Consider the following 121,821-nt stretch of genomic DNA (forward strand, 5'->3'; position numbering starts at 1 on the left):
AACGTCAGCAGATGGAAATTGAATTACTAGGAAAAGAATAATAGTACTAACTTCCCGACCCTGGTCATTAGATACACACTCATCTTAGTTAATACCACCAGCATTAATAACAAACGCGAGTCCCGGAGACCCCAAATCCCTCTGGCAGCGCGGGGCGCGCAGCCTCCCCTGGCGGTGGCCCGGGAAGCGCACGCAGCACCGAATTCCTCAGCGCGCACCTCGCGGTGACCGTCCGGCCAGCCGCGGGGCCTACGCGGGGCGGGGCCTGCGCGGGGGCGGTGCAGGCGAGGGGGCGGGGCCTGCGCGGGCCCCACCCCTGCGGGACTGGGCGCGGGAGGGCGCGCGCGGGGCGCTGGTTAAAGAGGCGCGCGGAGGCGGGCGCGGCGCACACTGCTGTGGCTCGCGGAGGACGGCCCACGTGTCTCCCCAGAGTCCGGCCTTGAGTTCCCCCAGCTCCTTCTACCCCCGCGAGCCAGGGCGCCCCCTTGCCCCCCGCTTGGTGTCCGCCCGCCCCCACCTCCGCCGGGAGCAAAGCTTCGTACAGTTACCCGCGCTTGGTGGGCCAATTTGAAGGAGCAACTTTGTCCGGGGAGCGGCGCCGGGGGGTGGGGGGAATAGGGCACTGCGCATGCGGAGCTCCAAATTCAAACAGCTGTTTCCAGAGGCTGGAGGTCGCGTGGACCGGGAGCCGCTGGGGCTAGGGGAGGCTTTCTCCAGGAGGCGGCCGCTCAGGAGCCATGGTGGACCGGGGCCCACTGCTCACCTCGGCCATCATCTTCTACCTGGCCATCGGGGCAGCGATCTTCGAGGTGCTCGAGGAGCCGCACTGGAAAGAGGCCAAGAAAAACTACTATACACAGAAACTGCATCTGCTCAAGGAGTTCCCGTGCCTGGGCCAGGAGGGCCTGGACAAGATCTTACAGGTGAGCCGCCGTCCGTGCCCCTGAGCTGGCCAGAGCGTTAGGAGTGCTGAAGGGAAGCCCTTCACAGCTTTGGATAACTCACAGTCCCCGTGGGTAGTCCTGGGGGAGGCAGGAAAGGATGTCTCGCATGGGTTTGGCTGCTGGGATCTGTGGTTCCCCGGTAGACACTGGAGTCACCCACGCGCGGAGACTCTTTGGGAACCCAGTTTGTCCAGAGAGAAGAAGTTGGGGTTGACCCCCCAGTGAACCAGGCCCCGCGGTGGCTCGGTGTGAGTGTGCGGGTACCTCCCTGGTTGGAAGGGGGCTGGAGGGCGGATAAAGGCGTTTATCTTTACTTGGAGACGCTCCCGGAGTTCGGGAGTCGAGCCGGGTGCCACCCCTTCGCATCTCCACCTCCCAGCTCCAGGCCGGTGCCGCGCCCGCCCGGTTTTTTTTCGCGAACGTGAGCCCAGCGGAGTTACTGGAGGGTCCCCCAGCCCCAACCTGAGCAAAGCCTCCCCTCCCCCGCACCCGCTAGGCTCAGGAAGTGGGTAGGGGGCTCTGTCCCGCCAGAGCTCCCGGGATGGGGGTCGATGGCTGGAATGCTGGGGACGCGCTCACGCTTCCGGCAGAGCTTATCTCGCGGAGACAGTCCCCCTCCTCCCCCAGGGCTTGGACTTAAAGTTTGTGAAAGTAGCAGGTTGAACAAAGGAACAAAACCCTGGGCATCCTTTTTAGGGGGAAGGAGAGGTTGATTAGAATGGAAGGTGTTGGGGGGTAGTTTCTCCTCCAGGTTGGCATTGGGAGCCTCTTCTCCTTCCTGCTCTATGGATGGCTTTGACCTCACTCGGATAAACTAGGGCTGACCATGGTGGTTGGGACCTTGGGTCTGTTTGGGGACCAGGATCCTCTGCTCCAGTTTCTCAGAGGCTCTTAGCCTTAACCACCCACCCTCTTGGCCTGCATTAATGGCCTCCCTCCAGTGGAAGGACCAGGACCTGGGTATAAGAGCTGGTGAAGGTTCTAAATTGTGGGGTGGACTAGGGATAGATTGTCCAAGGTGTTACATTTCTCTTGGGGCAAAAGATGCCAGAAAGGAGGTTTGATGAGGAACAGCACTTAATCTACAGCAGACCCCCAACATTTTATGGTTGTCTAGTTGTCTCTCATTTGACCCGTCTCAAGGCTCCCCATGTGTGAAATGAGAATGAACCTGTCTTCATCTGTCTTCCCTGCCCTGGACTGTTGGAAAGTTGAAAGCTTTGGAATACGTGAGGAGGCCTTTCCTTTGCTACCTCCTTTTTGTCCTGAAATCAATGGACATTCACACACATGAGCATATAGGTACTTACCAGCAGCTGGGCAAGTAAAGACTTGACCTCTCAGAGGCCAGCAGAGGGGAGGTTGGGCAGGTTCGGTGTTGGATTTTAGTGGGGAGAGCCTCTGGACCTGCAGCCGTCCCCAGAGTGGGGGCCCAGGAGAGGTGAGGTTTGGTGGGGAGGATGAGCTTCAGAGGGCAATCGGATGGTTTCGCCCCCGATAGCAGGAGCTCCTTTGGATGAGTGTCTGCCCTGTGTGTGCGCATTGGGGAGTGGTCACTTTATAATTTCCCTTGAGGAAACAATTCCCCCGGAGAACGAGTTGCTGTTTAGTTTCTTCCAAGGCTTTGTTTAGAGGGGGAAGAGGGCAGGCGTGGGTGATGAAGAATCAAGCTGCCCTCGAAGTGTTTCCCTCTTTGCCACAGCAGGGGAAGGAAGGAAAGAATTCAAGGCTGAATGTGGGAAAATAAACTTCAAAACCCGAGGAGAGGGGAAAGGGGGGGTGTCGGGGTAAGGCAGCCGGGTGCAGCTGGTGGTAGTAGCTTTGGAAGTTAGGCAGCTTTCTTAAGGTGTTCGAGCAAACAAAATGCCTCTTGTTTGGAGGTCCTCTTAAACCCGCCAGTGATTGCCCCCCAAAAGTGGGCAGGTAATTTTTAGATTTGGGCATCAGGCCAGTCTGATTTGGAGACGATTATAGACAGCCCTGTTCCTCATCCCTGGCCAGAAAACTCTCAAACCTTCTCCAACAGGGCGAGTCCCCTCCCATCATAGGAAAAACCCAAGAAACGAAAACTGACCAGGGGAAGCATTTTTGCTAGCGTTACTTTTTAGTCTGCAGAAATCTGCCTGGCTCTGCTTTTTGTTCCGCGACTTGAAGCATTGCCTTCAGCCCTAGGAAATTGGCTTAAGGAAAAACGAAGACTCAGTCTTTGAAAACTCAAACTTCTTTCCCATCTGGCCCGCCACATGCACCTGAGGTTCTGTGTTTTGTCAGGTTCTGAATCACCTTTGTAATCCTAAAGAAGTCCCACGCTAGGAATTCCTGGGGTTGGGGTGGGCTCTTGGGAGGGGCTGTTAGAAGGGGGGGCGCAGTCTGGGCTGGGGTTATTCTTACTCTGGAAATCCGCACGTGCTTTCAAAGGCACACGAAGGGAGTTAACACAACACACACCTCACCTTTCGTTAGATCTTTGGAAATAGGCCCCAAGTTGTCAGGTGCTTCCTCCTGTTCAAGCTGAGGTTTGAACTGAGGTGGAGGCCAACTTTCAAACCTCAAACTTCCCCACCCCCACTGGCCTCTGACCACATGGTTGCCCTCCTTCCTGCCTTCAGAACCACCTTGGAGTCTTGCTCCCAAGCCTTGCTCCCCCCAGCCTCTTCCTAAATTGCAGCGGTTCCCACAAAGGGCAGTTAGCATTGGCTGAATGCCCCACGCCTTGGGCATTGTGGGTGGCACGTGCATTTTATGAGAGAGGGCACAGGCTGGTTTTGTCATCTGGCTTGGCCATTTACCCATCAGGCCATTTAACTTTGCCTCTTTCCCCCTCTGCAAAATGAGGGGCCAGTGAGGATCAGGTCAAGTAGAAGCGTTAGGCAGGTGTGTACAGGTGTGACTTGGGAGAGCCAGCACGGCACGTCTCCCCCTGTTGTTAGCATTTATCGAGCACACATTGACCAGGTGCTTTACCTGCCTTAGTTACTTCTTACAGCAACCTTACATATTCAGATAAGGAAACCGAAGCTCAGGGCAGTTGGGGTGGCCTTGGCGACGCAGGATCGCACAGTCTGCCTCCAGAGCCCGCTCCTTGTGCACCTTTGCCCTCCTTCTTGGGCATGTGAAGCTCTTGACTGGCTAGTCTGTAAGCGAGCTCAGTGAATTGGTTCAGGTGGACTCTGGCCGGCTGGGGAATTCTGTTTTCTCCTTCCACTAGAACAGGCATTGGCAGGCAGGCCTCCTGTGTGGGGCCTGGCCAAGCTAGCACCTCCTCTGTGGCTTCGGTAAGCATCAGTCCACCCCTCCTTTGGCAGCACAAGAAAGCAAAGGGTTGGGGTGAAGGGGAGCAGTGAACCTTCCTCAGCCTTCACCTCCGGTGTGCAGTGATCATAAACAGGAAGGATTTGAGAACTCGCTGTGCACCAGAGCTTCCAACAAGCACTTTGTAGAAGTTCTTATTTTAATTTAATCTTGGTGACCAACCCCTTTTATAGATGAGGACAGTGATATAACTTGCCCAGGATTATATGGTGCAGAGTCAGGTTTCACACTGTGTTGTGTTCCGAAGTACATGAGAATTAGTCAGCAAGCGTCTATGAAGTGCCCACTGTGTGCTAGGCCCTAGGCAAGGCTCTGGGAGTGCAAAGATGGATTAAGACACCCACCAGGCTTAAACTGGCTGCTGGGAAGAAGGATGAATAAGCTCACCAGGACAGGGAGGCTCATGAGGGCCCCCAGGACCAGCCTGAGGGGTCAGGGAGGGCTCTCTGGAGGCGATGACCTCAAGTAGGGTCTTGGAATTAGGAGGGTTTGAGAGGGAGGAAAAGTGGGGAGAGAGGGGGTGTTCCTGCTGTGGCTCTTGAGATTCCCAGGTCTCCTAGGGGTGCGATAGGGATGGCTCCAGGCCCTGCCCTCCACTGGCATGCCCCATCCCTAACTCTGGGTTTTGCTAGACTGCTCACATAGCAGACCAGTTCCCAGAAGCCTTTTGGATCCTGCTGGCCTCCTCACCAGCTTCAAACTGCATTATCCTATTTGGAGGTTTTCCATGTGTGCCAGACCCCTCTCCTTTTATTTACTGGAACCTTCCTACTCTATACCTGTTCCCGTCTATACCAGTCAAGCGGATTCCAGTTTTAAAGGTCTGACCTCAAGTCACTAACACCAATCCTCCTCCTGAAATTTGAAAGTATAACGAGGGATTATGTGCTAAAATTACATCTGACCAAAATGCTGAGAATGGGGCACATTAATTGAATTTTTTTTGAGAATTGAGGGTTAACATGAAAACCTCTTTTGTTTCAAGCCTTGTTGGAAATTATAAAGCACACTGGTCCACTTAACTGCCTTTGTAAGTAAAGGGAACACAATAGATCTTTTGATTATCCAAGATCCCGGAGGCCTCCACGTCATTAGTGTGAACTTGGATCCTCACTGTCTGGAACTGCAGAGGTGGAAAGTAGAGAAGTCAGGTTTTTGAGAGGAAATGGAAGAAAGAGGTCCTCTCCTCATGGCTTGTCTGTTTATGTTCCCCTTAAAGTTGAGGGCAGCCAAAAAAATAAGAACTCTTAAATCGATAAATGTGCCTCAGTTAACTGCTCTAGTTAGAGTTTCAACAGTTAAAGTGAATTTTCATTGAATCGTTTGGGAAGTTTTACTAGAGCCCTTAGGATGATTACAGATGGCATGGTATTAGAGACTTATCAGAGGGTGGGAATTAACAAGTGTTGAAAGGTTCTAGTCGGGGTGGGGGGAGTCCTTATAGGAGGGGTTGCAAGGGCGGTGAGGACTGTTGCTTCTAAGTATTTTCTTGGGGTTTTGCCCTACTGATAGTCTGGCATTTATTTATTTATTTTTTTAAAGATTTTATTTATTTATTTGACAGAGACACAGCGAGAGAGGGAACACAAGCAGGGGGAGTGGGGGAGGGAGAAGCAGGCTTCCCGCGGAGCAGGGAGCCCAATGCGGGGCATCGATCCCAGGACCCCGGGATCATGACCTGAGCCGAAGGCAGACGCTTAATGACTGAGCCACCCAGGCGCCCCTAGTCTGGCGTTTAAAAGAAACAATCCTCCAGTTTTGGATGCTGTGCTTGGCTGGCTCTGACCTCAGGCCAAGGGCTTTCATCTTGAACTTGGCTGTTTGCTGTCAGATTGGGCTCAGCCTCTGAACTCTATGTGTGGTGGGAGTGGGGAGCAGGGAAGTATAAGGCTTTAGGGAACAGAGGAGCCATACTTCTGAGACAACCCCCAAGAGAGTCTTTCCACAAATTGGGTTGCTAGATCCCACCGGTGCTGAAGAATTACTTGGCCAGAACCGGGTGATACAAAGAGGCCAAGTGTGCTGGGTACTACAAGAAAGCATGTGACATAGGTTTGCTCCTTCCCGTGTTCCTTTTGGGGAACGAAGCAGGTCGAGGCGAGTGTCCTTAGAGATGTCACTGAGAGTTCCCTGGGACTCTTTAAATAGGGCAGAGGAGGCCTGGCCTGTCCATCTTCCCCAAGGATGGGTTGACACGGATAGAGGAAACTCAGCCCCCCAACTGTGGGGTCCTTGCTCTTGCTGAAAGAGCCCCATCCATGCAGCTTGTATGATGGTCGTGGGCTGGCTCTGAAGGCATGTCACGATAGCACCCTGTTGTTTGCCTAGACCAGTTCAGGGCCCTTAGTCAGTGCTCATGAAGGCTTAGGTCCCCTGCCACTGCTCCTCTCCCTAGACACCCCTGCTCTGGGGCCCGGCTGCCCACACAAGTCTGGCTCACACAGGATCAGGGGGACCTTCCTGAAGCAGAAGAAATGTCAAACATTTTTTTTTTTTAATTGTGGTGAAAAACATAACAGCGTTTACCATCTTATCCATTATTTATCCTATCTTAACCACTTTTAAGAGTACAGTTCATTCATGTTAAGTATATTCACAGTGTTGTGAAACAGATCTCCAGAACTTTTTCATCTTGCAAAACAGATTCTATCTCCATTAAACAATTCCCCTTTCCCCTGGTAATGAGCAATCTACGTTCTATTCCTGTGATTTTGACTACTTTAAATACCTTTCAAGTGGAATCATATAATATTTGTCTCTTCGAGTAAAACGGTGCAACTACTATGGAAAACAGGGTTGAGGTTCCTCAGGAAATTAAAAGTGGAACCGTATGATCCAGATTCCCTCTTCTGGGTGTGTATCAACCAGATTTTTAAAGAGCTAAACAAATAAAGGGGGATGGTGGATCTTTCTTGCCCACAGCCCTCAGGGAGGAGGAGTATAACTGCCTGATGGTCCTGGGCTGCCGCCACAGGGCTGAGAGGTGAGGGTCAGATGATGAAGCCCTCTGGGTTTAGCCAAGGAATTTGAACTGACCAAATTTTTGCAACGTTCAAGTAAGGGAGTGAACAGCATTTCAGAAAGCTCCCTCTTCCTTCACAGGCGTTGCAACTTAAAAAAAGTGGAGTATTCGACTCGAAATTAACAGCATTTCTGTGGGCTGATCCCTTCACCCCATGGGTGTTCTGATAAGGATGCTTCCTCCCTTCCTCCTTCTGATGTGATGGAGTGTGGGTTTTTCCACCAAAGCCCACAGAGCCCACAGCCCCCCCACAAAACCCAACTTTCAGTTAGGGCACCTTCTCCCCTTACCATGAGCCCCTCAGGTCTGGGTCCCTACCAAAGCCACCCCCCCATTTGATGACCTTTCCAAATTATGCCTTAGTTGTCCCTTCATGCAAAAGTGAGGGTGGTATATTCCAGATTTCTACAGCTGCCTGAGGCCTCTGGGTTTTTGGTGAGGAGTTAAATTTCAGAGATCTGGGCAAAAGAAGGGGTGGGCTCACAGAGGGGCCTCACTGCTGGCCAGCATTTTGGTGTGTACTGAAGCCTCAGAAACTAGACAGGGACCTTAGCCCTCGGGAGCTCAGCCTCACTAGGGAGAGAAACGGTCACTGTGGTGAAATGAGGGGAAATGCGGTCCTGGTGCTGAGTGATGGGTTGCAGATGGTAGAGGCTGGAGAGATGGACGAGGGTCACAGGGCCTCAGAGGATTTGGTTCCTGTTTCCTGAGGCCTGTAGAACCCCTTGGCCTGCAGGGGCTCTGGCTCTGAACAACACATAACCCCTGCCCTCAGGGAGCCCCCAGTCTGGAGGAAGAAAAGTAAAGGACCTATCACTGGGTTGACATTGGTAAATGCACCTGGAGGTTCTAAGTGTGAACCATTGAGAGATTAATCTCTACTCTTGAATTTAAAGAAACAGGAATTTAAGGCAGGCTGGAAAGATGAGTGGTGTGGGTAGCAGCCCCTGTGAGCATCCTGCTGAATTCTTACTGCATGCCAGGCATTGGGCTGCATCTTTAACCATGTCTCCTGAAAACAGTCCAGTGGGTTAAATGTTAATGCTACACCCATTTTCTAGGAAAATGGAGGCCAAGGGATTTGCCCGGGTCTACATGGCTAACTAGAGGCTGAGACTTACCCTGTCCTGTTGACTTCAGAGCCAGGAGTGGAGAAAGAGCCTGGAGGTTAGGGTATGGGGGTGGGGGGTGGGGTGCAAGCTGAGCGCTTGCTTAACCACAGGCTGTGTGAGCTGTTTGGGGCCTCATCTCATGAATCCATATGCAGCAGCCCTCTGCAGTAGGTGCTCTTACCAGCGCTCCATCCTGGTAGGAGCCACAGAATGGACCACAGACGTTCATCCTAGAGGTTGTACATCTAGGTAGTGGAAGAATGAAGATTTGAACCTAGAGTCCACACTCTGGACCTTTCTGTTCTGTGTGGGGTGGAAAGGGAGGAAAAAACAAGGAGCAGAGGCCTGGAGGCAGGAAAGGGCAAGGCTTGCATGGTATCTTCAGAGCCTTAGGGATGTGGGACGGCTTTCAGGATGCTCACTTAGCTGCGTGACCTTGAGCAGGTCAGTCTCCTCATCTGCGAAATGGGACAGTAGTACAGTTTCTCCCTCATGTCCGCAGAGTCCACGTAAACGCACTTGGCAGAGTGCCTGGCACATGCAGTGGGTGACTTGCTGCCTGTTAGCTGCTGATCCTGTGCTCTGTCTCTGGGGGGGGGGGGGCAGGGGGAGGGCCTGTTTCTGATGCCTGCTTCAGGCCCCACCATGGACTGAGCTCCTGATCTGGTGATACCGATGATAAAGCCCACCAGATTCCTCCTAGTGGAGTTACCCACCATTTCCCATTTCTTTCAAGTTCACCCATAACCCTTCCCTCAAAAGAATTAATGGTCCACATCTAAACATACAGAAATTTGGCCCCCTCTTCCCTTCCAGCAGGGCCCTGGTTCCTGCTCTGGGGAAAGGTGGCAAGGCTTTCTCTGCTCAGTCCTGGCTCGTCCCAGGCCCCTGTGGAACCTTTTGCATTCTGGAGGATTCCAGGTGCAGATGGCCTCACGTGTGTCCTCCCTGGGTGGTGATCACGTAGGATCCCAGGTCAGAGTTGTACCCTTGTAGGGGGCAGGCACCCCCCACTTCCCCTCTCAGAGGGCCCTTGGTAGACAGGTCCCTTTGACTGGCTTTGAAATGTACATTCTGTTTTTCTATTTTTCCTCTTCTCCATCTAAATATTTGGGTTTCCTGACGAAATATTTAGGCAAGATTGTGTACTGTGGCTGTTGTCACCTCCCATGGCCCAGTGTAATCTGGCTGCTGCAGTTTAGCTAGGCTCTTCCTGGGAGGGAGAAGCTTCCACCCCCGGCCCCCCACGGGGCCCCAGAGAAAAGCCCAGCAGGGTGCTTGATGGCCAGGCCAGTACCCGGTTGAAAGCCCCTCCCTTTGTCTCTGTAGACCTGTGCTTGAGGCTGGGGCTGACAGACTTGAATCTGAACCACTTTGTGGGAAATAGCTGATTCTAACCTGGTTCCAATCCTGCCTACACTCCTGGTATGTGCTGTGTGACCCTGGCCAGATTTCACTTCTCTGGACTCCACTTCCTTCAAGTAAATTCATCCATTCACTCAAGAAGGCTTGGAGTGCCTATTAAATTAGGCCCAGCTAGACTGTAGGAGACCTACCTCGGCAGGGACCTGTGTCCGTCCCCCACTCCCCCCCCCCACCCTAGTCCACAGACATGCGCAGTAAGCCTGTGGGGTTTAATTGAGCACTCCTGTGCTCCCAATGTCTCTTGGGCCCCGAGATGCCCAGTGGTGAGTCTGGCTCTGAGGGGGACACTGAGAGCCCCGTGGACCTTCCGTTTCCATGTCTAGTCGGGAGGGGCTGGGCCTCTTCAAGATCGAGGCACTTGTCTAAGTGAATTGCGCAGGCCCAGTCTCTGGCCCCTGGTCTCATAGGCTGGGAATTGTGGAGAGGAAGAGGAGGGGGGAATGCCATTATCAAAATGAGCTCCCACTTTCCCCTTCAAGCCTCATGAGGTGGAGCTAAGTTGCCTAGTGGTCAAGGACAGGCTTTTCAAGTCACAGTGCCTTTGCAAGCTGTACGACCCTGAGCGCGCTGCTCCGTCGGAAGGTGGGAGCAGTGTTACCCATCTCGGTGGGACGAAGATCGCAGGAGGTCATAGGAGAACATGTGCATGGAGGTGACTCACTGCGGCCGGGCTGCCAGCTCCACGTTAACCTTTAGATTCAGTTTATTGCCGTCTCGTCCTCTTCGAGGAACTTGGAACAGCTCTCCCTCTCTGGGTCTTTATCTCTGGGAACCCCCTTCCCTGCTTCCACTCCCCATCCCTTATTTTATAAACTTTTCCTAAACTCCTTTCTCCTGGGATTAAGGAGGCCAATCTGTCCCACCCCCCCCACCCCCCCACCCCGGGGCCAGCGAGCCAGGCTCGCTGTGGTTGCTGCTTTGAAGGAACTTGAGGCAGAGCAAATAGCCATCCAGTCCTTCCTTCAGCAGATCTTTGCTAAGCACATACTATGTGCCCAAACCTGTTTGAGACCTGCTGCAAAGAGAACAAGCCCCATCCCTGCCTTTTGGGGAATGCCTTTGGACCATGGACTGTGGAAACCCAAGAGGGCAAGTGGGCACACTGGGGGAGGGAAGCAGCACCCCCTGCCCCTCCCTCGTGGAGACGGGTCGAGGCCTTCAGAGCCTGCTGAGGAGGAACAGGAGCAAGGCCGGGCTGTTCCTGACCTGATCACTCTGGCTCAGCTGGAGCCTGCACTGGGCTTTTTCTCCCCCAGGGCCCGCCTCACAGGGCAGCCCTCCAAGGGTGTCGACCCCAGGGAATGGAGCAGGAGTGTTGCACAGTGTTGCCTGCAGCACCCGGAGGACCCCTGAGAAGCTTGCGGATACCCAGGCTTTGCACCCTTCCCAGATTCCACCCAGGGCCTTGCCTTGGGTCTTGCAGACCCGTTCATCTGAGGTGCTTTCCTGTGACCTCTCTGGGCCCGACTGAGGTGTGGCAGTGAAACACCATCCCATTTGCTAGGTAGGAAAACTGAGGCCTGGTGAGGGGCTGGGTGGTGACAGACTGTTTGTGGAACTAAGCTCAGGGTACAGTGGCTCTGCTTGCCCAGGTCCAGAGCCTTTCTCCACCAAGCCATTTTTTACCCTGCCTCGAATCGCCTTTTTAAATGGCCTTGACATCAAAATCATGATGGGGTTTTGGAGTGCAGAGAACTAATTCTACGTACACTAACCTGGCCTGCCTGATTTCCTAACCTGCCCAGGACACCCCTTCCTGGGACCTTGAGTCCCAGCTTCCCCACCCTAACTAGTGAGTTTTTCTGGGACAAGAAGCAGTTGAGATGGTGGTAACTGGAAGCTCTGAAAGGAGGATGTTTTTTGGGGCCATCCAGAGCCTGGAGCAGAAAGGATCTGATGCCTCCCAGGGAGTTGTCCTATCACAGGTGTTTGTGCCCAAGTGTTTGTGCCCAAGGAGCTGTTGTTGGCTGGTTTCTCCAGAGCCCAGAGCACCCCCCCTTGGAGGCTGGCAGGGGTGGCTGATGGGGGAGGAGGGTCAGGCCCTGGGCACCTCTCTTGGCAGTGAATCATAAATTGTGAGGCTGGAGGGAGCCTAGTGGTTACCTAACTGGCCTCCCAGTACAGCCCTGGAGCCAAGGCCCAGTCCTTAGGAGGTTATGTAACTTTCTCCAGGTTTCTGTGCTCACCAGGGGCAGGGAAGTACAGTGAAGGAGTAATTAGAGCTAAGTGGGGCAATTAGGGAAGGTTTCTTAGAAGCAGTGTCCCCAAGAGGTAGGTTGAAAGGTGACCACCACACCTCCTAATAGCTATCCTGGCCAGTGTCACGGCAGTCAGGGGTCTTCATAGACTCAAGTCGTGACCCCCAGCTCAGAAAACCCTCAGTGGCTTCTCCCTCAGACCAAGCCAACATTCTTGCCATGGCCCGTGTGATTTGGACTCTGCTAGCTGCGTGGTCTCAGCCTCTTTCTGGACCCTTCCCCTTGATCTCAGTCGGCCTCCATATAGACAGAAGGCCATCTCATGAGGGTGGAGAGGCATTCTAAAATGCTGTAGACCCATCGCAAGTTTTCAGTTCTTACCAAGAACTCGAGGTGTGTGTCCGCCTATAACGTAAGCCACTCTGGGGAAGGGTGGCAGTGGGGGCAGGACCACAGTCACACCACAGGAGTAACAGTGGCCGGCACTTGGTGAGGGGAAGGGCGCCACAGCCCAGGGGAGGACCTCGCCACGTCGCATCGACCCCCCAGCAATGGCAAGATAGGTGCTGTAGGGAACCTCATTTTGCAGATAAAGCATCTGAAGCAGAGAAATTAAATGACATAACCAAGTCACCCAGCTGGGCCTTCTGCATCCAGAGCTCTGCAGAGGGGCTCTCATTTAGACTGTGGTGTCCTAAATCGGTGCCAGTCCTACCCATCTGGCTAGGCCACCAGTCACTCCTTGGGGCTGGACTTTCTCCTTGGGGCCCACTGGTTCCTCGCACCCCAAAAGCACTCCATGCCTGCTTGCTGGCCTTTGCTGAGCACTGCGTTCTGCAGCCTTGTGGGTTCTGACACCACTGTTTTCCCGACCACATTGACCATATATAGGTTTATTTGCCATTTTCAGCGTGAAAAGTTTTAAAGCAGGAAATCTTGGGTCCTGTAAGTGGGTGCCATGGTCCAGAGTCGGGGCTGTCAACTCCTTTCCTGCCCTCACCCGCTTTCCTCCAGCATCCTTACAGACCTAACAGGCCCCAACCCTTCACTGCAGAATTTGTGGGTTGGGGGACCCAGAGACCGAGCCTCCAAGAAAGAATCAAGGAGCTGGAGGGGGGACATGCAACTGCTTGTCAGCGGTGGGGTTTCCCATCTGAGTCCCCATATTACCTGCTACGTCCTCAGCAGCTAAACCCGTACTTATGACCTGTTCCCCCATTTGGCTCCCCCAAGGAAGAGCCCCAGCAGGACTCTGGTCCACATCTTGGAAGGGAATAGTTTTAGTCTTGCCATTCTCCTGGAGTAGAAATGCCACCCAGATCCTGCCTGGCTGGCTGATGACAGAGATCGGTGATCCTGCAGCATGCTGAGGACCCCAGGAGGGGGCCCCTCATGGCCTTGAATGTTTATTTGGGCCTGGGTGTCCCTTGTGTCTAGTGCAAGTTCCTTGGTCCTCCCACGTCTCGGGTGCAGGATGGCACCTGTTCACAGACCCTCTGGAGGAGAAAGAAAAGCAGCCCCAGACCTTCCCCGTCTCTGCTGTTCAAATAAAGCTCTTGCCTCCCGGGGCGTGGAATGCATCCTGACAGTGTTAGCTTTGGAAGGCTGCCCTTCCCTTCTCAGCATCCCGGCCCCCTGGAGCAGTGGGTAGAAGGGCTGCCTCTCACTGAGGGATAAGTGCTGAGTGGGCTAAGTGGAGCAGGCTAATGCCGTAGTGTCTTGTCAGCACCCCCTGGGGAGCAGGAAAAGGGAGGGTGTCCTGATTATCAGCTTTTCAACACCCAGTCTCTCCCATCCCCCAGACGCTAGCTGCAGCCCAGAGATCTACTTAGGAGTGGCCCAGTGAGGTGGGGACTAGAGGGTCCTGGGACTTGCTCAGCTGACTTACTGTGCAACTAGACCAGGTCACTGCCCCTCTCTGAACGAAGGACTTGCTCACTAAGGCCAATGAGATACTTACTGAGCACTTGCTGTACACCCAGGGCTGGCTTAAGGGTTGTGGAAATTTTGGGAAGCTTAGACATTATCCCTGCTTTTGAGGTTGGGGTGGGGCCGTGCAGTGTATATTGAGGATTATTAAGTAGCAATGTGGCACGTTGTGGGGGCCTCAGGGGCCCCAAGGTAGAAAAGTTGCTGTAGGCTGTGGCTGTCAGGGAAGGCTCCCCGTCCTTCTCAGGGGAGGCGCCACTTCCCCTCAGAGCATGTTGCCGTGGGGGTTCTGCCTTGTCTGCACTCCTCCCCCGCTCTGCAAGGCCCTCAACCTGTGCCCCATCACATTGCACACCTAGCACCGTGTCAGGAGTAATTAGTAATGAACACCCTGAACCATGAGGCTGTATTTCTCTCTCCTTTGGCTTGTCTTCCACCAGCCCCCAAATCCCAGAGGCAGGACCCTCACAGCCCTCCTTTGCCTTCCAGTTAGGCCCACCTCTAGTCTGGAAAACTATCCCTTGCCCTCCCCGTGGGGGTCTTGCCTGTCCAGATTCCGCATCCACCCAGCAGGCGCCGTGGGACCGCCCACACCCCTGCGATCCTCCTGTGCGCACTGCCCTCTTGGGACAGGTTGGTAGGTTGCCCGGCGAAGTGTCAGCATCTCCCTGGGTGTGTGCTGCATCCAGACCCAGGGCAGGCTCTGCAGTGCTCAGGCAGGGCAATGTCAGAGTCATGGGGGGCAGTTTTGGGTCCTGCTCTAGAAGGTTCCCCTCTGCACCAAGCCTGCTGAGGCTTCAGAGTTCACAGATCTCTGTTTTGGCATGCCCTGTCTTCTTGGAATCTTCCAGGGCTGAGAGCTGCATGTGGTCAAACCCCCTGGCTTCCCTGCCTGCTCTGTGTTGGGGTCATCATGCACAGGCCTTAAAAAAATCTCCCCTTCCTGACGCTGGTCTTGTGTCTCTGGACACAGCCCTACACACCTCTCCCCCCACTGCTCTGCACACATAGTGTGGTCCTTCTTTCTCGCCAGGCTGGGGCTGCGTGGCCTGTGGATGGGATCCCCTGAGACAGACTGACACAGGGATGCCTGGCGCAGGGGCTCCCCAGGCCCTGGGGTGGGGGTGGTCTCCCAGTGCTTCAGTTGGTGTTCCCAAAGTGGGACTGAGCTGTAAGCCAGACTTCAAGTTAGGCAAAAACAAGACTGGGGTTGAGGGCAGCCAGGACGCCCAAATTAGCAAGTGTGGTTCTGTTCGCATTGAGTCATAGAAACTCGATGTAAAAACAGAAGGCGGTTAGTGCTGAGTTGGAGGCAGGATGATTGCTGCCTTTTTCTTTCTCTGACTCCCCGGTTTTCTGAAATGCTGTTGAATTGCCTTTAAAAACAAAGAAACTGAATTTATATCATTAGCCACTTCTAGACTTGCTATTTTTAACATCTGAGGAACACCAAGCACAGAGCCAAACAGGGTTTTAACAGAACACACTCTGAAACCCGGTATCAGTCCTGTGATTGCTGAACAGCGTCTTGCTATTACTTTTAAATTTAGCTGCCGAAGTTGTGACTTCCGGGCATCAGTGCTGTTGAATACTTGGAGGGGAAGGCTTTCAAAGACTGGGGACACCAGCTGGGCCTTTGGTCTGCAGACCAAGCTGTTGGAGACTGGACTCATGTGAGTTGGCAGTCTCCAAGAAGAGAGTGTGGTTCCCCGAGAGATGCCTGGCAGAGCCCAGGGGGAGCCCCAGCAGCTGGACCCAGTGCTGGGGTCCATGTCCCCTATAAGGGGCGGTGTCTTCCAGAGGCCCACAGACCAGTGTTATGTTGCATCCAGCTCAGGCAAGCCCCACAGGGCCACAGGGAGACCTTGCCCTGCCTTACCAATGAACAAAAAGGACAAGCCAGCAAGATTTGGGTCAGCGTGCACATAATTCAGAATCAGGAGAGTGCTGCAGACTACAGCCTGAGGCTTGGGGTGAACCTGAGGGTCCAGGGGAAGGCACACCCTGCCTAGGAGAGAATTTGGGTAGGATCAGTATGGTAACCACAACCCACGTGCTGCTAACTAATTTTATTTTAACGTGATATCACTAAATATCGTGGCTGTTTAATTTTAAATTAAAATTTAGTTCTTCAGTCACCCTGGCCACATTTCAAAGGCTTGGTAGCCACATGGGACTGCTCAGATATAGAACATTCCATCAGCACAGAGAGTTCTCTTGGACAGCACTGGCGTGTTGATAGGAATCTGTGGAGGTTTCTAATGGCACACTGGCTTCTCTCGGTGTCTAGTCAAATTCCATTCCTGCTCTGGGGTGGGAGAGGGGAGAGCTGGCCTGGCCTGGCCACCTCGGAGCAGCATGGAGCGTGATGTGCCGAGAACCTGCAAGGAGGTGGTTTCCCTGTCCCACCCACTGGAGACTTGCAAGCTCTTTTGAGGTGAGCACAACCCCCCTCACACCCCAGAAAATACGAGAGTGCAGAGAGCTGTGGACCTCCTTGCCCTCTGAGCCACATCAGACTCAGATGAGTGTGTATTTGGTGGGAGGGTCATTCCTGTTGTCATCGGTCAGGCTCAGTTCAGTGGAGGTGGGGACCAGGCTATGGAAATTTAGTCTTTTTTTTTTTTTTTAAGACTTTATTTATTTGAGAGAGAGAGAGAATAAGCAGGGGGAGGTGCAGAGGGAGAAGCAGACATCCCGCTGAGCAGGGGGCCTGATGTGTGGCCCGAACCTGGAACTCCGGGATTATGACCTGAGCCGAAGGCAGGTGCTTAACCGACTGAGCCACCCAGGCGCCCCGAGTTAGTCATTTTTCATGGATCTCCAGTTGTTGCTTCAGGGTCTCAATTCCTTCTTCTGATCGCCTGCTCCACCCCCTTCCCTTCAGCCTGCCCATCTCCCATGAAGCATCAACTCTTCCCCGGTCCTTGGGAGGGAAGACTGTACTTAAGGTTCAGGTTCACCACTTGGGTGAATCTGCCGGCCACAGGGGCACATCTTCCCCTTGGGATGAGACCTGTGAACATATCTTCCATCACAAATCTGGAAATAATGAAGGAAGGGGTGACTGATGGAACTTGTAGGGGTTTTCCAGTATCCTTCTGGGGTCCGGCTCAGGCAAAGGTGGAAGACCTGGGGGGGGGGGGGTGCAGGCCAGGAGTAGGGACAGGCGGTTTTCAGAGCTGGGGGTAGCGTCTGACTGGGAGATGGCTCTGCTCTAGTCATTTGTGTCTTTTGAGCCTCTGTTTCCCCATCTGTGTTTGGACTTCTTGTCCTGCTTTGTGCTCAGTTGCTGGGACTTGGACAAGGGCATGGCTCGAGCCCTAGGGCTTGTCCTGGCCTTGACATTTGTCCACTGCTTTGTTGTGGTATCTTCCACCATCGAGTAACTTCCTGTCTTCCTGCCTGTCTCTGGTGAGGACAGCGAGTCTCCGAGGCAGGACCTGTGTCTTGCACTTCGCTTGTTTGGCTCACAGCATCAGGGCATGTGGCCAGTGTTCAGCAAATACCTAACCGGTAGACCCGACTTTGAGCTGCACAGTGCATGGTCATCCATGCTTCTGGCCCCATCTTTCCTTGGGTTGAATGAGGTTCCACATGGGGCTTGGGGCTGATGCCTGGCCAGATGTGGCCTTCGTAGGCAGGCACAGCTGCCCTCTTGCCCCTCCAAAGAGGGGCACACCCCAGGGCCCCTAGGGGGGAGTGAGGGGGAAGGGAACCCTGTTCCCATCTTACCATCTTGTCTCGCCACTCATCCTGGGAGGTAACAGGCTGTGCCCTGGAAGCCTACTGTTGGGTCACTTGTTTGGCCCTCAGTGGCACAGGACAGACAGCCATCTTCAGCAGGCTTGAGGGTAAACAGACCTCCCTGGACCAGCCTCCCACGTAGAGTGTTTCATGGGAAACTGAGTTCTGCTGGGGGACAGGATGCAGCCACATGAGGAGCGGGTTTCGCTCTCCCGCCTGACCCCTGGGTGACTTGGAAATCTGGTGCCACTTACCTTCCTGCCTTTGAGCCTTCCCTGGCCACACACAATGCACCAGGAGTCTGAAAGCAAGCCTACCCCAACAACACTAGGCATTTAGAAACTGTAAGTTTCTAAGTCAGGAGCATCTCTAGCTTTGCCTGTGCACCCGCTTCACGTCCACGTCCATCGAGCCTTTGGACCCAGAACCCTGAGAGTTGGTAGGGAGGTGGTGTTATTCCCATTTTACAAGTGAAGAAATGGAGGTCATGACCTCTAGGGTGGGGGCTAGCTGACCTTGTGCAGGCCTGAGCGCTCACTATTCCTGCACTCGGCTAAGAAGACTGAGAGCTGTCAGAGCCTGGGGTGGGGGGCTGAGGGGGTTAAGGAGACTTGAGAAATGCTTTTGCTTAAAATCACAGCCCTCATGTAGGAGCGAGTGAGCGAACCGTAGTCCTGATACGTTCCGCCTCGTGGGTTTCGTAATGGGGCTGTCTCCCAGGCACGATTCTCCTGCTGTGCCATGCCGGAGAGTTTCCATTTCCTGTCACCAGGCCTGTGCCGGTCCTGGGCCCCAGGTCTGGGCCCGGGAGGCTTTTCCAGCCCCCACACCACTGCTCACCTCACCTAGCCTCTCTGCGCGAGGAGGGCCTGGCTGTACTTTTCCATACCTTCAGCACAAAACAGCTCTGTTTCTTCACCCCGGTCACGTCCACGCCCCAGTCGGCTGGGGATGGGAGGTGGGACGGGGGGCCGTCCGTCCCTGCCAGGCAGAGAAGGCTGAGGCGGCTGCACTGGGTCTGGCCCTGTGCTTTCATGACCTACGTGGGTAGGGGTGGCACTGGGGGTGAGGGGGGCACTGGTTACATATATCTGGCTCCCATTCCTATCCCCACACTGTTTGGGGATCCTGTTCGTATCTCACCTCTGTGATCTCCAAACGGGGGCCTTGGCGGCCAGAGCCCCTGGTGCAACTGGTGTGTAAAATCCGGGGAGTCTGCCCTTTAGGACAGATCTCCCCTTGCATCTGGCCCAGGGATTGTCACAGTCGCCGCCAGGCACTGCGGTCTTGACCCTTGTCTCTGATTGGGACTCCGTCTTCTGGTGGGATTTGATTTGGGCTTTGGGGGCCATGGAGGCAGAAGCTGCCTCCCACCCCCCCCACCTCCCCGCAGTGGGGGGTGTACCATCCACTCCAAAGTGCCCCTGCCACTTGGCCGGTAGTTTCTGGCACAATTTATTCCAGGGAGGATGGAGGCCAGCTGTTGTTCTTCTCCAGCTGGAGATTGAACCAGAGGAAATGGGCTTGGAGTGCAGCCGGAGGGATTTAGGTTAGAGTCCGACAAGAAGGAAGGATTTTGTGACAGGTGGTTGGCCCTTAGGAGGATCCCGTAGGGGGCTTTGTGCAGGGGCAGGTGGGATCATGGTCGGAGGCAGTGGGGCCAGGATTGGGTGCTGGGGGTGTGTGTGTAAGAAACAGGCGACGGGGGAGGTGGTTCCTACATAGTGGAGAAACTCAAGCTGCCTGCCCTTCATGCAGAATTCCTGCCACCCACCCCCTAAGACCCCTCTGGGCTTTTTTTTTTTTTTAATTAGTGAAGGGGTTTACAGTTTAACCATCTAAGCATCTTAAACAAATTATAATAAATGGGTAAGCTTAATAATTCCTTATCATCAGAACCCCAGGCTTCAAGGGTGGGTAGTTACTTATTACCCAGAGCCACCAGCCGCGGGTGAAGCGAGAGGGAAAGGAGGAAGAAGCAGGTGGAGGGGCTGCCCTCGAGGCCCGTGGGTGCGGAGGAGTGTGCCGGTGGTCCGGTGTGTTCTGCCAGACGAGACGACAGGTGGGTGGTGTCAGCCACAGCTCTTCTGTCAAGGGTGTGGGTGTAACCAAGAGGCAGGAGTGTGGCAGGTATCATCGAGGCAGGTTTTGTACCATGGAGGCAAGAGTCCGGGGGTGCTGGTGGTGGGGGACCTTGTCCTCAGGATCCCAGCAGGGGAGCCCAGGGAAGTGGGCAGCTGTGTCCAGAGGGACAGGTCTGGCAGCCACCAGGCCTCAAGAGAGCTTCGTGGAACAGAGCGTCCTGTCCCCCCGCTGGGGTAGCGGGAAAGCAGGGTCATGCATGGGAAGACCTGTGGCCCTCACCCTGACGTGCTTCCTGGGCTCCCACCCTTCCCCACCCACCTGCCTCCTTCCTCTAAAATCCTGGTGGTTCCAAAGTCTGCAGGGCAGCTGACTCACCAGGGCTAGGACCTCTGGGGGCTTTGGCCTTGAAGACAGGTGGGGTGGGGTGGGGTGACGCAGGGGAAAGGCAGTGGGGCAGGGAAAGAGCCATCAACCCGGGCTGCCCGCACCTACCGGGACTCTCCTCCTTATCCAGTGGAGCCAGAACCCACCCTAAATACACCGGCACCGCTCCGTGTGCCCTGGAAGGGCTGGTTGTGAAAGACGTACATCTCGGACACTCAGTTACTCATTAATATTGAGTGATTACTAGTGCCAGGTTCTGTTCTAGGGGTAAGAGATGAGTGAGATCTGCCTTCCGAGCTCACAGTCATTTGGGGGAGATAAACGGGGGGCCAGATAACAGATACGTAGTAGAATGTCTGTAGCCATAAGTACTGTGCCAAGCCCTGGTCTTCCGGGTGGTGGTAGCCGGGAAGGAAGGCATCGCTGTTGACAGCTAGCCCGTCTCTCATGTCCACAGCTCCAGAGGCCCTGTCCAGCAGGTGTATACCCCCAGAGTGGAGGTGGCCTGCCCATCCCCCCTGTTCTTCCCACGTTCACTTTTCTACCTCTAGTACCTGTTTCGGGAGCACCACTTGTATGCCCAGCCGCGTATTGTTTCACGTAACCTGCACCCCAACCCGATGAAGTCTTGGCACCCCCACTTGCCAGATACGGAAAGTGAAGCTCAGAGAGGGGAGAGGACATGCCCCAGGTGACCTGCTGGTGAATGGGAGAGCCCAGATTTGAATCCACGTGTGTCTGCCTCACAGCCCAGGCCTTTCCTGCTCTGTCCCCGTGCTGCTCATGGAGGGTCCCAAACATGATCTTTGTGATTTTGAAGTGGATTGGCCATCCCAGTTTGAGTTGTCCAGGCCAGCATGCAGACCTGAGCTCTGGAGGATGGGAAGCAAGCTGGCAGGGTGGAGTGGGGGGGGGGGGGGGTGCAGCTAGGCTGATGGTGAACTAGATATCCCTCAGGTCATCAGCCCTGGATGGGGAGATGGCAAGTCAGCAGTTCCTGTGACCTCCTTTGTGGCCTGCTCCAAGGCTGTTTTTAGAAACCTTGCATGGATGGTGACTTCCCGTGTTTGCTCCTTCCACCCCGCTGCAAGGTCGGGGTAAATCCAAGAGGCATCCCGGGAGTTGGGGACAGGGAGTGTCAGCATACGCTCATCCCAGATGATATCAAAAGTAGATCTGCGCAACACTTTCATAGCTCTTCGCCACAAGTTACCTGTGCCTACCCGCTCCACTTTGGTTGGCATTTCTCAGCCCAGTCCTGGGATGGGTGGTGGATGGTCTGGTTGTTGGGTGGAAAGGGCCCTCAACTGAGAGTCAGGGGATTCTGGCTGTCTCTGCCCAGTGCTTTGTCATCACCTTGCTGTGTGACTTCTCACTAGCCCTCTCTGATCCATTTCCTCAGCTAAAAAATGGGAATAGGACTATCCATTTTGCCTTCCTTTCCTCCAGGGTCTCCGTCTTAAATGGCATTAGGGCTAGAGGACTTCTAGGTGGGAGAGGTGCCTGATGATTGTGGGTTTGGGCGAGGAGGAGGGAGACACCACCTTAGCGCCCTTCCTAGAGCTTCCTTGTTAGAGCCATTGAGTGGGGCTCAACAGAGAGGTCTGCTGGCTTGCTTGGGAAGGACAAGCCAGGAGCTGAACACGGTGCAGGGTCCTCTTACTCCCTAGTCCCCACATCCCTGTGGGGGAGGCAGGGGACTGTTCTGCCCATCTGGCATGCTGGAGGGGTCCTGGCTGAACAGTTTCCTCTGCATCTGTCAAGGCAGAGAGATGTCAGACACTCCCAGGATTTGGATTCTGGGGGCAGGGAAGGAGCCAAGTCATGACCCCAGGCCCCAGGCCGCGGCATCCCAGATAGGGAGCAGATAGCACAGGGCCACAGTCACCCCCGGCAGGACAGTGGGTGTGAATTGGTGGGTAGAGAAGCTGAGGTGGCTAAAGGATGTCCCTCTTGTCATTAGGTGTCTTGGGACATCCCACCTGCCCTGAGTCTTTTGGAAGATGAAGCAGGAGGTGGATTTTGAGAATATGGCTGCAGAAGGTCATCTTTGTGTGTGGATGGGTGGGAGGAAACGCTTTCCTAGCCCCATGGCCAGCTCTCAGGTGGCATTGCTGTGGGACCCGAGCCGCGCCAGAGAGCTCCCCTGCGCCTGCACACACAGGCATTTCCAGTCTTACGCATCTGCTGAGCCCTCCAGGTGCCTGAGAACACTTGCTGACGTCCCATCCTGAGCTCAACCCCCACCAGCCCTTCACTGTTTGCTTTAGCCAAACCTCCAGCCCTCCCAGGTCAGCAAGTCCCTGGGCTCAGCTCTCATGGGAGGGGCTCCCAGCTGCTGGGGGGTTACCGTCCCAGGCAGAGAACAATGGGGGCAGGGTCACCTGCCTTGTTTGTATTGTCCCTCCTGAGTACAGACAGGACTCCCGGGCCTGAGAAAGTCGGAAACCCAGAGATTTCTGCTGAAAACGTGCTCACCTCTGGCACGGGCTTGCCCCCATGAGCGTGAGATTGAGCAGGGCCTCTGCACTTCGCAAAGGCCCCTGAGAGATGGTCCAGGAGGGTGTGTAGGGGGAGGCCGGCAGCAGACTGGAGGCCAGCCATGCTTCCAGGCCTGCTGCCCTGGAGCCGGGCTGGACTGCGGCCTCCTAACAGGGAGGAGGCTTTGGGTCTAGGGCAGTGGCTTTGAAATTGGCTGTATATATTAGAGTCACCTGGGGCAGCTTTAAGCATCCTGGTTCCATGCCCCAGACCATGTCTGGCTGATTCCCTGAGGGGAGGACCCAGGCAGGAGGACTTTCCCGAGCTCCCGCCAGACGATCTCTACGTGCAGTCTGGGTGAAGCAGCAGTTTAGTGACCCCTGAATGTGCACTGAGGGTGGGGTGGTGGGCCACTTGCCACCTTGCCTAATGAGGTTGCGTGGGTTTCTGTAGGTGTGACCAACACTGCAGGGGATTGTGTTTTGTACACAGCCCCACCCGAGACACCTGGGCTGTGGGAGGACAGCCCGGACCAGCACTGGCACATTACTTTAAGGACCAGAGAGGAGGGGAGGCAGTGAGTCGCCTTCTCCATCCTGTAGTGGGATCCAGGGGACACAAGGAAAGAAGTGTGATTGAGGAGCAGGGCTCACTCCTGACATGGGCGGCCTGACTTGCTGGGGGCTCAGGAGGAACTGGAACTGGTAGCCAGTGAGCTGAGTCTTGAGAATGAGAATGTATTTTCTCGAATGTGCTGTGGATGGGGCGGCTTCGGAAGGGCTGAATTGGGCTCAGAAGTCACGGTTCTGGGCAGAGGAAAATATGACATGTACAGACAGGGGGACCCCAGCAGTCCTAGGCCAGCCTCATTTTACGAGAAGGAAGCAGGCGGAGGTCAAGTGTTCCTGGAGGATCTCGGCAAGTGACTGGCAGAGCGGAGCTGGACCTGGGTCTTCAGCCGTGCATTGCCATCCTAGCATACCTCCAACAGTTTGTCTTTCCTTCTTCTAAAAACATAAGTAGTCCAGGTAGGCACTGAAGCAAAGCTGAAAGTTGCAGATAAGCAAAAAAGAAGTTAACAAAGTCCACACCACGGTAGCTGAGGTCTGGTCTCAACTGAGACGCGGTGTGGCCCAGCCCCCTTGGGTTCTGGCACCTGCCACAGACACCTGCTCCTTCCCTGGGAGTGACAGGGCCTGGTGAGCCAGGTATCAGGGTGGCACCACCTGGCTCTTGCCAGTCCCCTGCTCCTAAGGCACGCCTGCCCTCCCAGCCACACCCTGGTCACCTGGGCTGAGGTGAGACGTCGGCGAGAACGCTCAGGACAGGGAGGTGGCAGCTTGGAGCCCCGTGGACACACCCGTCACCCTGCACGAGGCAGTGAGGGGCCACCCATCAGAACCCCCGGTGGAGCTTGTTTGCTGCCCAGGGCAGCTGCAGAGGACATCTGCCGGGGGGGCCCAGGCACCATCATGTAAACTCCCTGGTGGTTCTGTTGGGCAGCCTGGACTGAGAGCCACTGCCTCGAGACCTGTGTGGTATCTCAGGTCCCTGAGCCTCAGTTTCCTCATCCAATAACAAGCCCGGGAGCCCCCCCCCCCCCCACCATCCCCAGTGAGGGAAAGCTAGAGAGAGAGGGTGGAGATCAGGGAGGGTTTCACTAACAGTCTTCAACTCCCATTGGTTTTAGGAATAAGATCATTAACGAGTGCTCACCTTTGGGCCAAGATACTTGTGATCTTCCAGTAGTCCGAGAAGGGACTAGCCCGGCAGCTGGACAGACTCGCCCCCAACACACCCACTCCCGCTTCTCAAACTGCTCTAGGGAGTCCCCACACAGGCTCTGGGGTCCTCCTCCCCTCCTCCTTTATCTGTTCATTAGTTCAGGTGTTAAAGGATTTGAAAAACATTGTTCTAAACAAGCCCAAACTGCAAATACTTGCTTGGAAAGCACCCGAGATAGGTTTACTAACCTCTACTTTCGTCTGTCCTGTTCAGAACACCCCACCCTTGGCCCCCTGTTCTGAGGGGTTCTTTGTTAGACTAGATGGATATAGGGACAACACGGACATGCAGGGAGAGCCCAGCAGGAGCCGGGTGGTAGGTGGACATCGTGAGGCTGGGGGCAGTGGGGCGGCGAGCTCGGACTGGGGCTCAGACAGGCTCAGCCGCTCCTGGCGGGCACAGTGTCGGGGGACATAGTGTGTGGCATTGTTTCCTTCCCAGCCTGCCTGCCTTGCTTGGCTGTTCAGGAAACCGGCCAGGGTGACTGGGAGCCTCCAGGTGGCAGAGACCAGGAGAGATGGGCCTCCTGAGGGATGAAACAGGACATCTTGGGTGGCGCTTCTGCTTCCTCCAGGGAGAGCTTTAACACACACCCGTGCCCCCAGCCCCTCCGACTCCAACTGATCCCCTGTCCCCGTCTTGATGTCAGAGAAGTCACCCTGTGCCCCGAGGGAGCAGACTGATCAGACTGAGGAAGGGCAGCTTTCACTCTTAGAACTGAAAGGTGGGAAAAGGTGGCAGCTGTGAGGAAGCTTGGGGACAGTGTACTGTTCTCACCCAGGCCTGCCCTCCAGGTGCAGGGGAGTTAACTCCTCGCCTTTTGATGTAACCTTGGGGACGCGCGGTCTTTCCCCCCGGGTCTCAGGTCTTCGCAGGGTCTGGTCTCCTGATGGACACACGTACCATGTCATAGCACTGACTGCAAATCCATTCATTCAGTGCTGACGACGATGCCCTGCCTACTTTTCGTATGCTCAGGGTGGGTGTTATTCTTGGCAGATGGAGAAACTGAGGCTGATAGGCTATGTTATTTACCCAGAGACTTGCTGTTAGCAATTGGGAGCTCCCCTAGATTCACCGCCAGGTCAGTGCCACGGAGCGGGCATGAGAGCTGTCTGCCTTCCTAGATGCAAGGCTCAGGCTGAGCTGCAGAGGGGCTTTGTAAGCATTCCCTGAGAAAGGTGTGGGCTTCTTACTAAAGTATTGCTACCAAGGGTGACTTAGATTCCTTTTTCTGCTCCCTGCTCACCTGCTGCCCACAGGACAGTTTGCCCAGGGGACCACCTCCCCTTCCTGCAGAAAAGAGTCCTTCAAGTCTCCCCAGGGACTCTCCCAGCCCCACTGCCACTCGGTCCGTTGTCTTGGCCTTGACCGAGGGGGCTTTTACCTGCCTCCCTCACCCCACCCGTTCCCCAGCCCTTTGCCCCGCTCAAAGTCTCGCTCCCTCCCACCCCACCCTCAATTCTACTTTGTGGCGGGTGGTTTCTGTGGCCCCTGCAGCCAGCCCTCAACCCCACCAGCCCCTACTCTTGCTGAGGTCTGCCTCTGCTTCCCGCTCTCCCGCAGGATAAAGGCCTCCACCTTGTCGTTAATGAATTTAGTTAAACCCAGCTGCAGAATGATGCTGGGAAAGTGTTGAAGGAAGGACACCGGAGGATAAGTTAGTCTAGGCCAAAGAACATGCACCCATTTCAGTTAATTTCCTCACCCACGCTCAAGTATTTGTTGAGCACCTACTATGTGCCAGGCAGTGTTCTAGGCACTGGGAATACAGCAGCAGAAAACAGATCAAAAAGCCCTGCCCTCGTGACGCTTACATTCTAGGGGAGTCTGCATTCCTGCAGACATTTCTCTCGCGGTTGCTTGGGAAATTGTGTTCTCGAGACCTGGCTCCACTCCTTACAGCTAAGAAGCACCTCCTGCATGCCTTGCACCCCCTCTCCCCATCCGTAGGTGGCACGGGGGGGCTGAGAGCCAGACCACCCCAGTTCACCCCCCAGCTCCACCGCTGACTAGCTGTGTGACCTCGGGCACGCTACTTAATTAGCCTGTGTGCCTCATTGTCCTCATCTGTGATTGGCGGTAACGGCCCCCATGTTTTAGGGTTGTAAAGATTCAGCGAGCTAAGTGATTTTAGATGCTTGGGTGGTATCGGTCACTTCAGTGCTTAAAATCAGCTGCTATTCAAATATAACTATTCTAATCTATGAAATAAAGATTAATAAGCGGTTGCCCCACCCACCTCAAGAGGGCGCCAGGAGGGCCAGGTGGGAGGAATGATAAAAGTCCTTTCTGCTTGCCAAGCACCCTGCTGGTGTGTGGACCTCAGCGTGAAATGCAGCCAGGGATGGGTAAAGGCTGCTTGGCTTGCACCCCCTCCACAGCCTGTGGGTCCAGGGGAGGTTGGCATCGAGGAGGCTCCTTACGGCTGCACCCCGCATAGCAGGAAAGGGCTCTGTGGCCCATACCGGATGTCTGCCTGGGAGCTGGAGGCAAGGTGGGGAGTAGCCCCCTGGGTGCCAGTTAGCTGCCATCGCCAGCCCAGCTGCCACCCTGACTCCGGTGCCCCATCCCCGCCCGCCCCAGGTGGATGAGGGGAGAGGCCTGACCTCAGCCCCACCTGCCCGGGTCTGAAGGTGGGCTTCATCTCTGGGACTGCCCACTCGTCAGGATGAGTCTCTCCAGGAAGGGGAGGCCTGGCAGCTGCCTCTGCCCGGGAAACTCTGGATCCCCGGGGGGTGCGGAGCTGTCCGGGAACCCGTATTTCGCGGACAGTGAGAGCCCAGGAGGGTGGGGTCAGGGCAGCTGGTTGCCTGAAGCCAAGGCAAGGGCATGTCGCCTCCCTGGAGGCCTGGCCAGAAATACTGAGCTCGGGTCAGAGTGGATGGACTGGTTTTAGGGCACTGTTTTTTCAGCTGGTGCAGAGGGATGGAAGTATGCACTGGCCTCCTTCCTGTGGCCTTTGTGGGAAGGGGCGGGGGGTGGGGGGCAGGATAACCATGTCTAGTCAGGGCTCTCCAGCTTCGCTTTGAGCATTCTGACCTTAGGCTACTTACTTAACCTCTCTAAGGCTTAAATTTTCATTTGCAAAATGGAAAAAATTATGGTATCTTCCCAGCAGGATTCTGTCCTCATTGAACGCGCTGAAGGCAGTAAGGTGTTAGCACCCAACACTTGGTGCATAGAAAGCCCTCAATAAATCACAGCTACTTGATCATGAGGGTGACCCAGGAGGGTGCTCTGTTCCTTCCCCAAACAGAGCTGGGCCCGGGCTGTGTGCAGTATCCCCTTCTCCCAACACTCTCCTGGGTTCTGTGGAAAAGGAAAATATTGTCTTGTGTGAATGTGGGAGCCAAGTTAAAGAATCCTGTGAGTGAACAGGGGCCGCCGCCTCCTGTGAGAGCTATTTCCCTAACCCTGGGGACAGAACGCCGTCTAACAGGGTATCGGCCCGGCTCCCCCATGCCACTCTCCGTAACCCAGGGATGACCTCAGTCCTGGGTCACTTTCCTCACCTGCCGAGTGACACCTGGCAGGATCGCAGAAGAGCCAGTTAGGTGATGTGTGTATATACACCCCAGCAAGGGGTGTCCACCATTCAGCAGCACAGAAATCCTACTTCATGCCCCAGCATTGGGATGGAGCCAGGCTGATTCCCAGGCCAGCTGCTGGGTGCCCATGGGCGGAGAGGAGGCAACAGCAGGGGTTGCTGGGGGTGCCCAGGGGACAGCTGGAGCTGTGAAGGGAGGCCGGGGGAGCCCCACTGACTTACAACCAGATAGTCCAGAAACTAGCCCAGTTCTGCCATGTAACCTCTCTGAGCCTGTTTCGTGACCTGACCAGTGGGCAGAACTGCCACAGGATTGTTGTAAGGGCTGGTGGTGCTTCTGACCCTGGGGACACTGGGACCCTTCCAAGTGCCCCTCTCTGGATGACCGTGGAGAGATAACAGAGGTCCTGGGGAAAGCGCATGGGACTGTGGCCCCCGATAACCCAGGACCGGAGGCTGAGGCTGCAGGCTGTGCCCCAAAGGGCATAGCATTGGCAGGGGGGAAGGCAGGAGACCCAGCTTGTCTACCGCAGGGCCCCCAACCGTAATGCCCTCTTTGGTTACCCTGTTTTGCCACTCTTCCGTTCGGTGTCTCCTCAGCACTTACTAACTGATTCCCAAGTCACAGATTGCCTTTGGGCAGCCGGTGTTTCTCAGCGGGGGCAGTGTCAGCTGTCTTGTGCGTCGGAGGGCATCCAGCGCCATCACCTGGCATAGGTGGGTGGGAGGACAGGGATTTCATCTCCTCGCAGTGCGTCCAAGGTGCGTGTGGCAGCGTCTCACACAGACACCCCTCCCCACTCCGCATTTCCAGACAATCCCAGAGGGGGCTGCCACCCCACTGAGCACTCCTGGATCCAGTCACACCTTCAGCATCCCTGCTGTGCTGTGCTCTAAACACTTTCTATTACCGAAAGTGGGGCACTGCCCAGAGCCGTGCATTCTCAGGTAGCTTGTTATCCAAAAACGCCACCCCGGCTCCCTCTCGGTTAGCAGATCATGTGAGGGCCGACACCCAGAGTGGAGCAGAGGTCCCGTGTGTGGCCCAGCCCTCAAGAGAGAAGGTGTTCACGCTGCCGGAGATTTTATTTACTTTTCTAGTGTTTGCTAGTTTGTGGTCAGCTGAAACCGAAGGACTTCTCCCGTGGATCCTGGACTGGTCTTTTCTAACCCAAAGTGTATGACATGAAAATAGTAAAAGATAATCCTGTCTTGTTAGTTTGGGCCCATCTTCCCCAGGCGAGGTGATTTTGAGTTCAAACTGCCATTGCGGGTGTTGGCTCTCTCCCCCATCCTGGCTTGTCCCCAGCTTTGCATCCTTTGCCAAGTAGACTGGTCAGCCCTCTACATATGTCTTTTCTGTGTTGTTGATTAAAATATGGAAGAGGCCAGGCCTTTAGCCTGATCGTGGAGGCCTCAGGCCAGGTTGATAAAGATCAGTACCTCTTGGTTGTTTATTTGCCTTTAAAGGGGCCCAAATTAATCCCAGCTCCGCCCTGCATCTCTCTGTCTTGTCCACATGAAATATCTGCAAGCCCATCTGTTCAGCTGCCTTGCTGAAATCTAGATTTACTGCATTCCACCCAACTTCAAGGGTTTGCAACCCCTTTGGAGCGGGAGATGCACTTAGCTGAGCATGACTTGTTCTTGACGAACCTGTGCTCGCTTCTAGTGCCCACCAGTTCCTCTTTTGAATGTGCCAAACATTCTGCTATCCCCATTTAGACATCTGTGAGGGCTCTGGTTTGAGTTTCTAGAATCCACCCCTTTCGTCTGTGTGAGAAGAGGGACAGCGCTCGTGTCCCCGGGACTCCACGGGGAGGATCAGACTCAGTGCCCCAAATGCACCGTCCTCTGCTCAGTGGTGCGGCTTCCCCTTAAATGTTCCTTTTGTCTGTCAGGCTGAGCTCCCCTTCGTCTGTCACTTTGCGCTCTACCCTCTCCACCCTACAACGGGCAGCTGAGATGACAAAGGGCCAAAGGGAGCCACCATCTGTTTAACATTAAGACCGGGACCCTGCTCTTGCTCATTTTCCTGCCTCGGACATAGGTTTAATTTTTTAGAAAACCTTTCAGATGGACCCAGAGGCCCCTTGGCATCTAGACGTGCTGGTGCTCGCCCCTGGAAGTGGCCAGGCCGGCTAGAACGCCAGCTCTCTGAGGGGAGGGCTGCAGGGAGAGCCGCTCCCCGGCCTGCAGGGAGATGTTCTGGAAACGCCGCGAGGAGGCCGGGCAGCGGGTGGTGTGGTTTGATGGCCTGTCAGATGAGCATGTCATCATGGAAAATTCTTTATGGAATCTGCAGATCCGTTTACACGGGCCTGCTGCTGCGGCAGACTGCTCGTGCCTTCAGAACAGCCCCAGCCCCTCCCTTGTTTCCCACTGGACTTCAGTTGCACCGCGGAGGGTTAGAACTGCAGGCTTTCTGTCTCCCTCTTCCATCCCTCGCCCTTCTGTCTTCCCTCAGTCCCAGGCTTCAGTTTTGTAGAGAATTGGGCTGAGTTTCCTGGTGTCTGGATTGGGTGGCCCACCCTGGGGTCCCCCTCGGGGGCAGAACTGGAACTCCTGGCTTAAATCCCAGGCCCTGCTGGGGTCCACACCCTGCCATCTGCAGGTTGCAGTGAACGGTGGCAGGACTGAAGGATGGGGAGGGTAGAGGCCATTCTCGGCAGGTTGAAGCAGGTTTGGCGCTATTAAAGTTCCTGGAATAGATAAGGCTTCTTCTAGGGCCACCAGTGGACTTCCCCAGGTGGCCTCTCACCTGCTGCCCACAGTTGCTGGGAGCCCTGTGGGGACTGGACTGATCGCATGATTTTGAGTCACGCTGAAATGTACACACCACTTCTGGTGATCTGTCCTGGCCTAGACCTTGAAATTGCTTGGCCCAGGGCAGAGAGAGGGATCCAGAGAAGAGAGGGAAGGGGGAGCTTGTAGGGAAAGAGGGTAGAGTTCCAAGCACGGGGAAAAGGAAGCCAGCTGATGCAGTGCATACTCCCTCAGAAGACAGATCCAGGAGGGCACTGAGCTGGGGCGAGGGGTAGATGGGGGTCCCTCCCAGGTCTGTCCCGCAGTAGAAGACTTCTCTGTGGAGGACTGGGTAGGGCATCGGCATCCCGTGTTTCTGAATCACATGTGCCTTCTTTGAGGCAGAACTGTCTAGTACAGTGGTTCTCAAAGTGTGGTCACTGGCCCAGTAGCAGCTGCATCATCTGGAAACTCATTAGAAATGCAAATTCTCTGACCCCTTCCCAGACCCGCTGAATCAGACTCTGGAGGTGGGGCCCAGCAGTCTGTATTTAACAAGCTCTCCGGGTGACGCTGGTGCATGCTAGTAAGTTTGAGAAGCACTGGCTCGGTGAGAGAACAGACTTTAGGGACAGAGTGCCTGAGTTCGCATTCTTACCAGCTGTGTGACCCTGGGCAAATCTCTTAACCTCTCTGATCCTCTATAAAATATTTCATCATCTATAAACTGGAGACAGTAACTGCCACCTTGTTATTATGATGATTCAATAAGAATGCTCATATGGCGTTGCATCCACTGCTGGCACTTCGAAATCATTTCGTCACTTTGTGTCTCTTGTTCTAGGTAGTATCTGATGCTGCAGGACAGGGCGTGGCCATTACGGGGAATCAGACGTTCAACAACTGGAACTGGCCTAATGCAATGATTTTTGCCGCCACGGTCATTACTACCATTGGTAAGTCTTCAGGGACCTCAGGACACCCACGTCCATGCCCTCGCTCCACGGAACCTTGTAAGAGTCCAGCTCTGGTCCCATGGCCTTCAGTTGCATTGCGTTCTTTGAACACTTTGCTGGGGATTTAGTAAGTTCTTGGTGACTGGCCACGCTTGGGAGACTTCTCCAGGAGTGCTCACCTGGGCTCTTGGAGCGGAAACAACACAGCCCGATAGCCTGAGCCATGCAGGGGGTTGAGCAGGTTGTGCACTGCATCACCCCAGCCCATGCTTGCTCGCTGAGCTGGCAGTCTCTTTTGGTTATCTATGGCTGCATGACCAACCACCCCAGACTTAGGGGCTTTTAAAACACAACTTACTATCTTCCGCCACCCTGTGGGCTGGCTGGGTTCAGCCAGTTGGTTCTTGCTGGAGGTCGGTAATGGCGGTGGCTGTCCTGTGTCTGAGGCTGGAATCAGCCAAAAGCACTACTGGCTAGACATCTGGGACTGCTTCTTCCATCACACGTTCGACAGTGGAGCGTGGCTGTTGGCTGAGAGCATGGCTGGGGGTGAAAACGCAGTGACTCGGGCAGCTCCCAGTATGGCAGCTGGGTCCAAGCGGGGAATCCCCAGAGTGAGCCTTCTGGGCCATCCCGGAGAGAAGCAACAGGGCTTCTTAGACTTAGCCTTTCAGGCACCACTGAGCCGCGTCCGCTGGCCAGGCCGGCCACGGCAGCCCAGCCTCCGATGCCGGCCCAGCCTGAGCAGCAACACGCTCACACGGGAAGGGATGGGATTAAGAATGGCCATCTTTAGAGACCACCTCCCGTGGTGCCTCTGGGGTGTCTCCCCAGAGAAGGCTCTTTGTAATTTGCACCCTGGTGCCAAATAGACTAGTGGAAGGCTTGCTAATGATGAAGGCTTTGTCAAGCAGGGAGCTCCCAGTCTGATGGAGGAGACATAGCCCATGCCATCCTACTTGCTTTATAAATGATCACGACCAAAGTGTAATGAAGTGAAATTTCATTTCTTAGGGAGTGATACTAGATCAATAGCAAGTGATCAAGAACGTGGTTGTGTGGATGTGGGTGTAGGTATGGGTGCGTAGTGGAGGCAGGAGCCGTGGTGAGTCTGGGTCCATCACCTCCGCTGTGGCTCTTTGTGCCTCACTCTCTTCTTCTACCTCAGGCTATGGCAATGTGGCCCCCAAGACCCCTGCCGGGCGCCTCTTCTGTGTCTTCTATGGTCTCTTTGGGGTGCCGCTCTGCCTGACGTGGATCAGTGCCCTGGGCAAGTTCTTCGGGGGACGTGCCAAGAGGCTGGGCCAGTTCCTCACCAAGAGAGGCGTCAGCCTGGTATGTCTCCAAACCCTGGGGGCTGGGCAGTGCTGGGGGGACCCTGGCAGGTGATGGGAGGATGGGAAAGATTCAAGAATGGACAGAGGTGCTAGAGCGGGGACGGGAGGGCAGTTTCGGGGCCCCCCCAGCCCCTGGGTGAGGCTGGGAACGGTGCTCCTTGCCCTTTGCTGGGCGGGTGACACTCCTCCCGGGCCTGGTGCCAGCTGGCCTCCTGCCTGGCTGCCTCCCGGCCTTCCGGGCGCCCCTGCTGAGTGTCCCCAGTCTCTGCTGTGGCTCTGACTTGGTCTCCCCACCCCCACCCCATCAGCGGCAGGCGCAGATCACGTGCACGGCCATCTTCATTGTATGGGGCGTCCTGGTCCACCTGGTGATCCCGCCTTTCGTGTTCATGGTGACCGAGGAGTGGGACTACATCGAGGGCCTCTACTACTCCTTCATCACCATCTCCACCATCGGCTTCGGCGACTTTGTGGCTGGTGAGTCCTGCCCTTCTCCCCGTGCCTCTGCCTCTCCGCCTTCTCTTTCTCTGCTTCTCCACCTACAATTCAGCTGACCTTAATGAGACCCCAGCAGGTGGGCAGCAACCCTCCCCCCGCCCCCAAGGGGTCTTCTTCTGTTTCCTTTTCTTTCTTGGGTCATAGCTTTTCCTGCTTCCTCTCCCTCTGTTCTCCCCTGTCTCCTAGGCCTAGGTTCACTAGGGGCCGGGGGTAGGTCCTTCCCCACCCCCTGCAGGGTTTGAGCCTGTTACCCAGAAAGCCCCGGAGCCAAGTCAGGGGCCCCCTTCCTGTCCCAGAGCTGCCGGCCTTACATCCCATCACAGGAGCGGAGGGAGCTGGTCTAGAGGTTTGGCTCACAGGCCTGAAACTTTACTCTTGCCACAGGCAGTTTAGAGACAAGAGAGGCCTTCTCCTAAGCTGCCCCACCCTCTGGGGGCCGGGACAGTCCCTCCCACTCTCCCCATACTTAATCCAGGCAGGTGATAAAATTCTTTGGCCCCAGCCTCTCCGAGACTTGTGCCTGTGGCCTGCCCTGCATCTTGGCCCTTCATCGTCTTGACCCCTGTTCGGCTGCGTTGACCCAGTGTTCCCTCAATGCCTGCTGCCCAGCCGACCCCAACCTTTGCTCCAGGGGCCTCCAGTCGCCCCCCCACACACACCCCACCCCCACCCAGGGGCAGGTGCAGGTCACTAACCTTCTGCCTCATTGTAAGGGGAGACTCCAAATGCGAGGAGGGGCGGCTGAGTGGTGGGGGGGGACAGGAAAGAGGCCCGAACCCTCTCCTGACCTCGGCAGATCGAGGCCTGCTGTCTTGGGAGATGAAGTCGGACGGAGGCACAGCCCTGCTGTTGTCCGAGGGACCCTGAGCGAACAAGGAGAAGCCTCTGTACTGGAGAAGTGGGGTACATTTAGCCATGCTTTCTCAGCTCCAGCAAGACCTCAGACCTCTCCCTCAGTTTCCTCATCTCTAAGATTGCTTTAAAAAGAACAGCTCCTACCTAACAGGGTGGTAGAAGATCAAATGAGTGCTGAGGATAGGACCCAGCTATGTCAGCATGCGCCCTGCTTGTCATCACACCCTGCCTGGGACCAAGAGCCCCGAGCACCCTCAGAGACGCCTCTTGTCTCCAGGGGCAAACACAGCACCTGTCTTCAGGGACCTCTAATGTTATGAGGCTGGTATAGTCCCTGCCCTGCGGGAGCCCCACTCTGGAGGAAGCCCCCTTCCCCTAGTCCTTTTCCAGACTGCTTGCAGTTGAAAGGTGGGGTGGGGGCAGGATATATAATAACGCAGACCAATGTGCCTGGAAACGTAAAGTTAAGCTAGAAATCTCATAATGCTGGAGTGTAGATCAGTCAGAGCTGTGCAGGGTGACCCGGAGGACTCCCTGGAGCAGGTGTTGGGAGCCTGGCCTCAGAGGAGGGGGATGTGGAGTGGCAGAGCCCTCTAGACCACGGGAAGGGCCAGCCTGAAGAGGACAGAAACAGGAAGTCGGGGGCAGCCAGACCCCACTGAAGGAGAACCAAGGCTTTCCAGAATAGTTTCTGCTGGGACCGGTGCACACAGACCTCTTGGCCCAACCACCAGCCCCATTCATATTAAAGCAGTGAGGCCAAACCCAGCAGTGAAGATGCCAGCCACTCACTTAATTTCCATCCTGGTTTTAACTGAACTATAACATATATGCCCCCAAAAGTGCACAAAACAGCTAGATGTGATACAGTGAATAATCGAAAGGCAAACATGCATGAACTATTTCCTGACCTGTGTGTTGGCTGCATTAACAGCCTCCCCATTGCCTTGGACCTGGAACCTACCTTACCCTAGGGAACCACTCTCCTGACTTCTGACAGTTGAGGACCCTGAGGCTCAGGCAGGTTGGGGACTAAGATAGGGACATGAATGACTGGACCGTCAGGATGATGGAACAGTCTGGTTCCTAGTCCTTTCTTTCACCGTGCATCCCATTCTGGGTTCTGACACTGTGCCTGCTCTCAGAGAACCCGGCTTTGGCCTTGATGTGCATCCAGGTCCCTGTTGACCTTCTGACCCTCGGGGCTTCCTGTCCTGTCTGCAGGTGTGAACCCCAGCGCCAACTACCACGCCTTGTACCGCTACTTTGTGGAGCTCTGGATCTACCTGGGGCTGGCCTGGCTTTCCCTCTTTGTCAACTGGAAGGTGAGCATGTTCGTGGAGGTCCACAAGGCCATCAAGAAGCGGCGGCGGCGGCGGAAGGAGTCCTTTGAGAGCTCCCCACACTCCAAAAAGGCTCTGCAGATGACTGGGAGTACGGCGTCCAAGGACGTCAACATCTTCAGCTTTCTGTCCAAGAAGGAGGAGACCTACAACGACCTCATCAAGCAGATCGGGAAGAAGGCAATGAAGACGAGCGGGGCTGGGGAGAGGGTTCCAGCACAGGGGCTGGGGCCTCAGGGGGGTGGGCTGCCAGCCCTCCCCACTTCCCTGTCCCCCCTGGTGGTTTACTCCAAGAACCGGGTGCCCAGCTTGGAAGAGGTGTCTCAGACGCTGAAGAGCAAAGGCCATGTGTCGCGGCCCCCCAGCGACGAGGCCGGGGCAGGGCCCCCCAAGGAAGGCTCCCCGACCTCCGAGGTGTTCATTAACCAGCTGGACCGAATCAGCGAGGAGGGTGAGCCATGGGACGCCCAGGACTACCACCCGCTCATCTTCCAGAACGTCAGCATCACCTTTGCGGACGAGGAGGCCGGCCTTTCGGACGAAGAGACATCCAAGTCCTCCATAGAGGACAATCTGGCTGGGGAGGAGAGGCCCCAGGAGGGGGCGGAAGCTGAGGTGCCCCTGAACCTGGGCGAGTTCCCCTCGTCGGACGAGTCCACCTTCACCAGCACTGAGTCTGAGCTCTCTGTGCCTTACGAACAGCTTATGAACGAGTACAGTCAGTCCGACTGCCCCAGAGGCACATGAGGCAGGGCCGGCTCCCCACCCCACCTCCGATGGCTTCTGTTCCCCTCATCCCGGGGCATCCTACTACAGCTGGGACCTCTGGCCCCTGGTGGGGGGCAGCCCTGGAACTGGGAGTGGGGGGCCAGGGGCCTTCCTCACCTTCCATCCCCTCCGGCTAGATGCTACGGGTCAAACTCAGCGTGCGCCCAGGACAGGGCCTCGGTTCTCTGGCTGAATGGGCACCCTGGCAGTGGGAGGCATCTGGCCTGAGCATGGCTGGTGTATTTGATGGTTCAGAGACATGTATGGGCTGGCAGGTGACCCTCCGGGAGGCCTGCACCTGCATGGGTCTTCGGACGTCCTTCGGTTGAGCATTTCACACGGTTCTCTTAGGCTCGGGGCTCCGGCCGTTTGAGTTCACCAGTATTACTGAGCTCCTGTGTGCCCAGCACGGAGCTAGCTATTTCAGAAAGAGAGGAGGGAGGGCACTGTGAGCCCTGGGTCCTGCCTTTGCAGGAGGTACAGCAATGGTGTGGGGGCGCTGAGCACTTCAGCTCCTCAGCAAAGAGCAGGATGCTGTGTGGGGTGCGTGTAAGCATCCCCCAGCCCCACCTCGTCTGCCTGTCAGGCCCTACTGCAAAGCTCAGTAGGGAAGGGGCGCCCAGGGGAAGGGAAAGGGGAGATCCTGGGCAGATGCTGAAACACTCCTGTCCTAATACACAGGACCCCGAGCAAGCTCTGAGTTGGCCCAGGGCCCTAGGCCTTCAGGTTTTGCTCAGACCAAGCCACCCGGAGCCCAGTTCCCTGACTCACCCTTTGGCCAGGTGATGGCAGAGGCAGGCTTTCTCCCTCCCTGGGAACGCTGCGGGAAGAGAGGGTAGCGGTAGCCAGGGAGCTGCAGGAGGAAGCTCAGCTCTGGTTCCTTCTGTCCCCAGCCTCCCCTGTGCCCCGAACAAGGACCTCATGGCTCCCTGGCCCTCGTGGCCCCCACGGTGGGGGAGGCCGAGTCACTCTTGGCTTACACGTGGGATGGGCCAAAGATGTGAACCTGCTCCCCTGCTGCAGCCACGGTTTGGCGTTTGTGTGCGCGGGTGCGCACGTGTGTTTAAGAAAAGACTGGGGACACGGGGAGCAAATGATAATGTGAAACTGTACACAGACTGTTTCTGGTGAGGGGCCGGCAGAGTTCTCGGGGTCTCCACGATACGCACCCTTAGGGCCAGCCCTCTCTGCCCTGTATGTTTTGTTATTTTTAAAATAAACTGCTGTTTTGATATACCTGGCATCCATTGTTGGCTTCGGAGCCAGAGGGGAGAGGAGGCGAAAGAGCAGGCCCCCAAGGAGTGGGCTGCTACATGTTCGCCCTCCTACCCCCAGCTCTGCTGGGCCTTTCTTGGTGAGCTCAGCCAGAGTCATGCTGTCGAGAGCCCCCACGCAGAGAGGGGGTGAAGGCACCGAGAAGCGAGTGCGCACGGTTGGGGCGAGGCATCCCTCACAGGCGACTGACGCTGGCCAGGAGGCGAGTGATCACCCTCTCTGCCTCTCAGCCCCCTCCCCAGGACTGTGGGGCCGGACCCCACCCCACCCCCTCCCCCCCGACATGTGAAGACGGTGATGGGCGTGTGTGTCCACACCTGCATTCATCCTGTGACCCAGGGCTATGCTGGCCGGGCAGCTGGGTGAGAAGGAGCGGCCTGCTGTTTTTCTGTGAATGTTTTCGTGAGTTTTCATCCTAGTTTCCTTGCCCCACCTTGCTGGCGTATCGCTGGCCGTCCTGGACTCACACACTGTATGTACATACTGGCAATGATGTCAAATGTAATTTATTTTAACATTTTTACAATAAAGCCTTTGAGATGGACGGGACAGCCTAGCGTGTGCTGTGTGGGGGCAGTCTGGGAGGATTGGGGGTAGGGAGAACGGACGATGGTGCGAGGGTCACGATGAGGATTGGGGTGGTCCAGAAGGGAAAGAAAAAAAAAAAGGTGAGGAGGTGGGGGAGGGGCCTGCTAGTTAAGATGAGGTGGTCAGGATGGGCTTCTTGGAGCAGGTGACAGTTAACCGGTCTGAATGCAGATGGAGAGGAGTCTTGCGGGAAAGATCCTAGAACCGGGAAGGAGTCAGAAGCCAGGGGAGAGTGATGGATTGGGGGTGGGTTGGGGGCAGTGGTGAGGATCGTGCAAACTGTCCGCAGTCTGCTTTATGCTTATGCTCCACAAATGAGCTCCTTTGATCTTGCAACAGAGCCATGTGGTAGGTGTACGTGCCCATTTTACGGGCCAGGAAATAAGGCGCAGAGAAGTGACCGGGGCAAGAGCTCAAGAGACAGCAAGCCTGGATTCAAACTCACGCAGCCACGCTCCTGCATCTGTCCCCAGCCACTGGGATGGGAGGAGGAAGCGAGCCTGTGCTTTGTGGCCACTGACGTCCCCTGGAAGGGCTCCTGTCTTGGAAGGTGGGCCAGAGAATAACTCGACGATGGACCAGGCTTGAGTTGGAAGGGTGGGCCCTGGGGACTGGAAAGAATGTGAACGAAGGACTGACCAGGCTCAGCTGGGCATGTCTGCATTCATTTAAAGGGAGGCTCGGCCGGGCTTCATTGTCTCAACTGGTTGGAGATTGGTCTCTTCTGTGGTTCCGGGGCCGCCTGACCAGGACCAAACAGGACATTAGTTAAAAGTTGGAGTCTGTTGGGAAAAATGTAAAATTCTGTGGTTTCAGGAGTGAGTCACATTTTTCACACAGGCATGGATGTGTTTACAAAGCGTCCTATGTGTTGAACATACCAACCGATTCTAGAGCTACTTGATATCATCCCTACCTCTGCCAAAACATCTCTCCACCTCTCTCCCTCTCTTCCCTCCCCTGTACCCTCCTCCTGCCCCCCCCCCCACAGGTCCAAGATTCTCTGGTTTTGCTTTAGCACCGTTCAGCCTCAAGGTAACTAAGTTCTACCTTTATTTAGCACTTGACCACTTCACAAAGCCCTTTGACAAATATACCTCAGAGCATCCACAGGGGACACAGGTCACTCGGCCCCATTTTCAGCTAAGGAGATGAAGGCTCAGAGAGTCGGCCTTTCGGGGCACAGTGTCACACAGAAGCACAAATACAAGATTGGGGTGGAGGTGTGGTCTTAGGCCACTGTGGCTAAGATGAGTCAGAAGTTTTCCGAGTTAAAGGCCTGGAAACAGGAAGGTGGGACTGCAGCTGGAGCAGAAGGTGGGGCCCGGAAGGCCCCAAGTTGCTGGGGGATTGAGCGCAGAGGAGGGGCACCACGTGGTGGGTGGGGTGTGGTGACACCTCACGTCATGGGTCATTGTCGGTCATGAGCTGCTAGGCATGGAAGGTAGAAGAGGTGGGTGAGGAGTCTGGGGAAAGGACCCCCACAGGGGAATCCCCTTGTTGACACCAGATTCATAACCTGCGTCAGTGAGACCCTGATAATGTTACAGGATTTCCTCTCCTCTAAGTGCCCGCGGTTCTTGGTCAGGCCGCTTCGAAGAATGAAGAGGTAGACCGGACAGAGGGGTGGGCAGCGAGCAAGGTGTATGGGCGATAGCAAAGTGATAGCACAAAGCTCCCGAGGAGGAAGGGGACCCAAGGGGGCTGGCACGGAGTTTCTATGTCTAGGGGTTTTTATGGGCTCGTTGGCGGGCTGTTTTCATCTGATGAACCCTCCCTGTGCCTGTCACCCAATCAGGTTTTTGTCACCTCTCTATCACATGGGAAAGGGTGGAGGGCTCCTTCCAGGGCGGTGTAAAATCCTTTTAAGGGTGGTTTCCTCCGACCTCCGGTGTCGTCCTCGAGGAGACCCATGGCTCCATGCCAGTTAAGAGTTTCACCCCCTGCTTGCAGAGGCTGGTCAAGCTTCTCCCAGCCACCCTGGCACTGAGGCTTTCTTGAGCCTGGGGCAGAGTACGGAAAGGAGGAGGCAGGCTGGGCTGGGCTGTTTTGGATGGGTGGGGTCTCTGGGAATGGCTGTCCTTCTGTGGGGCCCCTGAGGTTTGAGCTCAGCCCCGAAATAACAGCTCTTCACCCCTGAAGCAACAGGTACCCAACTTCCAAATTCATACACAACTGGTTCAGGAAGCCAATATGAGAATCTCCAGAATGTGTTTGTGTAACACAGTGAGAACTAAAATCTCTGCCCCTTCCCTCCTTCCAGGCCCCCGCAGCCCCTCCCCTGGAGCCGCGCACCAGCACAGGGCCAGGCTCTACAGATGTTTGTTGAATGAGTGAATGAGGCCGCTTAGCTGGTCTCCCTGCCTCTAACACAGACCCTCTCCCACCTGGCCATCACTGCACCCAGCAGGGAGAATCCTGAACTCAAATCTGACCCGCTTTCTGTCCTGCTTTAAACTCCTCCGAGCTCCCATTGCTCTTCTGGGCAACCCCGCCAGCCTCCTCTAACGGCCACCCCCACCTCTTTCTGGCCTCGAGCCACAGAAAACTTTCTCCAGTGAGCCAGGCCGCCCAGGTCTTTGCCCCACGCTGTTTCCGGGATGTGCCCGTCCTCTCTCCCGGTGGCATCCTAAGGCCTGGTGGGATTGATGGTGGGCATCAGTTTCTCTGGGAAGAGTTCAGCAAGCAGCTGCTTCCATGCGGTTCGAGTTGCGTGTCTCCTGGTCTAACACCCCGGGTCCCTGACTGGGAGCCCAAAGAGAGAGCGGGGGGTGGCTTGTTCACCTTTGGCTCCTTCCCGCAGGACCCAGCACAGAGAAGGGCTCAGTTTTTCAGTGGTTCCTGAGAGGAAGGTGAATGAACCAGAGTTCTGGACCCTCCCAGGGGTAACTCCATCCCTCTTCCTGGGGTAGAAGCCAAATCAGGAGGCAGATCTTATCCCACAAGGGCGAGTCTCAGCAGAGCCGGGTGGATGATCTTGAAGGACCTTGTCCCAGGCTGTGGTGACCTGGTGAGTCACGTAGTTGTGCCAAGTCACCTCCGTCTGGCAGGCAGGACAGGGACATGGGACACCTTATTTGTCCACACCCTCTCTGGCAGCTCCCCTCACCTCTCATCACCCCCACAGCAGCTCCAGTCACCACTCACGGATGACCCCAGGGGACTGGGCCTCCCACCCCGGCAGCCCCCAAGTCCCTGCACTTCCCTAGGGAGTAATACCTCCGCTCGCAGTGACCCCTCACCTTGTTAGCCAGCCGCCCAGTTTACAAAGCTCGTTCACATCAGTTCTTGCGGGATTACTTAACAGCCTTGGGAGGCAGGTGCCATATTTTACAGCCCCATTTAAGGGGCTTTTTCAAGTGAGGAAACTGAGTGTCTTGGTTTGTTTTCCCGGGAGAGCAAGGCCTAAGAGCAGAACTGGGAGATGGTTGGAGGAAGTACAGAAAGGGTGGGGAGACAAAGATGGGGAAAGCAAAAGGCAATTCAGCAGGCACTGTTGAGAGGTTGAAATTGGGGTTCAGTCCTGCTGGGATCGCCTGAAAAGCCTGGCCAGTACACCTCGGAACTGTCCCTCTGAAGGACAAGAGCCCTGCATTTACCCACCAAATGCCACCTTCATTGATTGAGGATGCTTCCAGGGGTGTTAATCCCCACCTTCCTCCCATACAGGCTGGATGTGGCAGACGGCATTGTCCGAAGATGGCCAGGACAATGTCTCCCCTCCCACGTAGTTGTTGGCAAAGTGACCTCACCACTCCCCCAGTAAGACATGGAGTGTGTTCCCTCGGCATGTGGCTGGGACTGTGGAAATGACCTTCTGTGCTTTCTGAACCTACCTGTTAAGAGGCCTGGCAGCTTCCACTTCTGTGCTCTTGGGGAAGCCGGCGGAAATGTAAGGAACCCAAGTACCTTGAGCCCCGTGCTGTGAAGAACCAAACTAGGCACGTGGGGAAGGCCCAGGGACAGAGAATCTGCCCAGCCAAGGCGTCATCTTGGACATCCGAGCCCCAGCTTGAGATCACGTGGAAGAGAGTCCGGCAGGCTGCAGAATCTTGAGTAAATAAATGATTGGTATTGTTTTGAGCCTGTCAGCTTTTGGGGTGGTTTGTGACACAGCGGCAGATAATGAGAACACGGGATGGGCTTGCCCTGACCTAAGCAACTTTCTGCCAGGCTTTAGAGAGAGCTCTGAGGTAGAGAAGCAGAGAGGCCCCAATGCACACTGGGGAAGCTCTTGGGCAGCATGCGTGGGGGTGTCCACTGCAGCGGGGCTGACACCCAGAGCGGGCGGAGGGACGGGGACATGGGACACAAATAACATCTTCTTCCCTGAATCCAAAACTCTTTGAAGAAGTGGCACAGCTGAGACCAAATGCCGGCAGGTTTCGTAATTCCTCACCTAAGATCAAAGTTTTTTACTTTCAAGATATCAAAGCCCCTTCTATATGGGGTCTCTAACTATGTTTATCCCCTCTCTGCTAGGTTTCAACAGTCCTGGGAGGCCTGGGGGCTGTTACCATGTAGGCAGTGTGACCTACATAGCCACGTCTGCCATTTTTGGGATCCTTACCACACACGGGCCCTGACGGGGACACTTCAGGCCCATGGTCTCATTTAATCCCCACAACATTAGCTGCATTTGGAAGTGGAGGCTCAGAGCAGTTATGTAACTTGCCCAAAGTCACACAGCTAGAAGCCTCCCCTCAATTCTAAGCTGAGAAGCCCCAGCCTGGGCTACTAACTACCACATGAGGCTGCCATAACAAGGCTCTCTTCTGCTCAAGGGAGAGGTGACCAGGGAAGGTGTCCTGGGTGCATTGCCCAGCCAATCGTCACCTGTAAGACCAGTGAAGTGACCCAATCAGTAGATCCCAGCCCTTGCGGCGACTACCCCCAAAAGTCACCAGGGGATTCCTGGGCTCCGCCTTGGGAGATTCTGAATCAGAAGGTCTGGGGTAAAACCTTGGAAATACCCAGATTCTGGGAACACCTGGCTGGAGACCTCAGCGGTCAGGTCCCTTGGTGTTTCTGGCAACCCCTGGCAATTCATCCCTGCCCGTGTTTTCATTCTGCACTGAAATCCATGTTTACCTCGAGTTCTGTGAAACTTCCTTGTCATTCTTTGACTCCTTCACCTGCAGTGCTGGCCGGCTGAGCAGCTCTGTTTGGGGTGTTGACATCACACTCCATTCAATTCAAATCACCTCTATTTGTTGTCTCTCTTAGGTTACCTGGAACAGCTGATGTTGGTGAAGGAGGAAGGAAAATGAGGAACAGATACTGACCTGCCAGGCAGTCAGGCCCCCTCTCTGTCTGTCGATCCGCTCAGATTCCCACCCTCAATAGTTCACTCCAGGGGAAAGGTTCTGACTCAGTGCTCTGGAGCCTGTTCATACTGGCTCAGGAGAGCCAATGGTTCCAGTTTCAGACATTTTATAAGCTGATTGTATTAGAAGTTAAACTATATAAACACACAAATTATATTAAGAACCAATGTAATAACTATGCAAAACTCCTCATTTTCTAATTGCATGTCACTGTTACCCAGGCTTTTGAGGATATTTGCATCTACTGGAGGTATGTGGAGGGACTATTATATAATGGTTAGCTACTGTGTTTCTCTCCCCAACTTCACGTTTTGTGACATCGTGTTGGTAGCTTAAAATCGGCCGTAACAGGAGCATTGACACCATGCAGATGGACAGACAGTACAAATTCGGGCTCTCCCCTCCTTGGAGAGCCAGATGTTCAACATGGCCAGATGTGCCACGTGTCCAGCACATCATTGCACTGAGCTCCTTCTGGACTGGCCATGTGGACTAAGTGGGGTGGGAGGGACAGTGAGGTTTTGCCTACCTTGGAAACGAGCAAGCATGTCTGGGTTTCAGGGAGATCATACCTCATAAAGAGTCACTTGTATCCCCTGGGGCCCCTCAGACCATTGCTTATAGCTGTGAACCATGTGACACCCCCCCACCTTGGCAACACTGATTGGACTGGGAGAGGAAACCGGAACTGAGATGCACCAGTGGGATGATCTGGCTAGGCATTCAAAGCTAGGATGTTGAGAGACGGGGACAGTGCGCTGTAGGGAGCAGAGCCGTGAGGTCATGGAGGCTTGGGAGTGGTGGCCAACCTCTGTGGTCATGTGTGAACCAGAGGATGAAGGTGTGCAGAGAGAAGCAGAAGGATAGAGAAGACACACAGTAAGAAAGGCAGAGATAAGGAAATGGACGGGCTTTGCTTCCCTTGAGAGCTGCATCCTTCCGTGGAACCTCACCTTTTATAACTAATGGGCTTTGATCAATATAATAGGCTTCGAACAGCCCCTACAAAAGCCTGTAAGCACTAAAGACCCCTATGTGCCCGTCCCTTTGCCCCCAAACCTCCACATTGTCCCTCTAAGACACTGAGTTCCCTGTCATTCAGCATACTCAGGCCAAGGGTTGGTGGCCACTCCTTGGAGATATTGGCAGTTGACCTCATAGGTCCTACTCGAACACATGATTCTGAATTTCCACAATGGGAAGGCATAGGGGTATTTTAAGATTGTTTTTTCTCCTTGGCACCCAGTGCCCCCTGCCTAACACCTGGTCCCTGGCAAGGAAGCCTATATCCCTGGGGATGGGAGTGGGGCATGCAGTAAACAAAGAGCACAAGAAAGGTTCTTCTGTCCCTGCTCCCCACATCAGTGCACACATCACCGTGGTGGGAGAATGGCAGGGGGGTGGAAACAATGGGAACCTATGAGTCATGGGGGTAGGCAGGATAACGTTTCTCCAAAAAAGCTCCTCCAGCCATGTCCGGAGTTGCTGACGTAGGCAACTGCCAGGCAGTGATACCTGGAATGACCCTCAGTTCTGGGCATTCACTTACCCTGCCCTGGATGACCTGGGTTTTCTTTTTATCTTTTAATTCAATTTTTATTTTTAGCAAAATGATATATATATATATATATAAATACTTCCAAAAAGTAAAAAAAAAAAAAAAAAAACTACTACACAGACGGTAGCGGAAAACGGCAATTGCCTGCCTCACCCTTCCCCATCCCCAGTCCCCAGAGGCAACTTCTTTTAGACTTTTCAACCATTTCTTATTTTTCTTCCACTTCTCCAAATAACATACAGCTATTTTTGAACCCCATTATTATTTTTGTTATCCTACTTTAGCAATGATCATCTCCCTACTAGAAAAGATGGGGATTAGCTCTGCACGACCTCCAACACACAAACTTCTTCCCAGCCCTTCTACTATAGTTAGATTTCAATTTATGGTTAGATCCCAATTCTGTGTTCATGTTACTATGAAATACTACCTAATGTACTTGGGTACCCTTTCTTGCATTCATTTTGTTTTCCATGTGTTTTGTTTGTTTAATTTTGTATGTTCCTGTCCCTGATTAATTTCCAAGGCCTGCTACAATTGCAAAACTCCTCCCAGGATTATCCATCAGTCGCATTTGTTTATTTCTTGGTGAATTTCTTTCAGAACCAAACATCTTCCCACTGCTATAGAGCTAGCAGGCTCAAGTGTCATTTCACTACTCACTGGGGATTCCTTTTGCCTCCTTCCTGCATTGAAGCCCCTGTTTTCTGTATCCAATGTCTTCCGTCTTTCTTTGTTTACTTCCTTGTCTGATGGAGCACTACCTTCAGTAGCTTTCTAAGAAATGGTGCAAGGGAGGTACAATGTTTGAGATCTTGTATGTCTAAAAAGATCTTTATTCTACCTTCATCTTGATTGATAGCTGGGCTGGGTATCTAACCCTAGGTTGGAAATTGTTTCCTTCAGAATTTTGAGAGCCTTTCCCCTTTGTTTTCTAGTTTCCTGTGTGGTTGCAGAGAAGTTCAGTGAAATAGTCCTGGGCCTTTGTATGTGACCTGTATTTTTGCTGTCTTTTCACCCTGGGAACTTTTTATGGTCTCTTTAACTACCCGTGCACTGGTCTGTATATTCTTGAGTTCACTGTTTAGCCCTCAGGCTTCCCTTCAATCTAGAAGCTCATGCTGTTCGGCTCCTTTCTGTGCTTATTATGTTCTATATATTTTCATTTAGGACTCTGGGGTTGGTTCTCTGATTTTCTAATTTTTACTTTTTGTCTTCTTATCCTACTTTTTTTTTTAAGATTTTATTTATTTATTTGTCAGAGAGAGAGCACAAGCAGTGGGAGTGGAAGGCAGAGGGAGAAGCAGGCTCCCTGCTGAGCAAGGGGCCCAGTGTGGGACTCGATCCCAGGACCCTGGGATCATGACCTGAGCCAAAGGCAGACGCTTAACTGACTGAGACACCCAGGCATCCCCTTATCCTACTTACAAGAGGATTTTCCAAACTTTATTGTCAATACTCTTATTGATTAAAAAGAAAGTCTTCTACTTTATTATTTTTTTCTTTTTCTAACTTTTATTAAGACAATTGCAAATATGCAGAAAAGTTGAAAAAAATAATATAGTTAACATTCTTTTCCTGACATTTAGGTCAGTGTTGTTTGATAGAAATATAATGTGAGCCACATAGGTAATTTTAAACCTTCTAGTAGTGGGCACCTGGGTGGCCTAGATTAAGCATTTGCCTTCAGCTCAGGTCATGATCCCAGGGTTTTAGGACTGGGTCCCGCATCAAGCTCCCTGCTCAGTGGGGAGTCTACTTCTCCCTCTACCCCTCTCTCTTGCTCACGCTCTCTCTCACGCATGCTTTCTCTCTCTCAAATAAATAAAATATTTTTAAAAAACCTTCTAGTAGCCACATTAAAAAGGTAAAAAGAAACGTGAAATTAATTTAATATTTTATTTCAAAATATATTTTAATAAATAATTATTAAAACAATTATTAAGATAAATTTACATTCCTTTTTTTGTACTAAGTCTTTGAAATCCAGTGTGTACTTTATGATCACAGCATATCTCAATTCAGATGATGTCAAGTGCTTAGTAGCCACACGTGACTAGTAGTTACTGTATTAGGCAGCACAGGACTAGATTGAATGTTGTTATTATGTATCTATCTATGAACTATTCTGGTAGAGCCATTTGAAAGGAATTTGCAGGTCATATTACACTTGATTTTTTTATTTTTTAAAAGATTTATTTGAGAGAGAGGGAGTGAGTGGGGGATGGGGAGAGGGGCAGAGGGAGAGGGAGTGAATTTCAAGCAGACTCCCTGCTGAGCACAGAGCCCAACTCAGAGCTCCATCCCACCCCCTCAAGATCACAACCTGAGCCAAAACCAAGAGCAGGACGCTCAACCAACTGAGCCACCCAGGTGCCCCTACACTAGATTTTTAAATATCTTAGCCTGCAGATCCTAAAATTAAAAATGTTCTGCTACACAATCCCACCACTATTAACACCCCTAACAAAATTAACAATAATCCCATAGTATCTTTAATATCTTGTCCAGATCCCAATTTCCCCAATTTTGTCCACATTTTCTTTTATAGCTGGTCTATTTGAACTGAGATCCTGTCTAGTTTTATTTGGTTGTTGGATCTCCTTAGTCTTTTTAAAAACCATGATTGTTTCTCTTACAACATTGACAATTTAAGAGTCTAGGCAAGTTGTCTTACAGAATGTCCTACATTCTGAATTTGTCTGATTATTTCCTTATGATGTCATTTAATTCATCCCTCCACCCCCTGCATTCACTGGAGACTGGAAGTAAGATCATGGTGAGATTCAGGTTAAATATTTTTAGCAAGGATGCAGATAGGTTGCTATCATATTTTTAATTTTCAAGAGCTATTTTTTATTCTGTGAATGTTCCTTTTTTATAGCGTCCTATTCTTGTTTCAAAGGCTACAGCAGTTTTCTTATCTCTGAGAATATTATCTCAAAGAGACAAAAAAAGATGCTGCCTTCTGCATCATCTCTGAGTTATGTTTTTCTCTTTTTTCTTATTTGCTTATTTTGGTTTCCGTTTTCATAGCAATGCCTCTTTCCCATTACCTAGCAACCCTTGGTTGTCTATTGATCTTTAAGACTGAATCTCTGATTATATGACCAGGGTTTGTGCCTAGTGGACTTGGTGGCAAGCTGACCTTTTCATCGAGAACCCCCCTAAATGTCAGTGTCTGTAGGCTTTTTCTATTGGGCCAATTTTCCTAAAGAGAATCCCCAGAATGTGCCAGGATATGTACACCTGTTTTCAATATTCCAATGTGGAGTGGGGAAGGGATTCAGGGAACTTATTGTTCATGTTCAGGGTAGTGGCAGTTAACTCCCTGCCTCAGCTGTGTAAACGTCTCTGATGGTCAGCAAGCCCATTTTCTGCTAAGGTGGGGAAGCTGGTGTCCAGGTATGTAAGATGGAAGAGGAGGCCTGGGGCTGTCACTCCTCCTTTACCCACTTCCAGCCAGTCCTCTTCACCTCCTTTCAGAGGGATCTCGTGTCACCCAGTGCTGAGCCGTTCAAGACACTTGCAGCTCCAAGCAGTCTGCTGCTTCTTTTTTTTTTAAGATTTTATTTATTTATTTATTTGACAGAGAGAGAGAAAGAGCACAAGCAGGAAGAGTGGTAGGCAGAGGGACAGGGAGAAGTAGGCTCCCCGCTGAGCAAGGAGCCCGACTCAGGGCCGATCCTAGGACCCTGGGATCATGACCCGAGCCGAAGGCAGACACTTAACCGACTGAGCCACCCAGGCGCCCCCCAAGCAGCCTGCTTCTCATCGCCAGCCTGCCCATCCTTCCACCCCCCCACCCCAGGCAGTGAAGGTGCAGCTTCGGCCAGGCTAACTGCCCATCCCTTTCCAGCTTCCAGAATTTTGCTGCCTACAGTCCAGCTTCACTCTTTTTGTCCTGTGGGATGCCTTATTGTGATCATCTTTGTGGGGTTCTAGGAGAGAGCAGGCATGAAAAGCAGGCATCCTCCATGCTTTCTCTCCAGCAATGGCCCATTTTCTGCAGGTGAAAATTGAGGCTTAGAGAAACTTTGAGGAGATCCCACATCCAAATTCCAACCCCACGAAGAAAGCAGCATGGCCAGAGACCTGGGAGAACTTTGTCCCCTAAAAGCTCTGCGGCCTGGCATCTGGAGAGTGGGGTGCCAAGATCTCGGTTTTGACCATGACACTAGACTTCTGAGATGGTCCCTTTGCCCCAAGCCAGTTCCTGCATGGCCCCATTACATCCCCAGACTCCCGCGTAATCCCCGGGCCTGCTTGCCCTCCCCTGCCTTCCAGGGCCTGGCCCTCACTCTGGCCTTCCACATCTGCTTCTCTCTTTCACTCCTTTCATTTTTTTTCTCTTTTGATCTCATTTTCTCACTCTCGCTATCTCTTCTTCCTTCTTTTTTCTCTCCCACCTATTTTTCTCTTTCCCATTTTCCCCCATTCTCTCTCCCCTCTTTTTCTCCATCCATCCCTGACTTCTTCCCTCAGGAAATCAGGACATTTTCAATTTATTCCGGTGGCTCTCAACTAGGGCTGATTTCCCCCCGGTCCCCCGGGAAACGTCTGGCAACAGGGGAGGGGCTTGGTGCTACTGATACCTAGAGGGGAGAGACCAGGGATGTTGCCAAACATCGTTTGATGCACAGGACAGCCCCCCAGGACAAAGAATTATCCGGCCCCAAGAGGTCAACAGTGCCAAGGTTGAGAAACCCCAATCCCCTATAACCCCGACTTCATACACACTCCCCCAGTTCCTCTCAGAGAAAACAAGAGGGGAGAACAGAGGCCCAGAAGGCCAGCCATTGCCGGCAGCCAGCCGCGATGAGCATCCCAGAGTGGGCGGGATGCAGCCCCGGGAGTCCCTGCTGTCGGTTTCGGCCTTCTCAGGGTCAGTCTGGTGGGGAAGTGCTCCTTAGCTCCCCCAGCGGCTGCCCCCAGCAGTTTACCTGGCCATGGGACCGCCCCTGGTCCTGGCTCAGGGGCAGGTAATGAAATCACAGCCAGTCCACTCCCCATCCCCCTGGCCTCTCCTACCACTCTGAGGACAGGCGGAGTCGCCTCTGATGAGTGTGAGCCGTGGAAAGCTACCTCTTCCTGAGCCTGTCCTCCCAGCCTGCCACAGACCCTCCTAAACCCCAGTGTCTGGTGTCGTGGGGGGGCCAGGCACGAGCTGGGGCCACCTCCTGCACTACGAAAGCCTCCACCGGCGGCGTCCACTTCCCGCAGTTGGTAGGAAGGGGGTCAGATTGTGGGGCAGGACAGAGCCCAGCCCCGATGAGCTCAGTGAAGGGGGCCAGGGCGGCTCAAAGCCAAGAGGAGAATCCTAGAGACACCTGGGTGGGTACCCTCACTTCAGCTGGACCTTCAGATTCTGTGCCACCCTCTGTGGTCCCTCAATATCCATTCTCCCACTTCCACATAGTAGTAAAATTTTCAGCTGGGCACACACGGCCCAGCTGCAGACTTCAACTCCCGGACCCTCTTGTGGCTAGGTGTGGCCACATGACTAAGTTCTGGCCAATGAGATATGAGCAGAAGGGCTGGGCGCAACATCTAGCTCGAGGAAGGAGGGTCCAAATGTGATGGCAGGAGCTGCAGCCTCCATTTTGGATCCTATGAAGCTATGTGTTGAGGATGGGAGAGCAAAACGGTGGAAGACACCTGACTCTCCATCACCACTCAGCTGCCCACCTCACTGTACCATCTACTGAGACTTCTACATGAGAGAGAAAGGAAATTGTTTCCTATTTCAAGTCACTATATTTGGGAGTCTCTCTTTTTTTAAAGAAGAGAGAGAGTGTGTGTAAGTATGAGCAGGGGGAGGGGCAGGGGGAGAGGGAGATGCAGACTCTCTGCTGAGCGCGGAGCCAGACGTGAGGCTTGATGTCTGTACGGGAGATCATGACCTGAGCCGAAACCAAGGGTCAGTCGCTTAACAGACTGCGCCACCCAGGCGCCCCTGGGGGGGGGGGTCTCTTTATTGTAGCAGCCTGAGTGTTTCCTGGCTAAATTAACTCCTCATTAAAGTCTTACACGCGTTACTCCCAGCCCAGGCAAAGTAGGTGTCACTTCTTGCACTTTTCAGATGAAAAATTCATGACCCAAGGTCACCATTACTGTTCATTCATGATGGAGCTGAGGCTTGAAGACAGGTTCAAAGCTCTGGCATGGACAAAGCCTGATGTTCTTTCCATTTCTGGCATTCTAGGATTCGCTGAAACCTATTCTGAATCAAAGAGTGTGGCAGGCACCTGGGAACTCTGGCTCACTGGAGCCTTTTACACTCAAGTGTCATCTGATACAGTGGTCCTGCCCCCTTTCTGCCCTCCAGCCACAGTGATCTTTAGTTCCTCAAACCAGCCATGCTCCTTCTTACCACAGGGCCTTTGCTTGTGCTGTTCCCTCTGCCTGGAATAGGCTTCTCTCCCCCTTTCACCAAAGTAACCTCTTCAAATCCAAAAATCAAGTGACACGTCAGGAAAGCCTTATCTGTCAGTCCACTAGCCTGAGAACTCCACGAGGGCAGGCACCCTGTCTGGCTTTTGCTTACTCCTATATCTCCCACACCTAGCACGGTGCTGCAGTAAACACTTGGGATGAATGAATACATCCGTCTGGGAGGCCAGACATGCAGCCACGACCCAGAGGCTGGGAAATGGCTGGGCTGACTTTACGAGGGGCCTTTCAGAATTGCAGTGAAGTCTGCTGTGATGACATTGTCATCTGTGCCTTGCTCACAGGGAAACTCATCCAGGGCCCAGGAAGCTCCCAGAGAAGTGCCTCCGCAGCCTGATTATGTAAATGGATAATCGGTGGGTCTGGGTTGGACCCAAGACCATTTCTGAGACGCTCCCACCTCATGTTGCTGTCTATGAATTACACTTGGAGGAGCAAGGCCCAAGGGAGCCTCAGATTCCCTCTGGGAGTCCATCTGTCCATCTGTGCCCTCTCCTGTTCTGTCCGTACACAGGGCCCCAGAGCCTGGATCATTAGTCCAGGGAGGCAGGTCCCTTGTCCCTTCGGCCTTCCAGGACAGCACCCAGGATCAAGCGAGGCCCAGTGCGTTTACTCCAGAGGTACCACACCACACACCCAGCAGCTGCGCCCTGTGTGCCCTGTCCCCTGCCGCCAGCTACCACCTCCTTCCCTCTCTGCGCCAATCTCCACCAGCTTGGCATTGGGGGCCGCTGTGACACCCTTGGACCCGAGCCACCCCTTAAACAGAAAGGCTCTGTGTGTAAGTGTCTCTGTGTGTGTGTGTGTGTGTGTGCGCGCGCGCGCGATTCGGAAGGTTACATCAGAAAAGTGAACATAGCCTTGTCCACAGGTGTGCCTTTGTTGTACGTATGTGTGTGTGTGTGTGTGTGTGTGTGTGTGTGTGTGTGTGGCTGTCTGTAATGTCCATCATGGATCCTTTGGTGTTGACGTCCGAGCGTGCACGCCGGGGCCTCTGTCTCTAGTGCAGTGCTTGGGTGTGTGTGGCCGGGGGAGGGGAAGGCAGGCAGGAAGGGCTGAGGCACCAGCAGCTTCATCCCCGGACCTCCCCGTTCACCTTTACTGAATAAACATCTTGTTTGTCCACCAGACAGTAGCTCCAGGTCTTACGCTCCTCCTTCTGCCCCCCAGGGCTCAGGACTGGCTAGACCTGCACAGGAAGTCTGGCTGGACCCCAGTCCGGCGTGAGCAATGCCAAGGCAGGGATGGGACCGGCCAGTGCTGAGGCCAGATGTACCTTCATCACACGGTGGCTCTGAATGCAGCCTTCTCGCCTCACCACCCCCACCTCCCTGGTGCCACCCAAGAGCACAATGGGGCTGCCTCAGAGCAAAATCCCATCTGTGAAAGCTGTCTTCCCAGGACGAGTTCCCAGAGGAAACAGCAGGGCTGTGTCTCCCCTCAGACTGTGTCTCCCCTCAGACTGGGACTCCCTGAGGCAGGGCTGTGTCTCCCCCTCAGCAGCCAGGAAGGCTCTGGGCCTCCGTGCAAAACGGAGCACGGACTCCAGTGCCCCATCCTCTGTGCCAGGACCTATGGTGACCAGGTGGAGGGCAGGGGACTCAGCAGCTTCACGATCCATAACCACCCCCCACCCCCCCACCCCCGCCGTGAGAGGCATGTAGTGAAAGCAAAGGCAGCTTCAAAAGCGAGTGAGCTCCCTGTCACTGGCGAGGTGACCTGTCTGGGAGATGGGCGGTCTTGCCATGCTGTGCTTCTGCAGTTAAAGACATCAATTCTTCATTCCTCTGCCTCTAGCCTGAACAAACTGCAAGGAAGGCAACTGGTCCTGAGCTTAGAGAGTGCCAGAAAGGCTGACTGCACAGCTTCTCCGCATCCCTTGACTTCATGGGACATCATGGCTTCCTTCCCCCTGGCTCTCATTTGGACCATGTCACTTCTGGGGGACAGACTCTAGTCTCCATGTTTATAAATGAATTGGAATGGCCCTTTTCTTGGGACAGAAAGTGACTAGGGCATGTAAGTGACAGAAGGGTGTTTTCTAAACATTATTGGAATTGAACTCTCTTTGGGGTCCCTTCCTGCCCACCCCTGGGCCCTCCCCAGCATAGAGCTCCAAACAAGGACAATGGAGCACATCCTTGGAAGACGCCAAGGCCTGGGCTCTCTCCCCGCTGGGCTCTGGGAGTCAAGGCAAGTGTATGTGTGCGTGTGTGTAGTGCGGATTCTCTGTTTCTTGGCCCGGCCTCATGGGGAGCTTGGACAGCTAGTGGTCAGCTCCACGGCTCCCAACCGCCCTGCCCCTGAGATGTCTTCAGTCACTGTTTTCCTCACCCTTCCAGGTCCTGCTTCCTTAGCAGCCAGATGATGTATCAGGACCGCTGAGGCTGGGAGGAAACAGCTCCAAGGGGGGAAGGCTCACACCCCAACCCAGTGACCCACAGAGGCTACCTCTGCTGGAGAGGGCAGTCACACTCTGAGCCTCAGAAGGCCCACTGGATTCAAGGCCCCTGAGTTCAGGTGAGCTCTGGAGCCTCACGCCTAGCAGCTCAACCTCAAGATCTTACTTGACACATCCCTGAGTCTGGGTCTCCATAATTCTTAGAGTTTGGACTGTGTTTTGGCATTTATTGAGATTTGGTCTTGAGTGTTTTTAAGTCTTCTTCTGAATGTCTGCATGTGGGTGTGTGCATGTCTGTGTTTCTGCATGTGCACACACACGAGGAAGAGAAAGACGCAGAGAGACAGAAAGAAATAGAGGCAAGACAGTGGCAGGAAGAGAGAAGGATATCCTCTCAGAGACCCTTGGAGATCGGAAAGTGTGTCTCTCCCCTCAGACTGTATCTCTTCCCTCAGCAGGGCAGTGTCTTCCCCCTTTGGACAGAAGCTCCCTGAAGACAGGGCTGTGTCCCCCCTCAGACTGGGGCTTCCCGAGGGCAGGGCTGTGTCTCCCCTCAGACTGTGTCTCCCCTCAGACTGGGGCTCCCTGAGGCAGGGCTGTGTCCCCCCTCAGACTGGGGATCCCTGAGGGCAAGACTATGTCTCCCCTCAGACTGGGCTCCCTGAGCAGCTTCACGATCCATAACCACCCCCCACCCCCCACCCAGCACAGGGGCTCCCCGAGGGCAGGGCTGTGTCTCCCCTCAGACTGTGGGCTCCCCGAGGGCAGGGCTGTGTCTCCCCTCAGACTGTGTCTCCCCTCAGACTGGGGTCCCTGAGGGCAAGACTGTGTCCCCCCTCAGACTGGGCTCCCTGAGGGCAGGGCTGTGTCTCCCCTCAGACTGTGTCTCCCCTCAGACTGGGGTCCCTGAGGGCAAGACTGTGTCCCCCCTCAGACTGGGCTCCCTGAGGACAGGGCTCTGTCTCCCCTCAGACTGGGGCTCCCTGAGGGCAGGGCTGTGTCTCCCCTCAGACTGTGTCTCCCCTCAGACTGGGGTCCCTGAGGGCAAGACTGTGTCCCCCCTCAGACTGGGCTCCCTGAGGACAGGGCTCTGTCTCCCCTCAGACTGGGACTCCCTGAGGGCAAGACTGTGTCTCCCCTCAGACTGGGGCTCCCTGAGGCAGGGCTGTGTCCCCCCTCAGACTGGGGATCCCTGAGGGCAAGACTATGTCTCCCCTCAGACTGGGCTCCCTGAGGGCAGGGCTGTCTCCCCTCAGACTGGGGCTCCCCGAGGGCAGGGCTGTGTCTCCCCTCAGACTGTGTCTCCCCTCAGACTGGGGTCCCTGAGGGCAAGACTGTGTCCCCCCTCAGACTGGGCTCCCTGAGGACAGGGCTCTGTCTCCCCTCAGACTGGGACTCCCTGAGGGCAAGACTGTGTCTCCCCTCAGACTGGGGCTCCCTGAGGCAGGGCTGTGTCCCCCCTCAGACTGGGGATCCCTGAGGGCAAGACTATGTCTCCCCTCAGACTGGGCTCCCTGAGGGCAAGACTGTGTCCCCCCTCAGACTGGGGCTCCCCGAGGGCAGGGCTGTGTCACCCCTCAGACTGTGTCTCCCCCTCAGACTGGGGCTCCCTGAGGCAGGGCCGTGTCCCCCCTCAGACTGGGGCTCCCCGAGTAGGGCTGTGTCTCCCCTCAGACTGTGTCTCCCCCTCAGACTGGGGCTCCCTGAGGGCAGGGCTGTGTCCCCCCTCAGACTGGGGCTCCCTGAGGGCAGGGCTGTGTCTCCCCCTCAGACTGGGGCTCCTGAGGGCAGGGCTGTGTCTCCCCCTCAGACTGGGGCTCCCTGAGGACAGGGCTCTGTCCCCCCTCAGACTGGGGCTCCCCGAGGGTAGGGCTGTGTCTCCCCTCAGACTGTGTCTCCCCTCAGACTGGGGCTCCCTGAGGCAGGGCTGTGTCCCCCCTCAGACTGGGGCTCCCTGAGGGCAGGGCTGTGTCTCCCCCTCAGACTGGGGCTCCCTGAGGACAGGGCTCTGTCCCCCCTCAGACTGTGTCTCCCCTCAGACTGGGGCTCCCTGAGGCAGGGCTGTGTCTCCCCTCAGACTGGGGCTCCCTGAGGCAGGGCTGTGTCTCCCCCTCAGACTGGGGCTCCCTGAGGCAGGGCTGTGTCTCCCCCTCAGACTGGGGCTCCCTGAGGCAGGGCTGTGTCTCCCCTCAGACTGGGGCTCCCTGAGGCAGGGCTGTGTCTCCCCCTCAGACTGGGGCTCCCTGAGGCAGGGCTGTGTCTCCCCCTCAGACTGGAATTCCCTGGGGAAGGACTGTTCCTTTCCCATCAGTCTAGGGCTCCCTGAGAAGCTGATCTACCAGGGAATAAAGAACCACAAGTACTGCGTGTGTTTACCATGATTTATGTGACCGGTACACTTTTATGAAGGTCAGAAGCTTCTGTACCCGGGCTCAGCCTGTACCCAGGCTTTGGACCTGGGATTCTCCCCCGGGGCTCCAACTGGATCCTGCCCCTCCCTCCTATTCCTTCGCTTTCCCCTCCCTCTGCTGTGGGGTGTGGATGGTTGAGTCTGAGACCTGTAACCATGGCCGTCCCTGACAGAGGGGTCCTTCTAGGGAAGTGTCCCCACCAATGATGGGCCGAGGGGCAGCCTGCTCCGGGCTTGGCACAGCAGGACCTCTGGCTTCCTCCATTCCGCCTGGCCTCCCGCATGAATGGTCCTCTCACGGTTCATCCCCTGGCCCTGCATGGATCCAGAAGGGCAGGCCCCTTCTTGCCTGTCATGATGCCTCTTTGGAGGAGGAAGAGAATGGGTCCAGGAACCAGGAAAGCTATGGAAGAGATGGGTGAGGGGTTCTAAGAAAACAGAGGACAGATCACGACAAGGGTGGCATTCACGCACAGCAACTATAAAATTGGATAAGGTGGAGGTGAGTTTTTAATCCTCTGTCTTGCCATTTTTGCTTTGTCACAGAACAAACAAAACTCCCACTAGAACTTAAGCTTCTTGAAGGCTGGGATCTTTGTTTTATTCACTGTTGTTTTGTTCACGTGCCTGGCACATAGTAGGTGCTCAATTAATACTTGTTGAGTGAGTGGCAGATTCTCAACTGGTGTGGTTTCATCGACTTCTGGACCCTTCTATCTTGTTCCTGACAGTTATAGGAGTTTCCTCTGCTCCTCACCCTCACCCCACTCACATACCCCATACGCCCATGGCGGGTTGTGTGGGGTGGGCCTGGTGGCCAGGAGACCTGGGTTTCAGGGTTGACTCTGCTCCTCTTGAGGTGCATGTTCAGGCAAGTCTCTCAGCCCTTGGGTCTCAGTCAGTGTTTCCAACAAAAGGAGACTCGATTAGTTTAGTGATTTGCAAAGACTTCTCCTCTGCCCTCCCAATGGTGGTGCCCTTTCTTCAAAAGAAATCTTAAGAAAACACTCAAAATACAAAATAGCTGATACTAGAAGGTCTCTAAAGGGAGTCGCTAGACTCCAGTCCACCCCCTCCCACTCCCCCTTCCCCTCAGATGCCCTGGATCCAATAAGCCCCGTTTGAGCCCAGTTTGAGAATCCCTGGAGGGGCTGATCTCTCAGAATTCTCAGATCCTGAGGAAGGGGAGAGAAGGAGGGAGCAGGAAGGGATGGAGCAGACCCTCTCCACCCACAGTGCCCAGGGAGCAGCAGAGGAGGTTGTGGAGGTGGACTTCATCTTAACTCCGTCCCCAGGGAGGCGGAGGGAGGGGCTCTAAGGATTCTGGGTCGAGGCTGAATGTGTGTGTTCCTGGTGGGAAATGGGGGACTCCTCCAGCTTCAAAACCAGCCCCAGCTCAGGAAACGCTGGAACAACAAATTTGAGTCAAATTTATACACCCTGAAGGGTGATGAGACTCTCCGTGGAGGAGGGGGATCTGGGAAGGGTCCTGGCAGCGGGGAGCTCTGAGAACATCTGGGGAAGCAGAGCCCCTCCCCACTTCTGCAGCGGGCAGATCATCACGCAGGCGCTCCTGCCCCCTTGTGGTCACTCTGACAGCACCGCTGAAGCTTCTGTCCCTCCGGGAGGCTCAAAGTGCGTGGGGAGGAAGACCTCCCAGGAGCCAGACTTTCTGGCTGGGGTCAGGACTGGGAAACTCAGGGTAACTCTGCCTCTGGCTTCATTTTCTCTCTCGCGTCAAGCCTCCCAGCACGGCAACCAGCAGAAACCAAAGCCATGTGGTGTGGTGAGCCCAGCTCTGGGCTGGAGTCTGGATACCAGAAGATAAACACGGCTTCCTTCAACATGCTGTGTGTCCTGGATAAGCCAGACAACATCTCTGAGCCTCCACATCCTCATTTATAAGATGAGACTAACAGTTTCCATCCTGCTAGTCTCAGGACCTGTGGTGAAGGCTGGTGAAACACCCTTTGCATAAAGTCCTGGGCAGGTACCAGGGGAGGGGAGTGGAAAACAGGGTTGGGAGGGGCAGCCTGGAGAAATCAGTGCTGGGGGAGTTTGCAGGAGACTACATGAAAAGGAAAGCAGGAAGGAGGAACTCAGCCAGGGCGACTCCAGAGACAATTCCCTAGGATCCCTCACCCCTTGCCTTTAAGAAACTCATCTTGTCGGCAAAGCTTCTTATGCCCCTGTCCCTCCAATCCTCCCCTGTTGAGCCTCACGCTGACCCTTTGGCGGGATACCGTAACGGGACATCAGAGCCCTCATGTCTGCTGCACACCTGATGTCCAGGGACCATTGCATTTACTCTCCCCAGCCCTGGGATACATAGAGCTAGGGTCGCCCTTCCTCCAGTTTCCAGCAACGTGTTCCTCCTTCACATATGAGACCTCACCTTGAACACATGGATATCTAGCAACAGTCTCTTTCATGGCCAGTTAGGCTTCTATCAGTCACCTTCAAACTCCTCCAGCCTCAGCCTATTACCTGATTCCAAAGGTACATCCACATTTTTGGGTATTTGTTGCAGCAGCATCCCAGAACCCCCAGAAGCTAGGAGAGAAGCATGGATACATACATTCTCCCTCTCAGCCCTCCAAAGGAACCAACCCCACCCGCACCTTATCTGGGACTTCTGGCTTAATTCAGACTGTTATTTTAAGCCACCCGGTTTGTGGTTACTGTGTTTCGGAAGCCATCGTAAACTAATAGCCACCGCTCCATCCTCTTCTAGCTACCTGTTCTGCTCCTGTAGCCAGGACAGCCCCCCTCCTTCCATCTCTGCAGCCGGCCCCATTTACTCCTGCGACATCCCTCCGTGCATCTCTGCAATGGTCCTAAATCAGATCCTCAGTCCCCTCGTGGTTCCATGCGTTGGGTCCCCATCACTCTCTCGACAATAATTGTCCCAGCTCACACTTCCTGCACTTGTCATGTGCCAGGCTTAGGGTCGGATGTTTTACTTGCTTTCTCTTATTGAGTCCTCTCATGAGGTAAGTGCCAACATTATCCCAATTTCCTAGATGAAACTGAGGTTCAGAGAGGCTGAGTAACTTGCCAAAGTCACACAGCTGGGATTTGCCCAGAGGTTCCTCTTGGTTGAAAGTCTGCTCCTTTACATCGACATGGATGGAACTGGAGGGGATTATGCTAAGTGAAATATGTCGATCAGAGAAACACAATTATCATCTGGTTTCACTCATATGTGGAACATAAAGAATAGTGCAGAGGACAATAGGGGTAGGGGGAGAAAACTGAATGGGAAGAAATCAGAGAGGGAGATAGACCATATGAGACTCTTAACTCTGGGAAACAAACTGAGGGTCGCTGGAGGGGAGGTGGGTGGGGGAATGGGGTAACTGGGTGATGGGCATTAAGGAGGGCACATGATATGATGAGCACTGGGTGATATACTCAACTAATGAATCATTGAACATTATATCAAAAACTAATGATGTACTATACCTTGACTAATTGAATTTAAATTAAAAAAAAGAAAGTCCGCTCATAACCACCTGCGCCCTCCAACCTCCCACACTGTCCTCTTTCTCCAAGTCACCATTTCCACCTCCTGCTGCACATTACCGCCTAGATAGCCTGAGGGCTCCTCAAGTTCATAGTGTCTGGAACAAGCTTGATAGCCTTTTCCCCTTGATCCCCCAGCCCCCCAGCCCCACACAGACATAGCAGCTCCTCCTGCCACTTCCTGTAATAGCCTCCGAATCCCCTGGCTGGAGACCTGGTTTCCCCTTAACTTTGCTCTGAGTGGGACCACGTCTCCTTTTTGAGAGTGCAGTTTTTTTTTTTTTAATTTAAAAATTTTACGATCAATTTTTTAAAAATTTAAATACAGGGACGCCTGGGTGGCTCAGTCCTTTAAGTGCCTGCCTTAGGCTCAGGTCATGATCTCAGGGTCTTGGGATCCAGCCCAGCACCTTGCTCCCGTTACCTGCTCAGGGGAGGGTCTTCTTCTCCCTCTTTCCCTCTGCCCCTCCCCCGCCTTGTGCTGTCTCACTCTCAAATAAAAAAATAAAATCTTTAAAAAAATAATAAAAAATAGGGGTGCTTCAGTGGCTCGGTCGGTTGGGCGTCTGCCTTCGGCTCAGGTCATGGTCCCAGGGTCCTGGGATCGAGCCTCGCGTCAGGCTCCCTGCTCAGCGGGAGGCCTGCTTCTCCCTCTGCCACTCCCCCTGCTTGTGTTCCTGCTCTCGCTGTTCTCTCTCTGTCAAATAAATAAATAAAATCTTAAAATAAATAAATAATACAAAATAAAAATTTAAATACAGTAGTACTCACTTTTTTTGGTGTACAGTTTTCTGAATTTTAACACGTGCCTAAATTACTGGTTTTTTTATTGAGGTATAATTGACATACATTATATATGTTTCAGGTGTACAATATACTGACTCAATATTTGTATATATTGCAAAATGATCACCATAATAAATCTAGTTAACATCTGTCACCAGATTCTTTTTCATGTGATGAGAACTTTTAAGATCTACTCTCTCAGCAAATTTCAAATACGTAACACAGTATTATTAGCTATAGTACATTCCATCCCCAGGACTTATTAATTTTATGACTGTAAGTTTGTGCCTTTTGAGCCCCCTTTATTCATTTTCCCCACCCTTCCTCCCACCTTTGGCAACCATCAATCTGTTCTCTGTGTCTATGAGCCCGTTTTTTATCTCACATGTGAGATCACACATTTTCTTCTATGTCTAACTTATTTCACTTAGCATAATGCCCTCAAAGTCCATTTATGTTTATGTTGTCACAAATGGCAAGACTCCTTTCTCTTTTATGGCTGTGAATAATATCCCATTATATATATCACATTTACTTTATCCATTCATCCACGGATGGACAATTAGGTTGTTTCCATTTCTTGGCTTTTTAAATAATGCCTCAATGAACATGGGGGTGCACATATCTCTTCAAGTTAGTGTTTTAATTTCCTTCAGATTCCTTCAAATACCCAGAAGTGGAACTGCTAGATCATATAGTGGTTCTATTTTTTATTTTTGAGGAATCTCCATACTGTTTTCCACTGTGGCTACACCAATTTACATCCCTACCAACAAGGCACAAAGGTTCTCTTTTCTCCACATCCTTGCCAATTCTTGTTATTTCTTGTCTTTCTGATAATATTCATTTTACATTTCCCTGATTAGTGATGCTGAGCACCTTCTCATGTACCTATTGGCCATCTGCATGTCTTTTTTGGAATTATGTTTATTCAGATACTCTGTTCATTTTTAAATCAGATTGTTTTTTGTTATTGACTTGTATGAGTTCGTTGTATATTTTGATATTAACTCCTTATCAGATATAAGATTTGTACATACCTTCTCCCATTTAGGAGGCTGTCTTTTCATTTTATTGATGGTTTCCTTTGCTGTGCAGAAGCTTTTTAGTTTGATGAAGCCCCACTTGTTTATTTTTGCTTTTGTTGCCTTTGCTTTTGGTGTCAACTCCAAAAAATCATCACCAACACTGATGTCAAGGAATGACTGCCTATGTTTTCTTCTAGGAGTTTTATGGTTTCAGATCAAGTCTTTAATCTATTTTGAGGTAATTTTTGTGCATGGTGTGGTCTTTTGCTTTGGCTGTCCAGTTTTTCCCAACACCATTTATTGAAGATATTGACCTTTCCCCATTGTATATTCTTGGCTACTTTGTTGTAAATTAATCGACCATTTATGTGTGAATTAATTCTGGGCCTTCTATTCTTTTCCATTGATTTGTGCGTCTGTTTTTATAGCAATACTATACTATTTTGATTATTATAGCTTTGTATTATAGCTTAAAATTAAGGAGTGTGATGCCTCCAGCTTTGTTCTTCTTTCTCAAGATTCCTTTGGCTATTCAGGGTCTTCTTTTGTGTGGTTCCATGTAAATTTTAGAATTGTTTGTTCTTTTATGAATCATCATTTTGGTGTCATATCTAAGAACTCTTTGCCAAACTCAAGGTCACAAAGATTTTATGATGTTTTCTTGTAAGAATTTTATTGCCTTACATTTTACATGATTCATTTAGGTTAATTTTTATATATGGTGTGAGGTAAGTTGAGGTTGAGGTTTAATATATGGAAATCCAGTTGTCCCAGCACCATTTGTTGAAAACATGCCACTGAATTGCCTATACACCTTTGTCAAAAATCAATTGATCATATTTCTGTGAATATGTTCCTGGACTCTCTATTTCTCTCTGTTGAACTATATGTCTATTCTTTCCCTAATACCACACTGTCCTGATTACTGTAGAGTATAGTATGTCTTAAAATCAGGTAGTACAAATTCTTCAGTTTTGATTTTCTATTTCAAAATATTTTGACTATTCAAGTTTCTTTACCTTTCCATGTAATTTTAGGAATCAGCCTGCCTAGGTCTATGAATAATGTTGTTTGTGTGTGTCTTTGTAAGTTTATATTCAAATTCATTTGATGATAACATTGGAAGTTTACATTTGGTACTCTTTTGAATGTGTATCTTGACTCCCAATCTAGCACTTTATCTCCCTATAGGCCCCAGGTCACTCTCCTTGGCCACTCCACATGTAGGCACCAGGTTCTGTTAATTTATTCTTCCATTAACTGTCTCACTTCCATCCACCCTTCCCTGTCACTTTGAAAGGTGTTGCATAAGAGGGTTCAGCCCCTTATGATCTCACCCTTGAATGTGTGTAGTAGATTCCAACTCCTCTTGCTTAGCCCACATTGTTCTTTCTACATCTTGCTGAAATCTTTACTTGGAACCCTTCACTGGCTCCCCTTTGCCTACTGAACCAAGTCCAGATTCTTTAGGTTAACATTCAAGGTTACTTCAGTCTGTCTGCTCCCCAACCCCCAGTCTTCTGTCTTCCTCCACCCTTGTGACACCTCCATGGTCACACTGGGAAGAGTCACCTTCTCCTGTGAGAGCCTTGGAGTTTCCTACCCAGCTGTCCTTGCCCTTGCTATTTTTTCTGCCTAGTGTGCCCCCTTCTCTACAACTCTTCGTTTTATTGTTCATCCCTCCTGACTGATATATTCAATCAATGTTACTTGTTGGGCATTTTACTGAAGATGCTCTGGCAGATGGAAACACTTCCCCATCCTGCAGGAAGGATAGGCACACAAGTAGCTGAAAGTCTAGGTCATTTACACTAAATGCCAGATCATAAGAACTTTGGAATTCAGAGAAGACAAATACTTTGAGCAATAACCACAGAAAATTTCCTTCAAGGCCTAAGTCAAAGTCAACCTCCTTACAGAAGTCGACCTACTTCCCAGCAGCCTAAAGAATGGTGTGTGTGTGTGTGTGTGTGTGCGTGTGTGTGTGTGTGTTAGAGGTGTGTGGGTCAGGGGCATCTAAGAACAATACCTCTGGTTTATGAAGAGAGCTTAGTGAACTCCCTGGTGACCAGTAATACTTCATCTGTATAATAGTTAGCTGGTTTAATAAAAAATTCTTATTTTGTTATTCAGAAAAAAAGATGCTACATCATCTCAGAGTTCAGGAAATTCAGAGGGGAAAAATGCCAGGTACAGCCCACACAGATTTTGTGAAATTAAGAGGCAAGATATATATATGTACTCACTACCTGAGTCTGAAAGGGAAATGGTTGAAAGAATTTCAGAAATGAAAATCTAGCCACATGAAGGCTAACTATTGCTACAGGAAGTAAAAAGAATGGAATGTAAAAACACTGATGGGTCTTCTTTATCTTTGCACCCTCAATACCTAAGCCAGCAGTAGATACTTGGTAGGCAAGTATTTGGGTCTCTATATTTGTTCCTGAGTTACTGAAAAAATCAAGTGGAAAATTTTTTATTTTGGAACCCAGAAATATGCACACGCAGGCTTACTTGGAAGAAAAACCATGACTGCAGCACTGCCACCTTGTGGCACCATTGGTAAATTACAGGCTAAACTTCAGTGAAGACCTGACTTTCGGAACTTTGAAGTGTTCCTCATAAAGACTGTGCTAGCATTTCCCTGACAAATTTTCCCCTTTCCCCCAAGATCTTGTTGCGGGGTTCTTGTCTCGTGGAGTTGAAGGATGAATTTCGCGGACACGAAAGGGTGAAGTGATAGTTTATTAAGTGAAGGTGAGAACAGAAAGAAAGCTCTCTAGAGCGAGAGGGTCCCAAATGGGTTGCCACTGAGGGCTTTCATGGTCAGTCTTTTTGAGACCAGGGAACTTAAATCTTCTTGACGTCACCACTGATAGCACCATGATTACTTTTCCTTTAAATATCTCATCTCTGATGTTTAAGACGAACAAGGTGGTCTGGCTATGTTCCCTTATCTCTGGTTTCATTACGCTTCAGCATTTCTGGGATTTTTGGTGAGCTTGATCATGTAACCCCCTACCTATCTCCCCCTACCTAGCCCTGCCTGTCCCTTACTCAGTCTCAGCTAGCAGGGTCCCCACTAATGCTGCTTTTTTTTTTAATTTTTTATTAATATATAATGTATTATTTGTTTCAGAGGTACAGGTCCACTAATGTTTCTAGGGTAGGCCATTTCCAAGTTGCTCTTCATAATGCAATTGAGGTCTTCAAACTTTCTTTAAAATGCAAAAGGACAGCATTAGGTGTCATCATTTAAGCTCCTAGGGCCCTCTCCAAAATGACTTCCATTCCAGGCTCTAAAACAGGTGTTTTTAACTTGGGATCCGAGGATGGACTTCAGGGCATGTATGAATCCTTTGAAATTGTTTGTCAAAGTGTGTGAGCATAGGCATATGTGCATCTTTTCTGAGGTGGGACTCCCTATCCTCTGAGCAGATTTTCAAAAGGATCTGTGACTCAGGTGCCTGGGTGGCTCAGTTGGTTAAGCATCTGCCTTCTGCTCAGGTCATGATCCCGGGGTCCTGGGATTGAGTCCCAAGCCCCGCATCTGGCTCCCTGCTCAGCGGGGAGTCTGCTTCTTGCTCTGCCTCTGCCCCTCCCCCTGCTTGTGCTCTCCCTCCCTCCCTCTTTCTCTTTCCAATAAATAAATAAAATCTTAAAAAAAAAAAAAAAAAGGATCTGTGACTCTGAAAAGGTTACAAAATCCCTGCTCTGGGGTGACACAGGCCACACTGACTCTTAAAAGGAGGACAGGGGCTTGTTGTCTCAATAAATGAGAGAAACGGAAGACATTACTGAACTTCTGAACATAATGAAAGATTTGATCTCCTTCTTCTCTGCTTCTCTGCTCTTGACACACCCTCTTCAGACCCCACCCCACCCCCCACACCCCCCTTGCCCCACCCCCCACAGTGGGGAATAAGGAGGGAATCCAAGCTTCATTTGCAGAAGAGTGACAATCTGTCCTTCCAAAGGTTTATGAAGGAAAGGAAGGATTTTATGGCCTCCTGGGGAGATAGATTTATCCAAATTAGCCCGAGGCAAAGGAATCAGGCTATTTAAGATAACACCATCTTAAAAAACAACCTTCTTATTTGTCTCCAGATCAGGTGCCTGGGCTCTGCATCGGAAGTTGACAAATGATTTAGTTATGTTTTCCGTAAGCAGGGGAAAGCGCCTGCTTTTATCTCTGTGATTGCTTCTTTATTTGGCAACTCACAAACTTATCTGTTTTCCCTAATATAATTGCCTGGCCCCTTTCCACAGCTCGCAGTCCTGTCAGGAGGGCTATCTTTCCATGTTCCCCTAGTGTTTAATATTGTTTAAGCAAACGAATTGGACTCTATTTCACTTTGCCTATTTTCTGGTACCAGACCTAGTGATTGGCTGTTCGGGCTTTGTTTATCTTGTTCCTTCACAAAGCTTCACTTGTGAAATTCCCAAAGATAGGTAGTGCTCCTTCCCCCCGCCACTCCCCCCCCCCCCCCCCCCCGCCCCGCACCTTTCCTTCTGTAAATATTTCTCTTCCTCCTGTACTGGGACAGGCACAGGTCTAGATGAGGCAGGATTTATGGGGGTAAATAAGGCTCAGGTCCTGTCCTCGGAGACAAACTTTACATTTCCATGCCCAGAGCTACCAGTGTGAATCGTAAAGGTTGTGCACCGGACAAGGGTGCCCTGCCAAGGGTGCCCTGAAATCTAGCTGCCACTCAGCCTGCCAAGCCACGCACCCCGGAGCAGAGCTGTGTCCCCAGGAGGAAGGGATCCCGAGGGCTAGAAGCAGCCCTTCCCTTAGTACACAGTTGTTTTTTACTAGAATGAAGGCCTATTAACATTCTGGACATCCAATCAGAAGTCTTGAAACCCACAATCTTCTCCTCTCTGAGCCTCGTTTCCCTCATCTGTCTAATGAGGGTGCTGGATTCAAAGATCTGTGGGGGCCCTTTGACATCAGATGCTCTAACACTCATCCCATTTAACTGAAGTGATTCCATTCATCCACCGATCCTTTCCATCACTTTCAAGAATAGGGGTCTTGGTTGGTGGGGGGGCAGGGAGACTGGGATTAGGGCATTCTGGGAAAGTGAGGAGACCTGGTGAGACCTTTTCCAGTAAAGTGTCCTCTCAGGATCTCCGAGGACACATCTCTGCCTTTGAAAAGGTCCTTTCCCTCCCATCTGAGAGCCAAGATATTCACATGTCCCACTCCAGGATAGTAGCCATCATGTCCTTAGAGATGCGATCAATACAATACAGCCAGCCATGCGGCACGGGGGGCGCGGGGGGCTGGAGCATGCGTGGGCCGATCCACCTGCTACCTTGACATGAAATATTGTCACGGCTGTGAAGACTGATGAACTTCTCCCTCCCAGTCCCTGACCCCGTGAGGGGTGGTGGGTGTTTTTACAATCAAAGCACCAACAGCCCAAATGAGAGGCAACAAACAATTATAAATATTGGATTAAATTGACCTCGGGTGCCTGGGGAGGGCATAGAGCCACAGCCAAGCATTAAAGCAGGGAGGGTGTAGGTGGCATGCTGAGGCAGGAAGTGAGCGATGGCTCTGCTGGGTAGTCATTCTTCTGGAAGCCCCATCCTGGGTACTAGAGCAGGCAGGCCAGGGGGGTTCCATCCGACTGGAACCCCTTGCTTTCATCCACCTGATTTATTTTCTCTTTTAAACCCAGCCCTCTGCCAAAGAGGATTTGCAATGGCTAGCAATAAAGACACCTAAAAGTGAAGTTAAAATGAGCTAGGAAACTTTAAAACCTTACTGTAGGGAGTCATTCATTCCCTCATTCACTGGTCTACTTCCTGAAAGAGCAATTCACTATGTCACACCAGCCCTGGGCTGGGTACTCACTTTGATTCATATGGTTCTTGTCATTTAGGAGTTTATAAGATGATTGAGGCTCAGGTTGTATATTAAGAACCTGGGGGGACTAGGCATCCTGGTGTAGAGACTCAGGATGGGCTAAAAGAGAAAAGACCTAACTTTTAGTCCCCAGTTCACTGCTTCTGACTTGGGTGACCCCAGGGCCTCAATTTCCTCACATGTAAAACGGATGGTGGGATTAGGTCAGTAAGCATTACAATTCTCTATGGAACTTGTTAAAGCCGAAGATTCCTGAGATTCTCAGAGATTCTGCTTTCAAATGTCTGCAGAGGAGGCTGGAGTCCATACTTTAGTAGTCTCCTGACCCCCACCCCTAGGGGGATTCTGATGTCAGGGTCTCTGGACACATTTTGAAAAACTGGGCCAAATACTCTAAATAAAGATATTCTCTGAAAAAAAAAAATCAATAGTTCAGCAATAGGCAGAGGGTGATCAGATGGGAAAATGAAGGAGCCAAGGGAGCTCAGAGAAGGGTGATATCAGTATGTAGAGTGGATCAGAATTTGGGGGCTCCTTAGAGGAGTTAACAGTCAAACTACCCCTTATGGGAGGCTTGGCTGTGGCCTTTCATCTTCTGCTACTTAGGATGGAACCAGTTTGTTGGAATTTGGAAAAGTATTTAAATGTATTACATTTTCGGGCGCCTGGGTGGCTCAGTTGGTTAAGCGACTGCCTTCGGCTCAGGTCATGATCCTGGAGTCCAGGGATCGAGTCCCACATGGCTGAGCAGGGAGTCTGCTTCTCCCTCTGACCCTCCCCCCTCTCATGTGCTCTCTCTCATTCTCTCTCTCAAATAAATAAATAAAAAAAAAAAATCTTTAAATGTATTACATTTTCATAATATTTAAACATATTTATCAATTACCCAAACTATAGGAACTATAACTAAAATGGGAAGCAGGATAATGCTTAGGGGGTGATCTTTACTTGAATAAGTATAATTTTTTCCCCCAACTACAAAACTCAGGGGTGATCTTCTTGGTCAGGCTAAGGCACAAAGGAAAAGAACTTTTAAAATGGAAACACAAGTCCAGTATTCAAAGCAAATGTGTATTTTATTCTGAAATGTGAAATGTTCCAAAAATTCCTTTCACTGACTCAGGCTGAAAGGCCAAGAGAAGCCTCTGGATTGTCCTGTGTGGCACTGAAGGCCATTTTTGTGCATGAGCAGTGCCTATGCTAAAATGTGGAGGCCACCCCTTGGATGGCAGTGAGAGGGTGAGTGGTAAATGGGAACCAGAAGGAATGTATGATTTTATACCAAGAAACTAAGGACCTAGAAGATGGATATCCATGAAGTGCTTGAAGGACCTTTATTCCTGGTGACAGGTTAGGGACTCTTCTGATCTGGAAGAGCACTGGGAATCTGACAAGGAAAATGGGTGGAGGTCCCTAAGGAAGGTGGTGGGCCACAGGTTAGGAGGTGGTCCAATCGCCCAGGGTGGTGGCATCCTCCTATTGGCAAGATCATGCTGGCACTCCTGGGACAGCATCAACTGTATCATCCATCATGGTTAAGGAGAGAGGCTTCTAGAACTGGTAGAGGCTGGTTGACAGCCACAAGTTCCCTTCTAGATCCAGATCTTAAAGATCAAAGGATACCCCCAGGAAACAAATCACGGTTTGGGAGATAAGAGTCAGGGCTGGCTTTCTGGGCATGCAGCTTAGACAGGCCCCGTGTTTGGTTTAACGTTCTGCGGTTGCCATCCTGAAATTCTTCTTTCCTTTCCTTTTTCATTCTTTTTTTTTTTTTTTTGAGATTTTATTTATTTATTTGAGGGAGAGAGAGATAGCAAGAGAGAGAGCATGAGCAGGGAGGAAAGGGTGAAACAGGTTCCCCACTAAGCAGGGAGTCCAGTGAAGGGCTCAATCCCAGGATCCCATGATCATGACCTGAGCTGAAGGCAGACAACCCACTGAGCCACCTAGGCACCCCGCCATCTTGAAATTCTTACTAATTTTCTCTTTGAACTTGTGTTTTGGCTTCATGAGCACAGAATTCTGGTGGACCCACAATGTGCAGGAGTTGAGTGAGGCAAGGGAGACAGCATGTATAAGATAAGCAGCGTTTGAGGACTAAGCAGAGCTGCTCACAGCCCAGAGAGGCCACACTTTCCATTAGAACAAGAACTTGCTTTGGACGCAGCCAGAAGGTGGTAATGGTCTAAGAAACACAAATGACCAAGGAACTGTCATATCTTCTTCGCTCATGCAACTTTCCTGAATTTGCCAACCACTTGACACCTAAAACAATGACACAGAAGGGAAGGCAAAGACAGGGTGACAACAGTTCCCTTTCCTTCAGTCCTTCTTACTGCTCAGTCAGCCAAAGGGAGAGAAGGTTGGTAGAATGCACACGAATCAAGAAGTGAAATTTAAAAGTTTAGTTTGGTGCAGCTTGTCCACTATTCTGGTAAGAACTAAACACATATACGTGTATAAGCTACAAAATGAGAACCCTATGATTCTGGTGATTCTGCAGATGTTATAAAGGCTCTTCTATTTGCATGTGAAAGGGCCATAGGATAATATAAAGATGAACGATAAAATTCATGATAAAACACCATGCCACATCAAGAGCCCCCAGAAGAAAAGAAAGAGCATGTATTCTAGTACCTTTAATGGCATTTTCCCATTGGAAAATGCTTTTTAATCAAGGGACCTGAAATTTCATTTTGCACAAAGGCAGCAAATTATGTAGTTGGCCCTGGGTAGAAGACACCTGCGGCTCTGGAAGAAGCTGGGATCTCTCTGTAGTAGGACTTGATGATCATGTCTTCCTGGAGTTATAGTCACGAGTGTTTGAGGCCCTGGTGCCTGGGTTTTACTTGTATTCCTTTCTGTCCCCAGCTAGCAGCTTGCCTTTCCCTCCAGCAAGAGCTCTTTACAGCACCAGCAGAACACCTGCTGTCACAGACTTTCTGATCAAAAAGAGCAATTTAGGTTTTATGACATCTCATCCCCTGCTCCCCCTCAATTCATCCTCCTGCTCCTAAATTCTCTGTTTACAAGCTTTTACCTCCTCTGCAGCTGAGAGCACCTGCTCTCCCTCTTCCCGCTCCTGCTCCTGCGGGGCCACTCCTCTCCACCTGCCCAGGTCATTAAAAACTTGGGTGTTGGCTGCAAGGCTGTGCATCCATTTTCCAGGGGAGCCTTCATGGAATGCTGTGTCCCAGGGTCAGTGTCTAATTCTCTGTGCTTTCAGCCTATGCCTAGGTGACATCTCGTGACTCCGTCTGGATTGGAAGTGGACTCTACGTTTTCAACCATTCTTCATTTTGATGGGAGGTAGCTGTTGCCCGTCTCCTTTGACCATTTCTCTCTCACCCCCGGCCATCAGGCGTTTCAGCCTCCCAGTGCCATTCTTCAGAAGGGGAGTTTCATCCTCTTGGTGCAGTAGAGCTTCTTTTAGGACTTTCTGAGACTTCTGATAAAATTTGATTCATTTTCTGAGCTCAATATTTCATTCATTCCAATCTTCTCCCTAAGAGTTGCATGCCAGCTTTAGCCTGAGATTTTCTTTTCCTGAACTGAAGAGTGTTCGGGCATCATCTTCACTTTACTTAGCTGATCTTTATTAGGGATTCTTCTCACTCTCTGGAAGCCTTATAAAATCGCTAGTAAAAATGTGTGACCTTCCCACAGAGTGTCAGCTTTCCAGGGAATTCTTCATATTCTGACCTTCTCAGTCCTCCAAGCAGCAAGCACATTTCCTGTGTACCTGAATTATTTCTTCAAGTCATCTGATTATACCTTAAGCCCAGATACTTCCTCAGGGAGATGCTTTTTTGGTCTTGACTTCCCTAAAAGATAATCTTTGCTGTTTTGATATTCTGTTCTTAATTGGATAACTTTTTATTTTGGAAATGTCACACCTACAGAAAAACCGAAAGATTTGTGTAATGAACATTCCATATGCTCCTCGCCAAGATTCACTAATTGTTAACATTTTGCCATATTTTCTTTTTATGTATGATATATACTTTTTTGCTGAATAATCTGGAAGGAAATCACAGATAGGACATTCCATCTTTAAATATTTCAGCATAAATCTCCTGTAAGTAAGAACATTTTCCTACCATAATACCATGTTCGCATCTCAGAAAATTAACAATAATTCCAAAATCTAAAATACGACCTATATGGAAAATTTCCTTACTTGTACCAAAAATGAATGGGACAACTTTTCAATCACTTCTTCTAATTCTGCCAAGATCATCTAAAAATACTGTGCAACCTGTTATTTGATCACTTCGTATCTTCTATTCTTTATAGAAACAAGTGTCCTCCCCAAAAGAAATGGGCAAATGCACCACTCTCAAGAATGCAGTAAAAATTCCATGTTCCAAGGGCACAGGATAAAAGTCCAGCCTGGCCTGAATTCCTCAGGTGGAGTGGCCACTTGGCCACTCCTGACATATCAGCTTAGGTTTCCTCTTCTCCACTGCTGTCAAAGATAGCTGCTTTTCTCCATTTGTTCTTGGCCATATTCTGAGGCACCGATGCTTCCCAGTTCATGGGCAATTAAGTTTCCAGACTCTTCTAACATATTTAAATCCTTTTCAGTAATTTCCATTCTAACAATGGACTCCTTTCCTGGGCAATGCTCCCCATATAATTCCTTATTATCCTTCCATTCTGAATGTTATTTGGGTTGAAGTTGGTCCTCTAGTAGTTTCTTCAGGAAGAGTTCATAAGAACAATCTTTCCTAAATTCTTGCATGTTCATAAAATGTTCAATTTTATATCTTTTAAATAAAAGTCATTGAATTATGATTTTAAAGGAAATTTTTAAATAAAAACTTTAGATCACTCTTTCCTTTGAAAGATTATTTGGATTTGTTCTATTATCTTCTAGCAATGGGTATTGACTTAGAGAGGCCTGAAGTCAGCAAGTCACTAATCTTGTTTTTTTTGTTTGTTTGTTTTAGAGAGCTAGAGAGAGTGTGTGTGTGTGTGAATGGGGAGAGGGAAAGAGAGAATCCTCAGGCAGACTCTGCTGAGCTTGGAGCCCAACACAAGGCTCGATCTCACCACCCTGATATCATGACCTGAGCCGAAACCAGGAGTCAGACACTTAACGAACTGAACCACCCAGGCGCCCCTAATCTTGGTTTTTTAAATCTGATTGCCCCTTTATCTCTGAAGTTTAGTAATTTCACTAGTATAGATCTTGATGATGAGAATCCTTGTCTTTTTGGTTTTTTTTGTTTTTTCCTGGAATCAGCTGTCCCTTTTCAATAGCTAAATTCAAATCTTCCTTGGTTTCTGGGAAGTTTTGATGAATTGTATCTTTAAATATTTGTTCTATTCATGATTTCTGGGTTTTTTTTCCCTCCAGGGCCACCCATTTTTTTTAGTATGCTATATTTCCTCGACTTTTCTTGTCTTTTTTTTGGTTGTATTTTTCTTCTGCAGTAATTATATACAAGAAACCGCACATACTTAAGTGTACAATTTGATACGTTTTAACATCTATATACATCTGTGAAACCATTGTCATAAAGAGTGAGCATATTTATCACCCCCCAAATTTTCCAGGACCCTTTATAATCCCTCCCTGTGTCCTTTCCCACCTTTTCCCCATTCCCATGCACCACTGACCTGCTTTCAGTCACTTTAGATTAGTTTGCATTTTCTAAAATTTTATGTAAATGGTATCATACAGTATATATTCTTTTGTTGGTCTGACTTCTAACTCAGTATAATTATTGAGACATCCATGTTGTTGCATATATCAGAAGTGGTGAGGGCAGACATGCTTGCCTGATCTTAAGTGAGAATTTCTCCTCTAATCCTTTAGGTGGTTCATTCCCCATCCTCCCCAACCTCCTCCCCTGGCCCCCTCAGGTGGTTTCCTCACATGTGTGCACTTATCAGAATTCAGCTGAAGACTCAGGAGGGCCTTTGATACATCTCTGGAGAGCGTGCATGCTCTCTCTCATTCTCTGTCTCTCTCTTTCTCCTGGGGCAATAGTAGGACTCATCTCATGAATTTCCCATCTCTCCGAAATCAGTGAATACCACTGAATGATATCCAATATTTTGAACATCTTCGCTTCAAATATTTTGTCTGCTTTTTTAGTTTTTTCTTTTTCTTTCTTCAGGCAGAGGGTAAATCTAGTCCTTATTATGCCATCTTGTTCAGAAGCAGAAGTCACTGTTATATAGACTTTTGGATGGATAAACTGAGCGAAGAGTGTTTCTTCTCCACCTTGTACTTGCAGGAGTTCATCCAGGAAGTTAGGATCCAAATCAGCAGGAATTTTCCCTAAAACCCAGGGATGGAAGTTTGGTCTTCACTTCTCTTCAGACAGTAGGTATAGACAGCCAGTGGCCTGATACTAAGGAAAAACCTCTCCTCTCCCCACTGTCACACTGAGAGTTTCCCCATCTCCTTCCTTCCTCAGGACCAAGCTAGATGCAGGGAAGCTCTGGTTCCTGCTCTGGGCACCCATTTTTCACTCTTCTAAGCAAAGGATTGAGGTTCTAACACTTCAGGTGTGTGGTCCTCACCTCAGGTAAGTGTGCTTGGCAAACTCTCAGACATTTGCAGCCTCTGCCTTTTCTGCTCTTCCCTCCCTCACTCCTGATCTATTTCTACATCTTTTGACACTCTTTCCCTAGGCCTACTTAGAGTTCTGACTTTCTTAGAGTTGAAACAGAGACAGAGTTTGAATTTCTGTTTCTTGTATCTCCTTGTTGCCTTTGGCTGATTTCCAGAACAGGGACACATCTACTTGAGGCTCTCATCTTCCAACTGGAAATCAGGGACCATACCGTCATGGTGGTTGTTTTGCTTTTTTTTTTTTTTTTTTTTGGCATCTTCACGAAGCCTGACACAGTCTCTGATCCCTAGCAGGGAGTCAATAAATGCTGGAAGAATGACTAGCTGACAGAGCAATCCCCTCATAACCTGGGTCTACATATTGCGACAGACCTTTGCTTCCTCTCTATCTGAGATGTCCCAGAATGCATGGACATCTTTCCCCAAGGAGTCTGGAGCTCCCCCAAGCCCTGAGAGAGCTGGAGAAAGTCTAAGAACATTAAGACTGTTTGACTCTGTCTTTCAAGAGCATGGGCTTTTGAGTTGGACAATCTGAGCTTGAAATTTGGCTCTAAGATTTACTGCTTGTTAGACATTGTACTCATCAGGGTTCTCCAGAGAAACAGAACCAATAGGATGGATATGGTTAGTTAAAGATAGAGATACTATCCATTGATTTAACTACTTAACTGTATCATCTCTCTATCTACCTATCCACCCACCTATCCTGAGAGAGATTTTAAGGAATTGGCTCATGTGACTAGAGGGGCTGGCAAGCCTGAAATCTTCAGGGAAGGTCAGTCAGCAGTTTGGAAATTCTGTCAGGCGTTGATGAATATCGCAGTCTTCAGTCCAGAGGCAGTCTGGAGGCAGAATTCCTTCTTCCTACTCTTAGGCCTTCAGCTGTTTGGAGGAAGCCCAACCACATTAAGGAGGATAATCAGCTTTACTCAAAGTCTCTTGATGTAGATGTTAATCACATCTTAAAAATACCTCCACAGCAATATCTAGACTGGTGTTTGACTAAACAACGGGCCCCACAGCCTAGCCAAGTAGATACATAAAATGAACCATCACAAATACTGAGCAATCTATTTGATCTCACTGAGCCTCAGTTTTCTCAGCTGTGAAGCAACGCTGTGATTACAACTTCCTCAGAAGACCATTGTGAAAATCAAATTGGATAAATATGTAAACCACCTAACATAACATCTGGCAAATCAGGCACTTGCTAAATGAAAGCTACTCTAGTTTTGTCTAGAAGATGTGCCTGGCATGGTCTCCCGGAACCCAGCCCACTCTCTTCCATGTCCCTCCGCCCTCTGTCTGTATTACAAGGGCTGGAAGTTTTTTCAAAGGCCAGACTCCCTTGCAGTAGAGATTTTAGGCTGACATAAACTCAGTCAAGATTCAGAAGGAGGAAGTGAGGAAGGCTGGACAGTCGTGCTTGTAGCTGCCTGAGGCCAAGTCCAAGTTCCTGGTCACCACGTTTGTGGGTTCACATCATGGTGACAACAGTAGCAGAAGCAGCAGTTTCCTGACCTCTGGCTGCAGCTGTGGACGTATGACCTTGAACCATTAGCCTTCAAGTGGCCCCTGACTTCTGATCCTCCTGTAGACACCTAATTGCTTATATCAAGTCTAATTGCTTTGGGCTTGAAAAACCAAGAGTGGTTTCTGTTTCCCACACCAAATCCTGAGTGCTAACAGAAGACTTCACTGAAGGTGACTTCATGATGCTCTCTGCTCTGCATCTGGAAGGCTCTAGGTCCAGGAAGTTTCCCTGGGTCCTCCTCAGAGAGAGACAGGGCACCATGATGACAGCTTTCATAATGATCTAAACAGAGAAAGCATCAGCAACCACCAGCCCTGCCACAGGGCATTTTACTAACTGCACTGATGTTGCTTGGCATTAGGACCTCAGCGTAGAACAGACAGTTCTGCTAACTGGAATCTTCCATTAACATGATGTTCTGCCTCTGGATGTTGCTCAGACCCGAGCTTGGGCATCTGTCTCTCCGCAGCCAGACTTTATTGCATTGTAATATTTATAGCGATAAACACTTGCGTGCATTTAAAGGAATAGCTCCTTAAAAACAACAACAACAACAACGACAACAACAACAACATCACATTTCCCAAATGAGGACACAGACTGCAAATTCTTCATCATGGGGTAGCAAAAGCAGCCTTGCATCCTGCCCTGCCCCACCCCCGCTGCAGCCCAGGAGGGGGATATGAGGGATTCATAAAATCAGTGAGAACCTTAGACACACTGGGGGGCTGGGGAGTGCTGACTTAAGGAGCCCCAAGTTGAGGGTTAAGAAAACAGGGAGAGACAGGGAGGCAGGAACATGAAGACAGACTGGATATGACTGCTGAGGGCAGGAATGGCTTTGCAGGGAAGCACCTCCTTAAGATTTTTTAATAACAATAGCTTTTACCTTTATTAAGTGCCTATGTGTATATTTCACATATCATGTTCCTTAATCCACACAACAATCCTATGAGAGAGGATTATTAGCCCCATTTTACTTATGAGAAAACTGAGGTTTAGAAAGATTATGAGATTTCCTCTAGGGCACTGGTGGAAGCATGAATCAAATCTAGAGGGTCTGAGCCCAGAACCAGGTTTGTAAACACTGTGCTGTATTGCCAACTACAGAGAGTGATGAGAGGTGTTATACCAAAGAAGGGGCCCAGAACCAGTTTGGGAAATAACACATTTCTGAAATTCTGGGTTAACGGAAATGAAATAGGTTGGATGTTTTGTCTGTTTGTTTTTGCTGCAGGACTTCTCAGAGCCTTTAATATGCTATTGTGACTGACGGGAGAGAGAGCCACTGAAAGACAGGGAGGAAGAAAGAAGAGTCTTGTTTTCACAAGCATTCATAGACAGATACAACTGGTTACCTAGGAAAGTATTCCACATCCAGCCCCAGACAAAATGCCATGCAACTGAAACAGAGAAGTTTGTGTGTTCAGTAGAAGACCGCTTTTTAGTGTAAGCAAGAATACATACATACATACATACACTGAATAGACTACAAATTGGGAAGAAAAAACTTGCCTAAAGTGGTCGTCCTTAGGTAAGTTATGCCAAGGTGCCCGTGATTTGTGTTTATTTTTACTTTCTGTCCTTACAATGAAAACATCCGCTGTTTCTACACTACATTACCGCAGACAGAGCTGGCTACCTAATTTGCAAAATGAAAGTGCAGGGCTCCTTGTTCAAAAGGCAGGAAAACAATGTTATTAGATGTCCAAAAATAGATTTTTCTTTTCTTCTGGGGTCTCTCCGCTGGTCATGGTGTTATTTATTGGCTATGTAAGGTCCTTCTAAGTAAAGAAAAATGACGGTTTTCAATTATTAGCATGAATTTGACTGTTCTTCCTTTACTGTGGTAAGGCCAGTTTTCAATGCAGACTATTAAACCAAGAGCAGAGCCCTTGTAAGCACAGGACTCCGTGTGGCTGCTGGGCTCGCATGCCCGTGAAGCTGGCCCCTGCTGCAGAATGGGAAGAAACATGGCTTTTGTTGTACACTTTTCAAGCAGCTGATTTTATGCACTTCCGACAATACTATCAAGTTTGTGACATTTACAGCGTTTCTCTTGTGGGAAGTTATGGCACGTTTTTGACCGATAGGGTCCACCTTTGGAAGAATATAATGACAGCTTCATTAGAGAGAGAGGAGAGTCAGCAAGAAAAATGTTTCCTTTGCACTTCTTGGAGCTGTAAATGTCACTGCTCATTGTAAGGAAATGTGTCCAGGGCCAGAGCTGATAAACCAATCAAGTGACTTCAGGTGAAGGCATTCATAAACATGTTTGAAACTTGTCTGGCAGCTTTAGGCCAGAGGCTGAGCAATGACTTCCTTGGGAGAGAAGGAGAGAACACAGCACCATTCTTCCAACTAGGAAAGGCACTTTTCTTTCCAGAGACTGCACTGGACAGAGTTCAGACTGCTCTTTCCCTGCCACACAGGGTCTGGTGTAATCTGCCTTACATAGAACCAACATTCTGCCCACTGGTGCCTCTTCCTTGCTCATTCATAAAACTCGTACTTACAATCCTCAAAAGGACATTACAAGGCTTGTGTTAGCTCCCCCATTTTCTGGGTAAATAAACTGAAACTTCAAAGGGTGGTGTGATTGACAGAGGGTCACCCAGTCAGAGTGGGCTGCCCTGAGCCTGGACATCTCCCTGTCTCTGGGAATCATCCTGAGCCCTGGCTTTCTGAAACCAGGTAGATTCAGCATTGCAGCGCTGGCCGCAGGTCTATCTGCTGTTCTCACAGGGGTTGAGAATTTTATTAAACACCAAATGTGTACACACTGCATGCACACACACACACACACACACACACACACGTGGTATATAGTCTAAAAGTGAAATATTCAAAATCTGAGCACATTCCTCTGAAATGTCCTTCATGGTAGCAAATTTTTACCTCTTAAAGTCTATTTGATTTTTGGAAATGGAAGAAAATCATTTGGAGCCTATGATATTGTGATTTATAATGAGAAATATAGATCTGATCTTTGTCTCCAGTTCCTGACATGGGCTCCTAAAGCCCTTGCAAATTCCTAAGTAATACGTGCACTAGGAGCATCTTTTGTGCTAATGAGGTGACTCTGGGCAGGGTCCTGGATGGCTCCTGGTTGGGGGTTGGTTGGTCACAAGAAAGACAAGCCATGATTTGAAGCTTGGAATTTTCAGCAGCCCCTCCCACTCCTCTACAGAGGAGAGGGGGTTGGAAATGGAGTTAATAATTAATCATGCTTATGTGAAGAAATCTGCCTAAAATCCCAGTAGAAGGGGTTCAGAGAGCTTCCAGGTAAGTGAAAGCATCTGTGTACCAGGTGAGTGAAGCATCCCAACTCCACAGAGACAGAAGCTCCCTCCCAGACATCACCCTATTCATCACTTCATCTGGCTGTTCATCTATATCCTTTATCATAACCTTTCATAAACTGGTAAAGGTAAGTTAAGTGTTTCGCTGAGTTCCGTGAGTTGTTCTAGCAAGTTAATTGAACCCAAGGAGGGAGGTCGTGGGAACCTCTGATCTGTAGCCAAGGCAGACATACGTTGTGGGTAACCTGGCTCCTATGACTAGGGATTGGCATCTGAAGTGGAGGAAAAGTCTTGTAGGACTGAGCCCTTCCCCTGTGGGATCTGACACTGTCTCTGGGAGGGTCAGGGATCTAACTTTACCTGGGCAGAGTGTCAGAATTGAGCTTAATTGTAGGACACCCGGTCACAGAGAATTGCCACCTATGTGTCACAGATAAACTCCCACACATTTGGTGACCAGAAGTACTGGAAGTGTTTTGTATGAAAGTAAAGGGAAAACCACAGGAGGAGAAAGTCTTAGGTTCCGCCTCTACAGAGCCTGGCAGTTCGGTGGATTGAGTGAGCTGTGAAATTTTTTTTTTTTAAGATTTTATTTATTTATTTGAGAGAGAGAGAATGAGAGAGAGAGAGAGCATGAGAGGGGGTAGGGTCAGAGGGAGAAGCAGACTCTCTGCTGAGCAGGGAGCCCAATGTGGGACTCAATCCTGGGACTCCAGGATCATGACCTGAGCCGAAGGCAGTTGCTTAACCAACTGAGCCACCCAGGTGCCCGAGCTGTGAATTTATTTAGTGGATAAAGTGGTAAAGTGGGTAATCGGGATGGGGAGGGAGTGGCAGAGTGAGGGTGTATGTAGATGGATGTGTTGATGTGTTTTGCTGCCTACCCTGAGCCACGCACCCCGGCTGGTGCTGCTGTCCTAGTCCTCAGCTCATCTGTGGCCACACTACAAATGTGGGTATTAGTATCCCCATCTTCTAGGTCAAGGTCAGAAGACATAAAATTACATTTTTCCACCAGTTAGTGGCAACACTGGAAGTAGAATCTAATCTGCCTTAAGGGAATGAGAACTCTTTTTTTTTTTCATTCAAAAAATGAAAGAAACAAACAAACAAAAAAGAAACTCATAAAGCAAAGAGATGATTTTCTCATTTGGCTCCAACAACTGGCTCTGCAGATAATTTTAAACCAATGAATTTGAAAATGTTTTGAGAAAGGGCAGCATCATGTTAGTAGGAGTAAAGTTCCCAAGGAGACCAGTATGATGGGGACAAACACCTCACGTGGCTGCTTCTGCATTATTTTTCTTTCAAGTCAGAGAATTTCCTAGCCACACCTTGGATAGCGTTCTTTAGAACTCTAGATCTTGGCACTAGAACAAACCTTGGAGACCTTGCTCAGCACCCTCATTCCAGGGAGGCAAAACTCAGCACCAGAGATGGGGAGTAACTTGCTCAAGTTCACACAATGAATTTGTGCCAGAGCCGTGACTACACCCAGGTCCTGACGATACAGCTGCACCCTGCTTCCTCCCCACATTCCCGTCCTCACTGATGAATCTCCTAACAAGAACTTTTTATGTGTCAGACACTTAAAGTGCATTCCCTTATTACATCTTTAAGGAAATGTTATGGGTAAGAAGGATAATAAAACCAGAGAAATTAGATAATAGGGCCAAGTTACAGAGCTAGGAAATTGAGGCCCTAGGACTTGAACCCAGGTCTGCCGACCTCCAGGTTCCATGTGTTTAACACCCAGCACTGCCTCCTTTTGTCCAAGCTCCTTCTCCTCCTTCCTTTTGTGTCCCAAGGGGCCTGGGATAAGGCACTTAAACCCATGCTCCCTCTAGCTAGTCACTTCCCTTCTTTCCGTGTTTAACAACACAAATAGCCTGTCCTCCTGGCACGTTTGTTTTGTTGGAGGCTTGCTTTATTCCCTGGGAACCCAGAGGAACAATGAGCTGTTACCCAAGCCCTCTGGGGCTCCGCCCCCATCCTGGACCGCTTCCTCAACTTCCCCTGGTCACGCTCACCCCCAGTAGAGACTGCGTGGAGGCCCCTCCAGCTTGTCTACAAAGTGCGTCAATCACTTGTTTACTGGGTTTTCCTGCCTGGCCCTGGGGGTTCCGCTGGCTATTTCTTCTCTCTGAAAGTTCTCCTGAGGTGAGCTTTGATCTTCAGATGGGAAGGGGCAACAGGAAGATGATGAGAGATGCTAGGAGTCTGTCAGCATCTGACTCACTCTGTGGAAAAAAAAAACAACAAAAAAAACCGCCCTCACTTAAAGCAAAGCAAGGATGCTGGGGAAAGCTGCATCCCTGCCAAGGGCCTGCATGGAAGTCTTCCTTTTTTCTGGGACAGAGTTGGAAAAGGAATAAAATTTCCACAAGCCAGAAGTAAATTCTCCTAAGCTTTTCTACACTTAGCTAGCAGTAATAGTCACTGAATAATAAACCAACATATAACCTTTCCACAAAAAGCCACGGCTGCGGACCCCCCAGTGTAGAGAGATGTTTTTACATGTGCGTCTTCCCTTGGATAAGGTTGCTTGGGCCCTCACAATCCATATTAACATGAAAATGTACCACTCAGTAAGGACAAGTAAATAATATTAAAATAAAGTACCAGTCAGGGTCCCAACAAGAAATGGAAGAGATACTCAAAATGGTCTGACTGAAGAAAATTTCATATGGAACTATTCAAAGGGGTGTGTGTGGAATTAAGGAAACAATAAGGGGTGGTGAGGCAGGGAGGGAGAGGGGAAGAAATCCCCTTGACTTCTCTCTTTCCTGCCTTCTGTTCTTCTGACAGTGCTTCCTATTGGCAGAACCCACTAAAAGCCAAAGAACAGAGGCACCTGGGTGATGCAGTCCATAGACATCAGCGTCTGGGGCACAATGCAAGGCGGACAGGGCATGGATCAGGGTGAATGGATCAGGAGGGGTAAAGGAAGAATACACAGCCTCCTACCTCCTACCCTCTTGCTAACAGCTTAAGGAGTGGTTCTGGATTGCTTTTCTATGCAGAGATGTCTTTCACGGAATCCAGGTTATTACAACAGGATTCCACGTGCTGTAAAACCCATTTATTAAACTGGTCTGAAAAACCTCAGCATCATGCTGCTGGTTGGGTATTTTGTTATGCCTGCTGCATCTTGATTAGGGCTGTGAGAGCGGGAGAACCTTATGTCCCTCTTCATAGTTCCCTCTGTTCAAGGCCCAGAGGGTACATATGAACATATGAGTTCAATATTTCACAGGGTGGTTTTGCTTGGTATGCAAATTTTTATTATAAAGTGTATTATATGTATGGAGGAGTATTTTAAATACATGTAAAGTTGAAAATATAGTATGTTTAACACCCACGTACTTATCACAAAGATTAATAGAACATTAACCAGTACCTCAAAAGTCTTCCAAATGTCCTTTCCTAAATAAAACCTCCAACCTCGTCCCCAGAAGTAACCATTATCTTGACTTTTGTGCTAATCATTCTCTTGATTTTCTTGATAGGTTAACCACCTAGGTATATTTTTCTAAACAATGTGTATTCTGTAGGAGCATAAATCTAGCAAAAAATGAAAGGGCAATGTTGGAAGGCATCCAGGAGCGAGAGAAGCTAAACAGTCCTTGGGTCAATCTGGTTTCAGTTTCCTCAAGAGTTTACTTACAAGAGCCTCTTCTGGGGAAGTAGGTGGACAAGGTCATGAGTGGGTCTTGGGAAAGCAGAGTTGGATGTCTGGTAGGTCTATAGTGGAGTCCAGGCATTGGGTATCCAAAAGAAATATGGTTCAGAGTGTGGATTCCTCTGGATTTTCTGCTTTACCACAGCCTACTTTCAGCTTCTGAAGTAGATCAAAGCAGGGTACTTCTGTGGGATGAAAAGAGCATGCTCAGCTGATCAGAAAATAGGCCATAGTAGGAAAAGCAGCAGCCACATTAGAAATGATTAAGGCAAGTCAGAACGTATCGTGGGCTCAGCCAGACTCACCTGGGAATTCTGTTCTTAGATAAAGAAGAAAGAAGAAAGAAGAAAGAAGGAAGAAGCAGCAGCAGCAGCAGAAGACTGATAGCAGTGAGAATCTTGATGATGACAGCTCTCAACACATCGTCTAAGGCACTCTGCTATCACCTGGCCTGCTTGTCCCCTAGGCTTGGTAACAGCTATCACTCTGAGACCACCATTTACCATTCTCTTGGGTATTTCTTTTACCCCATCCAGTGCTGGAGCATATGTTTCCTGTACTCGATGTCTTTCTCTTTCTTGGCATACTCTTTTTTTTGTGGAGCATATACTCTAGGAACTCCCTGAGGAAGGGCACATGGGGGGAGAAATCTGTTGAGACTGTACAGGTCCAGAACTGTTTTTCACAGTAGTTGATTTATACTTGGGCTGGATATAGAATTCCAGAGGGGGGTTAATTTTTCCATCAGTATTTTGAATTTCTCTATTGTCTTCTTGTTTCAAGTTTTGCTGTTGAGAAATCTGAAGTCATTCTGATTCTAGATCTTTGAGATTATATATATATATATATATATATATACACACATATATATATAATACTTCCTGCTGCTGGTAGCTTGTGGAATTTTTTTCTTTGTCTCCAGTGATCTGAAATTTCACAATGATGTATGTGCCTTGTAAGTTTCTTTCTTTCATTCATTAGGTTGGGTATTTGGTGGGTCCTTTCAATCCATTCTGGGAAACTTCTTGAATTATTTCTGTAAGAATTTTCTACTCTTCCCTATTTTCTCTGTTGTCTCTTTTTAGAAATGCCATTATTCTAATGTTGAACATTTATGATGGTCCTCTCTTCTTTTTAATGTTTTCTCTTATTTTCTTTCTATGTATGTTTGCTCTTTTAGTCGGAAGATGAGAGTGAGATGAAATTTCCTCAATATTATCTTCCTACCCAGTTAGTTTTTCATTTCTCCTATCAAGTTTCTCATTTTCAAGAGCTTTTCAATGTTCCTTGAACATTCTTTAAAAATATATAGCATCCTGGTTCTTGTTTAATGGAAGTTCTTTTATTTCTCAAAGTATATTAATCATAAAATTTGTTTGGGAAATTTTCTTCCCTGCATAGTTTGTTTTCTCCAAATTGTTTTCCTCTGTTTTTGATCTCTAGCTCCCATAACACAGGCTTTCCTTAGATGTAAATTTGGCTGTATGCTCATGATAATGAACAGGAAAGTAAAAAACTAATTAGAAGTTCTGAGCAGGGTATGGGGCCTGACAACTTTGAGATTCAAAGTAGGGTGATCTGGCTCTGTTGTTGGTTGGGAGAACACCAAAAAAAAGTATTTACTTTTCAGATAGTTAGGTACTCAGGGAATGATCCTCCAGTATCCTGCCATGAGAGTAAGGGGCTAGTTGCTAATATACTGGGAGCCAGGCGTGGAAATAAGATAAACATATAAAGAGTTAGTCCTACTGCAAAGCCCTGTTTCTAATGAAGTCCTCAGGAATGGGAAGTGGGAAGGCACTGTCAGTCCATGCATGCAAAACATGTTGCAACCCTTGTTATACACCAAGCTTGCCCTTGCTGTAGTAGAAAACTGAGCATCTAAGTGATGGGGTAGGGAATAACAAACATTTGCCAAGTGTTTGTTTCTTTTCTTTAAGCAACACAGTAATAGATTCATGTGCTTGTGCTCATTTAACATCCACAAGAGGCCTGCATTATAGGCATATGGGAAATATTAACAATTTGTCCTTTTTTTTTTCCATTTTGTAGTTGAGTAAACAATGGCCAGTGAAGATTAAATTAACTGACCCAAGGTCAGACAGGTATTGACAAGAGGATTCACATCCCAGTCCTTTGATTCCAAGGTTCTTTATTTTTATTTTATTTTAAATGATATTTTTCTGAGTAAAGAAATACATGCTACTATAGGTATCTTAGAAAAATGTAAATTTCCAAATAATTTAAAAATATATATATATAAGGCCACGACTGTGTAACATTCTTTCACAGGGACATGCTATAATTTATAACAATAAATTTATCATTTATTTGACTGTCTCCTAATTTGAATCATTTAGGCTGGTAAACCTATGCTCTTTCCACTACATAGCTTCAGCCAAGAGCAGCAGGCACGGACAGGGGTCAGGATCAGGAAAAAACAGGGTTCCAGGCAGGTCCTTAGGTAGAGAGCTGCTTATTAAGGGCAATTTATATGGATACGGTTCAGTACCCTGGAGAGCTCCACATCGTCGCACTCATGGGGGATTTAACATAACAATGGCTGGCGTTCTCTAAGATTCTGAACTGCACCTCCAGAATAGAATGTTAAAAACAAAACAACAAAACAAACAACACACACACACAGCTGGGATTGGTGATCTTTTTGTCCCTGAGGGATTCAACTTTACTCTCCAGTTCAAACAACTTTGTGGGAGTAGGTCATTTTTCTCACCACTAGGCCTGTTTTTCATGCTGTTCCCTTAAGCTGAGAAGGCCTAGTTAATTTCTACTCATCCTTTCATGTTCAATTTATCATTAGTTTCTTCAAAAAGCTTTCTGAGCTCTTTTTGTCTTCTCCCTCAAAATTTTTCCCCTTCCTTCCTCTGCATCCTGATCGTTATATATGGCACACTAGATTACAATTGTCTGTTTGTCCTCCTCATTAGACTTTGAGTTCCTTGAGGGCAGGGACTGAGACTCGGTTATTCTTTAGCCTTAGTAACTACCAATAAATAATATTCAATATTTAATAAATGATGCATTATTTATAGGCAATAGGGAGCTTTTGAAGGTAGTACTCAACCAGGGGTAATTTCGCCTCCCAAAGGACATTTGGAAATGTCTGGAAATAGTTTTTGTTGTTGCAACTCAGTGGGGTGGTGCTACTCAGTGGGGTAGGTAGAAACCATGGATGCTTCTCAACATCCTACTATGCACAAGACAGCTCCTATAACAAGAATTATCTGTCCCCAAATGTTATTCATGCAGAGGTTGGAAAACCCTGTTTTAGAATAATGAAATGGATTTTATCACATTTAAGTCTTCAGAGGGCAGGGAATCCATCTGGCTCATTTTACAGATGAGAAGACTGAGCTAGTTGGTTATAGGATCAGGGAAAGAACTTAGACCATGGCACCCTTTCCACACAGTTGCACTGGCTAACATTTTTTTTAACTATCCACTATTTTAAGTTGTGTAGGAATAGAATAGTTTTTTAAAATGCACACTGTCCTGGGTTCATCAAGCAGGTTTGGGGGACAAGGATGAGACTGTTCAGACTGGAGAAAAAAATGTGGAGTCACAGAACAGGCACAGCCAGCCTCATCCCATCCCCCATCCCCCCTACACTGGCCTCTCTTTTCTGGAAAGATATGCCACAAATCTAGGACTGAGTGGGAAGATTTCTCTCAATGGCTCATTTCTGAACAATTCAATCTGCTCTGGGAAATGAGAGATCAGCTTGTAGAAGAGAGAATTATTTTAAGCCACTCTGCATTAGAATCAATTAAAGCTCTAGAGGGCCCAGGCTGCCACAGGAGAATTCACTCTAATTGCCATAGACCAAGGGGATCCAGTATAACTTTCCTCCTATCAATAACTCCAAGGGAAGCTCTGAACCAAATTTGATGGTTATCTCTCTCTTCAAGTGCCTCAGATTTAGAATGCTCCTGATCCCAAAGAGTGCCCCACACATACTTCTCATGAGCCAAACCTGCCATTTTCCCAGCAGTAATCAGAGGCCTGGGCTTCTCCCATTTGGCTCTGTTGACTTAAAAAAGCCAAATGTGGGGCGCCTGGGTGGCTGAGTCGTTAAGTGTCTGCCTTCGGCTCAGGTCATGATCCCAGGGTCCTGGGATCGAGCCCCGCATGGGGCTCCCTGCTCCGCAGGAAGCCTGCTTCTCCCTCCCCCACTCCCTCTGCTTGTGTTCCCTCTGTCGCTGTGTCTCTCTCTGTCAAATAAATAAATAAAATCTTTAAAAAAAAAAAAAAAAAGCCAAATGATTCAGGCACAATACACAGTGAATCAGCAAAGGAAGGAAATGTGGAAAAAAGAATCTGTGTGGCATCTTGAATAAAAGTGCCTTCCAATAAATTTGGTGAATTGTCTTCAAGGGAATCAGCTGAATGTGTTAATCACTTATTGTATATAACTGTCTGGTGCATATGTGATTAGCTGGAAATGATATTTGTGGGTCTACTGAGGCTCTGAAATGATGCACAGGGAAAGCTAGATTCTGTAGAAGGAGCTCAACTTTCTTTGCTAAAGTTTGCCTTGGAGCATAAAAAACCTTCCCTGTATTGGCTGCTACTGGCATGAGAACATGAAGGTGCTACGGGGGGTGGGATGGGGACAGAAAAGGATAATAAGCATCAGGTCCCGACAAGGAAATGCTATCTCACCACCTCCATTCCTTGTTCTCTTCCTCATCCCTGCCCCCACACAGCACCCCCTCCCCCTGCCACACACACACACACACATTGGGGAGAAGTAGTTTATTCACTCAGAATTTGGACTCAAATGATCTGAGTTTGAATTCCAGTTCTGTTCCTTTTCAGAGCCTGAGTCTTCACATATAAATTTGGACTAATCTTTTTTTTAAGAAAAGATTTTATCTATTTTAGAGAGAGAGAGAGAGACCATAAGTGGAGGGGGGTGGCAGAGAGAAAGGGAGAAGCAGACACCTCGCTGAGCAGGGAGCCTGGTGCAGGGCTCCATCCCAGGACCCTTCTGGAGATCATGACCTGAGTCAAGGCAGATGCCCGACAGACTGAGCCACCCAGGCACCCCTGGACTAATAATCTTAATATCCCCAGCTTGTCAAGGAAGTTTACATGAGATGATGTATATAAAGCACATGACTCATGAAGGCACTAAATAAATGTTCTATTATCACTATTGAGTTCAGTCTCTGCCTGGGTAATTTTCTAAAGACAGAAAGTTTGGTCCAGAGGACTAATGAGATGAGAATCATGGATATGGATGGTCAAATCTAAGAAAAATAAAACTCTATCAGGGGTCCACTTGAATTTTTGAGGTCTAATGATTTTCCAAACCCCCTTACAATATGTAAAATGGTTGGGTTGGGAGTTAACCGAAATTTTGAATTGCTCAGCTCTGTATTTAAGTTTCTAGAGAATGGATTTGTCATTGAGCAGGCTTGGAGAAGGTCTAAAACTTTTAGGACATTGCAACAACCTGGGGCTTACTTAGAGTTCAAAGAGAATATCAAACAAGAATTACCTTGCCAAAGGTCCAAAGAGAGAAAAATGTCACCATGAAAGGAAACAGAGCTCAATTGGTGAATCTGCACTTAAATACAGGGTGGCTCTAAGTCTCCTACATGCAAGGGTGCCCAAACCTAACTGTTCATCAGAATCACTCAAAGAATTTTATAAAAATATATAGACCCCAGAGCCCCACCCTAGAGATTCAAGGGCCATTGAAAGGCTCAGGATCCTGGGTTTTTTTGTGGGTTTTTTGTTTGGTTTTTGTTTTTGCTTTTTTTTTTTTTTTTTGTTAAAGTGCCAAGGTAATTAGGATTATCAGTCAGGTCTGGAAATAGCTCAGAGGTCGATGGTCAGGTCCTGGGCTCCTGCTTTAGAAGTGATTCACTGAGTATTAGCTTCTCCTCTCCATCTCCCTTTGTAAAGATCTGACCCACGTCTCTCCAAAATAATGTGAGAAAGATTCAGGAGAGGCACTTGGAGCTGATTCTCACTTCAGAGGCCGTAATTTTGGAGTATGTGCTTGAGAGATGACACTATCTGACAATGAAGGTCACTGACATCATCAGATGTGTTTTGGACACTCAAGTTGTGTATAATGAGACCCAACCTTCATGATCTCCTCTCCTTCCACTCCCACCAGGCACTCAAAGTGTCTCCTAATATACCTTGAAATTTTCTAACATTCTTCACATCTTCCTCCCCAATCTGCAATGAGCTCAATTTCACTAATAGAGGCAATATGACCTAGTGGTTAAGAGGCTGGCTTTGGAATTAAGGCAGGCCAGAATTCTGGTGTGGTAGTGAGCTACTTGCACCACCATACTGGTCAATACTCTAGGGATGCCAGAGCAACAAAACAGAAGAAGCCTGGGTCACTGTCCAATGGTACTCTCAAGTGATGCCTAGAAGGAAAACATAAATTTCTATTTTGTTCAAGCTACTCTTATTTTTGGTCTTTACCCCAAAATCTTAAACTATATCCTACTAACTAGTAAACCAACCACTTTAATACAGGTGCTATTAGCTATAAAGGCTGCTATAGAGGATGGAGCTGGTGCTAGGAGAACATATCTGAGGGAACAAAACCCCAGCTGGGGAACGAGGCCCAGGACAATTTCTAGAGAAGGAAATGTTTAAGTCAAGTACGTAAGATGATGGCACTTGATAGGTGAAGAAGGGAGGACAGGGTGCCCCAGATAAGAAGGAAAAGTGTGGGCAAAGATATTGAGGCAGGATATATTGAGTGTAGGATGCTTGAGAAATTATAAATTAGCACAGCTAAAAAGTAGGGTTTTGATGGGCAGTGAGGAGTAAGGAGGCTCGAGTTTGGGAGTGGATTTTGTGTGAAGGAAGAAAAGAGGGTGTGGTGGCATGATGAAAACTCTAATCAGAGAAAGCCAATAATAAGTGCTCTACAGTTAGTTTCCCCTATTAGTAGATTCCCAATGGAAATCCCAGGTTCACAGAGGGGCTCAGTCTGGTGTCCTTGCCAGTGGGATTGCTTGTGAGGCGGACAGGAATCCCCAGTGGCTGCCACAAACAGACTGTGGGAGGCTGGCTGATTGACAGGCCTATCAATACCACCTCAACCAACCTCGAAGTGAGATCAATGGTTGAGTAAATTTAACCCAAGCCTATTAAGGGAGAAAGAGGTTTATTTTAGTTCAAACAAGTTCTGGAGAGTGAAAGGAGTCTGGGAAGAAGGCAGAAACAGACGCCATATGTCAGTTTTTTGACCTGGAAACAATTTGAATTCAATCATCTCAGGTGCATAGTCTCCTCAGTCTAAACACCTTCCAACATACCAATTCTCTACATGCCTTCCAATTTGTCTGGCTTAGAAAGATGTTATTTTCTTCCCTCTGTTTCTTCCCAGGCCTTTGGTTACCCACTGAGTATGGACCATGCTGGTTTCCTACTCTCTTAGCTGTCCATGTTGACTAAGCATCTACAATGATCCAGGTACTGCCAGGCACCCCCTATCAGCTCAGCTCATCCTGATATTCTCCTGTGAGGTATTATCCCTCCATTTATAGATAAATAAATAGAGGGACAATTCCCTTGCCTAAGGCAAAATAAAAATTAGAAGCTAGGGGTTTTTGTTTGTTTGACTTTTACAGCTCAACGGATTATCACAGTGATTACTCAGGGAATCACCACTTAAGTCAAGAGAGAATTTTGTCAACATTCCTCCCCCTTCAAATCACTACCTCCTCCCTCCCCACCTCTCTGAGGCCTCTTCTGGTTCCAAACTTCTGTTTTCTCTCCCCATTCCATGCCACCTCCCTGAGCCTCTCTCTTTATAGTAAAGGAAATGGAGCAATAAAGAGGATAAGGACTTTCCTAGGATTGTAGAGATGTCAGAGCTGGGACTTGAACCCATGTGTTCAAAGTCCTCTATACCTTGGTTGATTTCCTCCTCTTATCTTACTTAAGTCCTTTCTATCTTTCGAGGCCAATCAAATGCCATCCTCCTCCATGGAGCCTTTTAGACCACCCTGGTTTCACTGATCTTTTCCTCTGCCTGATAAGTTCCTGTCTGTCTGTTCCACTGACAGAACCACTTAGCAGATAGTGTCAGGCATTATTTAGCATTTCACATTCTTGTTTCATCTTCCCAGTGAGTCTGTAAGTTTTCTGAAGGCCGGGGATCACAATTCATACCTGTTTGTGTTCATAGATGCTTGAAAGTGGTCTGCACAGAGAAGAAGGCAGAATAAGTGGATTCCTGGGCTCTGGAGTCAGACTCAGGTTCAAACCCTGGCCCTGCTAATTGCTTGCTGTGTGATATCAAATTACTTAATCTCCGTCCAAGTGCATTCCTGAAGGGTCCTTGAGGAAATTAAAGCACATTATAATTTGCAGGGTCTAGCACAGTGCCTGGCACTTATGAATCATTCCACAAAGATCAACTATTATTGGAGCCCAACAAGGGTCCGTTGTTGATAGTGGATTACTCAACTGGTCCTCAAGGTTAAAAAAATTTTTTTGTTGGTTTAGGGAAAAATTCAGATAGAAAATCTTTCCATGGGATACAAGCCTAAAAAAGTAACACGCAAGTTGGAAGGAGGCCGAATGTAGCGTTAAGAATTGCCTTACTTCCCCTCCATCATGTCCACCTTACCACAGGAACAATAATGGCTCCCCAGTGTGCAGGGCACTGAAATGACTAACAGCTGAGTGGGCGACAACCACGCAGAGTCAGGCGCCCTGGCGGTGTTCCTGCTGCTAAGTCACGCAGAAGGGACCAGATTTCCCTCCAAGCCTTAGCAGCAGCTAATGCTATTAGGATGAAAGATGGGTCCATTTGGGCCCCAAACCCCTGTGTTCGGGCAAGACTCTGGAAGGTCAACGGCTAGAGAGAAATGCAGGAGTTTCTAAGGAAGAGGCTGAGCAGCCAATTTTGTCAAGAATCAGGAAATACACCACTCTGGGCGCATGCGTATATATTTTAGCAAAACAGCCCATTTCTTCAAAGGATTTTAAAAGTCAAAAGCTTGCCTTCCTCCCGACTTTATCCCCATACATAACCAGGGAGGAACAAACTTACCTGAAACACAATGCCTACTGCGTTATGCTTTATGTGCATCCTCAAATTGCAAAGAGGTTCTTCTCCAAATACTTTCAGACCATTTTAAGGAGAGTCTGGGGATGGGATTTACGTATAGATGATCTTTGCTATAATTCTGTCGGCTTTGTCTGATCATCTGTCCTACAAGCCATGGGAGGCATTTCTCTGAGCATCATAGCTAAGCACAATAGGACTCAAAACAGAACCATGCCAGGCAAGTCAGGTGGGCGGGGAACTGTCACAACCTGAGATCTTGGGAGGGAAAGGGAGTTAAAGACCTGCTGAAAAGGGTAATGAGGAAGCTTCAGATAATGGGATTAGGCAGGACTGACTGGGAAAAACCTGCAGAGATTCCTGGGCTCTTTTGTAACACAAGATCCCCATAAATTGGGTAGGGGACACAAAAAGGCAAAACTCAAACCAGCAGTAGCTGTCAGGCAAAAGCAGTTGTGACCACCAAGCCAAGAACAGGTGGGGGGGGGGGAGCGGTCAAGGGGTGATCTGGCAACACTTTCCAATGTAAATGCAAAAGGTAGTGCTATCAAAAAAAAGAACTTTCCCCAGAAATATTTGTTGTCTACAGCAATGCCCAGGAATATATAACCTCATCAGCTTGCCTTTGCAGGCCTCAGTTTCCCCATATTGGAATCTAAAGAAGTCATACTACTTCCCCAACCTGAGTCAGTGACCCTCCTCTGCTCCCTCAGATCTTCATGTGTAATTGTCTTTTAATGAGTCTCAACTAGACCTTAAACTCCTCAGGGCTGGGACTATATTTTAGGCCTCTCTGCATCCTCAAAGCCTGGCACAGGGCCTGGCCTATAACAAGATTTTAGTCAACATTTGCTGACTGAATGGTCTCTGAAGTCCTTGGAGGACTGAATCATAGAATGACTGGATCCTGTCATCCACGGGGCTCAACATAATGTGTGGGCCAACTCGTCTTCCCAGAAGCTGGCCCAGGCTGCTTCACTTGAGGCACTGGTGGCCTTCCCCTCCTCTTCCTTTCTCTATTTTATTCCCATCTCCAAATATCATTCTGCTTATACTGTGCCAGTCTAAAAGCCCTGTTTTGCTTGCTTCAAACTTGAAGACAGAGGTCTAGTAAATCTGAACTACCAACTAACCCACTGGTTGACTTCCCTTTCTGCCTCGCTTAGGTCTTGCATGGATCTTGCCTTAGACTCTCTTGGAAGAAGATCCTGAGATAATGATTCGAATGGAAGAAGTTTACCAGGGAAGTGAGTCCCAGAAGCACAGACAGTGAAGCAGAGAAGTAAGACGGGAAAGGGAAGAAAAGTGATATAGGATGCTTTAACGAGCAGGTACTGCTTGGGCAACTGAGGCTTGCTCCTCCCGATGATCCCTGGGAGACTCTGTGGAACACACCTCAGAGTCATCCCGAATGAGGGGCAAGGGATCTGGGGTGTTTATCCACCAACTCCTACCCACAACTGGTTGGAGGCTATTTGAGGGACGGGAGGAATAAGCCCCCTCTGCTGCTAGTCTGCCTCATGCACTAGTTGAACACACTTGAGCAGCCAGAGAAAGCCACCAGGTGCTTACAGAAACAAGCCATCAGCAGGTGCAGCCATAGTGAGATCTGAGGGGATAGGGGCAGCGGCGCCATCACCTTATATGACATATTCTTAGCCCGATGCCCCAGAGTCTTCCATTCTCTCCTCCCGGTTTGCTCTACTTGCATTAACAGGAAGTTTTCCAGTTGGAAGAGATTTGGTCATCATCTGGGCTAACCATATCTCTCCTCAGTTCAGAAAGCCCCTCGACAACATTCCTGAAAGGTGGCTGGTCAGCTTCTGATTGAATATTGCTAGTGTCAGGGAACTCACCGCTCTGAGGCAGCCCACGCTGTTGCTGAAATAATAGAGTTGCTGAAAAATCCTTTTTTTTTTTTTAAGTTTCCACATATATTACCTTGTAATTTCTGACTGTTGGCCTTAATTCTGCCTTTTGGAGTCCCACAGAATGATTCTCCTCCCCTACTTACAATAGCCCTTTTAATAGTTTCTAAAAATACCTGGTGTATTTTCACTATGACTCCTCTCCTCTGGCCCAAATCATCCACTATCTTTACCACTCTTGCCACAATATGTTTTCTAGACTAGTCATTCTCAACCTGGGGCAAATTTGCCTCCCAGGGTACCTGTGACACTGTCTGGAAACATTTTTGGCTGTTACAACTAGCAGGGCGTGCTACTGGCAACAATGGGTTGTGGCCTAGCATGCTGCTAAGAATCCTACAAGACATGTAAATGCAAGTTTACATTGGTAGCTCAAGTTACATTGGCGTCTGGGTGGCTCAGTCAGTTAAGTGTCCGACTCTTGATTTCAGCTCAGGTCATGATCTGATCTCAGGGTCGTGAGATCAAGCCCCGCATCAGGCACCGTGCAGAGTTTGCTTGAGATTCTCTCCCTCCTTCTCGCTCTCTGTGCCTACCCCCACTCTCTCTCTGCCCCTCCCCCACTTTATTTATTTATAAGTAAATAAAATCTTAAAAAAAAAAGAATCCAACAAAGGCACAGGACAGCCCCCACAACAAAGAATTATCTGGCCCAAAAGGTCTGAAGTACCAAGGCTGAGAAACTCTGTTCTAGAAAATATTATCCAGGTCACTCTCCTCTGCACATGTTATGGCTTATCATAAAAGCATAGTGCTCAGACCTGGACATGCAGTACCTACAGGGACAGGACCAAAAAGAGCACGGGACACAGGGGATCCACTCTCATTATGACAACCAGACAGACCGTAGCAGCTGAAGCACCCACAGCATACGCCCCCTCCCCTCCAGTCTGTGGTCAGGGAAAAGCTCTGATTCCTATTGAAACAAACTGCTCTCAGGGCCAATGACTAAGACATGAAGATATAAAAACATAAATGCAAACCTAGAAGGAGGTAGAGTTTGCTCCTAGCATCTCCACAATCCTTTCATCATGATAAACTGAATCAAATTCATTTCAGTTTATTTTTTTTTACCCTACAGACATAATTATAGATCTTCTCTACTACATTTTTATCACCTGAAAATGATAAATTGGCTTTTAAATTTTTCATCCAGGCTACTCCCCAAAACATCAGACAGCACAAACTAATGTTGAGCCATTTCTTAACACTTTTTGGGTAAGACTGTGTTGACCAGCTATGACTCCACTTAACTGTAGCTTACATATATTTATCTGATTAAGAAAACATCAGGTCTAGATGGTTTCATTACTAAGTCCTATCAAACATTCAAGAAACAGTTAATTCCTATTTTATTCAAGCTCTTCTAGAAGGGGGGGGCGCGAAGATGGAGGCACACTTCTGCTTATTTCATAAAGCTAGTATAATCCTAAAACCAAAACCTTTCAAGTATAGTGCATGAAAAGAAAATTACAGAGAAAAAAACTCATTAACGAACATAGATGCAAAAGTCCCTAAAAAAAAATTCACTAAGCTGAATCCAGCTTTGAATTTTCTATTTTATAAAGTGACTGAATTGGGGTTATTCCAGGAATGTAGGATGTTTTAACAGAAATCTATTAATGTAACTCACTACATTAATAGATTGAAGAGGTGGGACAGAGTCAGGAATGGACCACAAGCACACAGAGAAATCTTTTTCTTGAGTAGCTTTTCCTGTATAACAAAACCCACAAAATTTCTGTGACATAAAATACGCATTTGTTTTTTATACGTCTTGGGGTAAGCTAGGGTCAGCTATTTGAGGCTGGGCTCAGCTGGGCACCTCAGCTTTAATGGCAGGTCTGTGGGTCAGCTGCGTGACTATATCCACATGATTCATTATTCTTAGGCTGGCTAGCTGATGCAAGCTCATCTCATGGCAGGGTGGAGTACTGAGAGGGTGTACTCAACAGGACAAAGACGCTTCAAGCCCCTGCTTGCATAATGTCTGCCATTATCCTATTGGCCAAAGCAAACTGCATGGCTGAGTTCAAAGTCAAGGGATGGGAAAGTATACTCTGCTTTTTATGGCACAGAAAGAAGGAGTGGAGAATTGAGGCCAAGGATTTAAAATATCACAGGGCCTGTGAATATTTTATTACTTTTAACTTACAAATATGATATATACGTATACATATACAAATTCACCCCAGGTTTGTATATGTATATACGTGTGTGTGTGTCTGTGTGTATATATATATATATGAACCTGGTATGTACAAACTATTTCATAATAAATGTTAAATTCACACATAAAGTACATTTTGGGACCTTTCTTATTTACTAGCCTCATAATCTTATCCAAAAGGGAAATATAGTTCAGCAATTATTCTTCATCTCTTTCATTTTTACTTTTTTTCATTCTTTCAACCTCTTCCAGAAAGGATTTAAAGAGGTTTACAAAGCACTGAGACAAAATAAATGTATAATAAATCAGAAAACAAAGCAAAGGGAAAATAAGGTTATCAAAGCAAGACGGGGCTGGAACGGCATTAGTGTTTGGCTGGATAGTCTCCATTTGCTCCTCTTGATCCTCTCTCTCTCCTTCCCTACCTGGTCTGTCCTCCTTAAAGGGCTCCCCTGTCTTGGGCTTTTCCTATACTACAGGTCCCACAGGGTCTGATGACCACTGTGTCCTCCTGCTGCTGGAGGCCTAGAGGCTGGTAACGCTGCCTGTGAACCATCCCCGACTGGCTCCCTCCATCCTGCCACACCTTTGTAATAACTCCTTCGTGAAACTCTCCTTATTTACCCTGTTTGAAAGTGTCATTTTTCCTGCCAGGGACTCTGATTAAAAGAGCCCACAGATCACATGCCTTAAGTGTACATACACACTAGAAGTAGACCATAAATACAGCTCTCAGGTCTTAGTGTGATTATCAAGTGGGAAACACAATCAATAAAAGAACTTCCAGTCTCTTGAGAGAAGCAGACCTACTCCTGACACCAAGATAGGCAAGAAATTTTCCCTGTGGTTTCTCTAGAGAGCATTGTGGTATGATGATCCCATTCTTTTCTGTCTTACAAACCAGCTCTATTCAGGGCTCAGTCCTCAAATATCCTCCCTCCTTATCCACACTCACCTTCTAATTAATCTCATCTAGTTTTATGGTTTTAAATATCATACACATGCTGACGATTCCCAATATGCATTTCCAGTACTGCCTTCTTCCTGAACTCATTTTCACCATCCAGTTGCCTACACTATATATCTAAGAGGCATCTCAGACTCTTGGCATGTCCAAAACAAAACTCTCCATGTTCATTCCATACTCTGTTCTTCCTAGTCTTCCCTCATTTAAGTAGAGGGCCACAGCATCTTTCACTTGGTTACTCAGGGTGTGTGTCTGAGGGGGAGAGAGTATAGCAGAAATCTACCGTGCCCCATTCCTTTTTTGTACATTCCACATCCAATCCATCCACACATCAGGTGGCTCAGATCTTCAAAACATATTCGAAATCTGACCACCCCCATCACCACTACTCTAGCTCAAACAGTCAGCCTCTCTTGTCCTAGTGCCCCTAACTGCTTTTCCCCCTACTCTTGCACTCTTCCAGGGCCCCAGCTGAAGCCAGCCAGTGTGATCCTTTAAAAATATGTCATATTCTGTTGTCTCCTATTCAAAATCTTCCAAGCACTTACCATCACTCTCAGAATGCAATATAAAGTCTTCACCATGGCCTAGAAGGCTTTACATCTGGATATCCGTGAATCTTTATTTTCTTCAATTCTCTCCCTCCCTCTGCTCTGGTTATGCTGGCCTCCCTGATGTTCTAGGAGCAAGTCAAGCATAGACTTAAGGTCTCAGGGCCTTTGCACTCGCTGTTTCCTACTACTGAAACATTCCTTTCCAGATACCTACATGCCTCACTCATTTCATTTAGGTCTCTGGGGAAATGGCAACTCCTCAGAGAAGTCTTCCCTGGTCATTAGCTCTAAATAATCCCACCATCCCTAGTCCTTTATTTTTCTTCACAGCACTAATCAGTACCTGACATTACATTAAATATAAATATGTAGTTATGCATTTGTCTACTTAGAATGTAAGCGCAAATAAAATGGGTTCATTTCATTCACTCCAGCATCTCTAGTGCCAGGTACAATACTTGACATACAGCAGGGTCTTGATAAATATCTGTTAAATGAATGCAAGACTCCATTCTACTTTATCTAGTTTCCTGACTCCAACTCAGCAAGATCCAAGAGATATTTGAGTCTCAATTATGTGAGTGGCACTTAGCTAGATGCTTAGAGCTTTAAAAATCTAACAGGCACCTGAATTGTGACCTTTTGGGTGAGTAGTGATTAGGAGAGGGCACAAGGGAGCCCTCAGGGTACCAGAAACGTTCTTTTTCTAGGTAGGTGTATTCATAATTACAAACCTATTGAGCGATACACTTAAGATTTGTGTATTTTAAGTTGCACCCCAATAAAAGTTTGTTTTTTGTTTTTTGTTTTTTTTAGTTTCTGACCCATCTAGACACACGGAGAAGTAGTTTGCATTGTGGCAAAAGCAATGATAGAGGGTCTGCATGGCCTGCTGCTGAGCAAGCGGTGACGGTCACCCTTCAAGCGCTAAGGTCGCGGACTTGTTAAAAGGAAAAGTGGAGACTGTATCCTGTGTTCCTTCTGACCCAGGACCTCCCAGAGATGATGGGCCTTCCTTAATGCCCTGGGACCCTCTGAAACTGGAGAGCAATACTAGTGCCTAACAGCTAAAGGCATGCTCCACCTGACGGGGAGCGGACCCTTGAAGTGAGGTGGAGCTCTGAAGAACTTTCCTCGGAAGAACCCCCTAGCGAGAGGGGAACAATGTAAGTCTTATGTTTTAGATTTTTAAAAAATTTTTATTTGTTCATGTAATCTCTACACCCAACAGCAGCTTGAACTCACTAGCCCGAAATCAAGAGTCCTATGTTCTACCGACTGGGCCAGCCAGATGCTCCTATGCTTTCAACTCTTAACCATTTCGCCACTTTTTAGTGACACTAAAGTGTCACTACGGCCTGACACTACGGCCACGCGCACTTAGAAGGGACTATTGGCTGGATACTCCGCCCAACGAACGTCACAGTCCCCGCGCTCGCTGGCCCGGCCGCCAGCACGCAGGCGCGGCACAGAGCCGTCGCTACGCAGGCGCAGTGCGGCCGAGCACCGGCTACAGCGGAGGGCAGGGCCCCGCGGGCGGGTGCGCGCTCCCGGCGGGCGGGAAGCGAGGCGCGCGTCATGGAACAGCGGTTAGCCGAGTTCCGGGCGGCCAGGAAACGGGCCGGGCCGACTGCCGGACCTAACACTTCGAGCCCGAGTGCACAAACCTCAGGAGAGAAGGCGCAAGCAGCTGCGACTCCAAAGGCAGCCCCAGGCTGGCTAAAACGGTTCCAGGTGTGGAAACCGAGGCCCGCGAGTACCCGGGCCCAGTCCAGCCTCGCTCAGGTGAGAAGGAGGCCTCGCCCCCGGGACTTGGCTTCAGGGACGCTGTCGTGGCCTCCCCGGAAACTGTGGCCGAGGCCACGCCCACTGGCCGCCCACCGCGTGGCCTACAGGCCACGCCCCCGTCGAGGAGCGGGACCCGCCCCGTCCTCTGGTTCCCACCTCCGCTGGCCGAGCTGGGCTGCTGGCGCCTCCCCCCCGCTCAGGGGCTGGGCCGGGCGTCCCCGGCCACTCGTGTCAGCACTGATCCGTGGCTTTGACATTTTCTTTTCAGCCCGCGACCCACGCAGCTCCCGACTCCAGTCGGGAAGCGAGGGTCTAGGGACCTGGAAGAAAGCACCGCTGCCCTTGAGTTATTGTGATGCCCTCTGGCTTCGGGAAACGTCTCCACAACCGCTTTCAGCCTCAACCCCCCGCTAATGGAGGGTAAAAGGTCTAATTGGATACTGCTAAAAAGCGGCAGTAATTAAGGCTTCCTTTAATTTCCCACCTGGGTCACATGCAGCCAATAGCCCAAATAGCCTGTGCTTTAGAAATGGCATCTGAATACAAAACTTGCAAAAGTGTGGTCGCTCTAACTGCCAGCGGTGGCCGATGCTTGTGCACCGCTATTGAACTAGGGAAACTTACTCAAGTTCAATAGTGAATGTTCAGGTGAAAACATTATTTAGATGTAGGGAAACTTACTCAAGTTCAATAGTGAATGTTCAGGTGAAAACATTATTTAGATGAGTATTACAGACTTTTCCCCCTTTAATTCTTGGTATTCTCTTATTTTGCAGATGAACTTGATTCACATCTTGTATTTTCATTTAGTTTTCACTCAGGAGTAGAGTGGCAAGGTGCCTTGCAGGTGTGAGATTAGATGATCTATGTTGGAATACAGGACACAACATCAAGGGAAATTCGGTGCCTTGAGACAATGTGTGACAAAGCCTTTTGTATCTCAAAAATGTAATAAGAGCCAAAAATTCCTTTTGAAAATGAAAATGTATTGGAGCAGAAGTGTACCTTACTCCTCTTAAAATTATTTCTCTTAGTTTATTTATTACTGCATAACTTCTGGTTTTAGGCAATTTTTTAAACCAAGGAGAACTCATTGTTACTCAGTTTTGATTGGATATTATTCTCCGTGACACGCAGGGTTCTATCAGACTTACAGAAAGCGAGTGCAGCAGGGTTCAAACAATCCATTTCCTTGCATGCAGTTTGTCTCGGGATAACTTTATTGTTGATTAGAACTCACTGAGCACAATTGCTTAAGATTTTAGAATCTACTTCCCTTACCCTTTTTCCTCTCTGCAGTTAAAAATCAAAGTCTAACCCACACAATGAGTATCTGCCTGTATGTCTCATTTCCAAAGGAATATGAGATCATTGAATTGAACCTAGAGAACCTGAAGTTGGAGAAAGTTTCCATTATTAAAAGCCCAAAAGCTGATATCCTGACAAAAGGATGACAGGAAATGCTGGACCCACAGTTGGTTCTTATTAATTACACTTGTTTTTCATAAGGTACTCTGTCTTAAGCTCATTTTCATTGACTCTGTTATCGTTCCTGGCTTTGCTCTGGTGTGAAAATTCTCATTAAATTGTCTTTTTCTCCCAATTTACAATCCATCTCTCTTAATAATTTTGCTGACACATGGTGGCTTGTCAGAAATTTCTTTAGCCTTCTGTTTGTAATTGCTTCTTGGTTGTCATTGATAAGGAAGCATCCATATCCTCCTTCCCCCACTCTCCAATTTAGCTTGAGGAAAACAGTCCCCAAGATAAAATATTTCTTTCTGTGACAAGCTTCTGCCAAATGAAGACCAGAATGCTTGTGACTTTTTCAGTCCTGCAAAAACCCCCTGTCTCCCTCCCCAGGCATATCCCACAGCAGCCCCCAGTGCACCATCTAGCCCCAAGGTGCCCACACATCCTATGACTCCTCACCCCGACCCTTGGCTCAGGTTGACCCACTGCTCAAATGCTCTCCTTCTTTGGAGTCACCTGGTGAAGCATAGCCTTTGCATCACTCTCTCAAACGCAGGAATCATCTTTTAATTTCTTCCTTTCCCTCACCATCATTCATTTATTCAGCAAAATTATATCATGTGCCCACTCTGTTCCAGCTCCTGTCCTGAATCTGGGGAAACAGGGTGATAAGAGCAGATGAAGCCCTTTTCTCACAGAACTTGCATTTGCGTTCGGGGCAACAGACAAGAAACAGAAGAGCGGAATAATGAATGCCATGAAAGGGGGAAAAAAACAGGATACTGTACTAGTGAATTGGGGGAGACAGGTGCAGACTGTTACTGTAAATGAGGTGGGCAGGGAGGACCTCACTGAGGAGATGGCATTTCATAATTAGGAGCCACTCTTGGAGAAACCCAGGACAAGGCAAAGGGCACATATGGTAACATTTTTGCTGAGGTTTGTAGGAGAAGAGAGTGAGCCAGCCAGGTGATGTGAGGGGAAGGGGGCATTCCTCTCAAAAAGAACCACAGGTGCAAAGGCCCTGAGGGGGGAAGGAGCTTGGTATTTGAGAACTGGAAGTACTTTCCCTAAACTATGCCTCTGTGTGCTGTGATGACCACAAACACTACCATACACAGCTTTTATAACAGAAGCCACATTGGTACTAAAGCAAATGCCAAATAAGGTAAAAGAATTTCTCTCCCCATCTCCTTCTAGATCTCTAACCCTTCCCCTTACCATCTCCCATAAAGGCCCCTAATAAAGTACAAAGGGCTGTGGAGGGAGACCATCCTAGGATCCTGGTGACACAAACCTCATCTCTGCCTGTCTCTCGCGGGGAGTTACTTAATTAACATCTCAGTGTTTCCGTATCAGTAAGTTGGGATTAATAGTGCCGGTCTCCTGGATTACAGGAGATCAGACATCTTGAAGGCACTCAGTAAGTGGTGGCCATAAGCATTATTCTTTTTTATACTCCCTCAATAATAAATTCAGTTTACTGTGAATTTCAAGTTGTACACATTCAAAATGTATTTCGTATCCCTCAGTCCATCATTTCTCTCTGACTTGTATGTCACCATCCCCATTATGCCCAGTCCTCTCTTACTGGGCCTCCTGCATGAGCTACTCATAATTTCCCTGCTTCTACTCTTGTAGCCCATTCTCTACCTGGCAGCCAGAGTAGTCTTAAATATAAATCAGATTATATTAGTTCCCTGCTGAAACTTTCAGTAATTTCCCTATTGTGCACACTGGTCAAATCCGAAAGGGATATTTATTTACTTAACAAATGCCTGTGTGTGTGTCAGGAGGGGGTGTGTTGCTGATAGCATGGTAAGGGCTTTTCCAATTTAACTGAAAAGGTAATAATTACAATGTTGACACTAAAAAAGGTTCTAACAAAATAGAATATCTGAAGCAACGTAAATCAGATGACCTATGTTTTTTATCGAGACCAAATAATGTTTGTGGTCCCTTCTTAAATAATCGCAGGGAGAATGGGGGATATAATTGAAGAAATGAACCAAAAGTAATGCTCTGCATTGAGAACCTATGTGTGGGGTGCGGTGTTTGGCTCTGGAGACATCAAAAGATAATAAATGATAGTCCGTTGGCCTCCTGGTAACAATCTAGGGACACATGTGACCTGTATTAAAAGAAAAACACTTAACTGGCAAGTAGTTTGGTGCTCAGTGAAAAAGACGGGCAATTAGTCCTCTGGGAGACAGAGGGGACACCCTTCCTTAATGGCCAAAGAGGTCAAGCATACATAGTTCACCAGTCATGCCTGTCCCAGGCTACAGGTGGGCAATGTCTTTGGGTGTTAAGACCTGTTGAACTGGAGTAGAGGTTCATTGATAGAGCAATGGATTGTGGATTGTGTTGTACAGGGAATTTTTTAGACCATTGTTTTTCAGACTACAAATCGTGACCCATTAGTGGGTGGTGAAATCAATTTAGAGGATCTAGTCCTCTGTTAAAGATAAATTTTTAAAAATGGAATAGAAAATGAGAATTTTGTATGTGGTGAAGAATATTTGTTGGTTTGTGAAGCTTTTTCTATTTTTTATATGTATATACGCTGGGTCCCAGTACAAGATGTATTTCTTATTATAGGCCATAACCAAAAAAGTTGGGAAAATGTCAGACTAGAGATCATGCCTCCCTAAAGCTACCTAAATATCTGTGTCTCCCATTAGCACCCAACACAGGGACCCATGTACTGGCATTTCTGTCTGTTGAATAAATGGAAGGCCTTGCTTGGATTCCAGCCCAAAGAGTTTAAATTTTAACTTGCAGGCAGTAAAATTTGTTGAAGGTTTGTGAACAGGAGGTTGGTGGGTGTTTTAGGAAATTCACTTAGAAGCTTTACATAGGATGGTTTGCAGAGGGAAGAGATAGGAGGGAGGGAGTCCCGTTAGAGACATTGCCTGGGCCCCGGAGGTGTGTAGGATGGTCCTGGGATGGAAAGGTTATGGCTATACTGAGGATTTGTTTTTATTTTTATTTTTTTAAAGAGTTTATTTATTTATTTGTCAGAGAAAGAGAGAGCACAAGCAGGGGGAGTGGCAGGCAGAGGGAGAAGTAGGCTCCCCTATGAGCAAGGAACCCGATATGGGACTCGATCCCAGGACCCTGGGCTCATGACCTGAGCCGAAGGCAGATGATTAACCGACTGAGCCACCCAGGCGTCCCTGATGATTTGTTTTTACTAAGTGGAAGGGAGTTTTGTTTCTTGTTTCTGGTATCGTCCTCATTTTAGATTTATGTCCCTCACAAAACTGTAGCTCATCTAATCAAATCAATAAACATATTGATTCTGTGTATGAAGCATTAGGTGTGGTTGTTGCATTATCAGTAACGGGAGTTTCTGTATGGGGCACAAATTAGCTCTTGTTAGCAGCAGACTAATCTGAGGAAGTGACTCCCATGAATGGGAATCCATCTGAATGCCGTAAGGTTTTTATCAGGTCACATCTCACTAAGTGCAGATCAGTTTTGATTCAGTCCGAGCAGGGCATGTGAGCTCTTTGGAGATGATTGTTTTAGAGAGCAGGGCAAGAAAATAGAAATCAATGAGCCGGAAGCCTTCTCAGAGCAATGAGAGCTCCAGATTGGTTTTGATCCTCTGAGCCCCATTGCCTTTTATTCTTACTTTTGTTTGTTTGTGTGTCCTAGGAAGTGGCTCAGCCCGGGAGCAGCACATCACAGCCACCGCGGAATACAGCCATTCCTCTGCCATCGCCACAGGACCAGTCTTTCCTGACCAACATCACCTTCTTGAAGGTTCTTCTCTGGTTGGTCCTGCTGGGACTGTTTGTGGAACTGGAATTTGGCCTGGCCTATTTTGTCCTGTCCTTGTTCTACTGGATGTATGTCGGGACACGAGGCCCTGGAGAGAGGAGAGAGGGAGAGAAGAGTGCCTACTCTGTATTCAACCCAGGCTGCGAAGCCATTCAGGGCACCCTGACTGCGGAGCAGTTGGAACGCGAGTTACAGTTTAGACCCCTGGAGGGGAGATAGGACCAACTCTCTTGTTAGGCAGCTAGCCTCCCACGTGGTCCTCCTAGCCCTTGGACGTGGGCTTGTGGGTTTGATTTCAGGTGCCCGAGACTAAGGACAGCTTGCAGGTTAGTTCTGTGACTGTGAAGTTCTACATTCTTTCCCAGATCTTTTGCTGCAATTTTATCTCTGAACTTTTCTTTGGTTTTGGTGAAACCCCCTGAAACACACTCACTGTGGATCTGATGCAATTTATAAAACTTACATACTCAGGAAAGAAAGCTGTTTGTCTCGTTATTTGAGAAAGGTGGTTTTCAGAGCATTAGAAGGGCGCTGAGGAGATAACTTTAAAATACCCAGCTGTTTGAAGGAATGGTGAGATACATCAGGACTGTGTATTAAATAAGTGTTCTCTTTAAGTCATTTCATATTTATAGCATTCCCCCTCCCCGGAAAGTTTAAGTTTCGGTTTTTGTTTTTTGGGTTTTTTGTTGTTGTTGAGGTTGTTTGTTTTTTCATTGTTTTGTGGTTTTTGTTTTTTCCTTCCTGCTTTAAATCTTGCTTTTTTCGGTCATTAAAGGTATTGAAAAATAAAATATCTTCAAAACATCTACTTTTCAGAAACATCCCCATTGCCCATCACCAAATTCCACTCTCCTCAGTTATTCTGCTCCCACTCAATGAGGGAAGATAAGAGAAGACAGAGTCCTAAGTCACAGGTGTGGGGAGGGGTTTCACAAAGTCAATATTGGTAGATTTGGTAAGTGGTTATTCATGATAAATTCAGCAAGAAAAATATTCTCGAGTGTGTTCACATAAGAGCTGTGGAAGTTGAACTCCAGACTTATTGGCTGCTCCGTGTGTTTCTTATATTCTGAGGGCTCTAGAGTAAGCAGTCCTGTCGCCTGTGGCCTCTGGTGAGAAATTATGTAAACAGTGGTAACCAGACATGATTTCAGTCGCCCTTCCTTTTCTAGTGCAAAGTTAGAGTTTGGGTTCATTAAAACTGGGCAAAGCAAACCATTTAATATCTTTTTCATGGATCATACTGATGAGTAAGAAGAGTCTGGTTTTAAAGCAATGGTTTTTTTTCTAAACTTAAGATTTTAAGAAATTAATGATTCCTCAATAGGTTTTCAACTTCAGAATTCAGTTATTCTTATATTATGACATTTTAATATTTATGAGGTGTTATTAAATAATGGATGCTTGTTGCTGAATTCTTTTTTCATTCTTGCCTGATTTGCTTATTATAGCAAAACCTTAGCTTAATTTAAATTTAACTTTTATTTATTGAGTGCCAGCACTGTGGTAGGCACTTGAGATAGGATAATGAAAAAAGCAGACATATTCTCATTGCTCTGAGCATACAGTCCAGCTGGGAGTGGGGTGGTGGACAAAGTAAAACAAGCAATATCAATAATAGAGTGAGATGGGGTGCCTTGCTGGCTCAGTTGGAAGGGCATGTGACTCCTGATCTCGGGGTCATGAGTTCGAGCCCCATGTTGGGCATTGAGATTACTTAAACTAAATAAACAATTAAGAAAATAATAGAGTGAGATAAGTTTCAGTTATAGGAGGAGTACAGAGGGGATATTCTCAGGAATCACACTTTGTGGCTAACTAACCCATGTGTTTCAGCCCTTGTTGAACATTTTTCTCATCTGCTGAACATCTCTCTCCAGCCCTTTCCTGATTGGGAGTTTAGCTGTTCCTCAGAGTCATCTCTTGAGCACAAGTTCCCTTTAGTTCATAAAGAAGTCTTTTCTTCCATGACTTCTGTCTAACTGGGCCTCTAGAAAGTGTGGGAAACAGCAGAATCCCTATGAAACAGGCAAGTTTTGATTGTATTTAAGATACATGATATTGTTTCCTGATTTATTTTCTTAAGGCTTTCTTCATTTCCCTGATATTTTACTTGGGCTTTTACATTTCATAAAAGCCAAATACAAGGAAGAAATATCCCTGATCAAAGACTAACTACAATGCCCAGTTCAATAAGCATTGTTCTAGGAAAGAATTTTCATTTTAAAAATGTGTAATTCAAACTTTTACCTAAAACAAAGTGCCTGTAACTCTGAATTGGGAACATTTGATCCAATTAGCAATCTCAGCAAAGTAGAGACTTCGCTTAAGCATAGCAGAGACCCAACTTAGGAGTGGACCTCACTAGCATTCTTTGAAAATGTAGCTATTTATAATGAGGTGGAGCTTGATTGCTGTAAGCCTATCTTTCATGAGATTTTCTGTGCACGGATCTGTTACTTCTCCTTGCTCACCTCTTGCCAAAGGTTGCATGTAATGACAGCATTAACTTCTAGGAAAAGTGGTGTGTGAACCAATTAAATGCATGGCAGGGAAGAGGAAAGGACAGTATGTATTTGCTGTTCTTATCAGACCATTAAGCTTTAGGTGCAGTCTTGATTTCTTGAATTTAGAAAGGCGTATTGATCTCAGAATTTCCACTCAGGGCTCGACCATTAGCTCAGCACGCAGCTTCCATTAAAGGCTGCCTCTGTCACCAGGGAACTTGAAATCCCAGAGATGCATTCAGTCCCTATGATTGCTGTGTGCACGGGTGAGGTCATTTCTGTCCGAATCTTACAAGAAGATTGGTTTTTGCTTTTATTCACATTATCCTATCTCATCTATTCACAGAGACTGTTAAATGAACCTCTACTTGTAGGGCTGGAAGGGACCCCAAATGCACCCCCCTCACCTTGGGCACATTTATTCCTGACCAGATTTTTTTTTTTTCCTGGTGACCCTTAGAGAAGAATCCAGGTACAAGATATAGGCACTTTTTAGGAAATTTTTTACTGAAAGAACTTGAGCCACCCCCAATGCCACCCCATGTTATTTCTTATCTAATCTCAGGGGACACAGAGCATCCTCCAGACTGCTGAACTGTTATTCTATTCGCTCTCAGTCCTCTCTGTCCTTCAGGCTGATTCATCCAAGTTGTACCTCTGGGACAATCACTTTCAAGTTAGCCCTGACCTGTTCTGAGGTTCCAGGTCAGGACAGGGGTGAATGTCCCAGTTGGTGGGTGCAGTGACTTTTCTCAAAAGCTCTGGAGTTCTACCAGTGATGGTTTAGGTATATATATCTTATGCTATTAGGATTGTGCTTTGAGTCTAGGAGGTCTTCCACATTTGCCTTTTGACTGATCTCTTCATTAAGATTAGGCTCATAAGCTCTGTGCTAAAATAAAAAAAAAAAGTTACACAATTGGCAGAACGATGATGCTCAGCTGGACAGAAGAAAGTAAAATTCTAACTGCGTGTTTTGCTTCCTGCCAGTCACACTGTTAACTTTTTACCAGCAAATATTTGGGGAACTTACTGGAGAGCCAGTAAGTGAGCTTGAGAAGTCAGTCTGAGAGCCAGGATACCTGGTGGGGCTGGGATGACATGGAGCGTCTTGCCACCAGGGGGTAGCATAGAGCTGCTGCTATACATCTTGGGCCCTTCTCCCCACACTTGATAATTTATGTCACGTGGAAAACCCACTGGGATGCTTATCTGAACCACTTGTGCTGCTTTTTTAGGAGTTCCTTTCACTTTAAGATTCACAGAGGAAAGGGCTCATCAGAGGTCCTGGGAAAGGCACAGAAAGCTACCAGAAATGATTTATGCTGATATTTTAAAATAAAACAAGAGCCCGTCTCTGGACTTAGCAGGCAGCATGGCGCTTGAAGGGGTTAGCACTGTGCTTGTCTATATCAGAGCTTCGTTGGGAGGTGGAGAGGGTGATACTAGAAACGTACACAGCTGGCAGAGAAACTTAATCCCTAAGCCAAAGAAAGTAAAATTTGAACTCTGTGCTTTTTTTATTTTGCAACATTGGAGCATTGGGTTAGATAAAGATTTGGATCTCTCAGAAAGCTGAGGAGAAGACAAAATACACAGAGAACCACATTACGAGGCATGTAACATAATACTGATGTTTATAAAGATCTAAGTAGTATGTGTGTGTGTTTGTGTGTGTGTGTGTTAGGGAAGGAATCATCAGAAGGAGAGATCACTTTCAAATCTAAATTCTAGACTACATAGGATTGTCACTTTTAAATGAAAAATACTGTTTTCTTAACAAGTCATAGGTGAATATTTTGAAAAGTATAGACTATGGACCATCTGCTTTGGAATCTCTTGTAGTGATGCTAAAATGCAGATTCCAGGGCCCCGCCTAGACCCACTGCCCAAGAATGTATGGGAGTAGCACCCTGAGAATCTGCTTTTTAACAGCTTCCCTGGGGCAGGCTCCAGTTCACCAAAGATCAAGAGCCACTGATATAAATCACAAATGTTAAAATAGGAAGGAAACAGCGCCTATGAGAGCCAAGTGAAGAAAGATGGGTGTGTATTTTAAAAAGGGGCCACAAGGTTTACCATTTTCTGAACTGTTCATTTGGAACACACAGAGAAAAAGAACCACATGCATGGCTTTAAAATATTGAGGAACTAGCTCCAAAGACTGTAAGATAATTAAAGATGCATTATTTTTGAAGTTTTCTTTAAAAACAATTATTACAAAAAGAAGCACAAGCACATTTTAAAACATGTTGGAACTATAGAAAAGAATATTTTATTTTTGTACTCACATGCATACATTTCAGAGTTCAAGAGGCACAGGAGATATGCAGGGGTAGAGTCTCCCTCCCCCACGTCCTGCTATGCTCTGCCCAGCCCACAAATGATAGCACGCTATAAACACTATTCTGCACCTCGCTTTCTATTTTCTCTTTTAGGTTTTGGGCTTTATTTACATGCACTTAACATTTTTATGTAAGAGAATGACATGATCCAACTTTCATTTTTAAGAGAACACCTGGGCTATCATGTGGAAAGTACATTCTCTGTGTCCTTCATTTGTCTGTCCATCCACCCACCCATTCATCCATTCATTTATGGAGCACCTAACCTTTTTGTTCCCGTTGGTGAAAATGTTTACATATTTTTTTATTCAGCTACCTTTTAAGATTTTTTTAACAAATATAAACAGTATGGCAAAATTATTGGATTATGAAGTGTATTTATACATTCTGTTTTTTATGTTAAAGTGAAAGGTTTTAATTTGGGGAAACCAATAATATTAATGATAATGATCATTAAAAACTAAATCAGAATATCCTACAAGTCAACACAATAAAAATCACAAATATTTTAGAAAAGGAACCAAATAAAATCTGTAACCATTTATTTCCAAAACAGATACATTTGTGCATTAATCACTTAACAGCATTTTACTGAATACACTTTTTTTACTGAATTCATTCTTTCATCAGTGAAAGAATTATAATCCATAAGTGGGACCAGATGAGACATAATAATCTACAAGCCAGCACCTGCTTTTTTAACTTCTATGAATATATCATAACTCTCCCTATCTATCTGCCCATCTTTATCCATTGATCTGTCAGTCTGTCCTGTCTTCAGGTTTGGGTTATTTCTTATGAAGAGAATCAGAAGCCTAACGTAGTGTCTAATGTGGAGATTGATAGAGCAACTAATCTTTGTCAGGCCTGGTGCTAGGCTCTGCGCACACAGAGAGAAAGCAGATGGGGTTCCTTTCTCAAGGAGCTCACAGTCAAATGAGAGAGACAGCCAATAATCAGATAGTTACAGGATAGTGTGGTAGCGCTATGATGGTGATGTCTAAATGTGGGCCAGAGCATCAGGGGTCAGAAAGGGCCAGCCTCCTGAAGGTGCCATTGTACTGAGTTTGAAGGAGCATCAGGTACTCCCCAGAAAAACAGGCAGGGGCAAAGAGATAGCCTTTCAGTCACAAGAAACCACCTAGGAAAAAGGTGACAATAGGGAGGGAGACTAGGGTGCTTGGGAAAAAGTGATGCTTTCTGAGGACTTATATTACTTCTTCCAACTGGTTGTTACATATATATATATATATATATATATAACAATATATATATAACAATAACATATATATATATGAAAGCTATTGATTTTGGTATATTAATGTGTTAATAGCTCTTGTCCTTTATTGAATTTTCTTACTAATTATAATGGTGTTTCACTCGATTTTCCTGGACTTTCCACATAGATAATTATTCTTTTCCAATAATGTAAAATTTAACTCCTCTTTTTCTAGCTCTTGTTTTTTCTCTTTATCTAATAACATTGTTTTTTCTCTTTATCTAATAACATTGGCTAGAACATCCAGAAAAATGTTAAATCAGAATGATAGTCAATGATGTCTTTGTCTTGTTCTTGACCTTAATGAGCATGTTTTAGTATTTTCCCATTAAGCATGCTGCTGGCTGTGTGGTAAGTGGATGGGTAATTATCATCTGTATTTATGTTATTAAAAGGTTTTTTTCTTCTTAAATTAAGAATGGATGTTACACTTCACAAAATCTCTTTCAGCATAGTGGAGATTGATTATGTGATTTTTCTCTTTGGCCAATTAAGGTAATCAGTTTGTATATTTACTCATATTAAATCATCCTTTTATTCCTGGAATAAATGACCCCAGATTTTAATGTACTGTTCTTGTAATGTGCTGATAGACTCTGTTACTATTTTTAATCAATAATTTTCATGAGATTATAGTATTTTTTTAGTATTTCTCAGGTTTTGGAATATATAAAAGCCTATTTTTCATTACAGATTGTCTCCTTTCATCATTATAAAAAGGCATATTTGTGTTCCTTATTGCTTTTTGCCCTGAATTCATCCTTATCTGATATTAAGATTGGGACCCCTGCTTGCTTTTTGTTTGCGTTTGCCAAGCATGCCTCTGTGAATACTGTAGTCTTCAGCCTGAGTCATTTTTGTCAGGTGTGTTGCTTGTATGTAGAGAATAGTTGAATTTTACTCTGTAATACGTTATGAGAATATTTTTCTTTTAATAGATAGTTTAGCTCATTTATATTTATTGAGTCTTGTTTATCTCCTTACATGTTATGCTTTCTGTTTATATTGGTAATTTTACCACTTGGTCTCTGTTTCTTGTTTTGTTTTGGTTTTTTTCCCCTTTGTGTGTGTGTTTCTTTTGATAATTTGGAAAACTTAGATTTCTGTTCCAAAGTTTTTTTTCACTTCCATTACTTAATCCTTTGGATTTTTAGGCAGTATTTGTTAATATCATGTAAAAAACGAATGTAAGAAGTTAGTATTTCCCTACGTCTCTCCATTCCTCAGTACTCAATCCTATTGACTGATCGGTTAATCGACTTCACATTTTTAAATATAATTATAACTTATTACTTGATTTATTAGCCTTAAATTACATATTATTACCTATGGCTATGAAAGATGAGGAAGTCAACATAACTACACCGCTTTACACCTCCTATCCGTTTTTCTTTCCTCGTTTTATTAGTTATATCATTACTATATTGTTTAGATTAATAAGAGCCACATTCTGTTCTTTGATTAGCATGTATACATTTGTTTTAGTCTTAGTCCGCCTATAATTGATATTTTTTCACTTAATGATAAGCTATGAATAAATTCTCACGTCCTTCTACAATATTTATTTTGCCAGCCACTAATATTTGTGTATAGATAAATGTACCATTTATTTAGCCATTCTTTTTTATTATTAACCATTAAGTTGGAGCCAGTGTTCACTAGTATGAATAGTATAAATAGGCTAACCTCTTTGAAATTTTTAAAACCATATTTCAAACTCTTAGAAAAGAGTAATTAGAGACCAATCAGGATAGTGGTCCCAAACCCTAGTGACTATTCATATCTCCCGGGGATCTTGTTAAAATGAAGATTCTGATTCTGTAGGTCTAGGCCAAGGCCTAAGATTCTGCATTTCAAGTAAGTTCCAAGGTGATGCTGAAGCTACGGTCTTCAGACCATACTTTGAGTAGCAAGGTCTTTGAATATGTTTTGTGTCTGCAATTTTGCTTGAATGAAAAAAAAATAATGCTAGAAAACATAGTCTGTAGCAGTGGTTCTCATTGTGCCTTGTGACACATTTAAAATATTAGGAAATTATTATTTGTGAATGTTCATTTTGCCATTTTATTAATGCACCTGCAAGGTGACCCTGTGTTACACCCCTGCTTGCTCGCCTGGGCCTATCAGGGGTATGTTCATGGGAGCCTATCAGATGTGCACATTGCCGCCACAGGGGAAAAACGGCTGAGAACCTGCAGACCAGCAACAAGGCAGAGTTCAGACAGGCACACTGGAGCGAGCTGGTGATAAATGATGTCTGCACTCCCAACCCTGGGAGACGTGTCTTTCACGTGGGGGTTGGTTGGTGGTTTATTGGTTTTATCCTACCAGGCCCTAAGTGATCTGACCCCTGCTTGCCTCTCCCAGTTATCTTCACTTCCTTCATGTTCATTAGACACAAGCGTTTCGCAAAAAGAAGGTTTGGCCTTTGTCTATTAAGGGCCAGACAGGAAATAGTTTTGTTGAACATACCGTCTCTGTCGCAGTGACTCGACTTTGCTATTGAAGAGCGAAAGCAGCCATGGGGGACAATATGTGAACAAATGGGAATGACAATAAAACTTTGTTTATACAACCAAGCAGTGAGCCATAGTTTGCTGACCCTGCCTCCAACACACAAAAGCAGCTTCTGCTTTCACGTCTTTGCGCTAGCTATCCCTTCTGCTTAGAACTCACTTCCCCTAGATGAGCCTGGGATTTGTTCCCTTACCCCAGTCAGGAGTCACATCACCCAAGAGGCCTTCCCTGATCCCCCAGTAAAAACAGCATACCTCCCCTACGTGTCCATGTCCCTTTTTACCTCTCTACTATGATAAATACTTCATCTCACTGCTTTGCTAATGATATTGATATTTTGATGATTCCTAGGGAAAAAGCATATGCGTTTATAGGCAGAGTATTTTTTATACATTCAGCAGTTCGTTTACAGGGGACCATCTCTATGGACACAAATGGATTTGTTATGCAGAGTTTGTTTTAATCACGTTCCTTCTAATGACTTTTCCCCCGAGATTTAGACTGACTTCAGCAGGGCTACACATCTCATGCGGTGAAATGGCACAGAGTGATACGGAAGAATTGCTTTGTTCTAGATTCTCATCGGTGAAAAAGTAATGCCTTTAACTAATCTGACACTTCTTGTGGGTGATACCAGGTTCTGCCCCTATCTATGATTTTCAAAGAACTCTTTATGGGAAGAGGAGAATTTCCTAACATTTGTACATTTCCCAGAAGCAGAGAAGCGTCATGCCTAACAAAAGGCTGGTGAATGCAGGATGAGTAGGGCAATTGGGAGGACATTTGCAAAGGAGAGATGACTAAGTGGGAAATTGATGTTAGGACATGACAGCTTTGGAGGATCCAGCCCCAAGGAGGAGAGAGAAGTTGGATTCCAAAATGTCTACATAGGGTGTGCATGATCTCGTCGCTGCAGCCTTTGGAAATCTATACCAGTGCACCATTCTGAGTGCAGATGAACAAAGTCTGTTCATGTGGGCTGATGGAACAGAGGGTGCCTGAGCCCCACGTGCCGTTATGAAGATGACTCCAATTTGGGGGCATTGCTGGGTTTCAGGTGGCTTGGCATACCCTCAGAGGCTCTGCACCATGGATGCAGAATATCTCAAGAGCAGTTGCATTTCTTATGTGAGGAGTGAACACCAAGACTAAGTCAGTGAAGGAAACTAAGAGGCAAAGAAGAAGGGCTGTATCTGAGAAGCAGGCGGAGTTCCGGGCCGGGAGAATGTGAGAGAATGGTTGCAGCTGATGCCAAGACTCCATGGATATGGCATCTTTTCTAGACTTGTGCCCCATCATGCCTTTGATGGCTGGCTTTGTAATCTTTACCATTTTCTGAGAGAAGGTGTTTTTGTAAATACCTTATGTAAAGTGTCATGTTATGGAAGTTTCTCTTGATTGCTAAGAATATTCCAACACAGTATAATTTGTATGGTAACCTGATTCTTTTATATGAGTATATGTGTCTTTTTTTTAATTTTAATTTTATTTTTTTAAGTAGGCTCCCCACCCAGTGTGAGGCTTGAACTCACACCCTTGAGGTCAAGAGTTGCATGCTCTACCAACAAGCCAGCCAGTTGCCCCAGTGTACATGTCTTTTCATCTGATTTTTTACTGTACCTTTCCAAAGGATGCTGTTGGAAGGGCATTGGCTTAGCTTCATCACAATGAGATGTCTTTACTTTAGTGTGTGTCTCCTGCATGTTGGTTCTCCAGTCTCTGCTTCCCATATCAGGACTTGAAAAATGAAAAGGCTTGAGGGTGGCTTCATTGTAAAGTGGCATCTAATTGGTGGATACCAGCTGAGGTTCAATAAAACTGTAAATGTCATTGCCTAGGCATTTTTAAAGTTCTAAAGCTTTCTGGAGGGCAAAATATATGGTGGTAAAATACTTGTCTCTATAAGCCAGAAATGTCCATAAATTGTTATAGATCGTTGAAGATTGGACCTAATAGGTACAGTAACTATGGCCGTTCTGTTGTAGCTATTAAATGTGTGCAGTTAAAACGCCCAAGTCCTGAGCTGTGTTTCTAATTCCACCTTAGGTCATTGGAACTGAAGAGTCTTCTGGAAACATTATTTATCATTTCAAGCCCTTGCTCTTTCACCCTAGAGATATGGAAAGTTAGAAGAAAAAAAAAGTTGCTTGTAAATCCCCTCCAGGTGTTACCTGCCTACTTTAGCCCCAGAGCAGTCCATCTCGTGGCCTGGGACTGCTCGGTGTTTATAATTCTCAGCTATTGATTTTATTCTGGGAGGTTGCAACACAGATAAATCCTGAGGTCTATTGGTTCTACATGAGGAGAAGCCACAGTAATTCATTCTAACTGGTGCCCAGTGGGAGAAAAAAGAAAAAAAACTTAGTTGGATTTACTCTAGGCAGGTAGAGTAATCTGGGCAGGTGATCTTTTTCTCTTTCTAAAATCATTATGTTAGTTAAAATGAACCTTAGGACCAAAGAAAAGAATCTATTACGGTTTAGGATTAGAGACCTCTTCAGGGAAAGAGCTCAGATTTATGGAAGGAGTTAATGACACTGGCTAGAGATGGGGCTCCTAACTTGGCTCCCTGCGGCTCGCCACTGGTAATTCCCCCCTTTTTTTTTTCCACCTCTGCAATTTCCTCGTGTCTTACTACAGCTCTTTCCCACATTTACACAGTCTGTTGTTTTTCTTTATTTACTTAGGTTCTGGCCTCATCATCTTTCCTACCTACTCTTCCCACATTTGGGGACACTCAATTTCTACTTCTTCCTTGTTCCAATATTGGGTCTATTTTCCATCTTCTCCAATGTTCTGCCTACCTTGTTTTCTATTCCCATTTGCACTGCTAGGGTTTTCTCCCCACTATTTCTGGTAAGGGAAACCCCATGTTTTCAGTATTCTGTTTAGTGTGTGTGTGAGAGAGAGAGAGAGAGAAGAAGAGAGAGGGAGGGATTGAAAGACACTGAACTGCTCATGTTTAAGGCATAGGCTTTTGAGGGGATGGTGAGGGATTTGGTGGGGGTGGGATGGGGGGATTCCCAACCCTTGGGAATGCTGCTACACAAGGCATAGGAGTGAGATTCTTCACCAGTGCTCTGTGGACCTCAGTTATCCCCACCTGTGGAGCATCAGTCACTGGAATGTGGCTCTATATTGCATGTGAACACAAGTGGGTCTGGAGGCCAAAAACTCCAGCAGAGCAGGGAAGCTGCCCTTACCCCTGAGGGCAGGCTGAGGTTAAGACCTATTAGGCCAGAGCGTACCCTCTTTTCCTGAAGTTGCATCTGTCTAGCTTCCACATCTGACAAATGTGCTGGTCATTATTGGTTTGGGCAGGTGTTTCCCTGGGGATGGGGCAGGGAGAGAAAGCTCTGACCTCCATCTTATTTCTACTGCTGAGTGGCAGAGTAAAGACAGAGAGAGGTGAGAATATCACAGGACAGTGAATGAAGTCAAAAGCAAGACTGGGGAGACCAGCCAAGATGCAGATACCAGGAGTTGGCTGTATTTGTTGTTTGCTCCCAGGAGTAAGAATTACTGGGTTTGAAAGAGACAAACCCCAACACTTGTCTAAAAAAGAGGTCATTTAGGGAAACCTTCAGATAAGCACATGGATCTTCAAATGGGTAGCTGCAATGGTGGAGGAAGTGGGAGAATCTGCAATTCCTCTGCTCTTCTAGAAGAGTGAGTTAGAAACCTGGAGAGTGAGAGATTATTTAAATTGGAGGAAAGTTCCTTTCTCTGAAGATGAATCTCTAAACAGCAGCTCCATTCAAATTCTGTGGCTACTCTGCAAACAAGGCTTGTGCTTTTGTGACATTTTTGAAAAAAATGGATTTAATGGACTGAGTTCATTTAGAGAGGGGAGATCAAATGAATGAGTGGAATTAGAATACACGTCCATTTGGCCGCCAGTCATTGTTTAAGCCACTCGACCACCCAACTTCTCTAATTAAATGGCAGTGCAGTCCCTGTATAAAGGCTGCGATGGATAAATTAGTACTTGGTAGGTGCTTTGAAGATGAAAATCATGACATGAGTAATGAGCAAGGGTTTTTTCTTTTTTTCCTTGGGCTGGAAACGGCATCTTTTGTGTTTTCCCACTGCACCATGAGTCACCTGGATTGACATTGCAGAAAACCTCCTCTCCCAAAGGAAGAGCAAGAGAGACACAGTAATGACAGGCCTTTATTTGACGTTTACAAGGCAAATTAGGGAAGAGCCTGAATCCATTTCACATCTGTGCAAGGAATTATACATGTTTGCTACCTATAGACGCGGGTCGTATTTTACATGAATTTATACATTAAGAAATCGCATGAAAATTATCTTGTTTAAACATTCATGAAGAGCAAACATCCCCCAAGAGCACTGAAGACAGAAACCCAGCTCCTGAGAGCCTGGCTCACCCCTCTCCTGGCGCATTTAAAGCTCTGCATCAAACCCCCTCCAAAACCAATGGGATGTTGAGGTTGATCTGCTTTGAGGATGTGATTACTTTTAGTGGGAGGAGCTTAGAACTGCAGATTTGGAAGTGTGAACTGTTTGGCAAGGTCCAGACCTGTCTGGGGGAAATCTCGCTTCTTCCTGACCACCCCCTGGCTCCCCTGCAAAGAAGCCAAGACCCTAGCTTGTTATATGTTCCAAACTTCGCTTGGAGCTTTTTGCTCACCACATCCCAACGTTCTCATTTACAGATGTTTTCCTTCTCCCGGATTGCTTTGACACGGTGGCAGTTAGTCATGCTAGATTGCCCGGGTTGACTAATTACTGATAGTTTTGACAGGCTCCATTAGAAAGGTTGCAAAACCCCAATGTAAGTTAGTCTCCAAGTCGCTGGCTGCCATGTTCCTCACTGCGCCAGAGTATGCAGTACGGTGCATCATTTCAGCCCTGGCGGTGCCTCACTCTCAGCTGCACCCCCAAATTGGTCACAGCTGAGAGAACAGGGTTCCTAACATGGCTAGATGGGGGAGGAGTGTGGGGAAGCTCATGGTGGGGATGGGGAGGTGGGGGTGAGGGAGGCAGTGTGGGGGTGGGGAGCAACTGGGGTGCATCAGAGAGAAAATGCACCGCTGGATCAGGTCCGGAGAAACTGGCTAAAATGGCCAAAGAGGAGAAGCAAAAACTCTCCCCTCTGATAGATTCAGATGTAGGCGAAGTCCAAGAGATTTGGGTCGTTAATGGGGAAACAGTTATGCTTATCTGCTTCCTGCCAATCTGTATCCACTGGCAGAGCAGAAGTAATTATAGACACTGTAGACACACTGTGGCATTAAGTGTTTGAATTACACTGCTTAACAACACTTCCTGCTCTGGCCTCCAGGCATGGCTGCAGAGCTGGTTTGAGCCAGCAGGTAACACTGTAGGGGCATGGCGATGTTGTTTGCAGAAGTTTCTCACATTTTCTTTCCCCAAAAAAACCTCACTCCAGCAACAGAAAGGGGTAAAAAAAAAGTTTGAGTTGCTACTAACTTGGTTTCTATTGAAATACTTAGCATGTCATTCACATAGCTGTCTTAGCAGAGGAAGCCGACATATTTTGAGAGTTTTTTTATCGAGTTTGTCTCCTCGTAGGAGCCAAAAGCAGGGTCAGCACCGTAGATTAGAATCAATTCAGTGGAGGGAAAATAAACCTCTGGAATATATTTTATCTTCCCTGAGCACGTCGCAGGCATTAGCAATAATGCAAACCCCGTCTGTGCATAGAGAGAAAACATCTATAGCTCAGACTCCTGCACATCTTCACCTTGGACTCTGTGGTCCCATGACCTTCACAGTGGGTGGGATGCTTCCAGACTCATCATCTCCTAACTGTGTGCTGCTGTGCACAGGACACACCCTCCCCCGGACTGTTCTCTCCTTATGGATGAAGACAGGAGCTGCTGAAAGATGGCCCACCCTGATGAGGCAACTGAGCCTTTCAGGGTGTGGATGTGAGCTGACTCCATTCGCCCTTGTGGTGGCCATTCCATCTCTGCTAGGTTAACGCTGCTCAGTTTGCTAGTCTTCTCCAACTTCAGGAAGACTAGAGAGCCAAAGGGGAAGGCCCAGGACCTTTTTCTGGTTCTTTTAGTTCACTCTGTGTGGCTGGCAGAGCAACTTGTCAAATAAGCACAGATGCATCAGAAAACCATTCAGCCAACCCATTAAAAGAGTGCTGGATTAGCTATTCAAAATGCTAACTTGCTGTGTCTATGTATATGTGTGCTCTGCAGCATCTCAACTGCTTAATTCTAAGACAAGGATGAATGAAGTACTACAGTAGAGATAGTAAAGTGCAGCCTTCCCCTCCTCTTGGTAGTATAAGTCCCTGAGCAGGTGGCACCTTCCCTAGCTGACCTGTCTACCTTTTGCTGCTGCATTTCCTTTTTAACAGAAACTTCAGATACACGTTGCCGACTTTCACTAAGAGGATCTTGAATGGCTGTTTCTATTTCTTACCTATCTTTCCCAGAGGCCTCACTGGACTTGGGAGGCCCAGCCCAGCCACCCTCCAGCAAGTCAGCTCTCCAAGCCTCCCTCCTCACTTCTCTAGATCAGGGCAGGTCTTTCCCTGCTCTGAGTCTTCAAGAACACCACTGGTATGGGCTTCAGTGGGGATTGCCTTGAGGCAATTGAAAATCATGCGGGCAATCTGGAGAGTCATCTTGAAGGCAGCTTTGCAGTGTAAGCGGTTTGTTTCAGTTCTGTGATTTAGCTGTTCTAAAGGTTGACATGGCAAAGACGGAGTCGACATGATTTAAGCCCCTAAGGAGGGAGCTGGCCAGAGTGCTGAACTCGGGCTCACTTCGCAATAGTCCTCAGACCCTGCTGGCTGCGCGGCGGACACACACACACACCGTCCACACCTGCTGGTCAGCAATCGTACCCCCAGGACAGAGGCAGATAAGAGTGTGTGCGGCAAGCTTCACACTTACAGCGTCACGCATGTAAACAGCTAGTGGAATGTGGGAGTACATGGCATGGGATCGTTCCCAGATCTCTTCGAGTTATATTTAGCGTAGGAGAGCTTGAGAATAGTTTGGCGGGAGTACATTGCCAGTCAAATGAATATTAATAGTGTGGGTCTTGGAGCAAAGAAAATATTTCTTCAGTATCTGATATGTATCTATGAAGGAAACAGTTCCTCAGTGTTACAAGGCTTGGAGCACGGGGGTGTGATGAGCCTTCTGAGATCAGGAATCACCAGTGCCAGCTGGGAAAAGAACTCTACTTACAGTTTAAACCAAACTGTCTGAGCTTCCCTGGTGCCTGACTAAACACTTTCTCCCCACAATTCCAACCCCCCCCAACAATTTATTTCTCTCAGGTTATATCAATCTGGTTCTTTCTCTTTTTTTTGCTGTGCAGTGTATTAATGATTCTCAAAATCTTCCAGTTTATCCCAAACTGAAACACTGGCACCAGAGCTGAACCCCACGTCAACTCATGGGTGTTCATCTTCCCCCGCCCCCATCCAAAGGGAAAGCCAAGGAGTGGGGCTTGTTGGAAAATCCTCCCTTATTCTGGGGAAGCAGGGGTGTCCCCATCCCCCACCTCTCTACACTTTCTCCAGGAGCCAGTCTGCACAATCTTCTTTAGCCTGAGGTTCAACTTCCCCATTAACATAGACACAACACTTCACTGAAGCTGAAGTATAAGAAATTTTCTGCTTGATGTGTTTTATGTCCCATTATTATTTCCCCTGTACATCACATGCCTCTCTGAGAGGCACAGGAAAATGTGTCTGGTACAAGGTTTTGGGGGAAGGTCCCCCACCACTTAAAAAGGAGAAGGAGGGAGAGATGAGCCCATAAAGGAATTCACCTGAAGCTACTCCCTCTGCCTTCCCAGGAGGTCTGGACTCCCCTAAGAGCTCTGTCCTACTCTGGAAACTTCCTTTGCATCCACAGACTCCATTGCCAGCCTCCCTGGGATGGCTGTCTCCCTTCTGTCTGGGTTTCCCCTCTGTAGCCTCTCTGCTGCTCATTGTTTATGGGATGAAACTGGAGACAGGGAAAACACTGATGCGCTCAAACTGTGGCTGAGTCAAATCCATTGCTACGCCATTCCCTGCAACACCACCACAAACAATCACAATGGCTTCGTTCTTTTTTCTATCAGGTGGGGGAAATCAGAATCACACATTTGCACATGCAGACTGTTCACGGCAATAAAGAAGAACGAATCAAGTATATACAAGGTCTCAAGTGGGGGACTTTCAAGGGGAAGAAACCAAGGTTAGGGGAAGACCGCCTCTCCATGGTAACAGTGGCGACAGGTAGATTCCCCCAGAAGTCTCTTAAAGTTAGAGGGCACACCCAAACTCCCATGCAAGATACGTAATCTGGTCACAAATAAAAAGCCTTTCCCCAGAGAGGTAGAAGTAAAGCTCTCGGCCCTCTGGGTTCCCGACAGTTGCAGGTACACTATCCCCCCAGTGCAAGCATTCCTAAAGTTCCCTCATTGAACCCCAGAGGGTTCTGGAGCATCTCTAGACTAGAATTCAGAGCTCACCCAGAGAGATGGGCTCCTCGGCAGTGGGCCTGCCCTGGTTCCCTGGGCACACTGGCAACAGGCACCCAGGCAGGTCGGATACCCACGGGAGAAGTGGGCACCAGCAAAGGAACCTGTCAGGCACCTTCT

At 48.5% G+C, this 121,821-nt stretch overlaps 2 protein-coding genes, 1 long non-coding RNA gene and 1 other non-coding gene across 4 annotated transcripts; 3 read left to right on the plus strand and 1 right to left on the minus strand.

The window, feature by feature from the left end:
• Positions 1-264: 264 nt before the first annotated feature.
• Positions 265-38,295, plus strand: KCNK5 (potassium two pore domain channel subfamily K member 5). Its single transcript, XM_036074696.2, has 5 exons — positions 265-923; positions 31,564-31,675; positions 32,844-33,010; positions 33,321-33,489; positions 35,590-38,295. Exons 1-5 carry the CDS (start codon positions 738-740, stop codon positions 36,453-36,455), a joined length of 1,500 nt encoding a protein of 499 aa, XP_035930589.1. The 5' UTR covers positions 265-737; the 3' UTR covers positions 36,456-38,295.
• On the minus strand, positions 38,242-99,295 carry LOC118524490 (uncharacterized). Its single transcript, XR_013441269.1, has 5 exons — positions 99,175-99,295; positions 82,798-82,997; positions 43,431-43,579; positions 42,176-42,381; positions 38,242-39,081 (listed from the first exon to the last, which is right to left on the minus strand). It is a non-coding gene; the product is annotated as an uncharacterized LOC118524490 (long non-coding RNA).
• Positions 98,852-105,351, plus strand: SAYSD1 (SAYSVFN motif domain containing 1). The gene is made up of 2 exons (XM_036118926.2): positions 98,852-99,292; positions 104,432-105,351. The coding sequence occupies exons 1-2, from the start codon at positions 99,086-99,088 to the stop codon at positions 104,774-104,776; spliced, it is 552 nt and encodes a 183-aa protein (XP_035974819.2). The 5' UTR covers positions 98,852-99,085; the 3' UTR covers positions 104,777-105,351.
• Positions 105,352-106,194: 843 nt separating this feature from the next.
• Positions 106,195-106,267, plus strand: TRNAR-CCU (transfer RNA arginine (anticodon CCU)). The gene has a single exon. It is a non-coding gene; the product is annotated as a tRNA-Arg (tRNA).
• Positions 106,268-121,821: the final 15,554 nt, after the last annotated feature.

Source organism: Halichoerus grypus, chromosome 9 (assembly GCF_964656455.1).
Source record: "Halichoerus grypus chromosome 9, mHalGry1.hap1.1, whole genome shotgun sequence".
NCBI lineage: Eukaryota > Metazoa > Chordata > Mammalia > Carnivora > Phocidae > Halichoerus > Halichoerus grypus.

Excerpts from the sequence above, each read along its gene's own strand:
- KCNK5 (XM_036074696.2), top strand. The coding sequence starts at position 738 with ATGGTGGACCGGGGCCCACTGCTCACCTCGGCCATCATCTTCTACCTG. Across the intron at positions 924-31,563 it reads GCCTGGACAAGATCTTACAG|GTAGTATCTGATGCTGCAGG; the intron begins GTGAGCCGCCGT and ends CTCTTGTTCTAG. Across the intron at positions 31,676-32,843 it reads CACGGTCATTACTACCATTG|GCTATGGCAATGTGGCCCCC; the intron begins GTAAGTCTTCAG and ends CTTCTACCTCAG.
- SAYSD1 (XM_036118926.2), top strand. The coding sequence starts at position 99,086 with ATGGAACAGCGGTTAGCCGAGTTCCGGGCGGCCAGGAAACGGGCCGGG. Across the intron at positions 99,293-104,431 it reads CCCAGTCCAGCCTCGCTCAG|GAAGTGGCTCAGCCCGGGAG; the intron begins GTGAGAAGGAGG and ends TGTGTGTCCTAG.